This window comes from Rhinichthys klamathensis, unplaced genomic scaffold (genome assembly GCF_029890125.1).
Source record: "Rhinichthys klamathensis goyatoka isolate OS25496 unplaced genomic scaffold, OSU_Roscu_1.1 h1tg000210l_1, whole genome shotgun sequence".
Taxonomy (NCBI): domain Eukaryota; kingdom Metazoa; phylum Chordata; class Actinopteri; order Cypriniformes; family Leuciscidae; genus Rhinichthys; species Rhinichthys klamathensis.
In genome coordinates, this window is record NW_026606735.1 from 288,219 (window position 1) to 432,397 (window position 144,179).

At 40.0% G+C, this 144,179-nt stretch overlaps 4 protein-coding genes across 9 annotated transcripts; 1 reads left to right on the top strand and 3 right to left on the bottom strand.

Moving 5' to 3' along the window:
• The first annotated feature begins 734 nt into the window (after positions 1-734).
• On the top strand, positions 735-67,903 carry wscd2 (WSC domain containing 2). Of its 4 annotated transcripts, none has more exons than XM_056263801.1 (10): positions 735-787; positions 39,632-39,746; positions 41,071-41,942; positions 49,574-49,688; positions 59,923-60,107; positions 61,859-61,980; positions 62,075-62,249; positions 63,861-64,025; positions 64,119-64,319; positions 67,420-67,903. In XM_056263801.1, exons 3-10 carry the CDS (start codon positions 41,516-41,518, stop codon positions 67,770-67,772), a joined length of 1,743 nt encoding a protein of 580 aa, XP_056119776.1. In that variant the 5' UTR covers positions 735-787; positions 39,632-39,746; positions 41,071-41,515; the 3' UTR covers positions 67,773-67,903. The 4 variants fall into 4 exon arrangements, with proteins under 4 accessions (XP_056119776.1, XP_056119775.1, XP_056119778.1 ...); XM_056263800.1 differs by lacking the exon at positions 735-787 and adding an exon at positions 3,379-3,919; XM_056263803.1 differs by lacking the exon at positions 735-787 and adding an exon at positions 3,379-3,919 and having other exon boundaries at positions 39,632-39,727.
• Positions 67,904-71,190: 3,287 nt separating this feature from the next.
• On the bottom strand, positions 71,191-72,198 carry LOC130097180 (chemerin-like receptor 1). Its single transcript, XM_056263933.1, has one exon. The coding sequence runs from the start codon at positions 72,196-72,198 to the stop codon at positions 71,191-71,193; it is 1,008 nt and encodes a 335-aa protein (XP_056119908.1).
• Positions 72,199-101,079: 28,881 nt separating this feature from the next.
• On the bottom strand, positions 101,080-103,405 carry LOC130097183 (chemerin-like receptor 1). The gene is made up of 2 exons (XM_056263937.1): positions 103,180-103,405; positions 101,080-102,421 (listed from the first exon to the last, which is right to left on the bottom strand). Exon 2 carries the CDS (start codon positions 102,385-102,387, stop codon positions 101,350-101,352), a length of 1,038 nt encoding a protein of 345 aa, XP_056119912.1. The 5' UTR covers positions 102,388-102,421; positions 103,180-103,405; the 3' UTR covers positions 101,080-101,349.
• A 1,768-nt stretch (positions 103,406-105,173) lies between these two features.
• cmklr1 (chemokine-like receptor 1) lies at positions 105,174-106,764 on the bottom strand. Of its 3 annotated transcripts, none has more exons than XM_056263938.1 (2): positions 106,696-106,764; positions 105,174-106,276 (listed from the first exon to the last, which is right to left on the bottom strand). In XM_056263938.1, exon 2 carries the CDS (start codon positions 106,255-106,257, stop codon positions 105,196-105,198), a length of 1,062 nt encoding a protein of 353 aa, XP_056119913.1. In that variant the 5' UTR covers positions 106,258-106,276; positions 106,696-106,764; the 3' UTR covers positions 105,174-105,195. The 3 variants fall into 3 exon arrangements, with proteins under 3 accessions (XP_056119913.1, XP_056119915.1, XP_056119914.1); XM_056263940.1 differs by having other exon boundaries at positions 106,701-106,721; XM_056263939.1 differs by lacking the exon at positions 106,696-106,764 and adding an exon at positions 106,600-106,635.
• Between the last annotated feature and the right edge of the window lie 37,415 nt (positions 106,765-144,179).

Consider the following 144,179-nt stretch of genomic DNA (forward strand, 5'->3'; position numbering starts at 1 on the left):
TTCATCAAAAATATCTTAATTCGTGTTCCGAAGATGAACGAAAGTCTTACGGGGTTGGAACAACATGAGGGTAAGTAATTACTGACAGAACTTTCATTTTTGGGTGAACTAACCCTTTAAGCCCCCCTCAACTAGATGACCTGCTGACCTCAGATGTCAGAAGTCCTTGCCCATCTGGTTCTAGAGTGTCTCGCTCATGCACTTCAGGTGTATAAACATACATACATTTCAGAGAAGTTCCTCCTTCTCACATCAGACTGCAAATGATAAAACCACATGACATTCCTTTGTAATGTCCACTGAAAATCAATGAAAATCAAAAATTTCCACAACAATCGACAAACCAGTGACTCCACAATAAGACTGTATTCAACATGGTTTGAGGGAGGGAAAGGCCTCTGTCTGGCCAGGATGAATTTTTTGACTTTAGAAGAGCAGAGAGACACCATCTCTGGCCTGCAGGTTGGGTTCACTTTTTTTATGACCATTAAAAGTGCAGGACAGTGATTAGACCTGACAGTCACTTGGGGCCCAACAGCCAGAAGAAACCAACCTCTAACCCTCTCTCCACCCCCTTCCTGATTGTGAATTTGCTTTGCTTCTACACTTACCAGTAGGATTATTCATCCTCAAAAATAGCCCTGTACCCTACACTGCATTTTACTGCCCTGAAGCAGTACAGAGGGTCAGCAAGATGCTTTCAGCAAAAATGTCTGATCAGCATGAATCATCACATTACAAGAAGGAATAGCTGTTCAGCAGTCATTAGGTGATACATAAACAACTGGTAAGAACATTTGTATTATTATTCCACTTCTGATATCACTGAAAGACGCATGTGCATGCATGTATTTCAGGAAGATTTACATGTAAACTACATTTAAAAATTGACAATCTGTGTTTATTGTCAGTTGAAATCCGTTATTGTCTGATCATTGTCAGAACTGGACACTCACCAAATTAGTCATACAGCACAACACACAAATGGATAAACCAGACAGAAGCTTTATTCAGTCCAGGGTATGAATAGAGCTTATAGATGAAGTATTGCATGAACTCTCTGTATTCCCCTTTGAGTCGGGGGTATGTGGGTAAGAAATGTCTTCAGAAGGATGAGATCAGCCTTGGATCAGAAGCGATAAAGTTTCATTAATTCCAATGAGCTGGCAGGGGAACAGTTAGCATGTGAATTCGAATCCTCAATCAGATGCTGATACAAAGAAGACCACATTCTGACTTCAGACTTGTGATGCAGCCTGGAATTAAACCACGCCATGTTGCTTTGTTTGGCCAGAGGAGAACTGCTCCCCCCACTGAGCCTGGTTTCTCCCAAGGATTCTTTTTTCTCCATTCTGTCACCTGGTGCAGTTTGGGTTCCTTGCCACTGTTGCCTTTTGGCTTGTTTGGTTTGAGATACTTAATATTCAACAATATTACTCATCTGACTGCACTGACACTATTGATGAAAACTGAACTGAGCTGGGCGATGACGTCACTGTTTTCTGCAGAGATGCTTTATAGCTGAATTGAACTAATTTAATAATTGATGGTCTTGCAACGGAACTGAATCAGCAAAACTGAACTGACTTCAGCAACACTTTTCTTTTTAGAGATGCTTTACAGCTGAAATTAACTCTGTACGTACGCATGTTGATCACTGTAAAGCTGCTTTGAAACAATCTGTAGGCCCATTGTATAAAGCGCTATAAAAACTAAAAGGTGACTATTTAGACAAAATGAATGGAGAAAAGCAGAAGGTACATGGTAACAGGTTGTCCCATCATTCAAATGTTTGGTTCACTCCAAGTACTATCAGCTGACTTACTGGTTATCAACTCATTATGAATCAGAACAAAAGGTTCTCAGTTCTGGAGGAGCAACCCTGTTAAAATGATAAGGAATATCATGAATAGGCCTAATTCCACCCTAATTCCACATATTCACGCAATAATAAATAGGCCTATATAAATAATTGTGTGTATAAACAAATTAACAAACTGTTCAGTGACACTGGGAGTAGATGATGCCTGCCACATTTATTTGTCGATTTGTAAAAGCATCTGATACATGAATAAACTTAAATGAGTTCCGGTTTAGTGAAGAACCACTGGAACGGACTCAGATTTTGGTGGAATTTCAAACTGGTTCAAGTGATTCAGAAGAGATACCTTGAAAAGATTCAACTACGAATCAGACATCACAAGGCCGTGCAAGCCTCGTTCACTGCCAGCCCAAACCGGCTGAGCTTATGAGCAACAGCAACGCTCAGCAAGAACACGGGTGTGTCAGCAACTCGACGAAGTTGAGAAAAGTTTAACTTTATGTAAAAGCGGATCGACTTGATGTATACCGACTATGGGAGTGAAGACAGTGGCGAGCACTTAGGCTATGTGTCAGATCAGCTGACGTAGGCTAATGTTTAACGGACTTAATGGAGTTGATAAAAAATGTAATAATTTTCCTTTCTCTTTGTATTTTTATCAATATGGTAGGCTAGATTCTATTCAATTGAATATTATAAAAAAATTTGGTTATAAGTAGCCAGCCTAATCTAAAAGTAGTCATATTATATTGCCTAAAAGGTGTAGGCCTAATGTTATAGATTACGTAGGCCTATCTAACTACAACTTGTATCATGTTATTTGTATTCAGTAATGGACAACACTAAGTAGCTAATATACTCAGAACTGGCCGCATAAAACTACATCAGCTGGGATAGCTATTTTAGAAGATTTGCATACAGGTGAAACTGTTTTGAATATCGCTTTGAATTATTAATACAAAAAGTTCATATATTTCAGTAATTCAACTTAAAAGGTGAAACTAATATTATATAGACTCATTACATGCAAAGTGAGATATTTCAAGCCTTTATTTGTTATAATTTTGATGATTATGGCTTACAGCTTATGAAAACCCCAAATTCAAAATTAGAATATTGTGAGGTATTCATCATCAAAATTATAACAAATAAAGGCTTGAAATATCTCACTTTGCATGTAATGAGTCTCTAATATATTAGTTTCACCTTTTAAGTTCTGAAATAAACTTTTGCACGATATTCAAATTTTTTGAGTTTCACCTGTATATATATATATATATATATATATATGAAAAACATAAGTAGCCTAATACAAATTTAAAGTAAATTTAACATTAAGTTTATAAATCAGTTACTAAAATGATTGCCTCTTCGAGTTCACATCCTAGACTGTCTGCCATGTGAATTGAATCAGTCAAAAGTAGGCTATTTTTGATTTCCTGTCACAGTGTTTTTACAAATAAACAGAATGTACTGTTCGAGCAGTCGCGTTTTATTCATATCATCTCGATGTATTATTTAATAATGTGTGCCATGCTGTGTCTGTGTGAGAACTCTAGGCAGTGCTGTCGGGCGGCGCGCGGACTCGGAGCACAAGCTGACGCGCGGCTACTGCTGTTGCTGTGAACCGCAGGGATGTGAGAAACGCGCCGTGTACGAGAGAAGAGACAGACAGGTCTCCTGACAACATCAAAAGGACAGGACATCTCTCTGACCTGATTCAGTGAAAAACAGGAGGCGAGGAGCAGGTACTATGTGGCCGCGTTGTGGGTGCCTGCGTGCGGCTCTGAGCGCGCGACGATGTAAAAGGCAGCGCGTACGGATTCTGCGGCAGTTGTGATCGGGAATAACTGAGATTGGAAAACTCAGCGGGGCATTGAAAACCACGCTGATCACTGAGCAAATAATCAACCAGACAATCATTTGTAGACGTATTCATTGTGTGCGCCTCCAGGCGCCCCGTTCTTCGATCGATCACTACAGTGGAAGAGAGACAGTGCATTTGAATGTGAATTTACACTCAAGGTTTTCGGTGCAAGTGATTCCATAGTTTCTGCCCTGCTCAATTCAAATCTGCTGGAAAGACCTTACAGGCAGGTAAGCCGTCAATATACAAGTTTATCAAGCCGCCAGACGACAAGAGTGTAAGGTAGCCTACTAATTGAGAGTGACGTTTTAGGAGCAAAGTTAATTGGAGTCCGCATCTACAGAGTTCATATGTCAGCTATGTTGCACCATAAACTTAGTCTTCTGTTTTTTGATTAGTAGAGAAAATCTAGACTCTAGAGTAGAGTGATAGGCTACAATAATATTAGAAAATGTTGTATAAAACAGTTTTAGATGAATTAGCTAGGAAGTCACACTGCAGGACATCCCTCTGACTGGCTGACAGATGTGTGTTAAATTCATCTAACATGTTAGATTTTTAGTGCTTGTGATTTATTTTTACAACGCTAATGGCATGAAAAAGCCTATTCCATAGAAACTTTTTTTTAATAGATGCACATACAGTGCATTAAAAAATATTTTTTAAAGGGATACTCCACCCAAAAATGAAAATTCTGTCATCATTTACTCACCCTCAAGTTGTTCCAAACCTGTATGAGTTTCTTTCTTCTACTGAACACAAAGGAAGATATTTTGAAGAACGATTGGAACCAAACAGTTGTTTGGCTCCATTGACTTCCATAGTAGAAAAAAAAAATACTATGGAAGTCAATGGTGCCAAAGTTCCAATCGTTCTTCAAAATATCTTCCTTTGTGTTCAGTAGAGAAAGAAACTCATACAGGTTTGGAAGAACTTGTGACATAAAAATGATGACATAATTTTAATTTTTGGGTGGAGTATCCCTTTAAAGCATTGTCAAGCCATTAAAACATTTTTTTTTGCTGTAAATTAGGTGATTTTTTTAGCTGTAGTTCCAAAGAACCGAAATATATAAGGACATTGCCAAAACATCTGAAAATAATCGCTAACAGCCCCAGTATTGCATGATATAATACAAAATTAAGTTTTTTGATGTAAAAATAGGGTCCCAATGTACTGTAGATCTAGCATATCAGATTATTTCACTTTAAAATATGGCAGGGTTAATTCTGACCATTTTCACCTTCTATCAGCATATATCTGAGCTTAAACATAGATTTCACTGTTGCTTGTATGCTATGTTTCAAAGGAAATTTTTACACATCCTTTGATCTGACACTCTACCCATTATGCAGATGCACCATTGTAGTGACATACATGTGTTTATTCATAATGACTTCATAATAATTCATTAATCTTTGTAACAGGATCAGTTTTGATATCAGTGCTGTTTTGAATGATGTTTGGTGCTAGGTACTCTAAAGCTGTGGAATGTTCAGAAGGAGTTGATCTCTTTGTGTCTTGTGAACCTAATATTGGTGTTAAATATTATTTCTCAAGAGCCAGTTTTGCACATCAAACAGAACTTCCAAACGAAATACATATCATATAGAATTCTCAACTGCAAAAGCAAGTGGGCCCTTCCACATTTACAAGTGTCTGGATGTCTTGCGTGTGTCTGTAACTAATTTGAGAGGGGTTGTGTAGAGCTTGACTTGTATAAGGTTTAATAACTCACTACTGTCTGAAATGCTTCTCTGCAAATTAGCAGCAGTGTGTGTTTTATGATTCTGTCCATTCTTAGTCACTGAGATGCAGCTGCTATAGTGAGTTCAGTCTCTAACCATCCACATATTCCCAGATTCTGCTAGAACATTGAGTTATTTATTTTTTTAATCTTTTACTGAAATGTAAGATGGTTCTCCTCTCTTTCAGCCTCTCTGCCATACCTTCTTTCTAGTTCCCTTTGAGTGCTACACCACATCTATAATTTAATCAATCTCTCCCTGTTAATATGTCATTTCTAAAAGCATTTTCTATTCAGACTATTGTTTAAGAGAACTTTTTCATGCTCTAAAGGATTGCCAAACCAAACCAGCAAATATAAAACGAAGAGAAGTAATGAAGCCGACATGACCCTTCAAACAGCTGGGGGGTGTTTTAGTTTGCATAAGAGAACAAACACGTTGATGGCGCTTTACATGAGCTTGTTTCCTATGCATTTCAATACTAACGCTATTCTGGAATTTTAGAATTTCCTTATTAGATAAGGAGATTACAATTTAGTATATGTTTTTATTATTATTATTATTATTTACATAACGGACCAGCTGCAAGGCTGCGTCGTGTTAATCGGTTGTGTTCATCATAGATTCAGTGCTCTATGCTGTTATTTTTTATGCGTTCAGTGGTGTGTGAGATTAATTAGTCTGTTAATCTGAGAGTTATGAAACTCCTCTGATCGGAGGCCGTGTTCCATGTGACTTGCTATTGGACACAAAGCGCCAGATTTACCAGAGTCTTTAGGACGTATTTGATGTCATTTCAATCACCAGATCAGTGAGACTCTAAGACCTTCTGTCATAAACTGGGTGCTCTATTTTCAAAGTAGAGCACTACATTTTTATCTAAGATTCCTTCCATTCAGAAACTGCACATTTAAAAGAACGTAAAACAGTTAAAAAATGATCAAAACTTCAAACTTTGTTTTTCCTCTCTCTCAGGATTTCAGATGTGTATTCCAACATCTTGTCTGCTATCTTTACTTCATACTTGGACATGTAGTTGGTAAAATAGTACATAGACATGCAATCTCATGTAATGTTTTAATATTTCAGGTTTTTTCCCAGCATCAGGTACTCTTAATTAATCAAGGGTGGTTAATTAATGTAAAGCAGTCAATTAAAGACTTTAATTACCAGTCATGATGTTAAATATGACACTGCAACATTTTATTTTAATTTGTGATCAACTGCTGTTGCTCATATTGCAGTTCTTTGCCTAATCAGAACTGAACTGCTATATTCAGAAAATGTATTATTCAGTTCTGCTCTATTACTCGGAAATCAACTGGTAAATCTGTCCTGAAAGTGTCAAATCTCTGCTGTTGCTCAGTTAGATAGGGAACTAAACTAGAATTTAACAATCCGGTAGAGGAAATCAATCTACTTTTTCCTGGGGGGGTTGTAATTGCTGAGTGCACATTGAATGTCATATTGAACTTTATCCATATGTCTGAAGCCAAATGTGGAACAGACAGGGCTACACCATCATGATGTGTCTCTGCAAGATTTGAGAGAAACCGAATTTATTTACCATCATTTCACATTGTTTACCAATTGGACAGATTATAATGAATATTTTATGGGTAGACATGTCACATCTGAGTTTTCAATGTTTCGTCTAACATTGGAATTTCAACTAGTTGCCATCCATTAAAAAAAGTAATTCAAATAATAAATCTTCAGGACTGACAAAGAGTTTTGGAGGCTGTTTACACCTGTAATTTAGTGCTGACCACTAGCTAATCGCACCATCCGAGACTGATGTTAATAGCAGATATTAACAGGGCTACACTGCCATTCAGTTCCTAACAGAATTTTTTTTCCAACAACAGCAAGTCTCTGGACAAAATTAGAAAAATAATAAAAGATCATATATCCTGTTTTTAACAATTGTCCCTCGAGCTCTGTTATTCTTCCAAGTGTTTCTCCTTGATTTATCCTTTATGGCTTTGGTTGTACTGTATTCATCACTTTACTCTTAATTTCCTGTTCGCCTGTGTACTGTATGAGTTGAAGACTTACCGTCTATCGCTGAACTCTCTTCTTGACCTTGGCAGAGTTTAAGTTGATTGCATTGCTGGCTGCAGATGTGTGTCTTGGCCTGTATACAAATGTGCATGTCTTAAAGATGTTTCATCATGAGATTATCTTGCTTAAGATGGAAAAACATATGCCCTCGGTTCAAATATGCATACTTCCATATAATAGGCGAAAAAACTGTATCCGAGCTGAGTATGACCGAATTCACAGTATTCATAAAATAGTAGGCGAAAAGTATCAGGTGACCTACTACTTCTGGCGATATTCTGAAGTGTGCTTCCAATGGACATTTTACTATTCCATGAGGCCATGGGAGATGATTTGTGAAAGGCAGTGAAGTGACACAACTGACGGCATAGGTCACATGACAATGACAACAGGGCGTGTCATGCTATATAGAACATACTTTTTTAACGGCCGTAAACAAGTTTGTAGTACATGTTACAACCAAATGTAGTACATACCTGTAGTATACAGTATGCGGTTTCGGATGCAGTGATGGTCTGTTCCAGAACCTTTTGTACAGTTCAGACGTTTTGGTATTGAATTTTATAGTTTTGGTATTTATTTAATTATAATTATATTTACTGTATAATTGACAATTCACTAAGCTTGTTGCAATGCATTTTAGAACTGTCTTTACCCATGAAGAATACTGCCTCAGAGTTTGCCCAAAAATTAGATATCTTAGGTGGCACCATAAGTACGTTGTGTACCTTTTTGGAACAGCCTTCACTTTGGGATTGTGCATATGATGCTCACTCTATTTTGGAACAGAGCTTGAATTGTAATTGTTGGCTACATGGATATTAACTTCAGATATTGCATTTATCGTATCATCAAAGTTCAAGAGAGGGGCGGTGGAAGTGCTAAAGTTTCTTTTTTTCAGTTGTATCTATGTGTATTATCTTTCTTTAATCATCCCCCTCCTCTGCTTGACCAATCGCTGAGGCACAGCATCAGTGCGAGATGAAATCATCCTGAGGAAGATCACACTAAGCTCTTTGAGTTGAACTCTTGAGTCGCAGTAAGCGATGTTTGCATTTAAGATGCCTGGGCTTTCAGAGGATATGTGCAGTCATGCCAGCATACACATAAATCTGTTGTTAATGCTTGGCTCAGAAAATGGGTTTTTATTTAAAAGTTCAACAGCTTTACCTTACTGGCACTTTTAGCACTGATTGAGTTTACTGGCCATTCAGAAACTCCAGAAAGTGTGTTATTTTTCAGATGGTAAAATACGTTTTCCTATTCCAGCTAAATATGCAGAGACTAATCTAAGTAAACCATTTGTAGGTTGATATACTCAAAAAGTGTACACACTGGCTTGTTTTGTTTGTTTGAGAATCCTGACCAATGACCATCACAGCATAGCAAAATCGACTTAGCAAATGGTTTGAGTTTGGGGCGGGGCAACAGTTTGCTCATCCAGTTGTAGGACATCGAGGTTTTTTGGGAAACCTGTTAGAAAACAATCACTTTTTTTCCAGTGGATGCTAGTGATACGAAAATGGCTCACTTCGCTATTAACAATAGATGTTATTCACCACACTAAACATGCTGTACTCACTAATTTCTGACCGCATTATCAACAAACAATTAGGGCTCAAAATAAGACTTTATGACGGTATTTCCTTTATCTCTTTTATCAACGGAGGAAAGATAAACCATTGAGCTTTTTTTGATCTGTTACAAGGAAAGCCTGAAGAATGGGTTGAGTGCAGAGCAGCCGTATACATCTCAGCCAGATTTTCAGCTTAGTCCCGGATTATCAACAACACTGGGCTTTTTCAGTAAATAATACTCAAGTAATTGCTGTTTGGACAGGTGGTGGGATATGTTTTTCTTTCTTTATTCTTCTTTTTTTTCTTTTTTTTTGTTGTGCTGGCACCCTGATTTTTTTTTTGGATGTTGATTTCCTATACTTATGCTGCTTTGTAAACTTATAATAATTCATTAAATTAATACATAATAGACAGTTGTCCCTGCTAACCAACTTATTGCATAGAAATCTTTTATCTTTTATATCTCTCATAGCGCTCATTGGCTACATATTAAATTCAATTTGGTAAGTGAGTCCTGATCACTTACCACTCATCAAGGTTTATTTTTTGCAATAATGATGGGCTAACTGTTTGTTACATGTATGTTATGAATGATATAGCTTACATAATTTTCACATACCTCATGCATATCTTTTTTTGAATCAATCAGTTGGCAGTCAGGCCAGTTGTTCTAATGATTTGCTTCTTAATTAGCTTCTGTTTAAAAAGCGAGTCTGGCCAGATGTTTTAAATCCTATGTGACTGATACATATTAAGAACTTTCACATGCCCACTGGAATGAACTACAGGATGCTGTCTGGAGAGGTTTGTGTGAGTTCTTGTGAAGGTGTGAGCAGGGGGTGTTTGAACGCTGTCCTCCAGATGCTTCTGTTTTGTCAACCTTTTACAGCTCTAAGCCATGACAACATTTTTTACTGCATGAATGATGAACCTTAGGTCGGTTTGATTAATGACCATGTTAAAGCAAGAATCTTGCCTTTTTAGATCAAAATAGAGAATGGGTTGTCACTCTGGAGGTGGTAGTTAAGAAGTGAGACTAAAAGTAGATATAGAAAGTAGAAAAGAAAGATATAGGGCATAGGGCATGATACCATATGAGCAAAGTATCAAATTCTTAGTCATTTTTATATAAATCTAAGGGTGTACATCACAATATACACTCACCTAAAGGATTATTAGGAACACCATACTAATACTGTGTTTGACCCCCTTTCGCCTTCAGAACTGCCTTAATTCTACGTGGCATTGATTCAACAAGGTGCTGAAAGCATTCTTTAGAAATGTTGGCCCATATTGATAGGATAGCATCTTGCAGTTGATGGAGATTTGTGGGATGCACATCCAGGGCACGAAGCTCCCGTTCCACCACATCCCAAAGATGCTCTATTGGGTTGAGATCTGGTGACTGTGGGGGCCATTTTAGTACAGTGAACTCATTGTCATGTTCAATAAACCAATTTGAAATGATTCGAGCTTTGTGACATGGTGCATTATCCTGCTGGAAGTAGCCATCAGAGGATGGGTGCATGGTGGCCATAAAGGGATGGACATGGTCAGAAACAAAACTCAGGTAGGCCGTGGCATTTAAAGGATGCCCAATTGGCACTAAGGGGCCTAAAGTGTGCCCAGAAAACATCCCCCACACCATTACACCACCACCACCAGCCTGCACAGTGGTAACAAGGCATGATGGATCCATGTTCTCATTCCGTTTACGCCAAATTCTGACATCTGAATGTCTCAACAGAAATCGAGACTCATCAGTCCAGGCAACATTTTTCCAGTCTTCAACTGTCCAATTTTGGTGAGCTCTTGCAAATTGTAACCTCTTTTTCCTATTTGTAGTGGAGATGAGTTATACCCGGTGGGGTCTTCTGCTGTTGTAGCCCATCCGCCTCAAGGTTATGCGTGTTGTGGCTTCACAAATGCTTTGCTGCATACCTCGGTTGTAACGAGTGGTTATTTCAGTCAAAGTTGCTCTTCTATCAGCTTGAATCAGTCGGCCCATTCTCCTCTGACCTCTAGCATCAACAAGGCATTTTCGCCGACAGGACTGCCGCATACTGGATGTTTTTCCCTTATCACACCATTCTTTGTAAACCCTAGAAGTGGTTGTGCGTGAAAATCCCAGTAACTGAGCAGATTGTGAAATACTCAGACCGGCCCGTCTGGCACCAACAACAATGCCACGCTCAAAACTGCTTAAATCACCTTTCTTTCCCATTCTGACATTCAGTTTGGAGTTCAGGAGATTGTCTTGACCAGGACCACACCCCTAAATGCATTGAAGCAACTGCCATGTGATTGGTTGATTAGATAATTGCATTAATGAGAAATTGAACAGGTGTTCCTAATAATTCTTTAGGTGAGTGTAGTTAATACAGGGACTTGCAGAAGACAAAATGAGGTATGTATAGTGGTTCATAATGTTCAAACTGGAATTAATAAGACCCTGTAAAGATCTAGGGGTGGGCAGTGTGGCCAAAACATAACATTATCAGCCTTTTAATGTTAACGTAATGGTATACATCACAATATAGTTAATATAAGGAATTGCAGAAGACAAAACAAGCTATGTATAGAAGTGGAATTAAAGGGACCTTGGCCAGGATAATTATAGGCTTTTTGACTTTATCGCACATAACCAAGATAAAGAGGCTGGCTGCTGACAGTTAGAGATTTATAATGGTGCACTAATGGTGACATGGGTATTATTCAAGGTCAGTCTGTTGGTCTGCTTTTCATTATGGAGACCTGACTAAGGCAGACAGCTTCCACAGGGGCCTTGTAATGATCTTGAATGGTTCATGTGGTTTAGCAAATGGAAGAGAAAAGTGTCATTTTTCCAGCAAAGGGTTTCATGGACTGTAGAAGAAGGAAATAAAGTACTTATCCAAAGAGACCGTTATAAAGAAGTCTATATGAAGCAACATGAAATGATGGAGGCATCCTGTTTTGTTTGAGAAACTAGTGGCTGATATTAATCAATGACTGAATCATTGTGAATTAATTAATTTGATGAATTGAAATCTGTAGATTCATTAACTAATTAATTCAAACCATTGATTCCCCAGATATGCTTCAAGGCATCCATCTCACACTATTTTTCAGTCTCTTTATTGAAGGGTAGACTGGTTACTGAATGTGACCCGGGATAATGAAGAACTGATTATGTGTGCGAGAGAGACACAGAGGACCCTGAGAAAGACGCTTCTGAAAGAGAGAGAGAACGAGAATAATAGGGACTTAAAAGTGGTCTTGAGATAACATTCACCATGTCAGTAGGCTTGCAGCAAGCAATAATTACCCACTGGGAATGGCAGACCTGTGCTTGTTCAACAGTGAACTCTTCAGTCGGCTCAAAGGACGGCCTTTGTGGGTGTGTGTGAACCTGAGAGGGTGGCCGTACACAGGGCCACCACACTCTGGGGTCCTGCCAATGTTCACTCCCACTTTCAATCCAATCAGGATGTTGGATGAAATTACCAGTCACAATGGTGGCAATGTGAGATCAACTTTCACCAATGGAATGGAATAGAACAGAATGAAAATGAATGGAAGTAAATGGCTAGGAATGGCACTCTGTATAATGGAATGAAATAGAATAGTGTGGAACACATTATGTGTAACAATAGAATGCAATGGAGGGAATAGAAGGAAATAAAAGAGACAGGAAGGACTGTAAGATCCGCTTGCTATGTAATGCACACACAACTCTCTCGATCCGTGGAATTTAGCCGTATTATGCTTAATTCCTTGAATTAATTATTTTTCTGGTGTAATTAATGCACTCGGAGGGAGATGATCAGTGAGAGTGAACGGGAAAGATAAACAGATGGCTGCTGTTTAGGCTTTCCTCTGTCTTTTTTTCACCCGTAGGGCTATGCTGTGTTTGTTTTAGTAATGGAGTCATTATACACATGGTAATTACCTGCTAATGGTGCAGGATCAAATCCAAACCAAAAACACTGAAAATAATCAACCCTGTTAACTAAATGTAATTTAGACTGAGAGTAAGAGCATTATTGGGAGGTTGTTGGTTGCTTTAAATGGGGGGCAGCACAAAACATTGAGTGATTTGGATAATGTAAACTGTTCACAATGTCCTTAAAGGGATAGTTAACTTTGAAATTAATTTTTGGTATGTTTTAGCTTACCTCAAGGGCATCCAAGATGTAGGTGTCTTTGTTTCCGCAGTAGTTTCAATTTTGATATTTTTAGGTCAAACCGTTCTTGTCTGTCAGTCATATAATGCAGGTCTATGGTCACCACCTCAAAGAGCATGCACAGAGAAGTCCAAATTAAACATGATTTAATGACTCGTAAATGTAAGTACACATTGATGGCCTAAGACACGAAACGAGCAGTTTGTGTGAGAAAACGAACAGTATTTATATAATTTTTACCTCTTGTAAACACAGCCACGTCCAAGTGATCTGAGGGCGCAGGGTCTGCGTAAGCGTCGGAAGTGATCTCTCGCGCGTGTACGTCACTCATTGTTTACACAGAGATTTTGGAACCTTTCACTGTGAAGATCTAAACATATTTAGATATACAGGGAATCGCAATGGAAGACGATTTCAATATATCAACAGACAACGTTGAATTTTTTTCGCAACCGCGCCAGAGATCACTTCCGGCGCTTCTTCAAGAACCTATTTAGTTGGTATATCATTCATCTCGGCCTCCCTAAAGATCTGCGATTATGTGATCTCTCTTCAGGTTTACTGAAAGCAGTGGCTGTAGTAAGATATCTGAATCGTCACCTTACAAGTCGTTAATAAACTTTAAAGTTTGTAACAAGCTTTTTTCTTTCCCTTTAGTCATTGGAGGAGTCCAATGTGCACACTAGCTGTCCCAGACGAGTGCTCCACATCTCTCATGCGAATGCTCTCCATTCCAGTGAAATCAAAAAATGCAATCATCAGGTTTGTGTGCCATTTAGAATACTTGAATATGAATTGAGGTTGCAGATTTGGAATTTGAATTAGAATGTAAGGAAGTAAAATTGAAATGAATTGCAATTTAACGTAATTCATATAACTGAATTCATTAAATTATTCCTGTCATTCAAATTCTAAATTCTAATTCTTCCTGTGGATTGTGGCCAATTCATTTAAAATTATAATTCATGAATTGAAAGGGAACTAATTCTTAAGGTCTGAATTTTGGCAACCAAATACACCTCAGTTAATGAGACTATATACATATACTGACACCTGTCATTTGATTGGTTTATTTTAAAAAGTTGTTCTCACACTTAAGTCAATATATACCTTTCAAAAGTTTGGGGTCGGTAAGATTTTTTAAAATATTTTTGAAATATCACAAATGTTGCATTTATTTGATAAAATATTGTGAAATATTATTTCAATTTAAAATATTATTGTTTAATTTATTACTATGATGACTATCTATGTCACATGATCCTTCAAAAATCATTCTAATATGCTGATTTGGTGCTGAAGTAACACTTATTATTATTATCAATGTTGAAAACTTGGGCTGCTTAATATTTTTGTGGAAACGGAGATACCTTTTTAGGATGATTTGAATAGTTCAAAAGAGAGTTCAAAAGAATAGTATTTAATTGTTGTTTTGTACAATTTTTAATGTCTCAAAATGTCACTTTTGATCAATTTAATGCATCCTTGCTGAATAAAAGTATTAATTTCTTTAAAAAAAAAAGAAAGTTTTACTTACTGACCCTAAAATTGAATGGTATTTCTAAGCCACATCAGCTCATCCTTAGGTTGAGGGCTTAAAGAGATAGTTCACCCAAAAACGAAAATTCTTTCATTCATTACTTACCCTCATGTCATTCGAAACCCATAAGACTTTCGTTCATTTTCGGAACACAAATGAAGATCTTTTTGATGAAATCTGAGAGCTTTCTGTCCCTCCATAGACCTATAAAACTACCACTTTGACCACTACCACTTTGACAGGTCGTAAAGCTAATCCATTTGAATTGAGCGGTTTAGTCCTAAATTTTCTGAAGAGACACGATCGCTTTATATGATGAACAAATTTTAATTCGTTTTTTATTCAGTTTTAAACATTGATCAGTGAACATAAACAGAACCTCATCTGAACATGCGTAACACACGAGAATGAACCTCATTGGTTCTCACATATCAGACAAACATGATTGAGCTTCCGTTTATTAGATCTGATGTGTGAGTCACTGAGTTGATGAATGTTAACATGTGAATAAAAGCCTAAATTCAATCTGTTCATCATATAAAGTCTCTTTAGAAAATTTGGACTAAACCGCTCAATTCATTTGCATTAGTTCTAGGATCTCGTTATGAACTATTTGAAGCATCAAAGTGTCAGTTGAGCTGTCGATGGAGGGACAGAAAGCTCTCAGATTTCATTAAAAAAGATCTTAATTTTTGTGTTCCAAAGATGAAAGAAAGTCTTGCGGGTTTTGAGCGATATGAGGACATGATGATAAATAATGACAGAATTTCCATAGGTGGAGGGTTAATAAAGGCCTTCTGATGCGTTCGTGTAAGCAAAATATCCATATTTACAACCTTATTGACAAAAACAACTAGCTTCCGGCAGACGGCCGTACACAAGTCGACTTACGCCAAAAGAGTAACCCTTGAACTTGATGCACAACATAATGACGAATTTGTTTGATCAGCCCTGTTTGTTTGAACAGCGAGAGGCATCAAAGCTTACGCTACTCCCACGTCATACACGACTTGTGTACGGCCGTCTGCTTCGCTTTAAAAGGCCTTTATTAATCTCCCAGAGCCGTTTCGACCACTTTTATCACGGATGTATAGGGTTTGATGGACTTCCAAAAAAATATATCCATTGACTCCCATTATAAGGCTTGGAAGAGCCAGGAATTTTTTTTTATATAACTCTGATTGTATTCGTCTGAAAGAAGAATGTCATATACACCTAGGATGGCTTCAGGCCAGGGTGAGTAAATCATGGGCTAATTTTCATTTTTGGGCGAACTATCCCTTTAAGCCCCCCAAATTTGCCCTTGCCATTAACAGTCCTTATTCATAAATAAGGGCTACATTAAGATTTAGGGTAAATAATAAACTCATCCTGCACAGCTCATCCTGCAGTCGGGACTTGTTTCATCCCATGTCACCATGTACAAATAACAGTCAGTAGCAGTCTGTTTAACAGCATTAACGCAGTGTTTTATAAACAGGATTTTAGATTTACACTATTGAGACTACAAAAAATGTAAACCTCTGTGGTGGCAGTGTGTCTGTGGTTTAATGAGTCAGTCTTCGCTTACACTGGTATGAGGCATTTCTCATATCTCTGTAGAATGCGTTTACTTTGGACAAATCATCAAACACTTTGCTCCTGCCAAAGATGAGAGCTTAAACTATGCTGTCAGGCACATCAGGAATGTCAACATCTATTCCTGCACATCAGGTGGTGGTGGGGGACTTTTAGTGACGTAATGGGTACGAACAATTGTGATGTGATGTCAACAGAGGAATCTTATCCTTTCACCATTGTTTAAAAAACCTCCTGAATGAACACAGCTCAGGATAGAGACCATGTAATCAGTCAAAATGGCCAAAGTCTTCTTCATACAGGTCTGATCTGACAACTTGACTTCATGGTGATGGAGGTTTTCCTTCCCCCAGTTAATGTATTACATTTCTGTATACATTTCTGCAGCAGATTATTTTGTATAATAGCATTTTAGCAACAACAAGCCTTTCTGCCACATCTCTCAAAGGAAACCACAGTCATTTCTTTCTCATGCAGGCACCTTTCTTCTTGTTCGCCCCTCCCGTTTGTGTTCTTCCGTTCAACTCGTAGTTCACCCTACTTCTGCAATTTATCTTCCGCCCACTCTCTCAAGACTCACCAGCTCTTTGTCTTGCTCTCGCTCTCTTTCGTAGTCTCTTTTTCTCTTGCACTCTCAGCTCATTTTTTATTCATATTCAGAATGGTTTCTGAAAGGATGAACGGAAACTTCAGTGCTGCATGCGGGCGCTCAGCAACAAGGACATTTGCAGCACATACCCACTCACAGGCGCTGACAGACGTCTTTTTGTGTGCATGTACGCAAGCCACGTGTAGCCTTCGAGCACTGATTTTTCCCCCTGTTTTTTCCCCCCTGACTCTTCATCAATATTAAAGGGATAATTGACTAAATAATTATATCACCCTCATGTCATTTCAAATCTGTTTGATGCCCTTTTTTCTGTGGAATACAAAAATGGAAATTCTAAAGAATGTGCTGGTCACTCTTTCCCATGCAGTTAAAATGAATTGGGTGCTTTCAAGTTTCAAAATAGGTTGCAAAAGCATCATAAAAGTACCATAGAAGTGGATTCTGTGTATTCAAATACTTCAAAATTGATATTGTAGTTGATTGATAATCTTGCCCACTGAGACCAGATCTGTGAATTGAAATTAAGAACACGATCATTCCAGGGGCATCACTTGGACCATTTTGCTATGAAATGACGCTGAATATTGCTGAAAAATCCTGAAAGAAAATATTTTCCCTGATAATATTTCACCAATCAACAGCTTTTTAGAACTAATAATGCCAGATTGTGAATGAATCAAGCTTTTGATCTAATCTGTCAAACAGTTTTAAGGTTTCTCACACCCTAGTTACAGGATATTTTATAATACAGAAAACAAAAAGAGCACTCAAGGTGGATATTTGTAGGAGACAGACCGTGCAAATATCTTCTATCGTTTGTCAGCGATGAAGCAGCTCTTTATTACATGTGCAGCTTGAGAATGACTCAGACACTCAGTAAGTACTGATGAAAGGCTAGAAATGGCTTGTTCAGTCTGATTTGTCAACAAGCCATTTGTGAATCAGACTCAAAAAATAATCAGATCTGACTCAAAAGAATAATTTGTCCATGAATTGGAGATTGCTATTGGAAATGGCTACTTCTCTCAATTGTCAAGGAGAGGTAGAGCAATGTCATCTGATTTTCAGTGAACAGTGACACACAAAACTATCATATGGCTTTCATATAGACCACCTTTATGATATCTTTATAGTGCTTTTGTGTCCTTTTGAAGTTTGCCAGCTTCGGTTCCTGTTCATTGTAACTGCATGGGAAAAAAAAACAGTACAGAATTTCTCCTTTTGTATCGCACAAAAGAAAAAGTCATACAGGTTTGGAAAGACATGAAAGTGAATGATGACAGAATTTTCTTTTTTGGGTGAACTATCCCTTTAACATGGAAAGACTCAGTAAAACCTTCTTTATTTGTTTCTTTGTTCTTTGTCTCTCTCTCTCTCCTAGTCTCTCAACTCAGGAAGGATTTGAAAGACAGTGCTCTCCTGAGACACAATTGTCTGTTCTTCCTGCTGTTCCATTGCTCTAACCAGACTAACCCAACTCTAACTAGAGCTCTGAAATGAACGGTATTGCACTTAAATACTCATTCAGCAAGCCAATCTTCTTCTCTTCTCTTCTCTTCTCTTCTCTTCTCTTCTCTTCTCTTCTCTTCTCTTCTCTTCTCTTCTCTTCTCTTCTCTTCTCTTCTCTTCTCTTCTCTTCTCTTCTCTTCTCAATGGGCAAGGACATCATTTGGGTGGGAGGTGAGAAAATATAGCAAGTTTTTGTGTGAAAATTCAGCTGCATATACCTAAAATTATCACTTTAGCAATTGGCGTACCAATGTCTCCCCCCCCCCCCCCCCCCCCTAAAATGTAATGAAATATTAAAATGTTTAAAGGAAAACACTTTGCTATCTTCATCATTTGCTTGGGGGGATTTTGTTATGTATCAGGGTTGAGTCTGGTTTTCTCTCACCTGTTGAGAGGAGTCAGTCTAGACTCTAGACTAAGAGGCTTTAGTAGCAAAAGACAGACAGGATTATAGTGTCTCAGTCAGGTGAGGTAACTGTAAAGTTTAGATGTCACATTTGACTTCTTTGTGTCTTAGGCTCATTTACAGTACCATTTAAATGTAAGCAGATGATGTTTTTTTGTTTGTTTTTTGATAAACCAATTACATAATGTAAAAATGATTTACATGCTTAGTTGTTATCAGACCTAATGTCTCGACTTTATTTCGTTTTTTTTCTAATATTAATTTAGTAATATTTGTATATTTTCTATTTATATAATTTTTATATAATTTTAAATAATAATTTATATATATTTTTATTATATGCATAGAAAATACCCTTTTATCAGAATCATGTTGACAGTTTTTTTTCTGTATTAAAATTTCCTATGCCGCAGGTATAAAACCCCCTTCTAACCCCATATTATATTACCAAAAAGTATAAAACAACCCTCGATGATCAAAAGAGAGCCATGTGTTTCTCACTAAAGCAATAAAAGACGGGAGTTGAATTGAGAGCCGAGAGCCGGTGGCGTCGAGAGAGAGGTCTGGGTGTGCCGTCTTCTCAGGGCTTGTGTGTGGAGATGGGACATATTGAATAAAAAAAATATATATAAGTATGTTTTTTAAGTAATTTAGAACTTAGGTGATCTAAGTTGAACTTGACTTGGTATTTGTACATTGATTTGTTTTTGTTTAGCAGAAGATTGCACTGGCGTTATGCTGTGAATTGATCTGTATCAAGGCAGAAGGTTCTTGGCTCTGATCTGGTGGTCTGTGTGGGTGGGTGTTTGACTGACATTAGTCAGATAATAAAATCCATCCTGGCCAGGCTCAAAAATATTTTCATATAACTGGCCTGTTGCTCCCTCTCCCTCTCTCTCTCTTTTGCTCAGAAATGCTGAGGACAGCGTGTGGCAGATTAAAGATGGACAGGCTTGTCTGTTTGTATTCGGTGCTTTGATTTTTCTGATATTACTGTGTCCCAAGGGTTTATGATTCCTATATAAGAATATAAGGTCCAAATTAAGTGAGCTTTTGTTAACCCATTCAAAAAAAGAATACAGTAATTTTGTATGTGGTGTGTGTTGTAAATAAAGCGGGAAATCGCCGGGGTTTGGGAACAGCGTCCAGGAAGGGAGAGCCACACTCCTCTGAGGAAAGATCAGTGAAGCGTTTTTCCGGCTTGGCTAGTGTGGAAAAACAGACTGTTCCTCTAAGTTAATTAATGACGCTGTTGACCGAAGGTGACTCAGGAAACACTGCCGTAGTGAACTCTGCTGTGAGTGTGTGCATGTGACTGTTACTGCTTGAGTTGCCTTATTCTTATCTCTTGATGTTTTTCAGTACATCGAATCAGCTTGCATCAATCTCCGTAATAAAAAACAATGTTTGTTCTAGGAGCTAAATGTGTTGTATGACTGATATGAATTGCAGTAATAAGTATGGTAAAAAACTGTCCTCGGGCAGTCGTTATAAAATGTTTAAGGCAGTAATACTTTACAATAATGTTTCATTTTGTTAAAATTAGTTAACTACATTAGTTAATGAACTAACAATGAACATTACAGTATTTAATAATCTTTGTTAAAGCTGCAGTCCGTAGCTTTTTTTGGGTTAAAAATGATCCAAAATACATATTTGAGAAAATACATAACCAGCCAGTGTTCAAAACTATCTGCTTGCTGCAGCTCGATTCAAATCGGTAAGCTTGTAATACTGTTTTTAATTCCAGTGGTACTGGTAGATTTCCGCGGGAGATTTGAGCATGTCTTTGCGTCATTACATCACATCTGTACACATAAAGAAGGAGTCTCGGCTAGTAGGCTATATTGAGTGTGAGGTAGGCTTGCCGCGATAGACGGTGTTGACGGTGTTACCGGTTTTAAGCCCCATCACCGGTGACATCACTTTCCCACCGTGACACCGCGATGTCTTGACTTTTTTAAAGTATTCGTTTTTGCTAAAATATTTATTTGAATTAATTAAATTTTTTTTATATTTTTATATTGAAATAATAAAAAAAGTTTTATTACCAGCGAGTTTTGAATTGTCAGCGCTGAATTGCCAATGGACGCTTATTTCGAAAGTGAAAGTATAACGCGCGCACGCATTTAAAAGCTATTTAACCCCCCCGCCCCGCCCCCCACGGTGACACCGGGATTACCGGTGTTGTCACACGTCGAATAACCGGTGGGAAATTTTCCTCACCGCCGCAACCCTAGTGTGAGGATGTTGGAGGTGGAGATTTATAGCCTTTTCTCACTGCAATGCTGACGTTGTTAACAACAATTTGAGAACAAAGTATAATTTGCACGGTTTTGCGTGATGATAAGCGATTTTTAGATTTAATCAGCGCGATTTACTGCAATGTCAGAACCAGAACAAAAGTGGATGTTACTTGTTCAATGACATTTCCCGGTGAAAATTATTATGTTGGTCATACTTCCAAAAAGAATAATCTGTGATTGTGAATGCCAGTATCCACACCGGTCGCGGTGACTGACAGCCTCACAGTCTCCTCAAACATTGTGTTCATCCGTGCTGTGCCGTGTCGAACTATAACTCACGTAAAGTTGATAATTCCGCGAATGACTGCAATTGCAGATTTCGAACAGAAATGGCGACAAAGAGGAAAAACTGCGGACTGCAGCTTTAAAGTTAATTTCAACATTTAATAATACATTGTGAACACTTTACAATAAGGTCTCATTCGTTAACAGTAGTCAATGAATTAACTAACATCAACTAACACTGAGCAACATTCTAACAGCATTTATTAACCTTTGTTATTACTCGGCTCTGTGGAATGCTTGATTCTGATTGGTCAATCGCGCCGTCCAGTGGTATGTTATTCCAACAACCCCTGAAAACAGATAACAGAGGCTCATCCGGGTTACTGAAGTCAGCAGCGCTTGCTAGGAATGTTTTTTCTTCGTGGAAGTTTCGTTTTTTGTGAGCTAATAAATTATTAAAACTCAGTCGAATCAATATTTTGTGTACAGTTATTTAATTATGCCATCCAGTATCATGGCCTCGCTTTCTCTTGTTTCATAACAAACAGGTACGATTTTAAAACAGTTTATCTGAAATCAGTATCTCGTATCCCCATAATTATTTGTGTGACGAAATTCTGTGTAATAAGTGGTATGTCTGCATACCGTATCCCTTAAATGTCCGTTTGAACTTGCCACGCTAGCAACTGCTCTTTCCACGGAAGCTTTGCGGTTAAAGAGCTAATAAAATATTTAGACTCAGATCAATATTTTGTGTCTAATTATTTACTTACGTGGCAAGTAGCTGTGTAATAAGCGGGAAAATGTACATCCATCCAGTGGTTATCTCAGAATAAACCCCCTTCAGGCTGACGCAAGACCCCTCCGTTTCACGTCGGGTTCCTCATCACCCTGTCGGGGGTTCATTCTGAGATAACAACCGGCTGGATGTACATTATCCCTTACTTAATGTTAATATGTTCATGTTCATGTTAATGCACAGTGCATATATTGTTAACAGATACAAGGTTTGATCCTCAACATTAGTATATGTTGAGATTAACAATAACTAAGATTAATAAATGCTGTAGAATTTTTTTTGTTTGTTAATTTAATGTAGTTAACTAGCTAATGTTACCAAATGAGACCTGATTGTAAAGTGTTACCTTTAAGGCCAGTCCATGCTTATGTGAGGCGTCATTGAATATATGGGGTTTTATGAGAATAACAGAAAAATATCTAATCGGTTCAATGCTCATTATCTTGATTGGAATAGCTTGAGAGTTTCAGGTCAGTAATTTTTGAAATATTGCTTGGATGCATAGCAATCATGCAATGAGTCAGATATTTCTAGATTTATTCGATTACTTTTCTGCCAGCAGACGTCTAAGAAATAAAAAGCATTAAAAGCTCTATTTGCTAGGCCTTTTAGATAGATTGACAAAGTTCACCTTGCATGTGTCAAGAGTTATGTTCTGTTTTTCTGTTTCTTTGTGTTTTGGTTCTGTCCTCCTTGTCTGCCTGTTTGACCCAGTTTCTCAGCTTGTTTGATTATCATTCTGGGGTGCGTTTCCCGAAGCCAATATGGTCGCAAGTTCCGTCGTTACCAACACAATTCAATGGAACTTGCGACCATAGTTGGCTAATGATGCTTTTAGGAAACGCACCCCTGATCACCTGTTGTCAATTAACTCGTTTGTCCCTGTGTATTTACACCCTGTGTTCTTTCTGTTCTTTGTCCTGTCTACATCAATGTTGTGGTATTGTTTGAAGTTCGCTTCCATGAGTGCTTTTGAATTAAAGACCTTATTTATTCATCTTTGTGCGCTTACTTGTGTACAACAACTCGCGACAGCATGACACAGACAGTTTCATACCATTTTAAAATTTGGGATCGGTAAGATTGAAAATATATATATTATATATATTTCTTTTTTAAGAGAAGTCTCCTATGCTTACCAAGGCTGCATTTGACTGCTCAAATACGGTAAAAACAGTAATATTGTGAAATATTATTACAATAAACTTTTTATTTTATTATATTTTATAAAAGTCATTTATTCCTGTCATGACAAAGCTCAATTTTCAGCAGCCATTACTCCAGTCTTCAGTGTGATATGATCCTTCAGAAATCATTCTGATATGATGAATTGGATCAAGAAACATTAACCAAGAAGCATCAATTAAGAAACACAATAAACATTCTTATTAGCAACATTAAAAACAGTTATACTCTTAAATATTTATTTGGAAAATCGTGATACATTTTCTTTCAGGATGGATTTTTTTTGTAATATTGTAAATGTCTTTTAATGTATCGTTTCTGAGTAAAAGTATTAATTAAAAAACAAACAAACATTTGAAAGCTATGTGTAGCACCATTCACTCCTTAAAAAAATTAAGATACAAATGTGATTACATTGTTGATTGTGAAATAATAAACTGATCATCATTTAATTGTTATTTGAAGGTGCAGTAAGTACCTTTTTCATCTGTAAATATAACCTTAGGTTTACAATTATATATAGCTTTTCACGATGGACGTTGTCGCAAACATTTCAGAACAATATTGCAATAAAAATGTCTCAGATTCTTAAAGTCCTCTTCTAGCAGTTCAAAGAAATTGTCCTAGATTTTTTAGTAACATAATGCTAGCCAAATGTAGTTAATTTGCCTCATTGGCTTGTTCAGTGTATCTTTTTTTTAGATGTGGCAAAACTCTTTTTGTTATCCTTTAGTGCTCAAACTATAGATAGAAATGTGAATCCTTTAGAAAAAAGAAGAAGAAAAAAAAAGCTGTACAGTGTACACCCTCCCAACAGTTGATGACCTCTACACATGTTTTAATACAAGATGCAGGACTCATAATCCAGTGAGGATTGGTAAGGAGATCTGAGGAAAAACAAGCATTGCCAAATGCACATAATATCATGCACAAGATCAGTGCTATTGTACAGCACATATGTGATGGGATTACTGTTCTTTCAACCTATTTTTGTTGGCTCCCTTTCGCGTTCCATACCTCCTTCTGTTTCCCCAGATGAATAAAAGCATGAGGATTGAGGGTAATGGACTATGTAATGTTATAAAGATTACAATGAGGCACTTCTCTCCAATCCCTCAGTTTAAGCTTCCCTGTAAAACCCGATGCTCTTATTGTGCTGTCCATAGAAGCATCACAGTCACTATTAGCTGATTTTAGACATTTTGATTGAAATAGCTTCTCAGTGTCAGCACAATGCGATACAATTAGACATAGATATTCTCTTACCTTTGCGGTCTAATACATTCTAAATATATATTTCCCCTTTTTGTCTAGATGCCTATTTTTAGGATTTAATCAGCTATATCTCATTACCATGCAGTTTTAATGCCATGTTTTCATGACATGTACTGTATTTCACTGTTATTTTTAGGTTTTGTTTTAAGCTTTATGTATTTTCAGAAGGCCGTTAAGTGCAATAGAAAAACGGTTTAGATAATTAAAACATTTATAATTTTTTAGTTTTGGTGTAGACCTGACCCAGCAAGCAATAGTTATCATTTCACCGTCTGTTAAAGGTGCTGTATGTAACTTTTTCACTCTACTAAAGCATAAAAATACCATGCAATGTTTGCAGATATCTAGGAAACATCACATACTCATGAGTTCATACTCATTTCTCTGAAAAACAGTTCTACAGCCAGTTATTTTACTTTGAAATGTGGGTTCCGTGTTGGAATGTCTGTTTATGTTTTTGTCTGTGTGATCTCGCCCACTGCCAGTTCACCCAATAGTATTTCGACACCCCGGGATGCCAGTTGGCAGGAAACAGCTTATTGCAGCCAGCAAACTAACTGGGTCAGAGATTGCAGATTCTACCAAACCTTAAAAGCCTCGGTATCCATCTAAAAATCTCTATGAATGAGAGCATATTAAAACACGAATAAATCAACTTACAGTGTGTTAGTCTCCTCGGCTTTCATTGTCAATTGTGCTCGTTCCTGTTGCGTGTCCTTAAAGCTGCTGTAGGTAACTTTTGAAAAAATGTATTTGCTAAAACTGTCATTATGTCCTGACAGTAGAATATGAGACAGATAATCTGTGTAAAAATCAAGCTCCTCTGGCTCCTCCTAGTGGTCCTATTTCCATTTGCAAGAAATACACGCTCCCGGTCAGAAACAACCAATAAGAGCCAGGAGGAGTGTCTTAGCACTGTCAATCACGCTCGTGTACGCGCTGATCACACCCCTCTCTTGCACAGCGCGAGCCGTCGTTCAAACTCAAGATTGCCGGCGTGCTGCAGCTGTCGGAGAAACAGTGTTAATTTCGTTGACGAAGACTATGACCAAAATTATTCGTCAACGAACCTTTTTCACAGACGAAAACTAAATAAAAACTAAATAAAAAGTCAGATATGATGACGAAAAATGTGACGAAATATAACTGACACTTTAGTCAACGAATAAAAACGAGACGAAAATATTAGGGAGGGACGAATGGAGAAGAGATCCAATCATAACTACTCTTTTTGTGGGACAAATGGGAAGAAATCCAATCAGAGCGAATCTTTGAGGGTAGGTTGATCTATGCAGAAGCAGCAGCCATTTTAAAAAGCCGCGGCAAATGCAGGAGTTTACACGGGAGGAGAACAAAAGACGAGTTGAGTTTGCAGAACGTTTTCACAACAGTTAGGTTGTTTAATTACATTATATTTAGTAGTGTTTAGTTGCACAGTCTTGGACTTAGTTACACAGGTTTGGCTGATTTCAGTTGGCTTTCCTCGTTACCAACACGCTAACGTTTTTCATGAACAATAGAAATGTCAGAGCTAGGTCTAGGACGAAAACGCAGAATTGACGTCTGGTCACACTTCACATATGACAACAAGGACAACAAGTCCGCGTGTAAACCGTGTGGAGCAAAAATCGCTGGGAAAAACACCACCAACTTGAAGCGACATTTACAGACGACTCATCCAGAAATACATGCGAAGGTAAGCAGACACGCTAAGTTTATTTTATCAGATAAACCACCGTGTTTCCGCTAAACTTGGAATAAAATATAAGCTAAAGGAAACCACCTCTGAACTGTATTGATTAGACGATTGTCTCGCTGAATTAATATGAGTATAAATATTAAATGTCCTCAAATTAAATCAAATGTGTACTATTATAGTAGATGTTGTGGTGTTGTAATGTATATGACTGGACAAAGGGTGTGTGTGTGTGTGTGTGTGTGTGTGTGTGTGTGTGTGTGTGTGTGTGTGTGTGTGTGTGTGTGTGTGTGAGAGAGAGAAAGAAAGAGAGATAGAGAGAGATCTGAGGAGATTGGGCAAAAAAGAAAAAAAATCACAACTTGATTCCCCTTTTCACCCTCACAGATAAAGAAGATGTCTGATGACAAAAATGACCATGGGCCAAGTGGAAATAAAGCTAGTACTGCTAGTGCAACCCAGCAGCAGGCCATCTCTACAGCTTTCCTTAGTTCTTCAAAGTACAAAACTGAATCGAAGGAACAACAGACCAAGGAGCAGGCCATAGCTAGATGGATTGGACGCACAGGTTTACCACTCACAACAATTGAAGATGAGGACTTTGTGCTAATGATGGAGATAGTGGATAGGAGACTAACAGTTCCAAAGAAAACTAAAATGAGCAATTTGATTGAAACACAGTATGAACATGAAAGACAAAAATTCAAAGAGAGACTGGGTGCTGCACGGAGAGTATCCATTGGCCTTGATTTGTGGACAAAAAAAGGACTGACAGCCTCATTCCTTGCTATAAGCACATGCTACTTTTGTGTTGAACAAAGTAAACCTGTACACATATTGTTGGCCCTTGAACAAGTAGCTCACCCACACACTGCACAGTCTATTAAGGCATGTGTGGACAAATGTATGCAAGAGTGGGCCATACCAAAGGAGAAGATCCTGACAGTAATAACGGACAATGGGAGTAACATGGTGGCAGCCTTTAAAAACACCACAGCAGAAGAAACCAGCTCTGAGGACGACTCCCCTGGGTCCACTATGGAAAGTGACTCTGAAATTGATGAACAGCGGTGAGCCATGTTTGGTTTATTCTTTTACATGACAGTCGATTATAACATGAATGATTTTCCCCCTGCATCACACTACATATATACAGTATACAGACACACACCAGCCACTTTATTAGGTTTAGACTTATTTGGTTGTCTTTTCTTCTTGTTATAGGTACCATCATGTTGAAATGGACCGGACCCCGTGCGTGGTGCATACCATACAACTTGTGGTCCACCTGTTGCAGAAAGAGACAACTGTAAAAAGAGTCCTCGATAAAGCAAGGTTTGTGGTGAAGCTCTTTCGCAAGTCCTCAGTTGCAACACAGAGGTTATTGGACCAGTGTGGTGTTATTGTTGTAAATGACTGCCCCACACGCTGGTCAAGCACATTCAACATGGTCGCACGACTCCTCACAGTCAAAGATTCAGTCTGTCAAATCACAAATGACATGGGATGGGACAGTTTGCTTACTAGTGAGTGGCAAAAGCTTTCATCATTGCATGACCTACTGCTGCCTTTTGCGGAACACACTAAAACCCTCCAGAGTGACACCACATCTATGTCTCTAGTGGTTCCTGCCCTCTTTGATCTGCTGAGCCACCTAACTGACTTTGCACAGAACACTCGGTACAGAGACCTCGCCACTCTTGCAGAGAAAATGAGATCAAATCTGAACCAGCGTTTTGCTTGCCTCTTGGATTCAACTGATGAAAAGTTCTCAGCACTTGCAGCAGCTGCATGCTTTGTCAACCCAACTGTCTGTGAAATCCTTGTTAATGTTGATGTGGCTGATGGAAATATCCAGGAACTGCTGAAACAGGCAGAAGACTATGTGGTCAAATGCACTTTCCAGGAGGACCAGTCTGAAGATGATGCAGAAGAAGAGGTTATTGAGGAAGCAGCACCATCCTCAAAGCAGCCGGTGTTTAGGTTCCTCTCAAAATGCCGCACCACAAGGCCTAAACAGAAAACCTCCACAACCAGCATCAGGCAGCAGATTATCAAGTACAAGGAAGAACTTTCACATCCCATCACTGAGGACACAGGGACGGACTTCTGGCTGGAAAAGAGTGACAGTTTTTATCACAGTTTAAAACCTTTCGCATTAGACTTGTTGGCTATACCAGCTTCTCAAGCTTTTGCAGAGAGGGTATTCAGCATCACAGGTGACCTCACAAGAGGACGGCGCAACAGAGGAAGGGTCACATTGGAGCGAAGTGCTTTCCTTAAAATGAACAGAAACAAATAGAACTTGTATTCACTGCTATTTACAGCATTTCCTGTAGTAGTATATGCACAACTTGAAAGTTACTGATTTTGTTGTTCCATGCAATAATGACATCACAGCTTAGCATGTAATTCACTTGTCTTGAGTTGAGCTCATTGATACTACTTTTAATTATTAACAGAAGAATATTTTATTTTGTGTGCAATGGCATTACAGCCAATACATCTTTTATTCTACATTTGAGAATTGCACTAATCTGTTCTGTTCAAATCTTGTTGATTTTGCACAGAGTAGCAATGCATTGTAAGGCATTGTAGCCTAGTTATTTAACTTCTCTTGAGGTACGTGAACATTTACAGGAGTGAATTATCTGTATTTAGATACCTTGTGCAATGGCATTACAAACAATAGTTTTATTAATTTTAAGAATTGCTCTTTATTTTTCTTAAAGTTTTTGATTTTGCACAGTTCAGAGTTACTATATTTCAATAGTATTGTACTTCATCGTGAAAGAATGTCATATGCATTGCATATCATTCAGGGAGAATGCATATCTTTTTCAGGGAGCAAGTATATTTTTCTGGGACAGCAGGCTGTATGCTTATTTTATGTGAGATTATCTTTTGTGAAAAAGCCACGGTGAGTGTTTTTGACATTAAGAATAAAATACATGTTTTGTATTACAACTGTTAAATCTGTGTCTGTATTGCATATTCAAATCTTAATACCATTCCATAACAGACTGATGGATACTTCCAATGACTGGAAATTTTGGAGAAACATTTAGTCAAGTCAACTAAGTCCACTGTAGATTTAGTCGACTAAATTTGGTCTACAAAAACTAGACTAAGACTAAAACTCTTATTATATTTAGTCGACTAAGACTAGACTAAGACTAAAAGATTTCAGATGACTAAAATATGACTAAAACTAAATGGTGTGTTATTCAAAAGACTAAGACTAAGACTAAATCAGAATTTGCTGCCAAAATTAACACTGCGGAGAAACAACCTAAACTGCCAATTCTCGAGTGACACCTGCTCATAAAACAAAGAGGTAAAAGGAAAAAGGCCGATGACGATAAACAAGCGAAAAAGAAAGAATTACACAGAGCCCATTGACTCGGTGTCAAAACTCTAGCCGCATAACATGTAGATAAAATGTCACGCACTCTGCTAAGCAACAATTGAAACCTGCTAATTCTGGCGTGTCATGTTGCTGAAATAATGTACTAGCACACCTTATCTAGCATTATATATCACTAGAATAATTACTTACATACTGTAACGTTAGTTACCATTATATTAACGTTATCTTACTAGCTATTTATAACTTATAGAAAGAGTGCAACGTTATAAAGTTACATGTAGGCTATTGCAAAATACATAATGATTTGAGGACCAAGTTTGTAGTCAAAGTATGGGCAGGCCATAGTCAATGTAAAGCATATTATTGACGTTTAGTCCCTATTAGTGACATCATCTGGGCCTCCCGAAACCTACATCAGCTGGGTGCAACTCCTATACCAAGACGTCAGGAGCGTGGTTCGATGCACAGCTGGGATATCATCTCCTTTCAACATCAACATAGGAGTCCACCAAGGATCGGCCCTTTCGCCCTTGCTTTTCATCACATGCATGGACACAGTGACACGGGACCTCCAGACGCCCCATCCATGGTCCTTACTTTATGCTGATGATGTGCTCCTCGCTGACAGGGAGCGGCAATACCTTCAAGACCAAGGGCAGCATTGGAAAGATCGACTGGATGCAAATGGCTTGCGACTCAACCTCGCAAAGACGGAGTACCTGGAGTGTGGCCCTCAGACTGATGGTACCATTGGCATCGACGGAACGGATCTAAAGAAAGTTCAACAATTCAAGTACCTTGGATCAATACTCTCATCGAACGGTGACACCCTCCCGGATGTCCGCGCACGTGTGAGTGCCGCCTGGTCAAAGTGGCGCCAAGTCACGGGAGTGCTATGTGATCGCCGAATGCCCATCCGCCTAAAGTCCAAAATCTATAAGATCATTGTACGCCCTGTAGCCCTGTATGGAGCCGAATGTTGGCCAGCGACTGCCAAACATGGCCAGCTCCTACACGCCATGAAAATGCGTATGCTCCGCTGGTCACTCGGGCTGACAAGGCTAGATCACGTCAGGAACATCGACGTCAGGAAGCGGATGGGAATAGCGCCGATTACGGAGAAGATGCTTGAGGCCCGTCTCTGCTGGTACGGTCATGTAACACGCAGCAATGACAACTCAGTGGCGAAGACAGCTATGCGCCTTGATCCACCCGGTAATCGCCCACGTGGCCGCCCAAAGATGAGATGGATGGACCGGATTAAGCAAGATATGAAGGACATGCAAGTCGCCCCGGAGGACACTACGGACCGGAATAAATGGAGAGCAGCCTGCCAAAAAGCGGACCCTGCACCTGCGCGGGACAAACGCTAGGACGAAGAAGAGTCCCTATTAGTGAATGTGCCATATAACTTTTTATCCGCTGTTATCGGTGGCCCTGTTTACTAGCCTGCGCGTTCACGGCAGGCTCCGCTGTGGAGGACGAGCTGTGGAGGGAGGGCTGTAGCGCAGCAGAGAGCAAGGGGGTGGGACCTGTAAGTTGTGCTTGTTAAAATTTTCAGGCTAAGTCAACGTTTCAAAACTCCCTACTGCAGCTTTAAACTGGCAACCCTCGTGAGCGTCGAGTCTGAGGAGGAGGGGGCGGGGGAAACAACAATTTGTACTGCAGTACCGATTTCGACCACTAGCTGTCATTCTTACAGACTGCACCTTTAACTATAGACCCGATATTGTCCGGCTATTAGTAACCCACTTCTAGCCAAAATAACCTTGAATTTGGATACATGTAATTTTTGCCAAAAATAACTTGCAAGATGTATGATATTCCATAATGTAAGCAAAGTCAACAGTGATTACGAGGTGTTTGGTTTCATTTCTTCGACATATTCTATGGGTAGCCTGCGTGTCTATTCTTGAGCTATGGTTAGACATCTATTACATTTTTACTGACAGCCCAAATTTTGCCTTGTTATAGCCTAGACGTCTGGGCTGTGTTTGGACGGCTATTAGACATCTTTTAAATGCAAAATTGCTTTTTGGGGAGTCTGACATCAGAGTATGAAACCATTTTCTGAACTCAAGTGCACACAAGCAGTTCATATACGGTATTGGGAAAAGACACACTTGTCAATATCTCAAAGAGGTTGTCTTGAGCGCTCAGATAGCCCACTTCTCTCACCTGCTACACCCAGGAAAATGGCCTTAAGTGGCGTGTAAACCCTAGTAGCAGGATCAAATGGAGGAGAGGAAATCCCTGCAGATTCTCACTGAGAAATTGTTATGTGGCTGCCAGGTCGTTTGAGCAGGCACACCAGTAATTAATTGCAGTTGGGCATAGAGCCAGTAACAGGCACATGCTAAGAGATCAGACATCCCTCTAATTAAAATGACTGGCATGAAAACAGCAGGGTGAGGCAGCTTTTGTGTGCCTAAAACAGGCTTTAGCCATGTAACTTATCCAGTCAAGAGATATGATGTCAAGTGCAGTTCATGGGTGTAGGTTGGGGTACATGTTCCTAACAAAGTAAAGAAGTCCTTTCTATTAAAATAAATGTATTTTTAATGTATAATTAGTTTATTAATTAATGAATTAACAGTAACCAGGGAAGCCGTCTTGCACACTACTGCCTCAATGTTTTATATGTGGCATATTCTGCTCACATGAGACGCTACACTCATTTTCTGTGCACTGTCTTCTGTAACTTAAGGCCATAGTACGGGGAAAATATCAGCTGAAACATCGAGAAAAAGTAGTTTGCCAAACTTTACAGTTTGCCCTAGTTTTAGTTCTTTGTCTTATTGATAAAATATAAATTTTTAACTATCAATTGTTGAACATATGCATAAAGTAAACTTTCACATATGTAGGCGAAGGCATGGCACATCTGTGGTATATCAAATAAAATGACATATAGTAAGTAAAATATGGTCTGATATGTTGAAATGTGACAGTAAACCAGAGTTTAAATACACAAAGGCAATATTAAGTAGATCACTTGGGCATTCATTGCAAATGTAAGTGCTTGTCAAAGTTTGAAAAATGCTGGTCTATGGCAAGATCTTGCGGCCTGTAGATTCGAATGTAAACATCATTACGGTAGCTGTGGAATTCAACCTTTAATCTGAAGTGAAAGCCATCGCTGCTGAACAAAGAAAACATGAGGAGGCAGAGTGAGAGAGAGACAGAGAGAAGGGCCCCTGTGGTTCTGGGGTCATGGTACTTTAATGGGGAAATGCTGATGCTGTCATTTTTAACACACTACATGAGGTCCCGCTCTGAACTTTTGGCAGGGATTGGGGAATGTCTGCTTTTTACTCAACTAAAGATAGTTTCATGTGTGCTCAGAATAATGTTAATCTCTACTACAAAAATAAATCCTAAATAAATTAATTACCCTTCTGCAAGTCAGAAGAATCAGCTTCTGTAGTGTGTCATGATGGTTATTTCAGCAATCACAATTTCCTGTCGTCATTTAAAGGTTTAATGGCGAAAATACAATGATTTTAAAATGAATAAAATTAATTTAATGATTTATGACAGCAACAACATAAAACTAAATGTTGATGTTTTCTGGTGTATGTGAGTGGTGCATTGCAAAAGTCTCATCTATGAGTCTAGAGTGTTGACTTGATAAGATGTAGTGGACAAATGATATATTGCCAAGGCAGATATATCAGCCGATATTTAGCATTTTTTATATATCGGCACTAGGGATACGTTTTTCAGTTTGGCCGATGTGTCGGAAAAGAGACTTTTATTTTGACAGCACTGAGAACACCAGAGACTGAACGCACAGCACTCCCATTCTCTGTCTTCATTAGTTTATCTCTGTTTAACAGTTCTGTCTAATATGTTATTAAACAAATAAAATAAAATAAATAGCATACAAAAGTATTATAGCATTTGCTTTTATATTGTTAGTAATAGAAAGTCAAACACTATACTTTTTAATTTACTAGCATTCAGCAAATACACATTGGCCCTGTCCCAAATGGCACACTTCATATGCATTTTTCGGTCTTGTGAACTTACAATGGCTGCTGCGTGCACGTGTCCGTTAAGTCCATGAGACCGTAGGGTTGTCCCACTTGTCATTTTAGGTTAAAGGAAGGGTTCTTGTGAGTGGTCGATATCCGCTCTTGATGCGCACTTTTGCAGAGTCCTCACTGATGCGAGCTCCGCAGCAGACTTCTTCGCAACGGTCAAAGTGGCATTACTTCACGAAAGTGCGGATTCGTATGAAGACCGCGAGTGCTTAGAGTGCCATTTGGGACAGGACCATTTATGTCATTTAAAGGTAGGGTAGGCAATTTGTTTTATAAAAACTTTTTGTTATAATGGTTGAAACTGTTCACTTCCTGACAGCAATCAATAATAGAAGTGGTCTAAATATTTAAAAATTTAAATATATTTTCTGTGAAAGTCTCAGGACCAAACAATGTTCGTCCAATCATTGCATTCTTATGCTGCATTCATGCTATGTCGTAACTGTAATTACGAGATGGAAACCCGTTCTGCCCAGAGCTGTTCACATCAGATTTGTTCGTTTCTGTCAACACTATCAACACCGAAATGAATCTGCAGCAGTCATGTGGTGCAAGTAAGAGCTCTGTAAGTTGTTAACGTTCATTATTATTGTAATGTTATGTGGTTTGAGACGTGAGGTAATTTAAAGACATCTCTCGTGACGCTTTGCAGAATCTGCTGTGGGCGTTCATGTGTTTTGAAGGAGGCGTGGGTTTGGAGACACTCTGAAGCAGTGGCGGCTCCAGACAATTTTGATTGGGGGGGGGGGGGCAATGGGGGGGTCCTGGTCATTTCAAGGGGGGTCTCATGAAAACCAACAAAAAATACAGTGGACACGGCTAATAACTGCATATTGCTGCTACTTAACAACAAAAACAACATAGCATATCAACTACTTTGTTTTTAATTAATTAATCAATTGCAGTTTGCAAACAATATGCTCGAACTTTAATTGCCATAGCCACACCCATGACAGAAAACATATTTACAAAATAGTATCCTCCTCATCCTCCAATTCCTCGGTGTCCTCTGTTTCCAGTCTTTACTAAGAAATCCTATGAAAAATTATTTACAAAATCTTCTGCAGGACAGTTCAATTCTTTACAATAATATAATATATTATGAAAGAAAATTAAGCTGTTACACTGAGATGGTTTAGGAAAACCATAAAGTGTTTTTGTACAGTCAATTAATTGTACAGGCAGCATTAAACCATCAAAGTTAAATGATTGTTTATAGCTTCTGAATTTCCTAGCCTATATTTTCTTTAGCAGGGAGTTTCAAACTTTTTAATGGCAATGAGCCCTAAACAATACCCTTGTGAGATTCTTTATTTAGGCTTATAATATAATAAAATATAGGCCTAATATAATATAAAAAAATGAATTGAAGTATTTGAAGTGATATAATATATCAGTTTAAATGCTTCAATTTGTTTTCATATTATATTATTATAATATGAAAACAAACTGAAGCATTTACTGTAAATGGCTAGATCTAATAGCTAAATATTTTCAAGAAAAGTGAATATGTGAACTCTTTTATAGTAGCCTAATCTAACCATGCCTGAAACTATTTAAATCTATGTAAACTAATGATGTATTTTGAGTTTGCACGCGGGTGGGTGTGTAATTGTTACCGTTCTGTGTCCATCATCTGTTATTTCCACCACTTTAATTAAACCACTCTTCTTTAAAACATGATATTGTGATTTTATTTCACATGTCTTTGCGTTTCTCGTCGCCTCTCGTATTGAGATATTTGGTCCGCACACACGACTCACTGCCAATCACACGCGCTCACATCATTCTCTTTCTTTGAAACCTGTTAACTGCACTCACCAGTTTGAGCACTGCAATTATTTCTCAAATACAATCAAATGGATTTCTCCACACATTTCGCGTCAGTCCTCTGCGTGGCATATTATTCTTTTCTGCGCGGCCGCGGCATCAGAAGTGCACGACCGCGCACGCACGCAGCTTAGAGGGAACGTGATTCTTATATATTTTGTATGTCGAATAAATTATTAATTATTATTGTTCTGCGAAGTTTGAAGATAAACATTTTTAAATATTTATCCCGGATATATATATTTTTTAATCAGGAAGGGGGTGGGGGGTCAAATGGGGGGTCAAAGCATTTTTTGGGAGGGTCTTGAGACCCCCCAAGACCCCCCCTGGCGCCGCCGCTGCTCTCAAGGGAGGGTTGGATCCAAGGGGGTAATCCATCGACAGGAAGTTGAAGCCGGCCGGGTGCCGCCATGTTGTAGCAGAACTTCACTTGCGTTAGCATTTCCATTGACTCCCATTCATTTTGGCGTCACTTTGACAGCGAATAACTTTACATCTGAGGCGTTTAAAGACTCCATTTGTCCATGATTTATTTCTAAAGAAACACGACAATGTATAAAGGGCTCCATTACCTTCTATGTTACATTATGGCCCCGTAGAAACAGATTTAGTAAAAATAGGCTAACGATTGCGTCATAACCACTCGACTCTCTGTCGCGCTGTACAGAAATTACCGTACAGACAGGAGGAGAAGCTCGCAGGCAATCGGGGGGACGTCCTGTCAAGGGAGAAGCCCATAGATAATGAGTCCATAAAAGCAGCGGAATACTTACTCCTCCTCACTCACGCCAAAGAACTCTTTGCTCAAGTTCCCCGTCTCTGCAAGATTAACGTTGGCAATTTTCACGCACAGCTACTAGAAGATTCACGTCTGTCAGACAGATTGCGCACGTCATCAAGCTTAGTTTGAGTCGGTTTGAGTCTGCGCGTCAGGAACGGAAGTGCTCAAAAATCGCTAAAAATGGGCTTCAACTGTCTCAACTGAGTTCCAATGAGATGGCTCTGTCCACTTCTTATACTGTCTATGGTTGGATCGTATGCTTTCGAAGCTAACTTGCTATTGCTAGCCTCTCCGAAATTGCCTACCCTATCTTTAAAGGGGTCATCGGATTGAAGGGGGTGGATTGGAATCCACTGCTGCTTCAATGTATATGTAATGAATGAGTGATTATAATCAAGGTATTAATCAATATTTTTCCTTCTAAATATCAAATGAGTTGAATGACTTCTCTAGGCTTGTGAGATTTTACTTTGTTATAGAAGTTACCAGTGTGATTACTGAAATGTTCTTTTCATTTATTCTTTAATGTCTGTATTTGATATCTGAATGCAGGAAGTGCTTGCTCATTTAGCCCGGCTACCAGAACTGAAATGGGGACTTGTTTTGTGTTTGAGAAATGTCTTCAAAGTGTTAAAGCATAAAGGGGTCATTGAAGCCAATAGTTTAAGGGACAATTTCTTTGTTAAAGCCTTATTTTCCAGTTAGACTAAAGTCTAGCTATCCTTGAGAGAAAGAATGCATTATCTTGATGTTTTGAGACGACTCTCCTGTTTATAGTTAGAGCCTGGCCAAATCCAACCTTGGAAAAGCTGTGTGTCGGTGTGTGTGTGTTAGTCTTCTTGGTTGCAGGTTAAGGAACCACTGGCATTATGGGAGATTGACTGACTTGTTTTCTTCGACATGTTCTGCGACCTGGAAGGTCATGACGTGCCTAAACTTCAGGGTCTGAGTGTCAGCTGCATAATCTATGGACGTAGCTTAGACCTTGGTGAATGGTATAATTGCTGTGATCTTTATCACTGTAAGGGGGCGGCCTACGAACTCCTGTGTGAGTCTTGAAGCTGACTTCTGCTGATGAAACTGCAAACTATCTTCAGTAAATCTTTTCTTTAATTTATTATAATTCTGACTCCGGGTCTTTATTCATCATATCTGGTCCTGGGTCTTTAACCCTTTACCCCTAACAGGATGCCCATTTTCCACAAGTTGGTATGATTCTTTAGGGTCTTCATGTAAAGTTTGTTAAAATTCCTCAATGGTTGTGTAAAACAACACCCTTTTTACCTCCTCAAAAACAGCTCTGTCCACAGCGACCTGTTTCGGTGCATGTCTCTTTTGAATGATAATGAGCAACTGCTCACCCCACCCCTCTCTTCCGCGGTGGCACTGCCTTGGCAACCTACCTTGGTGGACATTATAAACATGGCTGAGGGCGGAAATATGTTAATACGGGACAGTCCATCAGTGGTCGTGGGCGGAGCATGAGCAATATGACATCATATTGCTCAGAAAATCCAAACGGCTTGATTACTGAGAGTGTTTAGGCTTTTTGAGGATTAAAAAAAAGGAGTGAATGGATTTTTTTCATTGTATGGTGGTTGTGTCCACACACTACAAAGACACATTTATATGCAAACACCATATAAAAGTGAATTTTGCATCCGATGACCCCTTTAATTCGATATTTGAATATCTAATTATCTAATCATTCACCAGGCAAAAACTAAGTCCAGTAATCAGCAGTGTCCATTCATGTACATCTAGTATTCAAATTCAGAATATGCAAACCAAAATATACCTCCTCCTGTAACACTGGTAGATAACCACATCTCTTGGCAACTTGCTGACATCCATCTGTATTCTTTACAGAACCGTAACTGTGGCCAAACCACAATCACATGTGGAGAGAGTCACTTAACATAATTTATGATAGGAAACATTTGTTGTTGCTTTATCAAAAATTTGTTTTCCTCAAGGAAATGTTTCTTTAATTTACTGTAAATGTTGTGATTTTGGCGTAGGTTATTTTTATTTTACAGCTACAGTTTTTACATGTATTTTCTGACAGTTTAGCATGTGAAAACAAAACCCAAAATACAATTCCTCATTGTGTGAACTGCTTGGGCGGAGAGTGTGAAAAGACATCCACGGACTTTCCCCACCTGACCTCAGAGACTCTATTACTTCTATTGCCCAATCAGTCAAATGGGAAAACAAAGAGTTTTGCACTTGTTTAAAGACTCGGAGTGAAGCTGAAGGTTTACAGTCTGTATGCGACGGTGACAGCGTGGGTGGTCCCACAGGAGCAGTGGTATTTTTTATTTACAGTTGGGCATGTGCAGGAAGGGCCTGTAATGGCACTGTGTGCTGATGCGCAGTGGCTTGCCTCCTCTAGCAGTAATGGAGTGGGTATTTATGGAAAAGCCTGTGGACTGTAACCTGAGGTCATAGCCCTTAACTCAAGCAGCCAAGATTAATTCTGACATGGTTTGCCCACGAGTCTCTCCTCCTGAACCTTTTTCAGCTTATTTGGTGTGAATGTGAGAAATATCCATCAAAGAATGCCAATCTGGTCAAACCTCAAAGAATAGGTCAAACCACTTTTGTCCATTTTTAAATATCCTGCTACCCTGAGAATGTCCTCCGAGTTAATAACGCTGTGTGTAGATATCAGTGTTAAGGTTAAATATAAAGAATTAACTATGAACATGTTCCATTAATGTTTGACAGTGAGAAAATCAAATATTTTTGTCTTCATTTTTTATATTAGTGTATCTGTTTTGTAATTTACAGTAAAACCTAACAAATTTATTTTTGTGAAATGTTTTGCTTGAAAAGTGTGCCTCCTCTGAATTGCAGTACCTTGCTTTAAAATAAATGGCATTTGTTTTGAGATTTTGCTACTGAATGCAATAACATTCATATATTTTAACTGTGACTTTTGTGGGCCAGTGTACTTTATATCTGGGGCCTCAATGCTTAGATCGAATAGTTTATTATTAGTGTCTTTATTTTAATTGATCTGCACTCTTTACTATGTCACAGAGACGCCCATGTCTCCAAGCAGTCATGAGTTGTACCACACACACACAGGTCTGGGTCTACAAAGTTAAAAACATGTGCTTAAGGCAAATAAAAAAAAAGAGCTTACACTAAGTGAAATCCTTGACACCCTGGTGTGCAACATGAATTTAAATGAATTTTCCCTCTCTTTCCCTCCCCTCTCTGTAGGAACTGAGCTATATCTACGCTGAATGAAGTCTGTGTGCTGCTGGTTTAGAATGTTGTCACGATAACATCAGCCTGACTCCGCTCTGACTGCAGCAGGTGGGAGCCCAAGGGTCAGGTAACGGTGACATTGGGTCATTGTGTGCCCAAACACACACACTCTCACATGCACATTCACGCAGTCTGTAGTGAGATGTTAGCTACGGAAATTTCCGTTACCCTCAGAATGAGGCTGATTATGACTGCTTGTTTAAACACTCTGCCTGAATGTTTTTTCCCACTGTGGACACTGGGGTTTTTGAGAGAACTGGAATAGACTACTTCTAAAAAAAAATGTAAAAAAAATTCTAGTAAAAATATCTAAACTAGTTAATTTACTAATGAAGAAAAAATGTGTCAGATAATAAGACTTGTTTTTAGTTAGCAGTTACCTCAGTGTTTTGACTACATTCAGATTTATGGTACAAATATTTTTCAAATGGATTTGAAAAATACATTTGTATTCAAGATATATTCTCTAAATACAAAGTCTTAATACCAGTTTTGTTTCTCGAGTAAATTCTCAAGTATAAATATCTAAAAATCCTTTAAACAAGATACTGTAGATATATTTTTTTTTAATTCACAAATGTACACAGGAAGTCTTGTTTTTAAATCTAACAGTTTTTGTGAGGTTTATGGTTAAAAATAGACTTGACTTATTAAGATCTGAATACGCATCATTTGCATTTTTTCTCAGGCGAATTAATCTTATTTTAAGGATGTTTCGATATTTTTACTGGAAAATGTGAAAAATATTTAGGAAAATTGCAGTGTTCGGAAAGCTACTTATTACTTAATACTGTGCTAAGAAGTAAGATTATGACATCATTGTGACACATAATTCTTTTCCTCTGTGTGAAACACATTTTTGGTTGTTTCATTCTGTGAAGCAAATGAATGAGTTTTTGGCACTGTGTATCCCTGAGTGATGTGATGTTGATGTAGTTTTGTTACGAGAAAATATGAGATAAACAGAAGAACAAATGCATTTTAAATGACTCTTTTAATGTCCTAAATATGTTCTTTAAATCACAAGATGAACATTTTAATAATAAATATCAGCTTTATCGTCTAGAAATATCTGTAAAAAGACAAACATCCTCAAGCCAAACAGCTTTTGGACATAATTAAGACATGACCAGCCTCTGTCTTTTTCAGTGTAGCTGTTGCGTAAATGTGTACAGGCTCTTATTGGCACATTTCTGCTCACTGCAGAGCCGGGCACTTAAAAGTGTCTCGCTTCTGTGTTTGATGGTTTGGGTGTTCATGAATCTGCTGCATTATGTTATTGAATTCCAGCTCTATGCCCTTAATCGCTTTCAGATATAGTGCTTTTCTTTGCTCAGAGACCTCATCAGTATTTACTTCTTTTTCAGTATCTGTCATGTTATGTTTTTCAGTCTGTGAGTGAGGACTGAGTCAGGAATGAATCAGCGCTGCGTTTGATTGACGGACAGCTTGGTGAGAAACAAGGCCTCTGGAGAGCGAGAGTCCGATAACAGGAGTGAAAGCGTCGCCACGGCAATATCATCTTTCAGTCTTCACTGCCACTCGTCTTTCACAACATGGCCCCTGCTGTAGCACCGGTCTCTTCTATCGCTGTGTCTTTGAGGACATAGAAAGACACCGGACACACGGCGTTCCTGGAGACTGAAAGCTGGGGAAGTGTCTTCGGGTCCGTAACAGATGGACAAACTGTGTTAAACATCAGTACCGTCACCTTTACAACTACTGTTTCCTAGTTAGGTAATCGTTTTAGTGGTTCAAAGGGACTCGCAGTACAATGAACGTTTTAGGAAGGTGCTGTCTCTGATTTTATATGTTTCTGTGCAACATCAAAGGCCAATGCGTGTGGCTCGAGAGCCCATCATGGCCAGAACGCTGCTGAAGATCCACCGCTATTTCCGGCGTAAACCGGTACGCTTTTTCACCTTCATCCTCCTCTACCTCACCGCCGGCAGCCTTGTTTTTCTCCACTCCGGCTTCTCCAGCGATACTTCCACCACTAGCGCCTCTGGAAGCGGCCGTGACCCACTTATATCTGAAGGTGGGGGCGGCACAGGTGGTGGGAGCTCTACCTCTGATGGTCTGGTGCTCCTGGGGAGGGTGTTTAAGGAGACACGGAGAGCCCCCCGGAGATTTGGACCACCATGGATGAAGGAAAATAGAGCACAGGATGCACCGGAGTGGGCCAGAAGAGGAGTCGATCATACCAGCAGTTGGAGCCATGGAGCCAAAGGAAGAACCACCAAAGAGATGGATGATGGCAGAGGTAGGAACATTTCCCTCACCATGGCACCAAAAATTTAACATCTGTTTAACTTCTGAAATAGACAGACCATCCTGACCAGTTATAGTGGTAGATAATGACCTGATGTTAACCAAAACTTAGAGAACAATGTATAGAAAGACTTTTGGACAAACCAGTAGCAATGTATTTCTATACTAGTCCAACTTTGTTAATTCTACACTACAAAAAAATAATAATTTTCACTATCAATATCTTTGTCTTGTTTTCAGTAAAATATATTTCAACATCTTTAAAGGGGTCATGACATGAGAAATCAAATTTGCCTTAATCTTTTGTATACCTAATATGAAAGGTCTTTGTACCATTAAAACATCCTGCTAGTTTCATAGCTTATAACATCTTCTTTATTTAAAAAAAAAAAGCGTTTATTTAATCAAGCTCCAAAAACAGCTAATTTTAATATCTGTGATGTCACACGGGTAAATACATTTGTATATGACTGCCCCCAAAGCAAGACATTGATGAATAGTTATACATCATCACACTATAGGCCCCGCCCACTGGCATTCAGTCACTTAAATCAGTTTGGAAAGAAACTTTTGTTGAAGGATGAAGCAGTCAGCTGTATTGGATCTGACAGCAACTGCATCACAAACCATAAGTAAATTATTTAATAGCGCATTGTCTGTAAATTAGGTTTTATATGGATAATGTTTTTAAAACACTTACACGCGCGCGTATTTGTAGTGGAGATGAGTGGTACCCGGTGGGGTCTTCTGCTGTTGTAGCCCATCCGCCTCAAGGTTGTGCGTGTTGTGGCTTCACAAATGCTTTGCTGCATACCTCGGTTGTAACGAGTGGTTATTTCAGTCAAAGTTGCTCTTCTATCAGCTTGAATCAGTCGGCCCATTCTCCTCTGACCTCTAGCATCAACAAGGCATTTTCGCCCACAGGACTGCCGCATACTGGATGTTTTTCCCTTTTCACACCATTCTTTGTAAACCCTAGAAATGGTTGTGCGTGAAAATCCCAGTAACTGAGCAGATTGTGAAATACTCAGACCGGCCCGTCCGGCACCAACAACCATGCCACGCTCAAAATTGCTTAAATCACTTTTCTTTCACATTCTGACATTCAGTTTGGAGTTCAGGAGATTGTCTTGACCAGGACCACACCCCTAAATGCATTGAAGAAACTGCCATGTGATTGGTTGATTAGATAATTGCATTAATGAGAAATTGAACAGGTGTTTCTAATAATCCTTTAGGTGAGTGTATATTTCATTTGAAGAAGACTTGCTCATACACTGTGCTGCTTCATGTTTAGAGCACTAGAGTATGTCCATAAACTTTTGAAACGCTCTTGCTCTGGTCCGTATATGAACTATATGATCCGCGTTGCAGGTGTTGTTAAACTCATTGCGGCGTTCCGCGCAGAAACCGCTCTCGGCGCTCTGCGTGTTGTTTGAATTCTCTGTTAAAAGAGTTCTTTCTCATGAATAAATGCAGAGAAGTGTTCAGGACCGGCTGACGTAGAATCGTGCCCGCAGCCAATCACACACCCACGAAAGCACGCTTCTACCTCAGATTCCGTGACTTCGGCTTCGACTTTTCAACCCAGAAGAACGAAATTGCTCAGAAAAACGCAAAAATAACCATTTTTCTACTTGATGATACAATTTATGAGTGCTTTTAGTGTTTTCAGTGACATGTAGCCTGTACATATCATATCTCAAAAAATGTGTTTTTAAGTTTCATGACCCTTTAAAAACGGATAATTTCAGACAGAGGGGCAGAACGGGGATTGAAAATAATAATTTTTCCATAAAAAACGTAAGTGAACATCAAGGAACATATTAAAATAATAAACAAAATACATGTCATGACCCCTTTAAAACAAGATACATTTATTTGAGAAGGAAAATTAAGTCTTTTTAGATTTTACCAAAGCAGTTTACCCAACCAAATGTTTTTTTTTTGCACCACCATAGCCAAGACACTCACCTGCCAATGTAGCTGGTGAAGCTAATTTACAATTATAGTCTCTCTGGTAAAGCTGACTGACCACGGATGTATTTCTGCTTAAGCATTTTACACACTGCTGTCAATGCTGGTCTTTTCATATACAGGATTGCCTTATTTAACAGAATACCTAACACTTTCTCACACAGACATGACACATGTGGTTGTGTGTTAAAAAAAGAAGTGATTAATGTTGCACTTCTGTCGTGACGCAAACCACAAAGCACAGTTCTCCTTGCAATGATAGCAACCTCAGACACTCTCAGTGGAGAAAGAGTCTTAATTCAGTGTCTTAAAGGAGAAACTTTGTAATATAAAAACACTGAGTAAGTTTAAATTGCCCAATAGTGCCCTGCAAAATGACTTTACAGGGAAATCCGCTCATCCTAGGTGAGATTTCTTGTATTATGTTTAATTTAAAAGGGCACTTATTAGCATAGGGAACAGGTGTATATCACTTCGATATCACTTCAGTGGAGAGTGAAATTTACACATCAGTTATTGCACACCACCTCAGAAAAGAATAATTAATACATTTATTTAATAAGAAATCATTTATTATATATTTAAGTAGGCTACATTTAATTAATCACACTGCTTTATAACTGCAAACAGAAGCATAGAAACTGAAAGCACCTGAGGTGAATTTAGCTTAATAATAAATAAATAAATCCTATTTATTTTAGTCAAACTTCATGAAGATGGACACACACACATATACACTTATATAAAACATTAATTAGGATTTATAATTATTTACATGCATATATTATATCATCATACTAATCTGTGTGACTCAAGTGCTACATGGCATTCCAGATTAGCTTATTTTTGTCAGATGAAGTGCTCGGGGTGTAGTGAACACTGTGTGCCCTGTGAAGCAGAACACAGCTATTGATTAGAACGAGCTGATTGGCCCTTCAAGATGCGTGTCGTTGGTCAGTTGTCACAGACAGTCATGGAATGAACTGGCCATGGTTGAAGCTCAGTGGAGTATGGCAAACCGCCTGTCTTTAAAATGCTAAGCTGGAGGAATGAGATGCCCTTTTGGTGACTGTTGAAGTAAATAATGAATGCGTGTGTGTGTGTTTTTTCTAACACTAGTAACACATTTGAGAGCTGTTGTTAGTTCATAGCCTTTGGCAGATGCTTCATCTCTCCTAAAAATCATTTTTTCTTAACAGTAGGCACAAGTCTTAAAATCAGAGAGTGTATGATATAATTACTTTATTTTTTAATAGAATAAGCAGAAGCATATTTTTATAATGAAGACAAAAATTTCATTGATATGTTTAATAAAACCTCATTTGAGTGATCCCAATGAAAGCATTTATGGTTATTCTGAAGAAGTTTAACACTATTCACATTTATGGGTTAGCCATGTGCAACTGGGAAAGCTCTGACTTTCTCAAGTCCCCAATATTCCTGTAAATAATTGTAAAGTCAGTTCATCAATCTTTGAACTAAAAGCTTCTTCTTTAAGGTGATATCATTAAATATACATGATGTGACCTCCATCATGGTTTAGTAGGAAAGTGTGTTTGATGGTGTTTGCTGAAGGTCTTAGATGTAGAAAGCTGAAACATGCCAGCTATGTATACATTGCTATGTCCGTTCACATCAAGAACGAAAACTATAACAAAATAATAACTATTATGACAACTACTACATTACTATTCTAAAGTTTGGGGTTGGTACATTTTTTTTAATGTTTTTGAAAGAAGCCTGACTAACCTTAGTGAAAAAAATCTATACCAAAATGTATTTTAAATACATTTATTTCATACTAAGTATGCTACAAATCCATTAACATATTATTTACTGACATATCACTTGAGAATTACTGATATAAATATTATAATTCAACTTTATTTGGAGCACTTCTTTATTGCACAATGAATATTTATTAATATTAAGCCTAAATGTGTTTTAATATCCCTATTAGTAAGCATACTATGATCTCTGTATAATATCAGTCTTTAAACACAAGCTATTAAAGTGTACCTAAAGTATACTTGCAGTATTTCCACTTTAGCACAATCAAATATACTTGAGTATATCTTTAGTTGGACCTCAGCATTAATTCCGAATAACTAAAGTGCATTAAGTACAAAATTAGTTGTTCCAATTTAGCAGACTTTAAGTATATCAATTTAGTACACCAAAGTGCAATTGCAGGGGTAATAGTATGTAAATGTATTTGTAGTATAAAATAAATGTATTTCAAATACATTTTAGTATAGGCCTATTTATTTTTCACTAGGGAAGGCTGCATTAAAATACATTGCAAATACAGTAAAAACAATAATATTGGGAAATATTATTACAAATTTAAATAACTATTTTTCAATTTGAGTATATTTTAAAATGTAATTTATTCCTGTGATGGCAAAGCTGAATTTTTTCAGCAGCCATTACTTAAGCCTTCAGTGACGCATGCTCCTTCAGAAATCATTATAATATGCTGATTTGGTGCTTAAGAAACATTTCTTATTATCATTGTTGTAAAACATTTGTGCTGCTTAATATTTGTGTGGAAACCGTAATACATTTTATTTCAATATTCTTTGATGAATAGAAAAAACCCCCAGCATATTTTGGAAACAACTTAATGTATCCTTGCTGAATATCAGTATACATTTCTATTTTTTTAATTCTCAGTCTTTTATAGCGTATATTAGTGTCCACACCAATGCACAATTAATTCATGGAAACGGTCATTATTTTGAAAATTAAAATGTTATGGTTATAGTTATAGTTATAGTTCATGGTGTGCTGTGCAGTCCAAAATAAAATCTGAAAGACTTTAGTCATGATTAGTTTAGTTTACAGGATGCATTTTGCAAGTTAAATCATAGTGAACATTACACCAAGAAACAGCTTGATTGAATAGCCAATGTGGGCCCCTTTCAAATGAAACCTTATTTCTCTTTGACATATGGACTACATACAGTAACGTCTCACCTCAATCCCCTGTGCTAACTCACTAGTTTAAACAGAACCCCACAAAAAGACAAAGGAAAGCCAATTAGTGGATTGTGTAAGTCTCGGGTCATCACCTTTATCCATAGTGAGGTTTGAACAGATGGTTCTTAAGTGGGCTCTAGCAAAAAGTGTAACCCTCTAGTAAAACACTGCACGTTTCACTTTTGACAGTCATATGTCGCATGACTTTAGCAATCAACCAAGGAGAAAGCCACTGTATTATAATTATGGAGATTGTATCTTCGTGGTTGTAAAGGCACACATCCAATTAATTAATCTCAAAGGATGTCAAGGACAGAAACATGAGCTCAGGCCCCCAACATCCTTCACTGTAGTCTACGATATCTTCTGATATCGGCACCAGATGGGGTGGCAGTACGTAACAGAGGTGGAAATGCAAGACTGTCACTGTCTTATATTAGCTCAGTTAGTACGTCTGAACTACACCAGACACTTGCATCATTTTAAAAAGTGAAGTAAATCAACAATTGATTTCCTCTTCAGTCTCACAGAGTCACTTTTCCACAAAAAGAGAAAAATAATAGGAAAGGAAGTAGTGTTTCCACCAAGTAGTGTTTTTAAAACATATACATATACATAACACATGTGGAAGTTAACTTTTACAACCCATTTTACTTTTTGGGTGAAACAGAACTTGATTTAAAGGAACTAGTGATGTACAATTTTTAGAGGAAGTTATATTTGGGCAATATTTATATAATATATTTATGAAATGTATAGTCATTATATAGATTTTTTATTCACATTCACTGTTGAATCATTGTGACCAGAGACATGTATTATTAAAGCGGAGGGGGTCAATTTTGGTGTCATGTTTCATTTTACTCTTCCATGTGTGGTCCCCTGTCTCTACTCTGCCTCCTTCAGGACACTTTTACACTGTTTGTGACTGAAATAAGCTTTCATAATAATAATAATAATAATACAGAGGAGCAAACTTTTAATCCAGTAAATATTTTGACAGCGCTAGCACAACTAATTAACACAATTAATAATAATATAAATTCAAAGAATACTTAGTAGCTCAAAGCTGTACAAATAAAAAGTTAAATGTATACAATAATAATGTCTAATAAATTAGATATTATTAATACAATAGACAAATACCAGAGATGCAAAAGCAAAGAAAAAGGCATGTCCTTTCTACATTAAATGTAAAACATTAACGTTTTTTTTTTAATAGTTACAAAGCTTTAACCTGTCGGTTAAGAAAATAAAAAATATAGAAGCAAGTACAAGAGTTTAGAAGTGTAAAAACAGAAAACAGTTTTAATTTGATAGGCTATGATATTGAGGTTTATTCTTCTAATATATTAAAGTGAAACTTTTATAACTGTTCCCCTCTTCATTATTCTTCATATATCCAGAGCAAACGGTTCATGCAGAGAGCTCATCATGTGAGTACAGCAGAGCGCCATTAACTCTGTAGTCGTGCTGCTAGTGAGAGTTTCATCCAAGCACTTAGTTGCTTCACAGAATGGCAATACAGTGTTGAGTGAATGGAGCTTGACTTGTAGATAAAGCAGATTACCGAGCTTGCCCTCTGTGCCTGCCAATACGATTAACTCACCATCGTGCTCGCTGCTTTTTAGACAATTGCAATTACTATAATGTTGTACTGGTTCATATGTGTATATGTCAGAACCCCCCTTCGCCAGCTCATCTCTGCTATTAGAAAATACATTCAATCCTAATGGGGAGAGATGAGATTACAGAGAAAGAACGGATGTCATGCAACAGGGCATTTTGGGTCATTTGTGTGTGTGTGTGTGTGTGTGTGTGTGTGTGTGTGTGTGTGTGTGTGTGTGTGTGTGTGTGTGTGTGTGTGTGTGTGTGTGTGTGTCACAAATGATGAGATTGATGGAGCAGATGATGCATCTGTGCATCGGACTGTAAATGTTTTCAGAACAAAACGTCCACAACAATGTGGCCATATCCAAACTGTAGATGTGTTTTAATGTTGTGTCACAAGCTGTTAATATATGGAATAGCATTCTCTATATGGTTGCTAATCACAATATGTGATGGCAGACTGTTAGCACTTGTTAAAAGGAAAAAAAAAATTTCATTCAATTTTCAGAGGATCTATAATTTAATATTTTACGCAAATTAAGCTCTTTATAAAAGAATGTTGATTATCCCACTTTGACTCTTCCCTCAGTTTTCAATACACACAAATGAAAGCTACTTAATTATTACAGACTTACATATTATGCATGTGTTAACTAGTGTGAATAATAAACCATTTAATAACTTATTCACAAAATCTTAAATAATAGGCCTACTAAAGTTTATATTAAGAAACTTATCCAACATTATTCTCATTTATAAAAAATGTTGTAATACGATTTCAGCATGTATGAAAATGCCTTGAATTAATATTAAAAATTCCCTAATCCCAAAACAGTCATACAGATATGGCTATGATTTCACTATTTGGCCACTAGATGATGCTGCGTTTCAACTTTAGTAATTATGAAATGTGCTTTACAACCTTGAATGTTTCTTGAATTAATTTTATGAATCAACAGTATTTACTGATCAAGAGGATTCAAATCAGCACTAATATTTTTTTTACAATCTTGGTACTGGAATTAATGCTATTTTCAATATATTTCTCTTTAGCAAAGTACACCGGCTGCTATGTTGATGACACACAGAAACGGGCTCTTAGAGGGGTGTCCTTTTTTGACTACAAAAAAATGACCGTCTTCCGTTGCCAGGACAACTGCGCTGAGAGGTACAGTATGTCGACTGAAACGTTTTATCTCCATGTACATGAGTATGCGCACATTTGCATCACAATGACACATTTCTTTTGACTTCTATAGTTTATACTCGGGTAATTACATTTTCTGTGCTGAAACCTCAAAATACCATGACAGAATCCTTTCATTAATACATTATTTAGTATGTTTATGAAGCAGTTTTCTTGATGGTCATTAGCAGATATCTGTCCCCCATAATGCAAGTGATTTCAAGTTTTACTATTCTTTTAAGATACAATTTCCACACCTACACAGTACACTCCCAAAAAACACACACAAACATACATATTATCATGTACAAGTACACATACACATTAAATCTAATTACATACACACTAATCTATTTCCCTGAGTTATCTTGTTTCCTTTACCTATAATTAACTCAGATGGGAGAGAGTTATCAGATATGCTGTTTCCTCTGATGATCCTCTGATAGTCACAAAGATTTGTACTCTCATTCATTTTCAGGATGTGTGCTCACCAGTAATTATTCTAATTATTAATTAATAGTAATTATTAATTTACCCGAAAATAGGCATCATTCACTCATCCAGATGTCTTTCCAAACCTGGAACACAAAATGGGAAATACTGAAGAACTGTGCCGATCGCTCTTTTCTGTGGAGATACAGTGAATCAACAGTGACTCAAAAAGAATGAAAAAAAAAAAAACATGAGAGTAAATGTGGTCAGTACGACTCATGCACTTTATTCCAGTTTTTCAGTAGCCATATGATAGCTTTATTAGAGAAACAGGTTGAATTTTAAGTCATTATTCACTTATAAATCTGGGCCCGTATTCATAAAGAATTTTAATGCAAAGAGTCGCTCCAAGTGACAAAAGTCTAAGAAAATTCTTAGAAATGTGGGTGTTTACTCTTAAAATTAAAGAAAATATCCTAGTAAAGAAAAAAGTAATTCAGAAAGCATCTTAACCCTTAAAAGAGGTCTTAAGGTCAAAGCTGTTAGGAGTATGGATGAGGACTTTTAAGAGGCTTAAGAGTTTCTATAGCAGAGGAGAAATGGCAGAAAGACAAAGAGGGAGAAGAAATGTGTTGCGGACAATGGATGACAGTGAGTTAATAAGACGCTATCGACACCCGGCCAGAATTCTCCTTTAAGGATGGCCTTGTGTTCATCCACTAACTGGGCTCACAGTAAACACTGTTCCAGTCGGGCTTTCTCGTCCTTCTTGGTTTTGATTCCATGTTTGTTACATTAAAACCAACATTCAAACCACCACTTAAATAGACATGCCAGCAATCAGTGTAATTGGAAAGAGTGGAAAAAATTGTATCATTCTAAGCCAATCAAATACCTTGTAGGAAATGAACAGCATGGTAAATAAAAAAAAAGGATTTATATAGACATATATAATGTGTGTGTGTGAGAGAGAGAGAACGCTCAAATAGGAAAAATGACGCATGTAATTTCAAAGTGAAGGCTTAGAATAGACCCTATACTTAAAATCACTCTTTTTTTTTTCCATCTTGGACAACCAACCAATCACAGTCTTCAAAAGATTGTGTCACACATAGCAACAGGGTCAGCCCCGCCTCCTCACTAAGATGAGAGTTTGTGTCTTTTCCTTACTCAGAGTTGCTCTCAGATCGGTCTCGAATCACTCTTAAGTTAAGACTCCTACGTTAAAGTTTTTAAGCTAAATTAAGAGTTTTCTGAGAGGATTCTTAGAATCTTTATAAATACGGGCCCCGATCTTTTAAATGAATTGATTGGTCAGTGGTTCTCAACCTTGACCCCAAGTCCCCCCCACCCCTGTTGCCCAGAACAATGTTCGAAAGCCCCTAGCCCTAGTTTTGCTTTCAAAGCATATTTTAATCTGTGGACACTCCTAGTTCATGTAAATTAAAAAAAGAACTTAACTAATTATAATTAAAATCAAAATAATTATATTTCATGACTCAATAAGTTATGAGAACCGAATGTTTTCAGGGATCCCACTCTTTTTTTAACCCATGAATTTATTTCATAAAATTTTCAGTCGTTTTGTTATACTGGATTTTTAATAATATTTTTACTTACAATCTACCTGATAAAATATTGTAGATCTGGCAGAAAAATGTATATTTATATTAAAAATGCCTTTGGCACTTTAATATTGTATTAATTTACATGATTTTTCCAAGTCTAGAAATCTCACTTTTCTCAAAATTAGACTTACTCATATATCCAGGTTTTGTGGAGAAAGAGAAAAAAACTGCAAATTTATTCAAAATTCCTCCAGTTTTGACACAGATTTGGAACAACATTAGGGTGAGTAAATGATGATTAAATTAATTTTCATTTTTGGTTGAACTGGTAATGTTGCCTTTTTTACTTTCCATCTTGTAAGCACTCTTGCTTCCTTCCTCTTTCCTCGGTTCTTCTACCCTGCCTGGTTCCCAATGTTTCTTAACACTGCGTACCCAACTACACATTAACACCAATACACTGAATCACATCAGTCTGTGGCTTGGAAAGTCACAGAAAGAGAGAAAGGGAGAAAACAAAAAGGCTCTTTTGAAATTTTGGCATCAGGACTTGCTCTACAGGAAGGAATGAGAGTCAATACAGATCCAACATAAACAGCACTTCTAGTAATAGTGCTCTTGCGTATGAGCCAGAAACTGGAGAAAGATGATCCTTTATTTTCTCTCCTCTGATCAAAATAGGGGCTTATACAACTAAAATTTCAAGAGAAGCTTTAACATTGACAGAAGTGAGTGTTGATTGATCACGAGTCAAGAGGAAGTTTACTGTTGTCTCGTGGACATTAGTATACTTCTTTTAAACTAAAAATAAGAAAGTATCCTTTCAGTCTACATTTTATGTACTTCTCAGAAATATACTTTATGTACTTCATAAATATACTTCAAATTGCACTTAAGTATACTTGACTTATACTGACAGAAAAGTCCAAGTATATTTTGGCCTGTACTTATACTCAATTTTTTGATCGAGATATACTTAAAAGTATAATTAAGTATTCAAAGTATACTTGGCTTGCAGTGGGTTAACTCTTTTGATCGAGGAGCCTATTAATTATACTATACTTTTTTTTACATAGTTTTTCATATACAGTGTTATGAAACTTATAATGTTTGAAAATATTGATTCAAATATTGATATAAAACAGATATTTTTGTGTAGGCTAGTACACTGGTAGTGTACATTGGAATTTACTTTAATTCTACTTTACTCTTTCCCCACCATTGACTGAATTTCCCAGCTATCCATGTTTTCACTGTTATACGGTAGGGGGCGCTTTGACACATCTTCCAGTACAGAATCTCTGGATCAAAACACAGGAGAAGAAGAAGCTGAAACAAGTGATAGAAGATTGCTCACTCAAATGTAAAATAATGTGATCATCAAACATTAAACTGCGTGTAAATCAAAACTGCTTAATGTTTCCAAATGAAATGAAGCGTAACCCATGAAGAGAAAACGACTGTGAAGCTTTGGGCATGTTGGACTCGATCTACTCCATCTGTGTTTTGATCATCGTTCTGAATCTGATCAAGGCGTAGTCTTTGACACAAATGAGATTTCTACATAAAGTATACTTAAAAATATACTTGAACTAGGGGTGTAACGGTACACAAAACTCACGGTTCGGTACGTACCTCGGTTTTAAAGTCACGGTTCGGTACGTTTTCGATACAGCAAAAAGTAAGAAATGCCAGAGAAATTTCCTATTTGTTAAAAGAAAAAATATTTTTTAAATAAGTGTGAGTTTTCCTACATCTTGAAACTTTCAGGTTTATAAATGGGTGTCATCTTTGAAGGATGAACAAATAATGTTTTGGTCATCACATTAAAAATAACATTTAAATATATGAAGAGTTCAGATGCAAAAGCCATTTGAGTGAAATTACTGAACTTAAATATACAAGCTTCATAAAAAGATCATTCTAGAAGAAAATTTCAAATGGCACTTAGAGGCTTTTGCATCTGAACTCTTCATATATTTATTTATATAATATTTGAGTTTTGAAGTGCTGGAAAAAGATGTGTGAAGTACTTGAAAGGATTTCACTATTCCAGCCAAACAAGTGCTGGAAAAAGATGTACTTGAAAGCATTTCACTATTCCAGCCAAACTGGTTACAGTTAGTGTTACAATATTAAATCCATGGTGAATGTTTATGGTCTGTGGACGTAAAGTATTACTAGTTCATTCACGGCACAATATTTCTCCTGGTGTCCACGTCAGCGCTGTTTGATCTAACAGAGATCTACGGTTAATAACGGAGAAATGTGAATGCTTCTCACTAGATCTCGCAGCAATGTTATTACTTCAGTGGCGAATTCAAATGTTTTCTTTACTTTCTTTTCTTATACGAATACATGTACCGTTACACCCCTAACTTGAACATTACTTGAGGTTAAGTATACTTCATAAAATGAACTTGAAGTATAGTTATTTTTCGTAAGGGCAAGTTTAAAAGGAAGGGCTCTGTTGACAATGATTCTTTGAAGCTTTTAAACTGGGGGCTCAGCTTAGGGTAGTTCTCACATTTTTGAAAAATCTGAAAACAACTGCATAGAGGAGGGATTTGAGGGGTTTTGCTAGCCAACAGCCTGGCAAAAACTGTTTTTTCCAAGAGTGCTTGGAAATGATACTCTCTACACAGTGCATCAGCTGTATTGAAACCATTTCATGTAAAACGGTATGAGGGAGGGGAACATTGCTGGGAGTTGGTCAAAGTGTCAGAACAATAGACCACATTCTTTCTGCTGTTTTCAAAAGCTACATGTACATGCATGCCCATGTGCACCACTGAATTCATCAGTTTGAAGAAAACTGTGGAGCACGTATTACATTTCCCCTTGAAAAGTTTTTAAGTGACCTGCTCAAAGGCACAAATGTAATACTGTAGTTCATGAAACACCCCTTTTTGAACCTACAACTTTTCAGATAATATTATGTAATATTTAATCTGGTGAAACAGACTTCTCTCTGGTGACATATGCAGAACTTCTCCGATCATTTAGTCATTTAAACCCGCCAACAGTTTAACAACGACATCTCAAAATCCAATAAACAACCGATGCATTGCCCCCTTGTCCTGTCCTACTTTCTTTTTTTTTTCTTAAAAAATAAATAAATAATCAATTTTCATCATATGTACGTCAGAATACGGAAGAAAAGATATGCTTAGTTCCCTTTCAAAAGCTACAATTGATGCTGCGCTGCTTAGCGCATTGGGAACGTCTTTAATCGTGACCTGCTGTGAATATAGTGTGTAAACACGTCGATGGAACCGAACCGGAGGTAATATAGATTTAAATTAGATGAGCCACAGGTGAATCGTCAGGTCTTTTGTCTTCAGATACCTTTCTGTGTTTGGTGTGCACTCTGTCTACTACAGATCTTGGTTAGGAGTTATTTAGTTTTTACAACTGGCAGTGTGTAGATTTTTTCTCTTTCTCATCTCTGAACGATCTAACAAAAGAGTTAAAAAAAAGAGACATGAGTCAGCAACAGAGTAAGCGCTGTGTCCCTCCATGTTCTCGTCCTATGTCAGAACTGGATACACACGCTTACTGCTTTGTATGTTTGGGGGAGGAGCATGCGATCGCTGCATTGGAGTCAGGAGAGTGCAAGCATTGTGAACTGTTCACAGTTAAAATGCTTTGTGCTCGCCTTGGCTACTTTCAGTCCGCACCCGCATTATCATCGTGGGGTCCCGAATGGGTTTGCCTGACGAGCAAGAGACGCTCAAGAGACCTACCTTCCCCTTGAAGCCGTGCAGAACAACATCGGCACTTGTGGTTAAAGCTTATCAAGCTGCAGGTCAGGCTGGTGCTGAGTGTGCAGAGTGTGGCAAGTGTGGCAAGACTCGCTCCCCCTCGTAAGGATGGGGGACCCGCTCGCTGCACTCAGCAGCCTCCCAGGCCAGACCTCAGGACTATTATAAATAAAAAGAAGAAGTCCTGATGGTCTGGCGCGCAGTCTGGTGGGGGTAGCCCCCTGCGGGATGGGACATGTGTTATATCTGACTGCCCCTCCTCGTTACCCCCACGAAACCTCTCCATCCCCGCCACCTCTGGTGCTTCGGGGGGCAGCGGTTTCCAGCGAAATATTAGATGTTCCATTGCTTCTTGCTTTCATCCAGGACACGGAACATCTAACATCCCATCAAAAGGAAGTGTTAAAGTTGATACCACTATCAGAAAGTCTGGCAGCGTGGAAACTTCTGCCAGGCATTTCTGCTTGGGTATTAAGCACAGTACAAATAGGATACAGAATCCAATTTATTCATCGTCCTCCACGTTTCAATGACGTGGTTTCCACTACCCTGAGACCGGAGCTGATGCATATACTGTCACAAGAGCTACAAACTCTTCTGAGCAAAGAGGCCATAGAACATGTTCCTCTTCCAGAGAGGGAGTCGGGCTATTACAGCAGATACTTCCTGGCTCCCAAGAAGGACGGGGGTTGCGTCCAATCTTAGATCTTCAAGGCTTAAACCGTATACAGTCAAAGCGCTCAAGTTCAAGATGTTAACCATCAAGATGGTCGTGTCGCAAATTCAACATCACGATTGGTTCGTCACGATCGATCTGAAGGACGCATATTTTCACATACAAATATTGCCACAACACAGAAAGTTTCTGAGGTTCGGGGGCGAAGCATACCAATTTCGGTTTCTTCCATTCGGCCTAGCCTTGTCACCCTGCACGTACACAAAATGCATGGATGCAGCACTCCAGGGCATTTTGAATTATATAGACGACTGGCTAATACTAGCACAATCGCAAAAGATGGCACTTCCAACACAGAGACATCGTGTTAGCTCATCTAGTTTCTCTAGGGTTGAGACTCAACAACAAGAAGTGTTCTTTCTCCTGCCCAGAGAACGACTTATCTTGTGATCGTTTGGGATTCGATCACGATGCGGGCACAATTGTCTCCCTCTCGAATAGAGACCATTCGGCTAACCATGAGCAAAGTCAGTCTAGGTCAAGACCGCACTGTTTGTCAGTACCAAAAAATGTTAGGTTTCATGGCCTCGGCATCCACGGTAATTCCTTTGGGGCTGTTGCACATGAGACAGTTTCAGTTGTGGCTAAAAGCCAGGGGAATTCATCCAAGGGCCAATCCTTAAAGGCAAATAAAAGTGACGTACACACTTCGTACACTATCTCCGTGGCTCAGACCCTGGTTCCTCGCCTTGGGTCCCACTCTACGGGCACCTTGTCGTCGCAGATTGCTAACAACAGACGGGTCCCTGATGGGCTGGGGAACGGTCTTACGTGGTCGTCCAGCTCAAGGGGAATTGGAGGTTCATCAGCTCGATTGGCACATCAACTGCCTCGAGTTGATGGCTGTATTTCTGGCCATGAAATACTTTCTCCCCCAGTTGAGAGGCTGTCACGTCCTAGTGCGGGTGTACAACACAGCGGCAGTCTCTTACATAAATCACCAGGGAGGTCTGCGCTCACGCAATCTAAACAGAATAGAGAGGCAGATTTTTCTCTGGGCCCAAGAAAAGTTCCTGTCACTCAGGGCAGTTTACATTCCGGGGTATCTGAATGTGGGAGCGGATTTACTCTACAGACAGAAACTACAGATGGGGGAACTCCACCCAGTAGTAGTAAAACAGATCTGGACCAGATTTTATGAAGCGGAGGTGGACCTCTTCGCCTCCCAACATACAGCGCAATGTCCCCTCTACTTCTATCTGAGTCACCCAGCCCACCTGGGTCTGGACGCGATGGCACACACATGGCCCAAAATGCGCCTGTAGGCATTTCCTCCAGTATCTCTGCTCCCGGGAGTTCTAGCCAGAGTTCGCCAACAAGGGTCTTGCCTCTTACTGATAGCGCCGCTTTGGCGAACAGAGTATGGTTTTCGGAGATAATATCTCTCCTCCACGGCTCGCCATGGGCGATTCCGGAGAGGAGGGACCTTCTGTCCCAGGTGGACGGCACAATATTCCATCCCAGGCCCAACCTGTGGAACCTTCATGTTTGGCCCCTGATGGGTACCAACTGAGGGACACTGGGCTTTCGCCTGCCGTTATTGAGACCATTCCAAGTGCTAGGGCCTCCTCCACTAGAAAGAGTTATGCCAACAAATGGGGTGTCTTTGAAAGGTGGTGTGTCGTACATAATGCAGATCTGGTCAACTGCCAGATTGCTTCAGTTCTGGACTTCCTGCAGGAAAAATTATCAACAGGCACATGCTCCGCCACTCTCAAGGTTTATGTGGCCGCTCTTTCGGCTTGCCACGCCTTGGTTGACGTGGTGCCACTCGGGAGACATCCTCTGCTCGCTCGCTTCATTCGTGGGGCCAGCCGACTGAGGCCTCCCGTACGAACCAAGATCCCTTCGTGGGACTTAGCTATAGTCCTCGAGGGTCTGGTTGAGATCCCCTATGAACCTCTAGAGTCAGCGTCTGACAAACTTCTGACCCTAAAGATGTTTTTTTCTTATGGCTATAATCTCTCTAAAAAGAATCGGGATATGCAGGCTCTGTCAATAGCGCCATCCTGCTTAGACTTTGCCCTAGGAATGGTGAAAGTGATTTTGCATCCTCATCCTGATTACCTGCCTAAGGTACCTTTCTCGGCTGTACATCCGGTCACTCTTGAGGCCTTCTGCCCTCCGCCGTTCACAACGCCGGAGCAGGAGAGATCTCACAGACTTTGTCCAGTCCGGGCTCTTCAGACTTACGTCCACCGTCCAGCCAGTGGCGTAAGTCAGAGCAACTGTTCGTGTGTTATGGGGTGCTGCCGCCACCAAACAGACCATGTCACATTGGGTCAGGGATGCTATTGCTCTTTCCAAGCTTCGCCAACGGGTCTTAGGGCTCACTCCACCAGAGGGGTCGTCTCCTCTGCTCCCTTGGCAAGGGTTGCCCCCTTGCAATTTGTTTGTGATGCGGCAGGCTGGTCCTCTCCGCACACATTCATAAGATTTTATAGCTTGGATGTTCATGCCACTCCGGGCTCTCACGTCCTTGAGTCGACATCACAAGCTAATATCTAGGGCTTTCTTGCGTTCTTGTGAGCACACCTACACAACCGTAAGGAGTCCAGACACCTTCAAGCACGGCGGCGTAGGCATTCTCGTTCCCAATGCGCTAAGCAGCGCAGCATCGATTGTAACTTTTGAAAGGGAACGTTTTGGGTTACTTGACTGTAACCCTTTTCCCTGAAAAAGCGGAACGAGATGCTGCGCTGCATTGTCGTGCTGATGATGTCCCAGGACTGCTCTTCAGACAAAATATCCTGACGATGCACCTGTGGCTCATCTAATTATAGCCTTGTGTCGCGGGTGCGCGCCGAATGACGTCACCGACCGAGGCTATAATACCTCCGGGTAGATTCCATCTACGTGTCTACACACTATATTCACAGCAGGTCAAGATTAAAGACGTTCCCAATGCGCTAAGCAGCACTGCATCTCGTTTTTCAGGGAACAGGGTTACAGTCAAGTAACCCGGAACGTTCTGTCATGAAACTCTAGATGTTGCAGGCTGATGGGTGCTTAAAGGAATAGTCCACTTAACAATTCTGTGATCATATACTCACCCTCAAGTTGTTTCAAACTGGTATGACTTTCTTTCTTCTACTGAACGCAAAAGAAGATATTTTGAAGAATGTCGGTAACCAGACAGTTGATGTAACTGTGAATATCATCAGGTTGCGTTAAAGGAATAGGTCACTTACAAATAGAAAATTTTATACATTTAACATTTACTCACCCCAAGTTGTTTCAAACCTGTATGAATTTATTTCTTCTGCTGAACACAAAGGAAGATATTTTGAAGAATGTCAGTAACCAAACAGTTGATGTAACCCCATTGACTTCAAAAATACTATGGAAGTCAATGGGGTCCATTGACTTTTATATATTTACGGTAGGACATTTACAAAACATCTTCATGGAACGTGATCGTTACTTAATATACTAATGATATTTGGCATAAAAGAGAAATCGATAATTTTGACCCATATAATGTATTGTTGGCTATTGCCACAAATATACCCATGCGACTTGTGACTGGTTTCGAGATCCAGGGTCACATATATATATATATATATATATATATATATATATGCAACAACAGCAATAATCAACAGCAGCAGCAATAATCTACAAGAACAGCAACAATATATAGCAGTACCAGCAATAATGCATAATAGCAACTAAATGCATAATAAAGATGTTTTTCCTTCATCCTGTGTTATTAGGGGTTATCTCTATGCGGGTCTGGAGTTTGGAGCTGAGTGCTACTGTGGCCATAAGATCCAGGCGGCCAACGTGTCAGAGAGTGAATGTAATATGGAGTGTAAAGGGGAGAAGAGTAACCTCTGTGGAGGACCTAATCGACTGTCCATATACAGACTGGAGCTGAGCCAGGAGTCGGCCCGCCGATGTGAGCACCCTAACACACAGATACTTTTACACATGTGCATCAGCAAGTTTACATTCACACATTTGGACAGGCGCACAGATATGGCTCGACACTTTAATGTCACTCTCAGGAAAGCGGAAACACACAGTTTATCTGCTTTTATTAATAAGATCAACTAAAACTTTACAATAAGGTTTCATTTGTTCACATTAATTTACTAAATTAGTTGAGATGAAGTACATTTAGCTGACGCTTTTATCCAAAGCGACTTACAATTGCTATATATGTCCGAGGTTGCATGCCTCTGGAGCAACTAGGGGTTAAGTGTCTTGCTCAGAGACACATTGGTGTCTTGCAGTGGATTCGAACCCAGGTTTCTCACACCAAAGGCATGTGTCTTATCCACTGCGCCATCACCACCCCAATGACAATGCTACAACAATTTGTGTCCTTAGCAGCTTCAATTACCTCACACAGACATGAACTGAAAATGTCAATGTTTATGTTCAAAACTGGAGTCAGTCAATAATGGAAAAACTCAATAAGAAGTGACAACATGTAGAATGCAACAGAATTTAGGTAGTTTATGTGTAGTTATCTTCTAGTCATTGATAAGCTATAAATTATTCTGTCATGATAATCTGTAATCTGTCATGATAATCTATAAATCGCGTTCCCGGGGGAGGGGTTTATGTAAATTTTAGGGTTGGTGATGTCACTAACACGGGAGAAATGTTGTGTATTCCCTATACCAGCCGTTTGTTGTAGTCCTTAAAAAAATTATTTCAAAGCCGAAGCCCTTTGGTTTGAACTTTGAGCTTCGTAACTTTGCAGATGTTGTTTATGCTCAAACAGCAACATTACACATTAACGAAAGTTTAAAAAGTTAAATCATAAACAACCACCCCTTTAATAATCAGAGCAGGTTAGCAAAGGGCAAATGACTCCCCACCATTGATCTCTCAGTGGACTGGACTGGTTTTTGTTAATGATTTCTACTCTTTGTCCTTCAGTGGTTGAGGAAAGATTCTATCTCTCTGATGCATATTTCAGGTTTTCCCATTCTCATTAATTTGCATGTATGTTTATTATAGTTTTAAAAACTAGGCTTTTCCCAGTATTGTTTAGCTGTTTCTCACGGCATTCGATTTTACGATTTCAAAGACACGATTTTAAAATTAATTCCATATCTATTTCCTGTTCTTTATGGCATGATCCTCATCCTTTATGCATCATGTTTCATCAAGCACTGGCAGAAACTTGTGACTTTCCATCCTGTTTGTCCTGATTAAGCACTTTTGTCATGTGACAGGATGTGTGGGAGAGGTTGTGTGATAAACAACAAATACAATAGTTGTCCAGGAACAACTTTGATCTATTAAGTTAAGAAGTCCACAGCGGTTTTATTAAAGGCAAAGACTATTTCTACTAAGTGCAAGTAGTGTTAGATGGTATTTTACACTGTTTAAATACCAAAACAGTATTTTCTTTGCACTAAGCTTAAATAGTGTTAGATGCTATTTATACTATTTATAATGGCAGTCTTGGCAGAAAGTTTTTGTTTCTCGTTGAATTGAAGTACATTGCTATAAAACCTCATAGCAACCGCATAGTGTCGTTCTGGAAACTACCCAGAACACCCTGACATCATGCGAGTGAGATTTTCTCGAGCAAGCGACACTCATATTTCCTTGAGAAAATACTAAAATGTAGTTGTTTTTGTTATTTTTACATTTTAAAAAAATCATGTACTTGTTTATTTTGCTCTTAAGATGGAAGTGCCATCTTCAAGGGATGTTTCAAGAGGCCAGATAACGTGACCCTGGCGCTTCCTGCTAGTGCTGTTATTCAGAACATGTCAGTGGACAAGTGTGTTGACTTGTGCACTGAGAAAGTGAGTATGTATGCATGATATGCATCTGGTGTCTCTCATACTACAGTGTTCATGCGAGTGTGTCTTAAATGATCTCTTCCTTTGTCTGGCATAGGAATTCTCTCTGGCTGCCTTGGGTGGCGAAAAATGTCACTGTGGTTTTCCAACTCCTCTCTTCACTCTGCATGAGCGTGAGGATGAGGAACTGTGTCTCCAGCGATGTGTAGGGGAAGACTTTGAGAGCTGCGGAAATAATGACTTCTTTGTAGTGTACCAGACCCAAGTGCAAGGTAACATGACCTTGTTTGTACTAAAACAGCGGGCTCAGGCCAACGCACAGGCAGCACACAAGGATTTTATTACCATACGGGTTTGACTGTTTAGGACAAGCACAAACATGTCAGTTTACAGAAGCACAAACATTGCCCTTCCTGTACTGCTTTTGAGGCTTCTTATCACTAATAAAGTTGCCGACCCTCACGTTTGCAAAATTCACACTTCTTCTTCACTTCCTCTAAATTCGCTGTCACAGTGAGCACAAAAAATGTGATTCCTTTATTACAGTTTGCTTTTTTTTTTCAAGAGTGGTCAAAGTTGACGATCACACATGTAAATATGACATTAAATCGATTGCAGATATCTCTGAATGCATGATTGATATATATATATATATATATATATATATATATATATATATATATATAAATGCATATGCATATGCATGATATAATTTCAACAAATGCACACTTGCAACACTTAAATGATGCAACTGCTCTGCTATGCAAGCAGAGCCTTCTTCCGAAACACAAACATGCACTCGGCCAAAAAAAAACAAAAAAAAACAAAGACACACACATACACACACACTCGGTTCACTTTGAGGGAGGGGGAAATTCCAGTTTTTAAAGAAATCCTGGTTACTGGTTCAATAAAAGTTAAGCATTTGGAGCATAATGTTGATAAACTTTATCTGTGTAAGTTTATAACCACTAAGGCAAAATCGCAACAAATATTGTCCTTGTAATATAAGATATTACATATATAACTTTACACAGATAAGGTTAGTAAGCTATTTTATCACTCTAAAATCATGTTACCACACATAATGTTTGCATTTTGTAGCTATACTTTTAATATGGTGTATTTTGACATTTATAGACTGGCCCCTTTCTATAAATATTTACTATAAATTACTATAAATATTTTCCTTCTGTAAATATATGAATACAAAATATATAAAGTATTAAACTAACTTTTAAATATTATATAATATATAATAGTATTTATAATGCTGAAATAACACAAGCACATTATTTTAGTATGAGGTATAGTATTTGGCTTAAAATACATTAAATTAAATACTAAATTAAATACTACAATCATTTTGGACCCCTAGAATCATTCCCACCTTTCACCCCATTATATCTGGCCCTGCTCCCCATTCAAAGTACAAACTCATTTAATTTCCTCCTCAGACTGATTGTCATCTCCTCTGTGGTTCAAATTCTGAATGCTCATCATGAACTGGTTCAAACCGAAATTGAAATCTAAGCAAGAAAACATTTGAAAAGACTGAATCAGATTGTTTTCTAGAGCAGTTTCTTAGATCAAGTTGCCTCACTTAATAAAAATAGCAGCATATGTTCATGGTGATGTGTGCATTATAAGCCTTCCCACTGTTTATCAAACCACTCAAACCTGATAGAGACATTTTACCTGTCTTTTAAAGAATGATTCTGTGATTAAAGACCATCATTGTTGTGGGTTTAATCCATATATGTTAGTTTTAAGAACATATATGCTAGTATACATGCTTTTCGAGCAATTTTAAGAAAACTTTAATGAGACTAAGGATATTTTTCACCACAATATCTCATGTTTGGTCTGATGTGTGTCTACAGATAATCGCTGTATGGACCGGCGCTTTTTACCCACTCGTTCCAAGCATCTAATGGCACTAGCTAGTTTCCCAGGAGCGGGGAATACCTGGGCCCGTCACCTTATTGAACTGGCCACGGGGCACTACACCGGGAGCTACTACTTTGATGGCTCACTGTACAACAAAGGTTCATTTATCTTTTAGTTCTCCATAAAGCCATTTTATTTCTCTCTTGCTTGCTCATGGTCTTCCTCTCTTGTTGAACTCTTTGAATATGCAGGATTCAAAGGGGAGAGAGATCACTGGCGCAGCGGTAGAACCATATGTATCAAGACCCATGAGAGTGGCAGGAAGGAGATTGACACCTTTGACGCTAGCATCCTTATGATCCGGAACCCTTATAAAGCGCTCATGGCTGAATTTAACCGAAAGTATGGCGGCCATATTGGATTTGCCTCTCAAGCTCACTGGAGGGGGAAAGGTGAGAAATTAAAGCTAGTGATAGCTCTATTTAGTGTGCAACACAAACAGCGCTACTCACATGAAGCATAAAACCATATTAACTGGTGTTATTAACTTTCTTTTCTACTGCCACCATATTGATCATTTTCCACATTTCAATATGTCCATGTCCTCTGTGGTTTGACGTAAACATATTGCTGAGCGAATGGTGCAATACTCTGAAAAGCATACAAAATACACCACATTCACAAATATTAGATAAAATAGAACATCTTAATTAGATGGAACTGTTTTATAGATATTTTTCCACACTGAATGAAACTTCAAACATATTTTATCAACATTTCTCTCAACTCATCGCTGAGCTCATCGCTATATTATGATTTATTAACAAAGTTCAGGAGGAGCACGTTCAGATAATTAACCTAATTACCAAAAGAGGAGCACATTCAGTAATCAATTGACCTATCGGTAAGCCCCTCCCATCGAACGCAGATGAGCCAATGGCAGTTGAGTGTCAGTTGCACGAGGTCCGGAACTCGGACATCTTTAGGTTTCAGCGCCATAGAGAAACATTGGAAGATCCAAAGCTCTCATCGGTTTGATAGTGTTTATGCTACAAAAATGGTAAAACGATGTGCCTGGGGTACTGAGAGGATGGGCATGCACATTCATGTACTGAATCACCGTACTGCGCACGTTCACCAGCGTGTGTCAAAAGTGAAGATTTGCGCGAATGGACAAATTATCTGCTCAATACGACTGAAGCCCGGTTTATTTATAATATCAATGATGTGAGCGCAGTAACCTGGTTCCCTAAGGATTCAACCCCAATCCAAATGAAGACGAAAACGTTCATTTTCTGGTTGTCATACTCTCATTAAGTTACAATGAAAGTTAGTGAGTCCATGCTAACGTTCAAACATAAATAGCTAAAGTTAACTGTTCTTTAGTCATGTACAGTAGGTCAAAAACACCGGATGGCTCAAAAACAGCCATCTGGCATCGTGACGACCATACCATGAGGCTTCTCCCGCTTGCATAGTGATCTGTAAACCCTCGCTTCCAAATTAATCTTGTTACCTATAGTGGTCGAACGATATATCGCCAAGGCTGATATTTGGCATTTTTTAAATATCGGCATCGACCGATCAGTTTTTCTGACTCAGCCGGAAACTGAAGCCTCCCTGGGGGCCGCCATTGGCGAGCAAGCCTTCACTTTGCGTCACTTTGACAGCAAATAACTTTACATCTGACGCGTTTAAAGACTCCATTTGTCCATTGTTTATTTCTAAAGAAACACGACAATGTATAAAAGGCTCCATTACCTTGTATCTTAAGTAATGGCCCCGTAGAAGCAGTTTTTGTAAAAATAGGCTAACGATTGCGTCATAACACGCGACTCTCTGTCGCACAGTAGAGAAAATTACCGTATAGACAGGAGGAGAAGCTCGCGGGTAATCGGGGGGACGTGGAGGCATAAAGTCGAGGGAGAAGCCCATAGAGAGTTGTAAAGTTGCTCCCGCTGCTAGCTCATGGACAGCTAATACTCACGATCTCCGGCTCTGCAAGATTCAGAAGGGAAGATTCAGATTCCTCTTGGCACAGCTACTAGCACTCTGGGTATGGGCGAATGTATTTTGTGTATTTTTTGTGTATATACCTCTTGTGTATAAATGTGTATTTTTTCAATGTACATTTCTGAAATGAACTTTCTGTAAAGCTGCTTTGAAACAATGTGTATTGTGAAAAGCGCTATACAAATAAATTTGAAGTGAATTGAATTCCGAGCTCGGAGCCCTCCCCTCGGACAGCACGGCAAATACGCATAACCTTTACTCTATTTATTATATGTAAGTGTGAACTTGTGAAATGATCTGTGTCTATGTCTAGTTTGGAAGATTATCATTGGGGTAAATGATCATAAGAACTTCTGCTTTGTTCTTGACGTTGACGTCAATTTGAGGGTAAATCTGCTGCGGTCAGAAGCATGCCCTCATCAGACACAAACAGCCATGACTTTAATGTGTTTAATGTGGTTTTGTTAAGAATTTTTTCCCTTTTTAACTCTGAAACCTCCTGAAAACTGATGCTTATTTTTAGGTACTCTTTTACTAGGCACCAAATACATGTTACTTTTTTAATGGTTAATCGTTATAACTATTAAACCAAGAAGACACATTTTTCTTGCATTAAAATAATTTTACAAAAATGATGTTGCATTTGTTTGTGAGCAGTGGTACAGTCAGTGAATAGATTGTGCAAAGATTCCTCTACCCCAACAAAGTCCATTTTTAAGCAACGTTTGATTCTTGTTCTGCTTCTTTACAATATTTTTTTCCCCAGAGAGAAGCAGATGCTTGTGACATTTTGGTGTCTTGTTTTTTTCGAAATGTGGACTTTGTCATTCTGTATTTGTTTCATTTTTGATTAGGTTTCTGACATTTTAATGACAAGTGTTTTGTCTTTATCGTCTTTTTTTGAAACGTGTTCCTCAGTTGTTGTTGCACTGTTCTTGTTGACGTGCCTTTCTGATGCGTCACACTAACCGAAATGCAGAAGCATCAAAAATAAAATCAGCATTTTTTGCTTCTTCCTTTCTATTGTTTTACATCCTCTCTCCTCATGATTATGGTAATTTTAATCACTGTGGAAAAAAAAGACATTAGCTCTTTATTAGCTATTGCTTTTCTTTCTCTCGACTGAAGATAAGCAGCAGAAAATGACTATTACTTGCAAACGAATAAGTGCATCAATTCAGAGTATGATTGACTTTTGCTTAATGTATCATTTCAGAAAAGTGCTATCAGTAATTAGAACTATAATTATGTCGCTCCACTATTCCAGCCTTCACAAAACCATCAAGTTGAGTTTGTCGATGTCTGTAACATTTGTGTGGTGCTGTCACTTGTCTACAAATGTGTAAAGGTATTCTAATGCACTAAATTTTGGGCACCATGGGACAGAATGTTTTTATTGTAAGATGTTATATTTCAAGAAGTTAAACTCTCTCTCTCTCTCTCTCTCTCTCTCTCTCTCTCTCTCTCTCTCTCTCTCTCTCTCTCTCTCTCTCTCTCTCTCTCTCTCTCTCTCTCTCTCTCTCTCTCTCTCTCTCTCAGAGTGGCCAGAGTTTGTGAAGAACTACGCTCCATGGTGGGCATCCCACACACTAGACTGGCTGAAATATGGGAAGAAAGTTCAAGTAGTGCACTTTGAGGATTTAAAACGGGACCTTTTCTCTCACCTAAAAAGCATGGTCATCTTTCTGGGCCTGGAAGTGTCAGAGGACCGCCTGCTGTGTGTGGAAGGACAGAAAGATGGGAACTTTAAACGCTCTGGGCTCAGAAAGCTGGATTATGACCCTTACACGCCTGAAATGCGTGTCACCATTGACGGGCTTATTAAGACTGTGGACACGGCACTCAGAAAGAGAAACCTGTCTGGTGTACCTAAGGAGTACATGCCCAGATGATACTCATCTTCTGACATTTGCTTTTTTTTTCACACACATTTTTTCCCCCTTTTTTTCAGCTATACACTTTTTCCCCCTAGAATATAAAATTGTTTATCGTCATCTTCCATTCAGTTTGCACAAAAGTACTGCTTGAAAACTGTTCGTCCTATCGTGAAGAATCTAAAGATACACTACTAAGACAACAATTTGGCTCCAGTTTACTTGGCTTTAAGTTTAACCACCATGGATCCATCTTCTTTAGGCCAATTTAAGTGTGCCGTAACCACAAATTCAGTTTGTCACCACGGGCAATGACCTTTCTTGCTTTTGATGAAAATGTCTGTTGCCACCAAGACATCCGGGTCAACCATTTAGATGGACACATCACATCTGTTTTTCATTGAATTTGCTTTTCCTGCCACTACTGGACTATGATCCATTAAGCACTCCAGTATCATTGGGAATATATGGACAGCGATTTAATGTTTTACATCGGAACCCCAGCTTCCTGTTCCCAAAAATATGTGGACATTGCCTTCAGATTATGATGCTTCTTAAAACCGATCAGTAGAAATGATATATGGACAACAAAAATCCTCAAGCTATACCACGTGTATTAGATAAATGCATGGACAACTCAAAAAACATGTTGTCTGGTACCTGCCTTCAGTGATTCGCAGGCAAATTGCAGATATAATAATTTATAGGGCTTTTGAATTAGATGCAAGCAACCAAGTTCTTCTGTTTCTGCTGTGTGTTTAGAGCACTTTTATGTTGAGATCATTTCTTCAAATTAAATGATTTACCTTTCGATTTTCACTGAGGTTTTAAAATATATTTGCAGTGGGCAATCAAAAAAAAACTATTCATCTTGTGTTCACAAAGTAAAAGAAATGGTGTCTTGTAAATTGCTTAAAATATCACATTGACTGACCATTTATTCCTTTTCTCCAACACAATTATAGTAATCTATTAAAGGGATGCTGTTGTTCAACCAAAGATGAAAATTCTGTTATTTTATTGACAGAAATTGTCACTATGGACACAGCCCTTATATGAGAAGAGTTGTGTATTGATTCTTAAAACATTTGGAACAACATGAAGGAGAGTAAATGAAGACAAATTTTTCATTTTTGGATGATCTATCCCTTTAAGCAAAACCCCTTTCTTCACCAGTTTATGTTCCGGTTTAGACTATGAGTATAGTTGCAGTACAGTATGTACCGTGCATTGAATAGCTTCCCATTTTCTTTGACACACCTGAGAAGACTCAAAAACCAAATAATTCCCAAATTAAGTCAGGTTTTGGATGCAATTGTAAACTTGTTCCCTGTAGAAATGTTCAGAATTGTTCTTTGTTTTCAGTGTTTTAATTACAGAAGTTTTTTTGTATTCAAAACAGAAAATCAACATTATAATCTATAAAATAATCTAGAATTCAGGGGTGAAAGTGAGTACGAAGCAATGTGCTAAAAAGAGACAAAGAAAGCACCTCGTGGGTAAGCTTCTGCTTTTCAGCTAGAGTCCTAACAAATAACATTCAATATATGTAAATACACATATATATATATATTTTTGTAATGCTCACATGGAGAATTACTTTCAAAGACACCTCTATTTTTGAAAAGGCTTTTAAATTTGAGCATTACATGCTTTTCATTTAAAAAAGGAACAAACCTGAAGTGTCTTTCTGAATGTATTTTGTATGGAATGAATGTAAGGAATTTCTACCAAATAAGAAAATCAGAGGGTGATTGCCAGCAGTGCAAAGGAAATTAAAGATTTGTATTATAATTGTAAGCTGAGAGAACTGTGGATATGAGGAAAGACTTTGCTCTTGTTTAGTGCTTGAAGCATATGTCCTGGTCAATAAATTGTAAAGCCCCAAATTCTCAGAGGCCCAACATTCATTTATAGATTTATTTAATTCATTTATAGATTTAGTATAAATCGTCTGGAAAACGAACCTCAAAACATACTTTTTGGAATTCTGTTGGTTGCTAATGGTGCAAAAATTGCACGCTTCACCTTTAAATATCTCTTTGCAGCTCAGTTTACATAGTATTGTAAATGCTGGTTGTTTTGCAACTTCCTAGACGAGTTAGAATTCATAGGTTTTATCACTCTTTCAGGAAATTGCAACAAGTTTCCTTCCTTACTTCCTTACAAACTTTTCATCTTCATCTTTCATTGTTTCAGGGCTCCCAAGGTACCACAAATCTGTCAGGAGATCTTCTACTTATCTTGTGTTTTCAGGGGAAGTGAGATATGAACAGCACTTAATTGGCCAATGCTCAAAGCTCATTCAGTGGTAAACTAAGTGTCTTTGTGATAAAGTTACTGCGGTCTTAACAACTGAGATCCGACACAGCATACAGTACGACTCACTAACATACAAATACTGTCTCATATGTCATATGTGGTAGGATTTCATTTCTAGACACTAGTCAGACATTTGTACTCAGCAGTTGTAACCACTACTAGATGATCAGAAGTGGCTAAGGACTGCAACTAAATAACTGGGTGTTCTGAACCAAACTGCTAACTCAACAGTGAATTTGTGAATCGCTTTGTCTGGTCATTGAATAATGATGATGATGATGATGATGAATCAGAATATGGACACCATGACAGCTTGATTTTTATTGTCATAAATTTGTATTTTGTTACATTATGGTCATTTGAGTTGCAGTCAGCAGCCCTGGCTGCATCCCTGACTAATTTTGTGTTAGGAAAAGTGCTTTTGAATGAAAACTGCAAATCAGCTCTATAAATACAAAATGTAACAATAATAAGGGTAAATGTAGCAACATGTTAAAGAGTTTCCAAGAAAAACATCTTACCAGATACACGCAAACACATTTTTGTAAAGCTTATAAGCAGGAAGTATTAAAATTGAAAGTTCCACATCATACTTACTATAAAAAAATGGAATAAGCTAAAGTGTCTTTCTGAAATTAAGAAAATTACAAACACTTAAGGGAAATTGTTAGAACAAGATTTTTCATTGTAAATTTAAAGTATATTTTAGAAAAACAGAGAGAGAGAAAGACATGCATGACAAGATTTGTCAAATGATGCTCAATGGATTCAGTCGCCCCACTCCATATATTAATGGATATGTGTTGATTAGTAACATGCACATAAGAAGATAACAGTAAAGATTTAATAGTTATCACATAATTATGCAAAATCATTAAGCAAAATGGCATTTTAATGTACAAAACTTTTGTAGAAAGTTACCTTTATTGAATCTGTTTGCATTTGTTTACTCTTGACTTTTTGCGTTACTTGTAAATTTCTGAACTCCAACATGCAACAAACAAACAATTGTAAAACTTGTTAATGTTCAGTATTTTATATAGGCCATTCTCCAGTCAGACTTAGAAGAGAATAAAGAGAAATATCTTTTGTCGAAGAATTGTTTTTTATAATTTCAGACAGCAGTGGAAAGTCGGTTATCACTAGCGCTTCGGGTCTCCTCATCAATGGCGCTCTCGATCTTTGACAGAAAGAAATAACATTTCTTCAAATCCTTGGCCATGAATGCATAAATGAATGGGTTTATAAAGCTGTTTGCATTGGCAAGAATTGCAGATAATTGTTGGGCCGCGTGAAAGATGGCATCGTGTGGAGCATATTTAGATTTGTTCAACTCTATAATAGATATAATGTGAAATGGCAACCAACAGATGAAAAAAGTTGTAATCAGTAATGTCATGATCTTGTAGGGCTTGGTGGATTTGGACATTTGGTTTGCTCTAAGTTTACAGATCAGGATGGAGTAACAGGTGGAAATGGTCAGGAACGGAATTAAAAAGCCAAAAGTAAAACGCATGAACACAACGGTTCTGTGGTGATCCTCATAGTTGCTATAACATATGACTGTTGATGTTTGATTTGTATTGATTTCTCTGAATTTGGCAGATGGAATGCTAAGCAAAGCAGACATGAACCAAGCCATCACAACAACTAAAGAAGCTTTCTTTGCAGTGCGTTGATTTTGGGCCCAGACAGGAAACTTGACTGTGATGCAGCGATCCACACTAATGATGACCAGGATGAAAATGCTGCTGTACATATTGAGGGTCATGACAAAAGAGTTGAACTTGCACATGAAGAGCCCAAAAATCCAGCTGGCAGTAACTATAGAGCTCATGAGGAAAGGCAGAGTAGCGCAGAAAATGAAGTCAGACAAAGCCAGGCTCAGGTACCAGGTGGTGTTCACAGACTTCTTCATCTTAAAACCAGTAATCCAGATCACAGCACCATTTCCAATGATGCCAAGCAGGAATATGATCACATTAAAAATAACTGTGATTACACATCCTGCTTCCCTGCAGTTTCCAGCATGTAAATTCACAGAAACTGTATTTTCTTTTGAGTAATTTGTAAACTCTTCCAAAGTAGCACTGTAGTCATGATCTGGTTCAGTTGAATCCATTATGCCTTGTTAGAACTGAATAGGAAGTAGAATTCTGTAATGAGAACAACATGCAATTTATCCAAATATATTTAAAGTGATGTAATTTAGCATATTTCTAAGAATGAATGCAGTGGCTGAGGAAAAACATGACACTAGTACCACACAAGGGATACAGAAGTTCGCTTATTCGCTTATTTTTTTAGCACATTGCTGAGATTACTTCTGTTAAGTACTTCTCTGACAGGCAGAACTGGAAGGCCCATAAAGCACAACACTAGCAGAATTTTTTCTTCTCTTCCCTTATTTTTTCAATATAAACTTTGGTAACACTTTACAATACGGGTGCACTAATAAGCATTAATTCATGCTTAACTAATGCATAGATAATACTGAATTAATGTGTAACTAATGATTATCTAAGCTATTCATTAATGATGACCATATTAGGAACTAATTAAGAGTCTGTAAGGTTAATGTATTAGTTCATACATGAATTGTTATTAATTAAATATGTAATTGTGGATTAATTCCCTAATAACTCATTTTTTTAACTAATAGTGTAATTAATTAATATGTTAATTACCAGAATGAGCCAAAGCCTTGTATTTCAACTTCCAGATAATACAGGTACACTAATATGCATCAATACATGATTAATTACTTCATTGTTAGCGCAAATTCATGTGTAAATTACTACAATTACTAAATGACTAATAATGATGTGCCTCAACAAGTAAAGTCACAACATAATTATATACTTGAAAACCATTAGCTAATGATTTATTTATCATTAATGACCATCACTAGAGTTTATAAAAGCAGTTTATTAAACACTTTCCAAAAACACATTTCCATAAAATATTACGGTAACACTTTACCCATAACCATAATTACATACTTAACAATTAGTTAATAGTCATGTGCCTCAACAAGTAAAGTCATAACATAATGATACCTTTGCAAATCATTAGCTAATGATGAATTAAAGCAGACAACTGGTAGTTGAAGTGCATAGCTTTGACTAATTGTGGTAATTAACACATTAATTTACACTATTAGTTAATAAAATATGTTATTAAGGAATTAATACACAATAACACATTGAATTAATAGCAATTCATGTATTACTTAATCTATTAATCATATAGACTCTTTATTAGTTGCTTATGCAGTAATAATTAATTAATGGTTTAGTTCTTCATGAGTCATACATTAACTCATGATTATCTGTGCATTAGTTAAACATGAATTAATGCATATTAGTGCACCTGTATTGTAAAGTGTTACCTAAACTTTTTGCTCTTTTAATTATTATCCTTACATTTGATGTTTATTTAGCCCTAAAGGAAAATGCCGAATTTGAGAGAGAGAAAAAAAGAAAAGCTATTTAGGTGTTTAAACCACGAAGAACCAAACATTTGTGGCTTTTTATTCGCATTTGAATTTTAAAAGCAACTCACTTTGAAACTTCGACATGAAAAAAATGATGACTGAAGTAGGCCTATAGCTTATAAAGTGAGGATGATGTAAAGTGTCTTATTTTGCATTATTTTCTATATCTACAGTAAAGGTTACAAAGTTAATTTCATAAAGTAGGCTATTTTAGCTGATTCTATACTAGAATTGTAAATCACATGCATCTTAATTCCTTTACTGCTCTCTGTTTTTAAAATGGTAGTAGCCTACAGAAAACAAATGTTCACAGCTTAATCAGATTTGATGCACTGGCTCTGATGACTTCTAGAATAACTTACCTCACAAAGTAAGCCTCACAATGCCGTTTCCCAAAGTATGCTTCGTTCTTTACTCGTACGCAGTTACACATAGCCTTCTCAAGCGGTTCTCAAGTTTGGGGCGCATCCGCCAGAAAAAAAAAAAAACTGGGTTGCTAATGCCAACGCCTCCATAAAGCGGACTCATTTTTTCCAGACCGTTTACTTCGCACCATGGGAACAAGCCCGAACTAAATTCATCACCAAAATGCACCTTTTAGCGGACGGCTTCACAAGTCGGTCGAAAGAGCTCACTATAGCCACTGATAACCTATATAGTTCATACAAAGCAGGATCACTGAAATATTATTTTATAATATAAATTAAATGTTATGTTGTGATCTATTATTTTCTCTTATTTTTGGGTCAAAATCATAAAGTGCCTTTTGTGCCCTCATCAGAATCACTCAGTCATCATGAACATAATGCAAAATAATGAAATTCTGAGGTTTTCTGATAAATGACCAAACACTCACACACATATAAGTAGCTACAATGATAAATCTCTTAAAAAAAAGTTATCTCATTTTATACCATTTTCTTTAATTAGATGTAGGCTACGATATGTGATTGCAGGTCCCACACTCTGCTCAGCTAAATTCAGTAGGCCTAAGTGTAAAAAGTGGTTAATTGACACAAATTTTTTAAATATTCCTATTTTCCTCAACAAGTTGTTTGATAAAACAAGTTAATTTGATTATTTATATGATATTTTCACAATAATTTTAAACATTTTACATGTTTCCCCAAAATTGCTGTCCACCCTGTCATTATGGGATAACTGCCCCTTTTAGAAACCCACAAATGTACTCAGTGACATTCCCACCCCCATTTGGTCTTCTGTATCTACACCTATATTTCCTAATTTTCATCATATTGTGTTTGTAGGATGTTGTCAGGCTTTTAGCATGTCCAACCTGTCATAGTAAAACATTAATTAATATGAAAACTTTAAAAAGTTCAAAATACATATTTTAAACAGTACACATGTCAGCTTCAACAATGAATCACTTTGCTAACTGAAGGTACACCATGTGTTCATTAAATGCTAATTTTAGTCAAAAATGTCCACCCTGTCACCAAGCCTTCCATGACAGGGAGGACATGTGCGTTTTTGCCACAAGTTTTTGCCAAATTCTGATAATGTTCTCACTAGGGCTGTCGATTTAACACGTTAATTGGAGCAATTAATTATGGAAAAAAATAACGTTGAAATGATTAATGCATGTGTAGGCATCCTGGCCTAGACCCGTAAACCATCTTACGTCAATGCAGTTGCTTAGTGATAAACAGGATGCAAAGCTATCAGGATACACTGTGTGATTAGAATGCAGTTAGAATACGCCTAAAATGCAAGATTTGAGGGCAAAATAAGAAAGAATAATAGAACAGAACATAACATTTAATGTATACTATTATAAAATATTATTTCAGTGATCCTGTTTTTTCTTGTATTATATAGTAAAGCAATCACACGAGCAAAAGTGCAGTTTTCCCGAATATCTGCTTAATTGCAAATATGATACAGATTTTATACAACAGTTAAATAAACTATTTTGTTACATTTTAAACACAATAGTGTCAATATTGTCTGTTTTTGCTCTATTTCGCCAACAAAAATACTTCCAAACAAAGCCACAGCTGAACTTTTGTGTAGGCTATCTCCGAGAAACACACAGCTGTATTACTGAATGAATAGCCTACATGGTTTTTAATGAATCAAGTGAGTGGTTTTAGTTTCTGTCAGGTTGTAATCATTACAATATTTAGAGCATCATATATATTTCTTGCTGTTCCTGTTGTTTCTTTGATGTTCCTGATCTCTTTGCCCATTAAAGCCTTTGTCCACCCTGTAATGTTCATCTTTTATAAAAATAAGCAAACTATTTTAACAAGATAGCAAAACCTTTTGTGTAATTTCTTTTTAAAAGAAATGAGGCTAGTTAGTACTTTTTGAAAGTTTGACCAGATATATTTGTTGTTAGAAAGTGCAACTATCACATTTTTATAGGGAAACAAATATGTTGCGGTAATCTCATTATTATCAAAAGACTTTTCACATTAACAATGCATTGTTGAGAAAGGGACGTATTCACACCAGGAAAGTCCGATAGTTCACTTGCTTTGGTCCGGACCAAATCTTTTTTTTTTGTTTTTGTTTTTTGGTACGGTTCGCTTTCACACTGCTCTTTTTGCAAGTGAACCAAAATTTGTAAACAAAACCACACGTGTGCTAAGGTCGTCCATTCATTGGACAAGGATTCTCAAGTAGGGAAATCAGGAAGTGCAAAAAAGGCTCAGCATGGAGATATTTCGTACTGCAATATGTTATTTGACTAATTTTGTGTTATTCTGTACAAACGCAATAAACTGCGCAGAAGACGGATAAGATATAAAGTTTTCATTCATAGAGAGGGGGTAGTTCACACATTCAAATAATGAGATTCTAATTGTATATACTGCTAACAAGTGCTGTCAATGTTAACGCTTACGATATCGTTACATTATATGAACTGCAAAAGCTTTTTTTTCATCTATGCGCGATTAGACTAAAGAGAACGCTCTGTGTGTGAATGTCCTGATGCACACACTCATTCATTCATTCCATTCCAATGATGCACACACGACGCGCAGAAAGACGCGCAACAGTATCGTGTGGCCAGACAGCGCGCCGGAATGGAATTCTCTTTCGCACTTGAACAACAATAACACAAACCATTATGCCAAAATCTCCGACTACGGAAGCCTGTTAACTCAAAGGCGCAGTGCTTTCTTGCAATTGGGTCGGTTCATGTTCACACCGTAAACGAACCGTACCAGAGTTCGTTTGGAACCATACCGAGACCTCTTCAGCTGGGTCTCGGTTCGGTTGTTTGGCCCGCACCCGAGTTCGATTGCTGTATTCACACCTGCCCAAAAGGTCCGCACCAAGGGGGGAAACGAACTAGAGTTCGATTCAATCGAACCAAACAAGGCGTGAATACACCCGAAAATCTACATTTTATAATCACTATGCAAAAATGTATTTACTCTATTTGATTTTGTCCATGACATATTATGTGGTTTGCCCGTCCATTGTCTTCCTGCAGTTAATTTATAAAAAGGTCTCACTATGGTCTCACAAAATTTTCAATGATCAAATGCACTTAAGGATGATATTGACCTTGAACACAACGCTCTGTTGGATGCTGATCTCCTGGAGCACCAAAAGGGTCCTAAAATCTGGAACATGTAGACAAAGTCGGGACGTGTTTAATTGTTAATTGTCTCACTGGACGAAGACTCTGAACGTAGTGTTTGTTAATGTCTCTTTCCTCACAGACTGGAGGCTCAGAATGTGGTTATCTTTCCTGTAGCTCAAACAGTAGAGTGTTGGTGCTTGCAATGACAAGGTCATGGGTTCAATTCCCAGGAAAAGCAAGAATTGATAAGAATGTAAATGTGTACCTTGATATACAATTTAAGTCGCTTTGGATAAAAGCGTCTGCCAAATGTATATGTAAATGTTATTGATTGCTTCTATTGTTCTCCTCATTTGTAATGTATTTTGTATTTTATCCAAATCGACTGCTAAAATGATTAAATGTAAATCGAATCGGTTACCTAACTTGACCTCGGTTCTCTCTAGAAGAGGGAACGAGTATTGCGTAAGCTAGCTTACGCTGCGGGAAAGATTCATCTTTGCTGAGATATTGAAGCCAAAAAATTATTTCATAATTTGTATCCATTGACAACGCAGTTCCTCTGCGGCAGACCTAGAGCAGGCTAGCTAGCAGCTCATTGGTTCGCTCAGAGAGAACTGCTTAAGCCTATGGGAGAGCGGGGCTGAACCCGCTTCCAATGAGAGGCGCCCGCGCGCTCATTGCGTCATGGCCCGCCAGAATGGGCGTGGCTATGGTGTATATAACAGTCTCTCCCAGGCTTATATGTTGATTTATTTCAGCGTGAAGCAAAACGCTAGTAGCGCAAGCACGGCCGGGAACGCAATACTCGTTCCCTCTTCTAGAGAGAACCGAGGTTACGTTAGGTAACCGATTCGTTCTCTTACGAGAGGTTCTCTCGTATTGCGTAAGCTAGCTTACGCTGCGGGAACACCTGGTCAACGCCGTGCGCGCTATGAATCCACTCATGAATCCCAGGGTGATACCGGGGGATTTTTAACGTGGAGTGAATGTATTATGAGGCCGGCAAAGCGGGCACATGAAGTGTATACATAAGCATGTATGAGGCCGGCAGAGCGGGCACATGAAGTGTATAAGCATTTAAGGAGAGCACAAGGGGCGAACCGGTTGTGTGAGGGACTCCCAGTAATGCAGCTTCTTAGAGAGCTGGTCGTTAGACAGCTAGTAATTTTGCCTGCAAGGCGGGAACTTCCAAGTTGTAAAATCTGACAAAAGTGGACGGGGAGGCCCATCCCGCGGCCACACAAATGTCATGAATGGAAATTCCACAGGACCATGCCCACGATGAGGCCATGCCTCTAGTGGAGTGCGCCCTGATGCCCAGAGGGCAGGGCAGGCATTTAGATGCGTAAGCAGAGGCGATAGCGTCTACTATCCATCTAGACAGTGTCTGTTTAGAGGCGGCCAGACCTTTGGTGCGCCCCCCAAACGACACGAAAAGCTGCTCAGCGCGTCTGAACGCGGCAGCGCGCGTAGTGTACAATCTCAGAGCCCGCACCGGGCAGAGGAGATTGGCGTCGCGCTCACTATCGGATGAAGGCAGAGCCGATAGGGAAATAATCTGAGCCCTGAACGGGGTACCAATCGCCTTCGGGACATAGCCATGTCTAGGTTTGAGAATGACAACAGAATCATTTGGTCCAAACTCGAGACACGCGGCGCTGGATGAGAGCGCGTGAAGATCCCCCACGCGTTTTACTGAGGACAGAGCCGTCAGAAAAACGGTTTTGAGCGAGAGGTATTTTAGGTCCACAGACTCGAGCGGTTCGAACGGGGGTGCTTTCATAGCTTCGAGAACTATAGAAAGATCCCAGATAGGAACCGAAGGGGGGCGCGGAGGGTTCATCCTCTTAGCTCCCCTGAGGAAGCGGATGACTAACTCGTCTTTGCCCAGGGACTGAGCGCGTCGGGGTTCAGAGAACGCCGCGACGGCTGCCACGTAAACCTTGAGAGTGGAGGGGGACCTGCCCTTGTCCAGCATCTCTTGAAGGAAAACCAGCAAAGACGGCACCTCGCATGACCGTGGGTCCAGATGTTTGTCGGTGCACCATTTTGAGAACACAGACCATTTAGACGCATGGAGCCTTCTCGTGGATGGTGCTCTAGCCTGTATGATAGTGTTTCTTACTCCTTCTGGCAAATCGACGAATAGTCGTTGATCACCCATGCATGTAGCGCCCAGCGCCGTGGATGGGGGTGCCAGATCGTGCCGCGAGCTTGAGAGAGGAGATCTGCTCTGACTGGGATGGGCCACGGGGCTGTCTGTGACAGCTGAGTGAGCTCCGGAACCCAATTCTGACTCACCCAACGCGGGGCTATGAGGAGCACCGAGTGGCGTGTGTCCCTGATCCTCTGAATTACCTGTGGTAGCAGAGCGATCGGAGGGAATGCATAGAGCGGGCGGCGAGGCCATTCCTGGGCTAGCGCGTCCTCGCTCCTTGAGAAAAATATTGGGCAGTGTGTTGTGGCAAAAATTCATCTCAAACAAACATCACTGCGTAAGAGACACTCAGAGTCAAATTATATAAAATAGAAGTATTTATTCTTGCAAGAATAGGAGCAGTCTAATACACAGTTGTTACCCTGTGCAGAAGAGTGACACCCCCCCAGACAGACTGAACTAGCTTTTATCTTAGTTTCAAGGCCTTCTTCCCCCCAGAGCCTTCCTCCCAGTAGTTTTACATAGACTAGTTGGCCCACTAAGCTCCCCTGCACTACGTGGCCTTCTGACATCTAGGTCAGAGGTCCTTGTTCGTCTGTTCTCTGGAGTGTCTCCCTCTTCTGCCTCCCCAGATACATAAACAGAATCCTCTCTCACTACAAGTGAGAGACACACATGTGACATTCTTTGAATCATCTATATTTAACTAAAGATCAATGAATATCATTAAAATTGCCACCACAACTCCTCACTTTTTATCATTCTGATTACCCATAATCACAATAATAAACAATAAAACAAATTTTAAGTCATATCATCACACTTATACTCTTCATCTCTGATTTTTGCATAAATGATCACTCTCCTTGAACCTGTGAAGAAAAGTTTAGAATGAAGAAGCATAAGGCTGTTTTTGTGGGGGAAAGGCCCCGTAATATTTTAGCAAGCAAGTAAACATGTTTACGGTGCCGGGCTAAGCGAGAAATCTCTGTTCCTGCGCTCCTGTAAACAGACCCTCAGTCCCACCAGTAAGGAGTAAATAGTTATAACACAATAAGGAAACCAACAGAAAAACTATAATAAAAAATCCCTCAGTTTCAACCCCTGTCCTTGTACGCCATCTCGTAACACGGATGACCGCTGCTTGTAACCTTCTTTAAATCTTTTGCCCTTAATCTTTCTCAGAAAATAAACAAATAGAAGAAAAACAAACAGAACATACATTTAACATATATCTCACTGTAGCTCCCGCTACCTGTATCGTCACATAATTTTGTTCATCCTTGGGATAGACTGTCATTTTCACCAATTGAACAGACAGCATGTTTCACCTGTCACTGTAATCATATTCCCCCATGAATAACAAAATTATTAGAATAACAATCCTAACTCCTATCATTAAGCCTTTTCCATTAATCTACGCCCATCTCCATATTTCACCTCGGTTTTCCTAACCATATTTTGTTCACTTCTAATTCAATTTAGTAAGCTCTATTTAATGCCATATTTAACAAAATCTAACCAGAGAAGTCTTATAATTTTATCCATTCTTCTAACCAATGCAGTTGTTCAATATTAACTCTAATATTTCCATTACAGACACAATCAATATATTTTCTACATTTACAATCAAATCAATACCTAGTTTGATTCAATCAAACAAAATCATCACAAAAACAGATTCTTCTGTTAAACTTAAACCATCAGTTGTGTTGATCATCTCGTTCGCCCCACGGACGTTCCGTGTTCTTTTACCTTTAACTTTTAATTCAAACATGCTGTGGTTCTACTTAATAAGCTTCAACAATTATCCCTACACTTTACATTAATTAATAGATCTTCTCTTCCCAAAAACATTTTCCTTAAATATTTCCTAATGAATAAGTAACCAATCAAATCTTTTGATCTACTGTATATCAATACTAAGCCCTATTTTGATTTAATCAAATAAAATCCTCAAAATAATCACAAAACCACATTCTTAAACCATTAGTCGGTTCACATCCTCCTCCAGGCGTGTTGATCATCTCGTTCGCCCCATGGACTATGGGATGGTTGTGGCCTGTCGGTGTAGGTGAGAGGCTTGGACCCAGGTGTCACACTCTCCAACCATTTTCTGATCCTTATAAGGTTTTCCCTTATATCACGACCGCACCCCCACTGGAGTGAACTGTCACCTGTGAATGGAGACCTTAAGTATTTTGTTAGTGGCCGCTTGTCTAGCAGCTCGTCCCCTTTGGTGTGACCTGTGGAATCAACAACCTGAAACATATTATCACCGGATAATTTCTTGCTCACTTAATAGCACTCGAGGTCCTTTTACCCTGAAAAACACTCAACCCACTTTGCTCATGTCCACACAATATTTATACATTTGGAACAGAATTAGTTCTGTTTGATCCAATCCATCCTGACATTCTGTAAAAGGAAAATTTTAAGTTATGCGCTGCGCAGGTGTAGCACCTTTCTGCCACACTAATAACCCAGGCCAGGACAGTTAGCCAAATTCATCCATAACCATTATTTTATTGGCACATTTTGCCCTGTCTCCCAATCCTGCATGCTATCTGTAAAGAGAAACAAATTTCGAGGTTATTGTCAGATAGTAAAGTACGTAGTTTCTTTTGTCTACTGTTCTCCCGTGTCCTTCGATGCCCTGGCGTTTCCTGTTGAAACAATCTTTGTTATTGGTGTGTGTGGCACACTCACAGACATCCATTTTGTTAGGCAGAAAAAATGGCTTCTTTCAGGGCTTTTATCAAATTACCCCTAGTGTTCTCCCAACATTTATTCAGCAACTGTGAACCCCTTAATAAACCATATTTGGCAATTGTTATACCATCTCCCTCTTGATGCACGACACACCTCGAGCACATAGTGTTTTAATAAAGTTTGCCATCAACACTAACCCAAACGTTGTCCTTCAGACAAATTTCTCTGCCTCTGAAACAAAAATATTACATTCTTCACTTAAAGCCACAATCTCATCTTCTTCTCGAAGTATTTGAAAGGCAACGGCCCTCAGTCTCACAGCGAATCTTGCTTTTCAGGCCTGTTGTTTGGTCTCTGAAGTCAGTCATCTACAAACATTTCCAAAGTCATCAATTTTCCCTATCAGGTCAAGTCGTGCTGTACAGACTTGGTCAATGTCAGTCAATCATTTCTCCCCCTTTGTTCACAATAATCATAAATGTGAGAGGCTCTCTTGATAATTTCATGTTGACTTAGCCAATATGTCACTTTGTTGTTTCCCTCAAATCTGCAACATTTTCATTTATCTCAGCCCATGCCAGATGGTGATCTACAACTACACAATTCCAATTTACTTAAACTGATCTTCAAATCTACATTATGTATGACAAAATTATTACTACCAGACAGAGCTTGATGGCCAATCAACTTAAAGCTTGTCCCATGTTCTGTATTGTCTTTTCATCAGAATTATCAGCTTCTTTAAAATTTGTCATTTGCCTTAACCCATCTGTAATGATAAACTCATTCCAGAGGTTAATGACGCAATATACACACCATTCAAGCGGAATATTAGTGCCCCAAACTAATACATACAAGACATAAAGTGCTGTCACCATCACACACACTCGTACTAGACACACATATGTTAACTGCTCATTCTCAATGTTCACTTTTCTTTATATTATTGCTAAAAGATTTAAATTTTAAATAAGATTTTAACCTTTCCATTTTTCCTGTAGCTTCTACCTAATTTTACATGGTATCTTAACCACTTTCAAAGCACGTCTGTTCATTATTCATTTGATTTTTTAGACAAGTCAGCTGGGTTGTTTTGTTTCATTATCATTATTTTGCTTCAGCTTGCTCTAGCAGGCAGATAACAGAAAGACAGACACAGTTACCATCCCTTCCTCCAACTCAGGCAGTCTCTCTCACTATAAACAAATAATTTTCCACCAGCCTCCTAAGGCTGTAACTTAGACAAAATTTGTATTCATTACAATAACCTTTGACCATTCACCTTTGTCATCCAGACTTTCCTTAAATCAAAAGCTGTCTTCATCTTTAGCCACCACCATGTCTAACGACCTTCAAGAGTTAAAACTATGTCATAGACCTATTAGTTCAAAATCAACACTATGATTTTCCTTGCCCATAAGGCAACCAGTACATAACAAGTTTTGCTACTGTCTCCACAACAACTAATGGGAATCACTCAATGGCCTCAGCTGGCTCCTGCTCGCCCACTCCTGTTAGCCCTTTATCTATAATCTCCATCAGGGTGTTTTCCCCTGGCATATTTGCAGACGCTTGTCACAATAAAAAACAAGCCATACAATGAATGCGGTTTCTTGTGATTGGTATAGAGGAACACTTACGTTTCTGGGTCAGACTGTCTGTAACTCCTCACAGCTCATCCGCCCTAACGATAAAGGATGCTGCTGGCCTCACAGTCATCCGCTCCACTCTCATACCTTTCTCACATAAACACCTCCATCTTGAGATGCCCAATGACTTTACGTGATCCACTCTGGCTTGGGTTGCCCCCTGTCTGGCCAAAGAAGGTCTTACCCGTCATAGAGATGGTCACTCGTGCCCACTGGTGACCGCTCTTTCCAATCACACAATCAGTTCTCTTCAACAGAACTCAGCTGTTTTCTGGAGCTTAGGAAAGGCACGTTCAAGAGTCACCAGGGCCATTCGGATTGCCTAATAGTGTTCACACAGGGAGACAGGTCAATAACAACAGTATTTAATCACTTAAATCCATTAACTATCTTAAAAGCAGCAACCTAGCTACTTGGATTATACTCAGTGAATTTAGATCACAACCGTACATTCAGTGTACTTCATCTGTAGCCGGAGCCATCGGTCCTGAATGGTGGAGACTAAATGAGACAAAGAAGTTACTGGTCCTAAAATAAGCTAATCAAAATGTCATCTCTATCTGTATTATTATTTTAAATACTTCTTTAAAGTCATTCAGTTTTATTTTTAAAACATCTCTGTGTCTATGATCTTCAACTGAAACACTGTGCTTTACTTATTATCACAGATACCAGCTTTTAGCTGACTCATTGAATGAGAGAGACTCTGAGACTCTATTGGATGGTACACTGCTCTCTCATATACTTCTAACATCAAACTTTTATCTATTATCTTTTAACCCTCTGGGGTCTGAGGTGTTTTCGGGGTCCTTGAGATGTTTTGGCATGCTCTGACATTTGTGCTTTTTTCAGTTGCTTATAAACATATTAATGGCACAGGTGAAATTACACTCTATATAGCACACACAGGGCTACCATAATATGTGAGCAACATGTATGTACCAGTTTGTATTTTTGAGAGAATATTGTTTATGCGTGGTTATTGAAAAAACTAAAAAATAAAGTTTCTAATATAAGGCCACAAATAACATACTAAATATCTGTCCACAAGACTTTTGACTAGTGGATGTTGTCGCCTAGAGTATTTGCTTCAAATTGATCTGAAAATCATTCTGGGTAATCATTCACATAAAACAATAGATTGTTTTAAATTGTGAAAAACATTTTTTTGTTTGCAAAGGCAATATGCGGATAGGCGGATCGGCCCAACCCCCTCATGAATAATTAGGCAGTTCTCACCTGAGCAGTCTGCATACTAATGAGCCTTTCATTCAGGGGTGTCACACAAGAAAGAATGCAAGGACAATATATATATAAATAAATACATATTTATATACACACACACACACACACATATATATATATATATATATATATATGTGTGTGTGTGTGTGTGTATATAAATATTTATTTATATATATATTGTCCTTGCATTCTTTCTTGTGTGACACCCCTGAATGAAAGGCTCATTAGTATATATATATATATATATATATATATATATATATATATATATATATATATATATATACAAACAATCAAAATATAAATGAAAGCCAAAAGCACATTTTTAGTCACACCTTTTAGCCATCCACATACCATTTTTAGCCATCCACCGCGGTAAAAATAAACCAGTCGCATTTCAAAGTCGTACGCGAAATGACCGCCAGGTGGCGCAAAGGGACATTTAGCAAAACGTAAGTGGGGCTAATGTCTATTAACAGTAGCCTAAGGATGAAATACTACAAGTTATGGTAATTTCCAAATAAGCCTACAACAAATTGTTGGTCATACAGATAAGATATAATCTTTTAAAACTGTAAAAGGCTAAAATAGGCCTACACTCACAGGCTAAAGACAAAACGTTTTCTCGCTCATGTGAGAATCAAACGTTTGGATATTTCTCAGTAACAAAATTCATAGCCGAGCGGTAGAACTTACGGTTCATCATCAGGATGACACAGGTTCAAATCCCGCACAAACATGGTCTGCTGTAAATTTTATATTTATTATTGCAGAGAGATTTGTCTAGCTCTAAAACTCTGTTACACCATACAGTTTTGTTTTATATAGGCTATATATATTTTTTATTTATTTATTCCAGGCTCTCACGCCACACCCCCGATTTCTCACGCTGAAGTGTCAACCCGGTCGGTCAAATTCCTGAAAGATATAGTTTATCTATAGATCTACCTGTTGAGCCACTCGTGATCGACTAGTTATACCGCAAATTAGTTAAAATATCCCGTAATCTATCTAGAGCGAGCGTGCATGCAAGACAGATATTGTGCTCCAAACCGTGCGCGCGCATGGCAGAGAGGTCTGTCCCCTACAACCTAGAGTTTTTAAAAACATGGTTTTAAGTAAAGTGTGATTTGCCAGGGGGGACTGGGATTTCCTTCTGGTCTAAACATCCCTACTTCTGCTGAATTATTTTAATCCCCACACCCCTCCCTCCACAGCTAATCAATGCTATAGGCTACTTCACCAATATCAAATATATAAAATAGAGATATGCAACAGGCACGTTTAAACGAAAAACAATAAAATCAAAACCAGCGTTTCAGTTGTTCATTAGTTCCAGTGGCCTGAATGCATGCACGGCTTTTCAAAATTTCACAAAGCGTGTTGAGATTATTTTGAATGAAATATTGAAGTTTATAATTAAGTGTTTTGGCACACCACGCCGAGTGGCCCTAACGACAAAAACAGTATATCTGTCCTCTCTGTCTCCGGGAACTGCGCGTCACAAAAATGAACCGAAAGCCACTTCAGCTCAGTCACGATAAGAAATCGGCTATGTCTAAAGCCTTTAAATGTCTAAATATTTAGGCTAATAAATAAGATAAACAGAGGATCTACTCAAACATGCGCTTCCCAATGAGAAAATGACAAGACATGGGTGAAAATCTCGCTCTAATTAAATGTAGGCTAAATCGCCCTGAATTAAAATGTAAAAACATAATAATGTATTTGTCGAAATGTTGCGATATTGTTTCATTTAAGTTCATAATTATTCTATAAATGTTATTTAATTTAGCAGCATTACCACGAAGCACCGTGTTTCGATATTTATTTGAATAATACAAAATAAAATAAAAACTTAATTCACAAATTGCATGCCTGGTTGTAAGGATCCAAAGATCCCTGTAGACTTTAATATTAAGTTGAACATTTTGTTCATGACAACAAATTAACAAGCGTTTTTTCAGATTATATTTAGTTTTGCTTGGAAAAAGCTGCCCCAAACCAGTTTTATTTCATCAATTATTGAAATAATGAAATATTTAGTAATAAACTTTTATGACAGAAATATCACTAGGCTACATGTAACTTAAATCATTTAATTCCTTCATTATCAACACTGTCTAGAATAGCGATTTAAGTGTGAATTGCGACTTCTCTTTGTGTTAAGTCAGCCTCAGACTCCGATAGCCTGTGTGGGGTTGGAGGGACAGTTGCTGAACAAAGGTGTTAATGTTCCTCTTTCATATGGAGAGTGTCGGATAGCCAGCCTGATGAGCAGGCAAAATTATTGTAAGGATAAATCTGTGTCCAAATGTAGGCCCCATATCTTATTACTTATTAAATTATAGATATTGTAGTTTATTTATTGTAGCCTATTTTAAGTTTTTTTTTCACACAAAATTTCAATTGAAGTTATTGTAAGGTGAATTCAACAAGGCATGCTGTGTCTTTGAAGCAACAATTAAAGGCTAAATAATTTTTTCGTGATTTGTGTGGCTGACACGCAGCGACATATACAGTATTATCAGCTGTTTGATGTGTTTTTACCCTGAAATGATTAACTTCGAGAGAGACGCGGCGCGCGCAGCGAGGGAGACTAAATAAACGTGTTAAAAAGAGATCCAGCTCGAGAGAGGCAAAGAAAAACGCATGTTTTTAATTTAATTATGTTTCTTTGGACAATTTTCGTTTTGTACGGTTTTAATTGTTTAATTTAGCTGTAATTTCTTTGGCAATACAAATTTAAAATGTCGCAAGAATAAGATTAGCCTAGTGTTTCTTATTTTGCATCGCAAAAGAAATAAACTCTAAACCGATGCAACCCTGTTTTAAATTAAAAAAAACTGTCCCGACACTTTATTTAAACCTTGAAATGTCCGAAATTGGTTTCAAACTTAAGTAATTTTAGTGTTCTTTTACATTACACAATAATTTAGCAGACTAAAGACGAGCTTCTTCATTTTCATTTTCTGATGCAATCGGCTGACAATCTTCCTTCATCAGTTTTTGTCGTTTGTGCAGCGGCTGCGGTTCTACAGGAATGTAGCAAATTTATGTTGTAATGATAATCAAACAAAACTCTTGACTTTAAATAAGTAAACAGATATAAACAGTTACCTATTTAAGCATCAAGGTGGGAAAATATAAACGCTGTAGGACAACATCGGTTAACATCATGTATTCTACATTGCGATTCGATCTCGGGTCTGTTGAAGCTCCTCGAAGTTCGAGTTGTTGCGTTGATCACTGAGCTACCGTCTGTACGCTGATGAAGTTGTAAAGCCTCATTCATGTAGCCTAAATGTTTTTTATTGCAATGTTTTATGTTGAAATTTTTTCATTATTTATTCAATTACATTTCAGTAGCCTAATTTCAGTATTGTGATTATGAATTATTTTAACTACGTTTCACTTGTTGAATTCTTCTGCTACCAGCTTTCAATCGCTCTGAATCAGCGCGGCGCGGTAGCAGATTACGCATTAGAGAGAATAAACCGGAATAAATGAACACTTTTCAGAGTCTATGATTGTAGCGCCTCTTAGCGGTAAAAGGCAGCAAATACACCACACATTTTACCGCCACGGTGGAACGGCTGATGTGGGCATTGTCATGGCTTGCCTCGACATTTGCGTTTGAATAGCGCGCGTCCTCCGTGGGCGTGTCAGATTAACGCGTAATGAAGTGTAATGAGCTGGGAAAAAAAATACTGACAGCACTCTCTTTTCATACAGATTGCATAAACTGAGAATATTTGTTTTTTATATAAATTACTTCATTTAAAAGAAGAGAATTTAAGCTTCATAAAGAAAAACCTCTCGTGCCTGTGTGACAAGTAATCGCGGAGTTACAGTTAATCTTAGGACGCGTTTCAGAATGGACTTCACTGACAGAGAGAACGCAGAACTCGCATCATGTTTGTTTTTCTTTATTTGGTGAAAAGCACAACACTTTGTTTTTATTGTGAGTATCCACAAAAAAAATAGAAACTTAACAGGATCTAATGATGTACAACACTTATATGTAAGATCAAAACCAACCGAGTATTTTGAGTCTCTTTTACACTGATAAGAAAAAAAGCGAGACAATCGCGCCGGCGCGATAGCCGACCCCAGGGGGTTAACTCTATCCCAGCTTAAGGCATCTTTGCCAGAAATTACATACGGTTTCAAATAAACATATTATTTATATTTGTCTTTTGCCCATCTCAGGGAATTTAGACATTACAAATTTCCACTCAGATTGAGTCTCTGTCGCACTGGCTGTTTCAGGCACAGCACACATCAGATTTTAGATAAGCGAACTGTTTAATTACAGCCCAAAACAAACTTATCTATTGAAAGCAAAACATCAGCTTCTAGTTCTTTCATGGTCAACTTTTCAAGCTGTTTGTTTAATCAGATGCCTTTCAACACATTTTACATTTAGCAACTGTTAATTCAGTAGCCTACTGCTTCTGCTTATTTGTTCTTACATAATGGTAATTATTCTAGTTCTCAATAACGTTTCACATTTCTCAATCTCAATTACCATAGCTTAATCTCTGACTTCAAAGTTTTCTCTTCTAGGAGTTTATCAGTCTCCAATCAGGATTCACACTAACTTTGACAAGGCTACTCTGCATCTTTTGCAGTTATTATAAATCATCTTTGAGATCTGTCTCTCTATATTACCTTTACATATTTTGCAACTCACATTTGTTGGAGTCACAAAAGGATTCACTTTAAGACTTCAATCTTTTGACCTTGTTTTTTATCTCTTATTTCTCAGACCAAAAATTGTCACTGTCGTCATTTAAACACTGATCTATTTTCAAACCAATATTATTACCAGAAATGTGTTGTCATTTTATCACATTTTTAAACACCTTCTCGGTGGTCATTTACAGTTACCTATTAAATTGTCCCGATGACCACCATTAAAACACTCTCTGTCATCTAGTGAATTTGTTTCAGCCTCAACTTCAGCATCAGACACCTTGCAGTTTGATCACTGTGAGCTTCCAAAGGGCTTCAACTTAACTGCACGCCCTTGAAGCAGTGTGTGTCCCATTCAGGAATGTAAACAGACCCACTGATAAGCAGTTCTCTGTATTCCTTTGACCATCCACCAATGGCGGATTCAATCACAATAGCCAAATCATACTCTTCATCATTATTATTGGCAGAACATAATTTCATGAGCAGCACAGAAAATGCTCAAAATATTCTAATTTGTTTTCTGTCTTTACCTTACTAATTTGGTATTATCATCAACAACACTAATTACAAGTACATGTCTAACATCCGGAAACCGGGCGAATAAGCAAGCACTGTTGCTGTTATCCCAGCTTATCTTTTACAAAACATCATCTGCAAATCTCTTCAAAGTGAGATCTTCAGAGCAGAGCTGTTTACACCATTTGCTCTCTTCTGTCTCACTATTTATTTACTTATTTATTTTCCCGGACTGTTCCGTTACTCTTCATAAAGTGTAACAATTTGTACATCATTATTTTCATTACAACTGGTTTGAAGCCTTTTTCTTCCATCACATGGTTAGTCTGCAGATTCAACTTAATATTATCATTATTTTATCTCAGTCTTATCTCTACTGTTTCTCCAAAACAGATTATATTACTCAGTCCGTAAATTACACAGACAACCATTATAGCTAGTTGCTTCAATACCCTTATTTTCTTAACATTAATAAAATAAAGCAGATATATCATCATTTCAATCATTATTTTATCAAAATCTAGAATTGTTCCCCATTCTGCTTAAAACATTCTTCATATCATGTTAATCCCTGTCAATCATACAATGCCTTATTTTATTCTAAAACTTTTCATATCATTTAAACAGTTAATTTGACTTCCATAAATTCTGTCAGACCATTTCTATTTTCATCACATATAGTTTTCTACTATATTCCTCCTTTCTTTTCCCTACATGCCAGTTCCTTCATTATCCTCTCCTTTCTTTTCTCAAACATGCCAGTTCCTTCATTATCTAACCAGTACATGATTGTTTGCACAATCCCCACACACACATGTCTCACACACCAACCTTTTTGTTTTTTCACTTCCCTCTTCCACCAAGTCTCACTTACAGTTCCCTCTATTTCACACAGACAGCCTTATTGCTTCTTGCTACTTCAATCCTTGTCATATAAATGTAAGTTCTATAGACATCTAATGTCATGCATCCATTTACTGGATGAAGAAGTAAAAACATTATTTCTCCTGGCAGTTCGACATTTTATCTTCAACTGAACAATCCATTATCTGTTCACATTTTTTAAACACATGTTGAACGCAGCCACAACAACCTTTTGTCCCGCTGCCCTGTTCCACTGATTCTCGCACACTCTTAGTCTATTTGTGCTCATGGTAGCTCATGATCATGGTATTTTCTCAGTTTTTTTCCAATATCTAAAACATACATTTCCCCCCATACTTTCCTAGTTCTACAGAAAACCGGTGTATCAAATTTGGCATGCTTACTCTGAGATTTTCCCATACTGGCTGTTTTCTGTTCCCTGTGGATTTCTCTTCAACGCGCGTTTTCTTTAATCTGTTTAGGCGTCCCTAACAAATCCGACTCTTTTCTTTTAACCCAAATCGGTCGGGTTGCACTATTAGTGCCCTCCTAATTATGGTTTACCAAAAAATTCTGGTTCCCCCTAATTAGCCTCAGTACCTAAAAACAATTTGCTCCGTCGTGGAACAACTAATTTTCAGGGTACCTATCTGTTTGAAATCTCTTGATCTGTTACAGTTCTCACTTAATCCCAGATTATTTATCTGCTTGAAATTTCTTGTTCTGTTACAGACCTCAATTAATCTCAGATTTTTCCCTCGTATCTGTTTGAAATTTCTTGATCTATATAGATCTCAATTAATCTCAGATTACGTACCACAGAAACAGCCTTCAGCCAATATGGTTCAATTTCACTCTTCTCCCCAATTAAACTGAATTTAATTAACTTACCCAAAAGAAAATAAATTGAACTGTCTCTTACCAGAGATGCTTCTGTTGCCACCGGGTTCTTTAGATTCCAGTGGTCGATTCTCCCGGCCCTGATATCGGTCGGCCCCTCTCTCTCAAGTTTACGAGGTAGAACTTACTTAGTCCAGGTGGCCAAACACCGTCCGATCTCAGGTCCAGGAGGCACGTCCAAGGAATATCACTTCTGACACCAAAACTGTTGTGGCAAAAATTCATCTCAAACAAACATCACTGCGTAAGAGACACTCAGAGTCAAATTATATAAAATAGAAGTATTTATTCTTGCAAGAATAGGAGCAGTCTAATACACAGTTGTTACCCTGTGCAGAAGAGTGACACCCCCCCAGACAGACTGAAATGGAAGCTTTAGCGTTAAGTTCTGCCAGGAAGACTCAATTGCTACGTCACTTATTACCTTCTCATCTATCCAATCGTGTCTAATACTTGCGGTATAAAAGACCAGTACTTACACATGTTTGAGTTCGCAGATGCTGACGCTTTCATTCACCTCCATCCTCCCCACCACCACCAGGATGGTCCCTTCCCCTCCATCCTCCCCACCACCACCAGGATGGTCCCTTCCTATACCTCACAGGGGGTCGGCTGCGCCCCTGCCTTCGTCTTCAGGCAGGAAATGCAGAGTCCGGACCCTCGGATTGCGAGCTATGGACGGGGCCTACGCCAAAGAACTTTATTGCTTGCTGGGCTATCAATAAATGTATTTATTGTTACAGTATTTATTCTCCCGAGTCTTTCTGGTAGAACTAGCTTTTATCTTAGTTCCAAGGCCTTCTTCCCCCCAGAGCCTTCCTCCCAGTAGTTTTCCATAGACTAGTTGGCCCACTAAGCTCCCCTGCACTACGTGGCCTTCTGACATCTAGGTCAGAGGTCCTTGTTCGTCTGTTCTCTGGAGTGTCTCCCTCTTCTGCCTCCCCAGATACATAAACAGAATCCTCTCTCACTACAAGTGAGAGACACACATGTGACATTCTTTGAATCATCTATATTTAACTAAAGATCAATGAATATCATTAAAATTGCCACCACACAGTGAGCGTTCTCTTCTGACGCGAAGAGGTCCACCTCTGCTCTGCCGAATAGCCGCCACAGTATTTGGAGGAGATGAGGTTCCTGGACAGTATGTCTGGACCGTCGTTCAGATGGCCCGGCACATGCGTCGCTCTGAGCGAGAGCAGGCGGCTCTGAGACCAAACTAAAATGTGGTGTGTCAGTAGGAAGAGATTCCTGGACCTGACACCGCCCTGACGGTTGAGATAGGAGACCACAGCCATGTTGTCCGAACGGATCAGGACGTGGTGTCCCCGAATGAGCGGGAGGAAGCGCGAAAGCGCGTTCTCGACCGCAAGCATTTCCAGACAGTTTATGTGTAAGGGGCTTTCCTGTGTCGACCAATGGCCGAAGGCCGGTGAGCCCTCGCAGACTGCACCCCAACCCGTGTTGGATGCATCTGTCGAGATGACTTTTCGGCGGGAAAAGGTCCCCATCGTGACGCCCTGTCGAAACCATTCTGCTACTGTCCATGGCTGCAGCGCCGTGAGACATGTCTGCGTAACTCTGATCAGCTGGCGGCCCGTGTTCCACGCGCGGTGGAGTACACGGCTGTTTAACCAAAGCTGAAGCGGACGCATGTGCAGAAGGCCCAGCTGAAGCACAGCGGAGGCTGAGGCCATGTAACCCAGCATCCTCTGAAAAGTTTTCAGAGGTGTGCGGGTGCCCATCTGAAACGAGGCGGCCAGTCGCTGTACACTGCGCGCGCGCTGTGTAGACAGGCGAGCCGTCATCGTGACCGAGTTCAAATCTATTCCTAGAAAGGAAATCGATTGACTGGGTTGAAGGGAGCTCTTTGTCCAGTTGACAGAGAGGCCCAGCGTTTTCAGATGGTCGAGGAGAACTGCGCGGTGCGACAGAAGCTCCGTCTGTGATTGTGCCAAAATCAGCCAGTCGTCCAGATAATTCAGTATGCACAGCCCCTGGCTTCGCAGGGGGGCGAGCGCCGTATCCATGCACTTCGTGAATGTGCGGGGCGCCAGGGATAAGCCGAACGGGAGAACGGCGTATTGAGAAACATGACCCTCGAAGGCGAAACGTAAGAATGGCCTGTGACGGGGATTTATCTGGATCTGAAAATAGGCGTCTTTCAGGTCTAGAGAGATGAACCAGTCCCCCTGGCGCACCTGCGCGAGGAGTTTCCTGGTAGTGAGCATCTTGAACGGTCTCTTCATGAGCACTTTGTTCAAAGACCTGAGATCTAAAATCGGTCTGAGGCCGCCGTCTTTCTTGGGAACCAGAAAATAACGGCCGTAAAACCCCGACTCGGTCATAGATGGTGGGACTCTCTCTATGGCGCCCTTTTGCAACAGCGTCGCAATTTCTGAGCGGAGCGTGCCGGCGGCCAGCGGGCTGACAGTAGATTCGAGCCGCGCGCGCGCACGAGGCGGGCGGCGGCGAAACTGTAGCAGATAGCCGTTCTTTATAATGCTTAGCACCCACTGGGAAATGCCTGGAATGGCTTCCCACGCTTTGGATCATGCGGCTAGTGGCCGAATGGCTATATCGCCCTGATTGCTGCACATAGCGGGCTGGACACAGTGTGTGGGCGCGCTTTGAATGTGTATGGCAACGGGATTTGCACTCAGAGAGGAGTCTATGGGCCGTAAAACAGAGCGAGCAGAGAGGGGACACGCGCACGAGCTCGTGGGCGTGTTTATGTTCTCTGATATTAGAGCGGGCTGTGCCCGTTTCATGTGATGGGGCTCTGATAGAGACACGGGATATGTTATGCTTGTGTGTATGGGTGAGCACATGATTGTGGGCACATTTTCTACACAACTGGCAAATTTTCTCTTTTTGAGATTTCTCTGGGTAGCCGTAAAAACGGCTTTTTGTCGCTCGCAAGCGGGCTGGGACACCGGCTTGTTTGTGGCGGTCAACACTACAGCAGTCGGCGAAACAACGGGGACTGGCAGAGGGCGAAGCTTTGACGGCGGTCCAGCCGCAGCGGGAGAGCACCGTCGTTTTCTTGAATTTGCTATGCAGACTTCGGATGATCAGGCTTCAGCGTGATCTTAGGTCGCGGGCCTCGTGGGGGCGGCGGTCTGCGGCGGCTGTCAGAGCGAGAGCGAGGGCGGCCGCCCTGTCTGCGCTGGGCTGTTTGAGTCTGCGGAGGGGGGCGCTGTGGTGGAGCTCTGGCAGGAGGCTCGCGAGAGCGGCCCGCGGAAGAGCTAGCGCGGCGGGGCAGAAACAAATTCATCGCCTGAGTAGCTTTCTGGACCTCGGAAAAGCGATCAACGATTCCCGTGACAGCAGATCCAAAAAGGCCCGTCGGGGAGAGGGGCGCGTTAAGAAACGCGGCGCGCTCAGAATCTCCCATGTCGGCGAGCGTGAGCCATAAGTGTCTCTCGGCTACACAAAGGCTGGCCATGCATCTCCCCAGAGCTTGTGCGGCGGCTTTAGTGGCGCGAAGGGCGAGGTCCGTAGCACTTCTCAGATCCGTGACAGCGGGGGAGGGGTTTCTACCGCTTTCGGCCCACTCACGGAGAATATCGCTCTGTAATACTTGGAGGACAGACATAGAATGTAGCGCTGCGGCGGCCTGACCGGCGGCGGCGTAGGCGCGAGCATGAAAGCTCGAGGTCGCTCTGCAAGCTTTCGAAGGAAGCGTGGGGGAAGAGCGCCATCTAGCAGAGGGCGGGCAGAGGTGTGCGGCGACCAAGTCCTCAACGGGCGGCATGGCTGAGTAACCTTTTTCGACGGCTCCGTCCACCGAGCGCCGCGAGGCGGATATATCGGAGCGGTTTCTAGCCGAGAGCGGGGCATTCCAGGACTTCGTCAGCTCTGTGTGAAGTTCAGGCAGGAATGGGGCGGCCCGGTTGCACGCGGGGGTCGAGCGCCGATGAAAAAAGCTGCCGTCCATCCGGTTCGGGGCCTGCTCGGGTGGAGGAGACCACTCGAGACCGAGGCGTTCGACGGCCTGTGAGAGGAGGCGCATTAGTTCTTCCTCTATCCCGGCGCGGGTCCCCGCCGACTCTCTCGTGGATCCGAGAGATGACCATTCTTCACTGTCTGAAGCGAGCAGTGAACAGGAATCCTTCTCCTCCGCGGCGTCATCGGAAGCGACAGAGCGGCCACTCGGCGGCAACTGTATGTCCGGCAGGGGCGGGGAGGGAGAGCGGGAAGTGGGAAGCGACGGCGGCGGCCCGCAGGGGGCTCCGGCGGCCTCTGAGAGCGGCGTTTCTTCTTAAGCGGCGAAGAGGGAGGCGGCGCGGGAGCGGATTTTGCTGCCAGAAGTCGTGCCCGCAGGCTCTCACAGAAGTCGCATCCTCCATCCGCGAGGGCGAGTTCTACGTGCTCGAGTCCCAGGCAGAGAGCGCAGATGACATGGCGGTCTCCGTCCTCGAGACGAGCGCGGCAAGAGCCGCAGGAAAAACGAGACATCTTTAAAAAGACGCTCGGCTCTTTTAGATATATATAGAGAAAAGAGAAGGATACAGTCGTCGGATGGCGCTAGCTTGCAGGGCGGCTGAAGGTGGCGAAGACGGCTGGCTTCTTCAGGGTCCGGGAGCTCGCTAGAGTGATGCCTTCTCGACGGCGACGGCTTTTCTCAGGACAGCAGAAGCGTGCAGCTTGCTGAAGATGAAATGAATCAACATATAAGCCTGGGTGAGACTGTTATATACACCATAGCCACGCCCATTCTGGCGGGCCATGACGCAATGAGCGCGCGGGCGCCTCTCATTGGAAGCGGGTTCAGCCCCGCTCTCCCATAGGCTTAAGCAGTTCTCTCTGAGCGAACCAATGAGCTGCTAGCTAGCCTGCTCTAGGTCTGCCGCAGAGGAACTGCGTTGTCAATGGATACAAATTATGAAATAATTTTTTGGCTTCAATATCTCAGCAAAGATGAATCTTTCCCGCAGCGTAAGCTAGCTTACGCAACACGAGAGAACCTCTCGTAAGAGAACTAACTTTGTTGATCTTATTCTGTCTCACCCCTTACGGGACTGAGACTTGTAGCTATATATCTGTTAGCGTCTCACCAGACGGGAGAATGAAAATTTGAATGTATCTGTTGCTGCCTCCCTGTAATAGGCACAGAGGCTCAGAACAAAGAGTGTCTGTTGAATTTATCCCTTTCTGATGAGGAGATTGCTATTTGGTGCTTCTCCTTTCCAGTAATGCGATTGGCTGCTGGCATCAGAGGGGGCACACAATGTGGCCCATCCTTCTTTCTCCTCTGGAACTCATTTGCATATTCAAAAGCACTAATACAGTAAATTTTCATTTTAATCAACCCTTATGAAAAATAAGTATACTTTAAAAGTGTATTTTTATGTATAAATGTATAGCCTAAGTATGCTAATATCAATGTAGGCTACTGTATAGGCTACTGATAGTTTGCGGGTCAAATACTTGTCGACCTTTCATTTGATGACGTTAGGCACTTTTGAATAATAAATACATAGATGCCCGATTGGCCGCTTTGGAACGTTACTGGGATACGTCAACGCGTCCGCCATATTGCCGAGTGCAAGACTGCGCTGTAAACAAATGCAAGTAAACTGGTGAGCTGTGTTTTTTCTGGATAAAAACAAAAATAACGTTTACATTTATCAACCGATAAATGTGGTTTGTACGTGGTGTACAAAAAGTTCCATCTCTAACGTTAGTTATTTAAAAGGAATTGTCAAAGCTCAGGCTTGTCATGTTGGCTTTTTATTCTTGGATAAGAATTGAGAAGACCCCCATACTGAGATATAATTTAATTTTCACATTAAATTAAATAAAGTTATCTTATAGTTAAAAAAGCATTTTCTGTCTTTACCCGATTTTAGCTTTTCTTGTGCTTAGAATTGACCGTCATTGAGAAAATGAAACAAATCGGCGAATACAAATCACACCGGCAGGCTGCTTTCTGTATTTTTATAGCAATAAAATTATAGATATTTACAGATAGATACTCCAAATATACAATAACGAAGATAACTGATAGATCGTTTATGGTAGGCCCTAGCCTACATATGATATGGTAGGCTATGCAAACAGAGCTAAATACGATAAAGTGAGAAGTAGCCTAATAGTAAATAGTTTAGTGAGTAAAATAAACAAACAGTATACAGCAAATATAATAGAAATGAATATTATATTGATAATAGCATATAGTATAATAATATAATAATAGCAATAGAATATGAAATATCAATTACATAATATAGACAAAAAATAATAATAAGTTAAATAGTGACTATTGAATAGTACAATAAGAACTTGCATACACCTGGAGCCAACTGGAGAGAAAAGCCCAAGACAGGGATGCCTGGAGAGCTCTTGTTGGCGGCCTATGCCCCAGGAGGGGTAGCAGGCATAAGTAAGTAAGTAAGAATAGTACAATAATTAACAGCATAACTATAATAGATTGATAATCGCAAGTGGTATAATAGTATAATAACAAAAATAATAATAGAAAATACAATGTAATATCAATTGCAGAATAATATAGGCCGAGACAATAGCCTCATAAAAATAGTAAATTAAATAGTACCAAATACAACCAGAAACAAATGTTCAGTCTTACTTGTGAAAGGTAATTCACCGAGACCTGTTTTCAATTGTGCGGTGATTTGTAAAGCCACAAACAGCACACGAAGCAGGCATTTTTATCAATTCCCGTTATGACAATTATGGGAAAGTTGACCTCTGCAATATGGCGGCGCCGTTGACGTACGATCCAGCAGCCAGTAGGGCGTCTATATATTTATTATGTCTATGGTTTTGAATGTATATGCTGTTTAATGTTTGATAATTGCGTAATTTTACATTTGCGCAAGCAATCTTCTATCAGTTGTTTCTGCTGCTTCTTCGCCTGTGTTTTGATCCGGAGATTCTGTACTATTTCAGAAGATGCGTAATAGCGCATGGACAGTGAAAACATGGACAGCCTAAAATAGAAAAATGGACTAGACTACACAAAAATTCAGATACTCAGAATTAGGAACATATCTGTTTTCTTTATAAATCAACATTTTCAAACAATATAAGTTTATAAGACTATGTAAAACTATGTGAAAAATGTATTAATAGGCTACTCAATCTCAAAAAGAGTAAACACACAAGCAAAGTATACTTATAATACTTAATAATACTCGATCTAAGTAGATCTCGATCAAAAGATTGACTTCAAGTATATAGGCCAAATATACTTAGACTTTTCTGTCAGTGTAAGTTACGTATACATAAAATGTAGACTGAAAGTATAGGCTATACTTTCTTATTTTTTAGTTTAAAAGACGTGTACTAATAGCACACATGAATAAACTTATTTTTCGTAAGGTAATGCATTTCTCACTTTCCAAACCATACATGCTGTTATAAAAAAGACAAATCAAACATATCAAAGACAAGTTAGGAATTGTTTTTATATGTATCATTGGTATCCACAAAGAGTGATTGAATGTCGCACAATTCTGACAAATTCAATGATGTCACGTCTGTAATGTCTTCAATGGTTTCTTCAATGGTAGTGCTGCAGGCCTTGGTTGGTATTTCCCAATAATTAGACCATTTCTAGCTGCAATCTGAAGCAAATGATACATCTTTTTGACTGGTTATTTTGACTAATGATGATGATGAAACAACATTTGGACACGACTTTAAATTATTGTCTTAGATTTTTATATTTTGTCACGTTGCAACCATTTGTGTTGCAGTCAGCAGCCCTGCACCCCTAGCTAATTTAGTGTTAGGTTAAAAATGTTTAAAAATACTAATGTAACAATAACAAGCGTGAATGTAGCAAAATGTTAAAGAGCTTCCAAGAAAATCATCTTACTAGATACATGCAAATACATTTTTGTAAAGCTTATAAGCAGGAAGTATTGAAAGACAGGAAGTATCTAATGCTTACCATATACAAATGAAATAAAGCTGGTGTCTTTCTGAATGTGTTGTGTATGTATTGAATTACTTATCGGCCTATCATATCATTTAGAAATGTACCGGCACTTAAAGGAAACAGAATGGTTAGTACAAAATTTTATGTAGAACATGTATGCATGCTTATATTTTAGCAAAATAGAGTGAGATGTGGATCATGACAAGATTTGTTGATTTTGACCAAATTATGCTCAATGCATTCAATCATCAATAAATTTAAAACCCCAAATTCTTTGATACCCGGCTCTATATATGTATGTATATGCATTGATCGGTAACATGCTGTTAGATGTATGACCTGTTTTGGTTTTGTTTTATTGTGTTTTGGTTCTGTTTTCCCTATTCCTTTTTGACTGTGTGCCCTATAGCTGTGATTGTAAGCTGACCTATAGTATAGTTTTTCTTGTGTGTGTCAGTTTGTTCCCTTAGTTAGGGGCTGTTTACACCACCCTTTTCAACTAAAAACTTTTTATGCATTTTGGCCATTCATTTACACAACAACAGCGTTTTGGGAGCCTGAAAATGCAAACTTTTGAAAACGGTTTCAAAGTGCAAGCTTTTGATAACGATACAATTATTCTCTGCGTAAACAACAAAAACGTGAATTTGTGAAGACGGTGACGTCATGCTCATGCTTATTACATGTTCAGTCTATAGGCACAAACAACATTGTTGTTTAAACGTAGCTACCCTTAGTTACTGATTATTGCCACCCATGTCTAACGGAGCTCTCTTTTCTCCTGTGTATTTATAATCCTGGTTATGTTCAGTTCTACCAGAATGACTCGGGAGATAAATTGAATAGCTATATACATTTATTGACAGCTCAGCAAGCATAAATTTATGAGTTCTTTGGCGTAGGCCCCGTCCTTAGCGAGCAAAGCGAGGTTAGCCGAATCTGCATGTCCCGCCTGAGATGAAGGCGGGGGCGCAGCCGACCCCCTGGAGGTAAGGAAGGGACCATATTGGTGGTGGTGATGGGAAGGTACCGTCTTGGTGGTGGTTGGGGAGGATGGAGGTGAATGGCAGCGTCAGCATCTGCGAACTCAGACAAGTGTAAGTAGCAATCTTATATACTGTGACTGTTAACACCTGATTGGATAGGGATGAGGTAATACATGGCGCGCTGATTGAGTCTTCCTGACAGAACCTAAGCAAAAAGCTTCCATTTCTCTGTGGTTGTCGTTAATGTAATGTAATCTTGTGAGTGCTACCTGCATACATGACACATGCACAAAAGATAAGATAAAAACAGTAAAGATTTAATAGTTATCAAAGAATTCTGCAAAATCATTAAGCAAAATGGCATTTTAATATACAAAACTTTGGTAGAACCTGTTTGCATTAAATTGTTCTTGACCTTTCAGCTGTGTTACTTATACATTCCTGAACAACATGCAACAGACAAACAATTGTAAAACTTGTTAATGTTCAGTCTTTTCTATAGTCCAGTCAGACTTGGAAGAGAATAAAGAGAAATATCGTTTGTCCAAGAATTGTTTTTTAAAATTTCAGACAGCAGTGGAAAGTCTGTTATCCACAGAATTGGTAATGGAAGTTCTTTGGAAAGCGCTTCGGGTCTCCTCATCAATGGCGCTCTCAATCTTTGACAGAAAGGAATAGCATTTCTTCTTCAAATCCTTGGCCATAAATGCATAGAGGAATGGGTTTATAAAGCTGTTTGCAGTGGCAAGAGTTGCAGATAATTGTTGGGCCGCGTGAAAGATGGCATCGTGTGGAGCATTTTTAGATTTGTTCAACTCTATAATAGATATAATGTGAAATGGCAACCAACAGATGAAAAAAGTTGTAATCAGTAATGTCATGATCTTGTAGGGCTTGGTGGATTTGGACATTTGGTTTGCTCTAAGTTTACAGATCAGGATGGAGTAACAGGTGGAAATGGTCAGGAACGGAATTAAAAAGCCAAAAGTAAAACGCATGAACACGACGGTTCTGTGGTGATCCTCATAGTTGCTATAACATATGACTGTTGATGTTTGATTTGTATTGATTTCTCTGAATTTGGCAGATGGAATGCTAAGCAAAGCAGACATGAACCAAGCCATCACAACAACTAAAGAAGCTTTCTTTGCAGTGCGTTGATTTTGGGCCCAGACAGGAAACTTGACTGTGATGCAGCGATCCACACTAATGATGACCAGGATGAAAATGCTGCTGTACATATTGAGGGTCATGACAAAAGAGTTGAACTTGCACATGAAGAGCCCAAAAATCCAGCTGGCAGTAACTATAGAGCTCATGAGGAAAGGCAGAGTAGCGCAGAAAATGAAGTCAGACAAAGCCAGGCTCAGGTACCAGGTGGTGTTCACAGACTTCTTCATCTTAAAACCAGTAATCCAGATCACAGCACCATTTCCAATGATGCCAAGCAGGAATATGATCACATTAAAAATAACTGTGATTACACATCCTGCTTCCCTGCAGTTTCCAGCATGTAAATTCACAGAAACTGTATTTTCTTTTGAGTAATTTGTAAACTCTTCCAAAGTAGCACTGTAGTCATGATCTGGTTCAGTTGAATCCATTATGCCTTGTTAGAACTGAATAGGAAGTAGAATTCTGTAATGAGAACAACATGCAATTTATCCAAATATATTTAAAGTAAAGCTATTTTGCATGTTTCTAAAAATGAATGCAGTTGCTGAGCAAAAACACCATGACACTTGATTTGCAATTAACTGCCTTTCCCATAATTTCCATCAGGTTGGGGGATATTAAAGAGACTTATTTTTTTTAATCAGTCCTTTTCTGACAGGCAAAACTGGCAGGCCAATAAAAAGCACAACACCTCCAGAATTCTCCCATCACTTCCCTTATTTTTTTTCATGTACTCTTTTGTTCACTTTTCTGTTTATCCTTGTGACTTTAAATTACCTCCGAAGGGTTATTTGTATGAAGGAAATTGCTTAATTTGTTACTTAAAAAAGCTATTTCAGTGTTTAAACCACACAGAACCACAATTTACACAGGAGGCATGTTATTCACATTTGAATTTTAAATGCAACTGACTCACTTTGAAACTTCAACATGTAAAAATTATGACTGACCAGTATAAGTGAGAAGGATGTAATGTTTCTTTTTTTGTATCATATCTGATATCTACAACCTGCAAAGATGTTTGCAATCCTGAATTTTTTAAGTATCTTAGTTGATTCTGTTACAGCATAGAATTAGTCACATGCATCTTAATTCCTTCACGGCTCTCTGTCTTCAGAATGGTACAGAAAACAAGTGTTCATTGCATGATCAAATACAGATAGTGAAGTGTATCTTATTTATCTTTGATGCACTGGCTCATATGCCAAAAAATAACTTACCTCACAAAGAAAGTCTCACAATGCCGTTTACAATGCTTCAGATATGTACTTCTGCTGCTGGGTTGATTTCTAATCTGATAAGTGCAGACTGAGCTACTGGCCAAATATCTTAACACCTAGTTCCTCTGTAAGATGCAAAACATTTTCTGAGAACTGAGACTGTTGACGGCCACACCAGTACCCTATTCGAAGCGGCTCTGATCATCTGATAGTTAAAGACAGGCTGGTTTGAGGTTAAAACCCGCGAATGTAGCACCATTTCAGTGAACAGACCAACACGAGACAAACATTGCCGCCTTTAACATTGTGGGAGGATGCTGAAGTTGGGTATGTTGTGAAGCTCAAATGACAATAATTGCAGTTAAACAAGAGTGTTTATTAGTCACAGAAAAGTTCAGTTAAGTCAATATACAACTGGTTATAAAGATTAAAGAATCAATGTATTCCTTACATCAGGAATCCATTTGCATTGTGCATGATGATGGTTTAATTTACTTACTAATTCACTGAAAATTAGGACTGTAAATCACTTAAATAATTAACTGCAAAGCCTCAAATGAAGCTAATTCAAAGACATTAATGAATACATTATAAAATACATTATTGTGGTAAACATGTAAATCATTATATATATATATATATATATATATATATGTAAAGTGGCGTCAGAAGTCAGTATATTGTTTATTTCCATGTAATGTACAACAATAGGCATATGACTGGCCTAAAATCATGTTGGTCTGTCCTTATGCTTCATTCACACAGGAAGGGTTATTACATTTCGTCTATACACGTGACTTTGGTCAGATATTTTTTGTTGTTGCAGCACATTTTAAGATGAAGTGTCAAGTTAAAAGCAGTTGGTAAAAACGCCAGATCTTGAAATCATTCCAAATTTCATTTCATTTTCGTTTCATTACCCATGTTGATTTTTCACAGATGTTTTAGCTGTATTCAAAATTATGCATTGCATTATGTTTTGTTTTTAGGGTTAAATCATCTCTCAGGACCTGAAGTGTGACAATCACATTGACTCCATATAGTGAAAAAAAAAGCCCAGTAGAGGTTGTACTTCCTTTGCCAGCTGAGGAAGTTCAACTTGCTCACAGTCGCTGCTGATGCAGTTCTACTCAGCCGTCATTGTGTCTGTCCTCTGCACTTCAATAACTGTCTGGTTTATCTCAGCTACAAAATCCGACATAAGAAGACTACAGAGCACTGTTCGGACAGCTGAGAGGTTTATTGGTGCTCCTCTGCCCACCCTCCAAGAACTGTATACATGAGGAAAAGGGTCAGAAAATCACCCTGGATCCCTCACATCCAAGCCACATTCTCTTTGAACCTTTGCCTTCTGACCAGCGCTACAGAGCACCGAGCACCAGAACAACCAGACAAGAGAAAAGTTTTTTCCCCCAGGGAAGAAAGAAAAGTTTCTACCTCATGGACAGTTAAATGTTCTCCCCACTGTGCAATGACAACTATGTGCAATGTCTCTTATATCTATTTCTTATTCCAAGTATTTACCTCTTCTTATTCCATTCCCTGTTAATTCTATAAAATTTGTTTATTTTTTATTTTACTATCTGTATATCTATATGTTGTTGTCTCTGTTTACTGGAAGCTTCTTCTGTCACCAAAACAAAGTCCTTGTGTGTGCAAACATGCTTGGCAATGAAGCTCTTTCTGATTCTGTGTCCATGCCTTTTCATCACTAAAGTAGTTAAGGGCTTGCGCTGGCACAAGCTGTTAGAAAATCTGGCCCTTGTTTTTTTTTGTGTTTTTTTTTTACAATTAATCATACTAAATATGTGCATTAAATCAAATGTGTCAAGCTCCAAAACACCTCACTAAAAGTTTCTAGTAATCCTAAAGACCTTGATTAGTTAGTTCAGGTGTGTTTAATTATGGTTGGAACTGAACTCTGCAGGACAGTTGTAGCCCTCCAGGAACTAAGTTTGACATCCCTGCATTAAATCGGCAGGCCTAATGCAAAATAACGTACTTCTAGTTTATTCTTTAGATATGAGTAGATGCCCTGGCATCCATTGAGCTAGAGCGAGACAGGTAGCGACTGATCGTTCGGCCATCTTCTCCAATTGCATTCTCGATCTTTGATAAGATGGAGCTCCTGAACTTCTTCCTGAAGTCATTGCCCATGAAGACGTACAAAACAGGGTTTAGGAAGCTGTTAGCGGCAGCAACAGTGGTGCCAATGGTCAGTCCGAGAGCAATGACCTCAGTGTTGAAGGTTTCGTTTTGTTCGATTAGCACAAATGTGTGGTACGGCAGCCAGCACAGGAAGAAGGTAAGAATGAGAGCCGTCATAATCTTAAACGGTTTGTTGGACTTTGCCATCTGGGTGGCTCTCAGTCTGAGGATGATGACAGAATAACAAAAGATAATGAGGATAAAAGGCATCACAAATCCAAAAACAAAGCGACTTGTTGCAATGATTTTGTGGCTATACTGGCTGGACGTGTAGTTGTTCATGCATCGGTTTGTGCCTAGGTGATTCTGGACATCACGGAATACAATAGATGGGATACTTAAAGCTGCAGAGATGATCCATGCGAGCACAATTAACACAGAGGCTTTTCCGATAGTGCGATGATTCTGTGCCCAAACAGGAAACATGACAGCGATGCAGCGATCCATGCTGATGATGACGAGGAGGAAGATGCTGCTGAACATGTTGAGGAACATGACAAAGGACGTGAACTTGCACATGAAGAGGCCAAAGATCCAGTCCGCGGTGACGCTGTAGGCAATGTTAAAAGGCAAACAGGCACAGAATATAAAGTCAGATAGAGCCAGGCTCAAGTACCAGGTAGTATTGACTGACTTCTTCATGCCAAACCCTGCAATCCAGATAACCACCGCATTTCCTCCAAGGCCCAGCAAACAGATGATCACATTGATCACCAGCAACACCAGGCAAAGAACTTGAGTGAAACATTTGGTGTGGACTGTCGTGTGGGAAGTAACTCCATCGTAAGTTATATTACTGGAGTTATAATCTATGTAATTATCATAATCCAAAGTTGAATCATAGTTAAATTGAAAATCTGTTGAATCCATTGTAATTTACGTTAATACCCTGAAAGCAGACAACAAAAGATATTTTGTTAGTTAAATTGTTCTTCAAGTATTAATATCAGTAATATCACAGTCACTGCTCCCATATTAATATTGATCAGCAATGTCATTTCAACCTAAAAGTTCAATGTAATTTAATGAAAATTCATTTTGTGACCTTTTAAAAAATAATATAAGTTAGATTAGCAACAAATGATTTGAGAGAAAATTATAACTAAATAAATGAAGTAAAATATTAGTTAAAAAACCCTTGTCATTATGTAAATCAAAATAGATTCAATATTATATAATATATAAATATTATAATAATTATAAGTAGCCTACCTCAGTGGACAGAAACGTTCAAAGGTAAACACTTCACTTCAAAAATGGTTTGGAGTAAATATTCACAAGTCTCGTAAATAACCAGCTTTCTCTCACCTCACCCAAGAAACGGTGTCTCCAGCATTACCTCACCAGCACCTACTTGACATCTGACAACTGTGTCGCTTTTGCATTTATAAAGTACTGCTGTCCTATCCTTCTCTTGAGCAATATTTTGCATGACTGCACATGCTGTACTTCCACAAAACACTTCCAAAAAACAAAAAACTGTTTTTGTTTTCCTCATCAACAAGATCCCCTACTTTCACTTCTTGATTTTGTTCTTCTAGTTTTGCAGAAACAGATTCATAAAAGCGTTGGCCAGTCTACAGTGATCTGACGTAATTCAGTGATGAGATCACCCTGGTCACAGCCTGTAAAGACATAAATAGTCATTTAATTTAAATAGCCACATACCTCCATTGTCATAATAGAAGTTCCTTTTCGAGAACAGTCACTTCGTATTGCGTAGCTAAAATGCAGTGGGGAAACTCATTTTCCTCGAAATATTGAAGCAATAATTTAAAACGCAGTGCAGCTGCACAGTGAAACACAGCAGAGCGTCTAGCTCGCTCATTGGCTGTGCTGTGGCAACTGCATATACAATGGCCCCGCGCCTCAGACGCGCAACCCAACCAAATGACTTGGCGCTGAATAAGTCAGAGCGCACCTAAATGAGCGTGGCCTAAGCCTATAAAGATCTCTCATTTCGACCAAAATATCAGATTTACTCAACTTCAGCGACACTTCATGTCTCTGAGTCCTCACTCAGCACTGCGGGTGCGGTTAGCTCTCTTTCAAGATGGCGACACCACTCTTCCTAATCTTCCTTTCCTGGCGCTACTTCAGCCGCGGTAAAAGATAGCGAGCCCACGCCGGCCATGTCCCCGTGTGCCTCGCTTTCTCCGTCACAATCTTCTCCAGTCCTGTTGACTCAGGCAGACCAGCACCCCTTCTCTTATGCGACGGGCCTCATCTCCCTCGGCGGATCGGATGAAGAGCATGACAGCCTCTCCATTGCTGCGTCTGAGGAGGAATGGTCGGAGGGCTCGGTGGACCCCGCCCTCTCACAGTTCTGTGCTAGCGCTACAGCTAACGTGACCAGGATTGCCGAGGAGCCGCCCAGGAGTCGGCTGGATGGATGGTTTCTGTCAGGGCACCAGCCCTCCGCCACAAACCAGCGCCCTCCTTCCCTGAAGTTCACGACGAACTCGCAAAGTCATGGCGCGGCCATACTCAGCTTGCACGAGCGCTTCCACTTCCGCTACGCTCTCCTCTGTCGACAGCGCAGCGGGAAAAGGATATGAGAAATTGCCGCCGCTCGAGGAAGCAGTCGCCGCCCATCTGAGTCCACCCACTGCTGCTGGCTGGAGATCAAGAGCGGTGCACCCCTTGAAGCCCTGCCGAAACCTCGTCGTGCTCGAGCGCCACCTCTGGTTGAACCTCACAGACATCAAGGAGGCGGACAGAACGGCGCTCCTTGACTCTCCTATCTCCAGCACCGGTCTCTTTGGCCCGGGGATGAAAGGGTTTTCTGAGAGGTTTACTGAGGCACAGAAAACTTCTCAAGCTATGAGACACTTCCTGCCTAAACGCTCCAGTTCTGCTTCGAGTCGCCACAAGAGAATGTCGCCTCCACAGCCAGCGAAACTAGCACCTCAGGTCTCCCAGTCCCGCCCTGCGGCTGATACCCGAAGTTGCTCAAGATCAACTAAACGCAACCCACTGGCCCGGCGCCAGGGCCCCCGACCCTATTGTGTTGGACCATGAGCCGCCGAAGTCCTCCTAGCTGCGGGAAAAAAGAGAGAGGGTCTGAGTCTCGCACTAGTTGGACCACCCTCAAAAAGAGCTTGTCTAAAACTCACAGCTCCCTGTTCAGCTCAGGCGGCTGGAGTTTTTCATACTGTAGTCAATGGGCCCGTTGCGCTGCACGCTCCCCTACAAACAAACGCTGTTTTTACAGCGACCCAAATAAAGCACAAAAAGAGTATGTTTCAAACACACAACACCCAGGTATTAGGTCACAATTCATTAGTCCTGCCATTCGGTCTGTCACTAGCACCCCGTATATTTACAAAGTGCATGGATGCAGCGCTTTCTCCCCTGAGGCAACAGGGAGTGCGCCTGCTGAATTATCTTGACAATTTGCTCGTTATGTCTCAGTCGAGGACCGAATTATTGACACACAGATCCATGATACTCAGCCATTTGGAATGTCTTGGTCTCAGTATCAATTATTCCAAGAGCAAACTGTTACCCAGCCAGAATGTAATCTTTTTGGCCACAGTTATCGACTCCGTAATGATGGGAGTGCAGCTCACACCAGAGCGCGCTCTCTCTATCCAACAGCTGATAGCCTCCTTCAGGGTAGGTGCGCACGTGCCGCCACATCGTCAGTACTCCGAATAGGGTTACTGCATATGCGCCTGCACATTATGGTGAACCAGCACTGTGTGAGAGCTCTGGTCCATTGGAAAGCCCAGAACTGGTACCAGTCGGGTGTAATTATGGGTGTGGCCCAGTGGTGGCTGCTGGTCTTTCAAAGAGGGGAAGCTCTTTTTTTTTTTTAAACTCAACTGTCAGGTGGTTTAAACTGGGGATGGTGAAAGGAGCGAAGACTCGGGTGCAGAGTTGAAGGGCTTTATTTTAATAATAAAACAAAATACAAACAAAAACTACAAACCAGCACAGGACTGCAAACACAAGGAGAATAAATAGGGAGAAAACAAGGCAGGTAACGAGGGAGGACAGGTGGGGCAAAAGAACCAATAATCAGAAAACAAGATGGGAGACACAATCGACAGGAGAGCACATGGCACAAGGAAACACACATGACAAGCCATGTTCTCACAACAAACATGATAAAAAAACAAGCATATTGCCAGTTAAACAAATCACAAGCAATGTGCTCACACAAAATGAGACATGAAGAGCAATGAGAACACTCATAAACCACTTGTTCACACAGAACATGACAAAATGAAAGCACACAGCTAGTGTAAAACACAAGCTGTGTGCTACACAGCACAAGACATGAAAGCACGAGGCCCATGTATACACGAACCGCGTGCTACACACAACACACGCGAACAGAGCGAAGACGAAACCCCGCGCTCACACGGCAAGACAGAACGTCAAGGTTACTGCAGTTTGGGAACAGTAAAAAACACCTCAGCGAGACTTCCGGTATGGCGTCGAGGCGAGTGGCAGTGTAGAACGCGAGCTCCCAGACAAGTCGGTTATACTCCCCTGCTTTATTTAACTTTACGCCGTGTAATTGATGAACAAATATGGAGGGGGAGAAACAACGAAAAGCTAGAAGCAAATCAACTCAAAGACCTGAGAAAAACGAGAGACAAACAAAGGAGAATGATGACGATGACAACGCTGGCGAGAACGAGGCCGCGGATACAATGCAAGCTTGCATCAGCGCTATATATTCTGAAATTAAGGCACTCCGATCTGACGTGAACACCGAACTAAACAACTTTCAAGAGACTCTCTCCAGAGACTGGAAAGCAGACTTGGCAAGCCTGAGTACCAACATCAACCTTAAACTGAACGAAATTGCCAAAGATTTGAAAGACAAGGTGAATAGAGTGGAGGAGGAGTGGAAGAGTGGAACGCGGAGGCTAGAGAGGTGCTAAGCCAAACCCTCGTTTGGCTTAGCAAAAAACAAAAAATGCAAATAAAACTGACAGATCTTGAAGCAAGATCACGACGAAACAATATACGCTTGTACGGGATACCGGAAGAGGCCGGAGATGACAACATACAGGAGGTTGTTGAAAATTTCATCAAGACAGAATTGTCCCTCCCCGATACTGAACTTGGGATTCAGCGTTGTCACAGAGCGCTCGGCCCTAAACCACCACCAAATGCGAATCCCCGATCGGTTGTTTTGTATTTTCTTGAATATAGGATTAAAGAGATAGTCCTTCGGTCGGCATGGAAAAAGAGGGAAGTTTACCTGAAAGGGAGACGAGTGTACTTCGACCAGGATTACCCGGCTGAAACTCAAAAGAAGAGGAAGGCATACACTCCTATCAGGAAATTACTCAAAGAGAAGGGTCTCCGTTTTCAGACACCACCCCCCCGCTTAACTTCGGGTATTTTTTGAAGATGGTTCCATTGTTTATAACAGCGCAACGGAGGCATTGGAGGACCTAAAAAAGAAAGGATTGACCACGGCCAACATCAGAGATGAAGACACTGCCGCATCAACTTCATTGGAGAGGGTGAGTAAAATTTCTTGGGAAATAGCGGGCGCGAAACCACGACACAACCGAGATGGCCATCAAGAGAGGGCACGGAAAAGACTCCAGGATTTCCGCCGGGACACAGGAAAAACGGTTTGACTCTAACTCAGGGTAAATTATCAGTAAAACCGTGACGTCCAAAATCAGCTAAAACAGCAGTTTCATATAACAAGGGTAATGTTAATTTTGCATGCAAGAATTCTGGTATATCTGTGCATGTTCATGCTCAGAGCCTTGTTTTTGGCGTTTTATTATTAGTTGAATTTACGCTATAGCTTGAAAGACCTGTTAAAATGAATAACGTTACAACGTAAATGTCTGGGAGCTGAGGAAAAGACGTGCTCTGATTTATAATATCAGTTTGCACGGGGAAGGCCCTTCGTTAATCGAAGTTTTTCCTTTCCAAATAGAAGTAACTTTGATTATGGAAGTTGTTGTTTCCTCTGATTGTACACTCTTTTATTTTTTCACTTTTTTGTTCTGTGTTATTTGTGTTACAATGTTAAGGTCACTTGGGATTTTTAATAGGATAGTACATCAGAAGTTAAATGTCACAACAAGAATGTAGAATTATTACACTTAACGTTAATGGGTTGCAAAATCCTATTAAACGAAGTAAACTTATAGCTAAGATGAAAAGAGAGAACCAACATATTATTTTTTGGCAGGAGACTCATCTAGTACAAACTGAACATGAAAAACTGAAAAAGTTAGGATTTAGAAACACTTTTTATTCATCGTACACTAAAGGACATGCAAGAGGTGTTGCAATACTGATATCGAATAAGGTGACTTTCCAGGTCTCCAGCCAAATAGCTGATAAAGAAGGACGTTATATTTTGGTGAAAGGGATCCTTGATTCAAAGGAAGTAACATTACTTAATGTTTACAGACCACCAGGAAAAGATAAATTACTAATTATGAAAATATTTGAGCTAATAGCTTCAGAAGTATCAGGCACACTTATATGTGGAGGGGACTGGAATGTACAGCTGCATCCTACCCTAGACTCTTCAAATCCAGCAAAAAAGATAAATTCTGAATCTCTTTATGTTAAAAAAATGCTTAAGGAAGCTGGCATGATTGACATATGGAGGGAACTCCACCCAAGTGGGAGGCAGTTTACATTTTTCTCCCACCCTCATGTAGTCTATTCAAGGGTTGATTATTTTTTCATGCTCCAATCGGACAGGCATAGAATTATAGGTTGTGATATAGGATTTAGAGATGTTTCAGATCGTGCAGGAGTTTATTTGAGACTCCATTTGGATGTTCAATCCAAGAACACCGTCTGGAGATAGAGTATATTAAAAAAGAAATTAAAGAGTACATAGAATTGAATAATAATGAGGAAATGTCATCAAGTGTTCTTTGGGACGCTGCTAAGGCTGTGTTAAAGGCACACTATGCAAGAATTGTACCTTGATATAACAGCTTCAAAGTCATTTCGGTGGTAAACAAACTCATGGTAGGGCGAATCATCCTGGTAATAAAGCTTGGCGGGGTCGCCGCTGGAAAAACCAGCAATGCAAGTTTGAGAGGAGCGCCCCCGACAAATCTCGCGAGAATCACGACTTGTTTTACGGCAACGACGTCACACACATCAACAACCACATGTGAAGCATGAAGACACTTGCGCGCATTTCAGACGTGATACTTGACGATGGAAAAAGCAAAGAAAACGCGGTCGGAAGAGACTTGGAAAAGGAAAAGAGAATCTGACCGCGTGAGGAACCGGAAAAGAGTCCCTGATTCGCCCTCGCTATGTGTGTGCGTGTTGTGTGAGTGAGCGCGAGGGCGGGCGCGGCTGATGAGCTGATCAGCGCCAGCTGTTTTGAATGAGGATGTCCGATATATTGTTTGTTACCTCGTCCTGTCTTTGTCAGATGGTAGTTGAGGCTACCAGGGTTCTACTCACCGTGTTCTCCTGCATTCCACTCCTGTACCATGCTGTGGTTTCCTGAGATTTTCCCGGAGGAATTTCTACCTGTTCCTGCATCTGTGTCTGCCCACTGCGTCCCTGCGTTGCCGAGCCTGAGTCTTCTTCTGTCTGCTTCCATTTTGACCCACACGGATATCTACTATTATGCTCAATAAATTACTGTTTACTCGCAACTGAATCCTTTGACTATTTCCTTGTGACAGTCCCACTCGGTCGGGCTTTCACTAGTTGGCGCGAGCTACGTTAAAAAGCAGCACTTGATTCAACCGCGATGCTGACCTGGCGATCTTGTTGATTAAGTAGCCTAAATCTCTTATTTCTAAACTTGATTGCGTTCTATGTTGTTGCGCTTGCTTGTAGTATGCCATTTTTTTTACGATGCTGTTCATTCATCCATTGTTGATAATTAGACCAGTCCAAAAATGTCCACATATGTCTAGATAGCTATTTACGACAGTGTAAGTGTTCCACAGCGACTATAGGGGTCACTGTTTGACTAAAACACAATTTCTGCATAATGTGCCTTTAAGAGGAAAGCTGTTAAAGTGGTCCTCAAGAAAAAAAAAAGAAAAACAGAAAATATTGTCTGATTTATCAAACTCAATAAAAACACTGGAACAAAAAACATATTGAATTAAATAAACCTCAAATTTTAGAATAAATAAAAGTAAGAAAAAAACAAATAAACGAGATACTTGATAAACAAGTAGAGGTCAAACTTAAACATGTCAAACAGAAGTACTATGAAAATGGACCCAGAGCTAAAAAACTGTTAGCATGGAAACTTCGTAAACAGCAAACTGAAAGGTCAGTTTTCAGAATTAGAAATCCAGAAACCAATGTAACGTGCTATAAAACAGAAGATATATTAAGGTCGTTTGAAACCTACTATAAAAAATTATATTCTCAAACAGAAGCAGCGGACCCTTCCATTATTGAACATTTTTTGGAATCTCTAGACTTACCATCAGTAGGACTTACACAAAACAATCTGGTAACACAAGAAATTACAGAAGCTGAAATTGATAAGGCCATATCAACTTTAAAGACAAATAAAGTACCGGGGGGGGGGGAATTATTAAAACCTATGCTGTTAAAATGTTTTAACCATGTTCTTAAGGGGGGAGAGACGCCAATATCCTGGAAGCAAGCTATCATATCAGTAATACCAAAAGTTGGAAAAGATAAGACGGAATGTGGGTCATATAGACCTATTTCGGTTTTGAATATAGATTATAGACTATATGCTTCGATAATTGCAAAAAGACTAGAAAATATAATTCCTGAGTTGATTGATACCGACCAAACAGGATTTGTGAAAAATAGGCAAACACAAGATAATGTGAGACGGGCATTATTTCTGATTGATAGCATAAGCAAAAGTAACTCTAAATTTCTGGTAATTAGCCTCGATGCCGAAAAGGCTTTTGATTCCGTGTGATGGGAGTTTTTGTACCTGGTACTGCAACGCTTTGGCTTCAATGAAAAGGTTATAGGATGTCTTAAACCACCATATTATTTACGGCACAGGTTAAAATAAATGGTAGTATTTCTAGTTCAATTACACTGGAAAGGGGATGTCGCCAGGGATGCCCTTTAAGTCCCACACTTTTTGCACTATTCATAGAGCCACTTGCTCAAGCAATTAGAGAAGATGTAGAAATACCAGGATTCCAATTTAAAGGAAATGAACACAAAATATGTCTATATGCAGATGATATTCTTATGACAATCTCTGACCCCGACTCCAGTTTACCTAAACTCATGTCATGCCTTGAGCAGTTTGGTTGGTACTCAGGATATAGATTAAATTTAGACAAAACTCAAACCCTCTCTTTTAATTATTCACCACAGGAGAACATACGTAATAAATATAATTTTAAGTGGAAAACTAATATTAAATACTTAGGAGTTATCATACCAAAGAATATGACAAAAATTTACACTATAAATTATGAACCCATAACTAAAGAACTAAAAGCAGATTTGGACAGATGGATGCCCTTACCCCTTGGTTTATATAATCGAATTGAAAGTATAAGAATGAACGTTTTACCACGATTACTAATTCTATTCCAATCGCTGCCTGTAGAGATTCCGAAAAAACAGTTTAATGACTGGAACCGAATGATCTCTAGATTCATATGGAAAAATCAGAAACCTAGGGTCAGACTTAAAACACTACAATTATCAAAGGAGAGAGGAGGACTGTCTCTTCCCTGTTTAGAAGATAACTACAAAGCGGCACAGCTGAAATATCTAGTTTGTTGGTGTAATAATGAGTATGAAGCAAGATGGAAAGAATTAGAATTTAGCCAGCTGGGCATTCCCCTCCCCTCCTTATTGGGGGATAAAACCACTAGGATTAAATACTCTAATGATCTGAGTCATTGGACGATGGATCCTCTCAATATTTGGTTCAAGGAATGTAAAAATTTTAAGCTCGAGAAACAAGCACGGTTGTTAAGATGGGTGGCCTTTGACAATGATTTTAAACCTGCACAGTTAGATTCAAGGTTTAAACAATGGACGTTGAAAGGCATTACATCATATTGTACAATCTCAGACAACACAGGTTTAAAGAGCTTCCAACATCTTACTGATACCTATATTTTAGAAAAACAAGATTTCTTTAGATATTTACAGCTTAGGAACCATTATAATAAAAATATTAAAAATAACGATAAAATTGAAATGAATATGATCAATATTTTTATTGATGCATATAAGAGTGGAACTCACAAGAAACTGATATCAAGCATATATTCAGATTCAAGTATACAATCTTCTAAAAATCACTCTACAGTACATGTGAAAGATAAATGGGAGAAGGAAGCGAACATCATTTTATCTGATGAAGAGTGGTTAAACATTTGCAAAACACAGTATACTACCACCAGTTCAGGTCAATGGAGAGAATTCTCATGGAAAAATATCATAAGATTCTTTATTACTCCCAAAAGAAAATATTTACAGAATGGTAAACCAGATTCTGCATTCTGTTGGAGACAATGTAATACCTCTATGGCAGATTACTTTCACATATTCTGGAAATGTCCAATGATACAGCCTTTTTGGTTAGAGATAATCACTGAAATGAAATTGATACTGGGATTCGAGACGGAGTACAGTTTCAGTACTATATATTTCGGAAATATACCAACTAATCTTAATTCTCAAGACAAATACCTACTTAATATATTATTAGTTGCGAGTAAAAAAACAATAACTAAGAAATGGCTGCATGAGAGTCCCCCAACAAAAGATGAGTGGATAGTGATTGTAAGTCATTTATATGATATGGAAAAGCTGACCTTCTCTTTACGATTAAACATGGATCAATTTTACAAGTACTGGTCTAAATGGCTAATGTATAGAAGCAGGGAGTGAACATAAGGAGACATTGTGAGTGTAATGCAAATTATTATTATTTGTAAAATAATATGTAAAATACTTATCCAATGAAAACATCCTGGAATTGTTTGTTGTATGATGGGACCTTGAACCTTTTATTGACTTGAAAGGACAATTACAATTATTCTCCTGATATTATTATAAAGGAAGGAAGAGAGGAGGAAAATAGAAAAGGAAAAGTTCCTTTTTACTCCTCTGAGACTATTGGGAATGTAACCCCTGATTTGACATTAACAGTTTTTGAACAACATAATTGTATGTTATACCCCTTGTGACCTGTTTGTTCTGTTCTTTTGTGTTCTATTAAAAACCATATAAAACAATAAAAAAAAAAAAGTAAAAAAAAAAAAAAAAAAACTCAGCAACATTAGCACAATCAGTACACTCTACAACATGAACACACAAGACTTGCAACAGGGGAGGGTAGTGGGGGATGGAGGTAACCTAGCATAGGCAGGCAGCGTCCGGTCCTGCAGCCATTTTCGGCGCTGGTCACAGACCCGCCTGTCAGACTGGTGGTACAAAGCGTTGAAGGCGAGGGATGGGGGGTGGGTGGGTGATTGCATATCTGTATATATGTAAGAGTTCGTGTATGTGTAGGCCTGGAGAGTCGCTGCGCCTGGCTTCATAATCTAGGTGTCTCAAGTCCGCAGGATTTTCATAGCGATACACAGCAAGTTCCCATGGAGACAACCCTGATCATGTCCCAGACAGAGTCAACAATCAGCAGGTGTCTGTGGGGAGTGGGGGAAGGAACGCAAGAGCGGCTCACTGCAGTGCTCTTCCGGGGGAGTTGTAGCCGCATTCCGATTTACACAGCTCCTGGTCCATTTTGGTCTCCGAAACGATCCATTTGCCTTTGCAAAGCTGTGAGCTTCTCCATGATGTTATCCATATAGTGGTTCATAGACCCAGTCTGAGTGCTGACAGCTCTGCCCACTGCTTCAATCATGACGGGCAGCCTTGTGGAGCTTTGGACAGCTGCCGCCGACTTCTTAATTCCTCGATAAACCAGGGCAATGCCTGATCCAATCAGCAGAAAACCTGTTATCATGGTTCCGAATAGGTAGATATCTTCAATGTCCTCCACGGAAAGAGCCGCCAGACACACGACCCGCGACCTCTCCCACGCGTCTATTGTGTAGCCAGCTGCGAACGTTCCGGCAGGGCAGTCAGGTTCCCCCGAACCCAAGCTTCTCGTCGAGAAGATGGTGTCAATTGCGTTGAGAGACCAGTTGATCAAATCCATAATTTCTTAGTTTTGGAGAGCAGTGCGGAGAGAGTCTCTCAAAGTACAAGACAGTAGACTAGACGAGAGGAGCAAAGCAAGGGAGGTAAGGGAGAGGAGGGGAAGAAAATGCGACCACCTTCGTTGAGAGCCAAACGAAAAAAAAAAAGAAAAAAAGTCTAGTTTCGAAGCACTGAAAAAAACTGTTCAAAGCAGCCACATTGAAGTCAATGGACGCTCGGCTTCAACAGGGAAATGCACTGTGCCGCTACGGGAATGTATAAGAAGGAAATCGAGTCAGCCGACCTGCTACTGTAGGTGATTCTGAACGAACTCGTCTTCGAGATTAACGTGTTCTAACGCATTTTTAATCAATAAAATGTTAACACAATAGTACACATTTGACCATTCATTTTTTGACATTATAGGGGAAGCTGAGCTTCCCTTGCAGTCTTAAAGAAATCGCCACTGGTGTGGCCTCCAGGAGGAAAGTAATTTCCTCCTGGAAAGAATCCAACCTTCTGGCTGAGCCCGGAGAAGAGCTTACATATCAAATGCCTGGAAATGAGAGCAGTTTGGTTAGCCCTGAACGCATTTCTGCCAGACCTCAGGGGACACCACGTCTTGGTCCGCTCGGACAACATGTCGGTGGTATGCTATATAAATCGCCAGGGTGGCCTCAGATCAGGCAACCTGTATGTCATGGCCAGAAAGCTCCTCCTTTGGTTGCATGCCAACCTGCGCTCCCTGAGAGCTGCGCATGTCCCGAGAGTGGGCGCGGACATGATGTCTCGAGACAACACTCCCCCAGGCGAGTGGTCTCTCAACTCACAGACGGTTCGTCTGATGTGGAGTGTGTTCGGCAGAGCAGAGGTCGACCTCTTCGCCTCAAGGAACAACGCTCACTGAGCAACGTTCTTTTCAAAGAACAGGGATGCGCTGGTCCACGCCCGCTGTATGTGTTCCCGCCAGTCTCCATGATCCCTCAGGTCATCAGACGGATCAAGGAGGGCAGATGCTCAGTAATCCTAGTAGCCCCCTCTGGAAGACCCAAGTGTGGTTTCCAGAGCTGGCACGGATGATGGACACTGTTGCCTGGCCAGTGCCAATGAGGAAGGACCTCCTAACACAGGCGAACGGGACTATCTGTTACCCTCGCCCTGACTTATGGGCCCTCCATGTATGGCCCCTGAACGGGTATCACGGGACCTCCCAGAAAAAGTCTTAAATACCATCACTGAGGCTAGAGCACCGTCTACAAGACGCCTCTATGTTCTGAAGTGGTCAGTATTCGCTGACTGGTGCTCAGCCAGACACTTTGAGCCCCACTCATGCGAAGTATCAGTGGTGCTCTCCTTCTTACAAGAGCTTTTGGATGCGGGTCGCTCCCCCACGCTCAAAGTGTATGTGGCAGCCATGGCAGCTCACCATACTTCTGTGGCTAGCCAGTCGCTGGGGAGAAACGACCTTATCGTTCGTTTTCTCAAAGGAGCCAGGAGGTTGAACCCCCCCAGTCCTCCCACTATACCAGCGTGGGACCTTTCCACGGTCCTTAGGGCCCTGAAGGGGCCCCCGTTTGAACCGGTACAGTCGGGTTGAACTCAAACCACTTTCGTTGAAGACTGCTGTAAGGAATCTGGGGTTCATAAGCTCTTTAGTCAATTTTGATTTTGGGGATAAATATTCAACAGTTATTAATCTCTGATCAACAAATTATCGAATACAGTTTGAACCGAGTCCTTGCATAGATAAATCACCCAACTAGGGGTTGTACAGCATATACGTCTGTTCAGGGCATGTATACCACAATTAAGACAACGAATTATGATTAATTATGAATATACATCCCGCACAGAGGGCTATGACTGATCTTTAAAATTACCACAGCGATTGATATCTCTTTCTAAGCCAGCCCGTCCGCCGCGCTGTTTCGCTAGAGGTTACCAATGGCTGCTGCTCTTATTTTAGCTTAAATTTACTGACAATGTTTTGTGCACTTAACAATTATCAGATTGTAGCTAGGATCTTTATATTAAAGAGGCTTTGTTATGTGATCAACAACAAACACAGAGGCAATAAAGTATAAATGAGGTTTAATGAACTACACTACATGTAAAACAAAGATATATATATATATGAAACCAAAATGAACTTAAACAATAAGAAAATAAGGTAGAAACACAGGGAAAAACACAATTGCTAGCACAGTTAGGTCCTCAGAGACAGCTTACAGAATACACACTTCAGAGCGTCTAAATTTAGATGGAACAGTTTGCATTCAGACCTGGTTAGAGTGGTGTGGAAACAAGCTCGTGGCGTCCTGGGAATAGGAGGCGGGCTTCTTTGATTCCTCCAAGCGTGGTTGTCGCGGGAGATTTAAAAGTTCTAACGCAGTTCTGTATGCGTGAAGATAGTCCTTTCGCTGGGATGCTGGAAGACTAACAAAACGCACGTGGGTATCTCGAGGACCGCACTAAGGACAGACTGGCTATGCGCAAAATAAAACGAAGACAAAATAAAACAGGAACAAAATAAAACACGAAGATTACATCGGGATACAGGAACAGGGAACAGAGAACAGAGAACAGAGAACGAATGTCTCTGAGTTTGGGGTTTTAAAGATAAACAGAACACGCCTTGGATAGGTGTGTCGGCCAATGATAATGGCCCATCTTGAAGAGAGCCTACGCCCCCCGAGTGGGTCATTCGGAATCAATTTGCATCTTTATGACTAGCAGGGCCTTAAGCTTACTTTGGAAATGGCATATATAGGTAGATATATATATTTCACGCTATCGATATACAGCTTAATGAATAGATCAGACTTTTAGGGTCACAAACATATCAAACATCACACATCACAGACATCATATTGCAGAGTTACCTCTTAATGCACACTTTCAGGTATTTATAAGTGTCTTACATTCATGAAAACATTCGTAGGACATGTTTGCACATTTATAGTTCTGTTGCAGGTATTTTAATACACCAACTCTGTTTTAATGCCGATTTATAGATAAAAACTTAGGGTTCGTATGTGTGTGTGTGAACATAGGTGTGTGCGTATCTTCATTTGAACATCTGGCACCCCCCCTTCTCGCCGGAGAGGGGTGCTAGAGATAACGGTCTTCTTTGATCGTGCCTCGCGAATGAATCGGGCTGGCATGAGGAGGTCTGGGTGTTGTCTCAGGAGGGGGAATTCGCTGTTTAATGGACATTCAGGACCATTTGTCACCATAAATGTTTGAAAGTCCATTTGCTCTCTAGACTTTTAGGCGCCAGTTTGGAAGGTTGGAGACCTTATCACGGGACCACATGGTAATAGGAATGTGGGTTAGTTAGGGTTCTTTGTTAACTTTTCCTGTTGTGAGTTAAGGATTTTACTACAAGAGAATCAATGATTGTCCCTTCAATCCCTACACTGCTATGCTGCTGGTTTTGGCATCAGTCAAGCGAGTGGGGGATTTTCAGGCACTCTCTGTGAACTCCTCCTGCCTGGAATTTGGGATAAATGACTCCAGAGCATTCTCAAGCCAAGGCACGGTTATGTACCTAAGGTGCTCTCAAACACGTTCCAAACTCAGGTTATTACATTATTAGCACTTCCCCCCTCGGAGAATGATGGGGATGCTAATCTACTTTGTCCCTTTTTAAAATATACTTTTAGGCAGTTAGAACAGCTCTTTGTTTGCTTCGGCGGCCGCACCAAAGGGGTTCTGGTCACGAAGCAAAGACTATCCAGATGGATAGTGGACGCCATCTCACTGGCATACGCCTCTGTGGGCCAGGTTTGTCCCATGGGCGCTAAAGTCCATTCCACAAGAAGCATGGCCTCTTCGTGGGCTTGGTCCATTGGTGTGCCAATTCAAGACATTTGTGCAGCGGCCGGCTGGTCCTCGCCATCCACGTTTGTCAGATTTTATAATCTGGAGTTGCCTTGCCTGCAGGCCAGGGTCCTCTCAGTATGATATTTAACCTGACGGTGTCTGGTTTTTATCTGTCTAGCATGTTACTGTCCATAAGCACAAGTTGTCCTAGGATGGTTATGAGCCCCAGTTTTTATTCATGAACCCAACTCTGTCTGGTTAGTGTCACTATACTGGGAGACTGATTATGGCTTGTTCTGTTGAGCTTTGGAGTGTCCCTAGGCTCCAATTGATTCAGCCAGTTGCTAATATGCGGCGTTTTACATTGCTTCCCCACTGCATATTAGCTACGCAATACGAAGTGACCGTTCTCGAAAGGGAACGTACTCGGTTACTAACGCAACGTCGGTTCCCTGAGAATAAGGGAACGAGTATTGCGTAGCCTGCCGCACTATTGCAATCTGTCAGGATGTGTTGCTTCAGTCGATTTAAACCTGATATTTTGGCCGAAATGAGTGATCTTTATAGGCTTAGGCCAAGCCCATTTATGCGCGCTCTGACGTATTCAACGCCAAGTCAGTTGATTGGGTCGCACGTCTGAGGCACTTGGCCATTGGATGCAGTTGCCGCAGCACAGCCAATGAGCGAGCTAGACGCTCTGCTGTGTTTCGCTGCGCAGCTGCACTGCTGCAGCTGTAATTATTGCTTTAATGTTTTGAGGAAAAGGAGTTTCCCCACTGCGTATTAGCTACGCAATACTCGTTCCCTTACTCTCAGGGAACCGAGGTTACTTTAGTAACCGAGTACGTTTCTTTTCTCTCAATAAAATAATTAAAGGATCATTTAAAGTAATTTACATAGAAAAATTCCAGGTTTTTTCACTTTTATTTTTCAAATCATTCTTGTTTTCTTTTGAGTATTGTTTAATAGGCAATTATTTTATAGGGTTTTCTTGTATTCAATATCACTTATAAAATGTAAAGCTTAAAATTTTTATAAAAACTTAACTATCCCCTTAAATTTGACTAAAAGCGAATTCCTCAGTGACATCATCCTCCAGGAAGTGGCATCATTTTGGTGAGAAAACAACATTACATATTGGAATCAGTAAGTATGGATTTAATGAATTCTGTGATGCTTTGTGTATAGGTTGATTGATTTGTCTTATTAATTTCACCTTGTACAACTATCATAAAATTATAGGAACTGTATTACAAAAATCCAAGTTCAAAAGATGGTTAAAATGGCCAAAGATAACTGTTGACACCATCATGTAAGATACCTTTCAATCTCTCCCTGAGGATTGGCTAACTTTAGCTCTTTAATTACATCATGTTAGGCTTCAACCTGTTTGTCATCCTGTTCATTTACATGCCTGCATGTTTCTCAGCTTAACCAGAGCATATTTATGACCATTCTTTATAGAAATCCTTCCAAAAATTATGGCAAAACCATACTATTCAATATTCATTGTTCAGTTTTTAAAATGTATTCAGTTCATGCAATCTCTTGCTCTGAATATAGAAAGCAGGTCTTAGGAGCCATTTCTCTGACCAGAACCTCAGATACATACCTTCAAATTTATAAAAACTCAATTTGTAAATTTCACAAAAACACAAAATACTAAAATGTAAATTATTGGACATACCTTAGCAGCCAAAAGCACCATTAGTCAGTCCATGCAGATTCACCATCATTCAGACATGCATTCCAAGTATGAAATGACATTGTGGGGGAATTTACAGTTAAAGACCCAAGAACCAGATATGATTAATGAAGACCTGACAGAATTATAATACATTGAAGAAAAAGTTTACTGAAGAATTGTTTGCAGTTTTAGCAGCAGAAGCCAGCTTCAAGACTTACAAGGAGTTCCTAAACCCTTCACCAAGGTCTAAGCTATGTCATTACTTCAGGTTGAATGATTCTGATTGGCTAAGAAATAGATAAACATAGTAAATTTCCTCACATGGGCTGATATGCAGAAGCATATTATCAGGCTGACACCCGGACCCTGGTTTTAGGCCTTCCAGGTCACAGATCTGCGTTTCTAGATGCCAGCTGGTCCAGAAAAACAAGTCAGTCAAACTCCACAGTGCCAGTTGTCCACTTCCAATACCGCTTTTCTGAAACAAAGAATACTAACACAGGATCCAGCCTCGTCAAGGTTGAAATTGGTTTAGCTCTGCTCTAAACAGGAAACTTCCCCAAAACATCCTGATAACATGTTTTTTCTCTCAGTGAGAGGCACAGAAAAGTCATTCAAATTATTTAATATGTAGAAGGAAAAATATTGCTTATTGATTAATACTTTGATTATAAATCACTCAAAAGAACATATATATACATTGAAGTGGTAGTGGATTCCAGAATCGGACCATTCAACTTCACTGTGAAGTTCATCACAGTTACAGGAATTATTATTTTTTTTGCTTACAACAAAAACAGCCATGAAAGAACAGCACGAGGCCGGTGGAGCGCCAACTGTGCGCTTCACCGGTCTCATATGACAGTGAAGGACAAGAGAGGACCAGGCCTGGACATTATATTGTTTTGTTTATGTGTGTACGGCAGTCGTCCGTGGAGCTGCCACTTTTACTTTCCTTTTTATTTTTATTTATTAAAGTTTGTGAAATGCTCACTGGTTCCTGCCTCCTTCTTCCCACAAATAACCTCGCTACACAGACCAGTCAGCATCTATTTGCACCTTGCATTTGCAGAGTTTAGTTCCAACCCTGCTCCAGCACACATACCTGTAGTTTTCAAATAATATGAAAGATTAGCTTGATCGTGTGCGTTTTACTATTACAGCTAAACACTGCAGGGCTGTGCTCCTCCAGGAACTGAGTTTTGCACCCCTGGTCTATACACTCACCTAAAGGATTATTAGGAACACCATACTAATACTGTGTTTGACCCCCTTTCGCCTTCAGAACTGCCTTAATTCTACGTAGCATTGATTCAACAAGGTGCTGAAAGCATTCTTTAGAAATGTTGGCCCATATTGATAGGATAGCATCTTGCAGTTGATGGAGATTTGTGGGATGAACATCCAGGGCACGAAGCTCCCCTTCCACCACATCCGAAAGATGCTCTATTGGGTTGAGATCTGGTGACTGTGGGGGCCATTTTAGTACAGTGAACTCATTGTCATGTTCAAGCAATTTGAAATGATTCTAGCTTTGTGACAGGGTGCATTATCCTGCTGGAAGTAGCCATCAGAGGATGGGTACATGGTGGCCATAAAGGGATGGACATGGTCAGAAACAATGCTCAGGTAGGCCGTGGCATTTAAACGATACCCAATTGACACTAAGGGGCCTAAAGTGTGCCAAGAAAATATCCCTCACACCATTACACCACCACCACCAGCCTGCACAGTGGTAACAAGGCATGATGGATCCATGTTCTCATTCTGTTTACGCCAAATTCTGACTCTACCATCTGAATGTCTGAACAGAAAACGAGACTCATCAGACCAGGCAACATTTTTCCAGTCTTCAACTGTCCAATTTTGGTGAGCTCTTGCAAATTGTAGCCTCTTTTTCCTATTTGTAGTGGAGATGAGTGGTACCCAGTGGGGTCTTCTGCTGTTGTAGCCCATCCGCCTCAAGGTTGTGCGTGTTGTGGCTTCACAAATGCTTTGCTGCATACCTCAGTTGTAACGAGTGATTATTTCAGTCAAAGTTGCTCTTCTATCAGCTTGAATCAGTCGGCCCATTCTCCTCTGACCTCTAGCATCAACAAGACATTTTCGCCCACAAGACTGCCGCATATACTGGATGTTTTTCCCTTTTCACACCATTCTTTGTAAACCCTAGAAATGGTTGTGCGTGAAAATCCCGGTAACTGAGCAGCTTGTGAAATACTCAGACTGGCCCGTCTGGCACCAACAACCATGCCACGCTCAAAATTGCTTAAATCACCTTTCTTTCCCATTCTGACATTCAGTTTGGAGTTCAGGAGATTATCTTGACCAGGACCATACCCCTAAATGCATTGAAGCAACTGCCATGTGATTGGTTGATTAGATAATTGCATTAATGAGAAATTGAACAGGTGTTCCTAATAATCCTTTAGGTGAGTGTATATACACTCACCGGCCACTTTATTAGGTGCACCTGTCCAACTGCTCGTTAACACTTAATTTCTAAGCAGCCAATCACATGGCGGCAACTCAGTGCATTTAGGCATGTAGACATGGTCAAGACAATCTCCTGCAGTTCAAACCGAGCATCAGTATGGGGAAGAAAGTTGATTTGAGTGACTTTGAACGTGGCATGATTGTTGGTGCCAGAAGGGCTGGTCTGAGTATTTCAGAAACTGCTAATCTACTGGGATTTTCACGCACAACCATCTCTAGGGTTTACAGAGAATGGTCCGAAAAAGAAAAAACATCCAGTGAGCGGCAGTTCTGTGGGCAGAAATGCCTTGTTGATGCCAGAGGTCAGAGGAGAATGGCCAGACTGGTTCGAGCTGATAGAAGGGCAACAGTGACTGAAATAACCACTCGTTACAACCGAGGTATGCAGCAAAGCATTTGTGAAGCCACAACACGCACAACCTTGAGGCGGATGGGCTACAACAGCAGAAGACTCCACCGGGTACCACTCATCTCCACTACAAATAGGAAAAAGAGGCTACAATTTGCAAGAGCTCACCAAAATTGAACAGTTGAAGACTGGAAAAATGTTGCCTGGTCTGATGAGTCTCGATTTCTGTTGAGACATTCAGATGTTAGAGTCAGAATTTGGCGTAAACAGAATGAGAACATGGAACCATCATGCCTTGTTACCACTGTGCAGGCTGGTGGTGGTGGTGTAATGGTGTGGGGGATGTTTTCCTGGCACACTTTAGGCCCCTTAGTGCCAATTGGGCATCGTTTAAATGCCACGGCCTACCTGAGCATTGTTTCTGACCATGTCCATCCCTTTATGGCCACCATGTACCCATCCTCTGATGGCTACTTCCACCATGTCACAAAGCTCTAATCATTTCAAATTGGTTTCTTGAACATGACAATGAGTTCACTGTACTAAAATGGCCTCCACAGTCACCAGATCTCAACCCAATAGAGCATCTTTGGGATGTGGTGGAACGGGAGATTCGCATCATGGATGTGCAGCCGACAAATCTGCGGCAACTGTGTGATGCCATCATGTCAATATGGACCAAACTCCCTGAGGAATGCTTCCAGCCCCTTGTTGAATCTATGCCACGAAGAATTGAGGCAGTTCTGAAGGCAAAAGGGGGTCCAACCCGTTACTAGCATGGGGTACCTAATAAAGTGGCCGGTGAGTGTACATTATGTGCTGTGGAATCTTTCATAACTTTTGAGACTTCTTTGGGCGCTCTAAAATCCGGTTACACTCACGATGTGGAAGAATTGATGAGAATCATATTGAGGACAATTTATGCCACACAGAAACTCTTACAAACCGAAAACAAAATCAACACGTGCAACGTTGACATAATGACACTTTTAAACCCAGAACACAAAAGCTCAAAATTAACCAGTTTTTTTTTTTCTTAAAATGAATTCATGCTAGTTTCCTCTGTTAAAATCTCTGAAATTATAGTTTAGCATTTCATGACCCTTTAAGAGTAATTTGTTCATGAATCAGACAGGTCATGTTGTATGTTTGTTTTGAGGTTAAGTACGTGATGAACGCCAAAAAGCGCTGCTGGAAACACTGCTGTTCCTGTCTGCTTCATGTAAGGAATATGTAAATATGTAAATAAGGTGTTTTTGTGGCGCTATGGTGCTAAACTCAGCAGGAAAGTGGATCTCGATGGCCGGAGTTTCCCATCCTGATTGATTTCTCTTCACACGTGAGTGACCACATGCTGAACAGCTACTTCATAGAATATTGTTTCTGTAATTTTGAAACATTCATGTTCTAATTTAAATTATATTTTATGAACAAAGTACAGGAAGAACACGTTCAAGTGATCTATCCAATCAGCACAAGAGGAGGCCTATATATATATAGCTCTATTAATTGCTTTAGGCTATCTTTATTTTCTTATCCTCAAATAACTTGTTCATGGTTTTGATTTTTCTTCTTTTCTTTTTTTTGTGATAATTCGAGGATTTTCTGTTATTAACTGGTCTTGCGTTGATGTTACTGAGGTATGCTGTTGAGTTTTTGTATTTCTACTGTGGTTTGTGGGGGGGGGAGGTTGAGCATTTATTTTGTTTTGTATATTTGTAGTGTATGTTTGTTTTGTAAGGTTGTTGTGTTTTGTGTTGTATTATTCTGTTTGTGTTGTTAGGACGATGAGATGTTACATCTCAAGTGGCTATCCTTTCAATAAAAAAAAAATATATATATATATGTATATGTAGCTGTTAGAATATTTTATCTCTATTTATTGTTCCTCCTTTTTTGTTTTTTTTATATAAGAGAACTCTGTAATGTGCTTATCAGCTTTATAGGAAGCCCTATATTGAGAGCAGAGTCTAAACTCTCTTTATAGACTCTCTCTTCATAGCATCACCAATGATATAATTAAAATGGTTTGCCCCTGATTAGTATGGAATAGTATGCCTCACTATACTAAGTCCAGTCCATGTTTTAGCTGATTGATGAATCAGATCAAACCCTTAGCTTATTTCTATAAGGTTGGACTGGTGCCTATCAAAAGCGAGCAGAGTGTTGTTAGTTTATCAAAATGCAAAGAACTGCGATGAGACCAGTGAATAATCAAGTCACAAATTGATGTGATGAATCGAATCAGTCTCTGGCAGTCTCTGTGCTCATTGAATAGTACCTGCAAACGAGGGAAGAGATAGAAAGCCTTGCTTATATCATCAGTCAGTTGAGCATGTTACTTTTCTCAGATTCATCTGGCAGTTCTGAGATTAGGACTGCTGCTCTGCAGGACTAGAACGTCTGAGAGAATCTTTACGTTCAGTTCCAAGTGTCTCTCTCCTCATCCAGTTCATTTTGTCAGTCTGTGATGAGGATCTGATGGGAGGTTTGGAGGATGCAGTTGTCTCTCTCTGTCCTTCTCTCTGCCACTCATGGCAGCTTGGTTCCATAGTCATTTCTCCAAGTCCAGCTCTGAGATACTGATACAGTATCAGTTTTTTCTTTCAGGGGTGGAGCTGCCGGTCCAGTGCCGGTGCCGGTCTCTTCTTCTCTTTGCAGCCATGCATGCGCTGTCTTCTCTCCCTCGCATAGTGCACAGCATAGTCGCTATTGTCTATATTGGTCTGGTTTGATCTAAAAAAATTGGTTGTGGTTGACAGTAGTTCCTCATTTTGGTTTTAATAAAGCAAGTTCTTTGCAGAAAAAAAGCAAGTGATTTCTTCTTTGCAGAATGCAGAAAAGAGCAATAAACTAATCTGGCTTATTTTAGCACACTATAATCAAATAATCCTCACAAATACATCAACATGATGTATTGTGTTATAAAATCAGACTTCACTCTCAATGTAGTAATAGTAAATAAAAGTTGACAGCCAAATAAAAAAAACCCTTCTTTTTCTTTTTATATTGAGCTCAAAACTTCCGTTTAAATTAGTCACCCAATCTTGTTCAACACAATGTAGAAATTATTTTTCACATACCAAAATCTCAGCCATTGGTCAAATTTTGAACTGTCTCAGGAATAACGAGTACAAATTTTCAGACGTCTTTAGATTAAAAGGATATAGCAAGGATATAGCCTACTACAAAACTATATCTTTGACATTCAATTCATATTGTACTATTTATTATTAATTTATCTATTTAACTCTTGGAGCTCCCACATCTGATTTAAAATATGGTATTTAACCGATCTGAGCCGGTACATAAATCAAAATCTCCCAAAAAAATCTATTCAGCCAAATGATCTAAATACAATTGCACATATCTGCGCTAACCCTCATTGTCATACATCTAATAAACAGAATTTTGAACTGATTTTAGCTTACTTGATATTTGACTCATGATTCACCATGGATTTATACAAATGCTTTTAAGATTAGCAGCGCCCTCGATCTAACACAGCAGGGGTAGAACAGGATCTGCTTCGAAACTTCACTGAATCAAAGTGAACTTCAGTTCCCTTTCGTTGTCACTCCGAGTTATGTCGGATGACGACAAATGGGGTTTCGCTTAGAAAGCCTATCGACTTTGAGTATTACAAAACGAGCCAAGTACACTGGGGTTCCCCCGGTTGAACGCTCTGTTGCGATGCTACTGTGTCCTCAGAGTGCTTCTTCTCGGAAAGCCTGTAGTTTTTCGTCTACGCTTGTGGCGAAATCCTATAGAGCCGCAGGACAGGCAGCCGCCTCACTGCATGCCATGGCCATTCTGCTGGTCTACCAGGTCCAGATGCTCAGGGACATGCACGAGGGCAGGACTGACCCCGGGCTCTTTAATGAGCTGCGCGCCGCCACTGACCTTGCTCTCCGAGCCGTGCACCCCTCGTCCTCCTCTGTTTCAGAGTCGGATGACAGTGCGTGCCGTCCCCGGTTTCGAGGGGCAGGCATACCAGTACGCGGTTCTCCCTTTCAGGCTAGCCCTGTCTTCTTGCCTCTTTACGAAGGTCGTTGAGGCAGCCCTTGTTCCCCTTCGGGAGCACGGGGTTCGCATCCTGAACTATCTCGACGACTGGCTGTTACTAGCTCACTCTCGAGACCAGGTTTGCGAACACAGGGACCTAATGCTCCGGCACCTAGCTCGTCTGGGCCTTCGGGTCAACTGGGAGAAGAGCAAACTCTGCCCCGTGCAGAGGATCTCTTTTCTTGGTATGGAAATCGACTCGGTCGCCATGTTCGCGCAGCTTACGAGCGAGCGCGCGCAGTCACTGCTGACTTGCCTGAGACAATTCGAGGCCAAGAGTGCGGTTTCACTGAAACTATTTCAGAGGCTCCTGGGGCATATGGCATCTGCAGCCGCGGCAATGCCACTCGGATTGCTTCATATGAGACCGCTTCAGCTTTGGCTTCGCGACCGAGTCTCGAGGTGGGCATGGCAACACGGCACCTTCCGAGTACCAGTTACTCCGACCTGCTGTCAGACCTTCTCGCCGTGGTCGAACCTCAGTTTTCTATGGGCTGGAGTACCCCTGGAACGAGCTTCCCGGCATGTCTCAACAGATGCCTCCAACACGGGTTGGGGCGCCATGTGCAATGGACACCCCCGGAGATGTTCGATCAGTGTCATGCTTTCCTTCCTTCAAGATGGGTTGGAGTAAAGGCTGTCTCCTTCCACCCTCAAAGTATACGTTGCCGCTATTGCCGCACACCATGATACAGTGGAAGGCATGTCCGTAGGGAAGCACGACCTGATCGTCAGGGTCCTGAGAGGAGTGAGGAGACTGAATCCTCTTCGCCCTCCTCTCGTTCCCTCTTGGGAACTCTCAGTGGTTTAAACTGCCCTGCAGAGTGCTCCCTTTGAGCCTCTGCAATCAGTGGAGATTAAATTCCTGTCTATGAAGACAGCTCTGCTGGTTGCACTGGCCTCCATCAAGAGGGTAGGGGACCTGCATGCATTCTCCGTTGACGAAGCGTGCCTGGAATTTGGGCCGGCTTACTCTCACGTGATCCTGAGACCCCGGCCTGGATATGTGCCCAAGGTTCCCACCACTCCCTTCCGGGACCAGGTGGTGAACCTGCAAGCGCTGCCCCTGGAGGAGGCAGACCCAGCCTTGGCACTGCTCTGTCCAGTACGCGCCCTCCGCGCCTATGTAGACAGAACGCAGTGTTTCAGGACCTCAGACCAGCTCTTTGTCTATTATGGTGGGAAGCTGAAGGGAAAGGCTCTCTCCAAGCAAAGGCTGTCTCACTGGATAGTGGACGCCATTGCTTTGGCATACCAGCAGCAAGGTCGACCGTGCCCCCTTGGTGTGACAGCCCACCCCACCCGGAGTGTGGTATCCTCTTGGGCTCTAGCGCATGGCGCCTCACTAACAGACATCTGCAGAGCTGCAGGCTGGGCGACACCCAACACATTCGCCAGATTCTACAATCTCCGAGTGAAGCCAGTGTCCTCTCATGTACTCGCTTCAACCAGCTAGTACCGGACCCGCTCAGGTGTCTTCGCTTGCTCGCCATTCCACTCCACGGACTGGATACGTGCAATATTTTCCTCAGGTGAGCTTCCTCCTCAAGCCCTGAGTTCCTCCAGCACTGCTGACGCCGACGCCAGTGTCTATTGCCTGCACGTTGGCTAGGTGCATCCGTGTGCATGGTCCCCCCTCTGGGCGACCCCCACATGTGTATTTCCACTGTAAGCCTCTCTGAGCATGTGTCTTTCCTTCGTCAAGCCACCTTGCCACCCCTGGGGTTGAAATATTCCACCTGCGGCTGGACTCCCCAATGTTCTCCATATGCTTCCCTCTGGGTCATATGTGTATTCTCTAAGTCTGGGCTGGCATTAATTGCATATTTCTCTGAGATATGAGATATGCTCCCCAGTGTACCTTGGTGTTCCTGTGCTAAATAGGAGTCCTTTGTCCGTGCTAGTCTCACGACAGGGATCTCAGATTTACGCAGGGCACTGGAAGACAGTTGTGAAGGTGGCGTGATTAGACTGGTAATCCCATTCGTTGTCATCCGACGTAACTCGGAGTGACAACGAAAGGGAACGTCTCGGTTACGTATGTAACCCTCGTTCCCTGAGTAGGGAACGGAGACGTTACGTCTGCCTGCCACTTCCGCTGTACCGCGGGGATCGCCTGAGCTCAGTCTTGGCTCCTCAGCGAAGAAACATATCTGCATATTGCCGGCGTCCTCCTTTTATACCCACAAGGTGGGGCGGATTTGCGCCATGCAAATTCCGCAGACCCATGGCATTTCTTTGCCATTGGCTCGTTTTGTAATACTCGAAGTCGATAGGCTTTCTAAGCAAAACCCCATTCGTCGTCATCCGACGTAACGTCTCCGTTCCCTACTCAGGGAACGAGGGTTACATGCGTAACCGAGACGTTTCAATACTCTGCTTATTTATTACTCTGATGTTCTGTCTCCTGTCCAGATCTAATTTTTATTTTATAAGGCAATTTTGAGAATTTTCACAATACCAATTCTCTCAAATATTAGAAATTCATTCAATCATGAAAAAGGACTGAAAGATATCTGAAATAGGCTTATGAGAGAGAGAAAAAAATCTTAGCTCAAAATCATCTATTCCCTTCCCACACATAGGTGTGAGGAAAACACCAAAAATGAAAGGGTGATAAGGCCTCTTTTTAATTCTTCCCATGATTAAAATCATGAGGACAAAAAAAGGTGATCAGTCCTTTTTTAGTCCTTCCCGTATTTATTAAAATACGAGGATATCCAATTTTACCAAATATGGCAAAAATCACGGCACAGAAATGCAATTATCCATTTCTCAACAGACAGGAAGATGCACTTAAGCATTGATTTCTTACCTGTCTGGAGATATCCCGGACGAGCCCCCAACTGTAAGAATAATTTATCTCTATTTATTGTTCTTCGTGCCTCATTCTCACACTTGTTCCCATTCTCAATCTTGTTCCTTTTCCATGGATTGAAAAGAATTACAGGCCTGTGAGAGTCAGGAACATGAAGCCAATTTGTGTTCCCAGACCTTCTCTGCTTTTACTTGCAAACATCAGCATTTATACAGGGCTCAGGGGGTTGTAACAGCCAACCAATGAGAATATACATTACATTCTTAAAGAATGTGAGACAAGTCCATTTATGGCCACTTTCCGGCTGAAGGCAGGCTTTCACCCTTCACTTAAGGGTGACTTACCCTTCTTTCACATTTTCCATGCATTTTATACTGCCCTCAAACCTTTCAGTATTTGCATGCTTCGCGTCAATTGACCAGCTGTCCTCAGCTGGTGTTACCCCATAAGATTTCAGCAAAAGTGGAGAAGGGAGGAGTTCCCATATACGTCACGCTGATATAATGTCTCATTCCCGCCTCTCAGGGAACCGAGGTTACGATAGTAACCAGAAACGTTTTGTTGTTATATGAACACGTTATTTAAAGCTTTCCATTTCCCTTCAAGTTGAGGTTGTTGTAACTCATCCTATTGTGTAGTGAGACACTACAAGTTGACAGGACATGATTTTACTTGTCCATCTGACTAAAACTCAGAATCACTGGAATCAGTCACACAGAATCAATCTGGGTCAGGGCTAAAATACAGAGCTCAGCGCCCTCTCCTCGGACAGCACGTTAAATATGCGTACTCTTTACGCTCTCCGATTACTTAGTGTAAACTTGTGAAATTCAATTTTATTCTATATACCATTCCAAAGCAGAGAAATTGTGTTTTAATGCTTTCTGTAAACCAGCCAAATGCAACCCCACTTAAAAAAATCAGAAGCAGAAAGAAACCTTGGGTGGATCCAAGATCCCATCCTCCTCAGGCTGCTCTAAAAATAAACTTGACATGAAACGGAAATAGCGACCGCCCCCTTTTTCCCTATTGTGCTGTATATCTGAGCATGTCAAACAAGAAATAAATGGGGATAGATGTTGTATTGATATTTCATTTAACCCTAAAACAGGCAAGAGTGAAAAATTATCAGCAAAAATAGAATTTCATGTCACTTGAAGTCATCTGGACTTAAAGGGATACTCCACCCAAAAATGAAAATTCTGTCATCATTTACTCACCCTCAAGTTGTTGCAAACCTGTATGAGTTTCTTTCTTCTGATGAACACAAAGGAAGATATTTTGAAGAACGATTGGAACCAAACAGTTGTTTAGCACCATTGACTTCCATAGTAGAAAAAAAAAATACTGAGGGTGAGTAAATGATGACAGAATTTTCATTTTTGGGTGGAGTATCCCTTTAAATAAAACAAATCCAAATCAATTTTTGATATATTTGATATAGTTTGGATTTTATGAGTTGTATCTCCCAGGATACGTTACCCTATTAGCATGTTTTAACATGTTAACGAGAATTTGCATGTTGCTAGCATGATTTAGCATGTTGCTAGCATTTTATGACGCTTCTAACATTAATTAGCATGTTGTTAGTATGTTTTAACACATTTCTAGAATTAATTAATATGTTGCTATCATGAATTAACATGTTTCTAGCATGTTTTAACATGAATGTTATGTGGATGCAGATAGATGAACCCAGAAACAGACTGAATGCACTCACACAGGGTTTATTGAGGAACAAAACAGAAAACAAAACCCACGAGGGGGCAAAACTTGACTTGTGGGCAAAAACAAAGACTAACAACACGACTAGGACTTGACAGATAAGAAGACAAATAACTAACAGCTATGACAGGAACAGACACTTCTTGAATAACAGATTCTCAACAGATTACTTACAGCTAGATGCACACAACGTATGTCACTTACATCAAACAATGAACCGACACAGGACAGCAAACACAAGGGGATTATAAAGGGAACACTAATGACAAGGACAGGTGAAACTGACTAGACAATAAAGACGAGACGAGGATAACAAGGGGGCGGGGTAATGTAACGAGACAACACAAGCACATGGCCAAACAATTGGCCATGCGCTTGTACACAAAACATTGGTTCTGTCATGATCCTGCCACAAGACTAGGAATAATCAATAACATGATGGCAGAATCATGACAATGAATTAGCATGTTGCTAGCATGATTTAATATTTTGCTAGCATTAATTACCATTTTGCTAATATGACTTAACATGTCACTAACATGTTTTAGCATGAATTAGCATGTTGCTAGCATGATTTAACATGTTTGCTAATATGAGTTAACCATTTGCTAGCATGAATGAACATTTTAACATGTTTTAACACATTGCTAACATGATTTAGAATGTTGCTAGCATGTTTTAACATTTTGTTAACATTAATAATTAACATGTTGCTAGCATGATTTAATATGTTTTGGCACATTGCTAACATGAATTAACATGTTGCTAGCATGAATTAACAGATTTTAGCACATTGCTAACATGATTTAGCATGTTGCTAGCATCTTTAACGTGTTAGTATAAATTAGCATATTGCTAGCATTATGTAGCATGTTGGTAGCATGAATTAGCATGTTGCTAATGTGAATTAGCATTTTGCTAACATGTTCTAATAGTTTCTAGGCATTGCCATTGATTAGATATGTAGTGGATGAAGCTAAAATACTCTATTAGAGTTATTTATGGAAGTAAAATAATGCCAAATGTTTTTGAAACAAAAAGCCTTTTGAATTGCACTACTTGAAAAAAATAAATGCATTGCATTAACCCTGCTTGCATTTTAATGCATTGTATTTTTAGGGCTTGCAATTTTATAGGCTGAAATTTAGCATGGTTGAATATTTAAGCTGTGAATATTTCAATTCAAAAACATTTCAAACACATTTTCATTAGTAAAATTTCAATAATCCATATTCACCTTTCATATTTCACTTCCAAAATATTCAAACTGATTAAAAATACAACCTATAATATTCAACAGGTGGTTTTCGGTCCATTTTATTTCGCTTTGCAAATTCGCTTCCACAAATTCAAATTCGACAGTAAATTCAACATTGACATCCAGGAACTGCAGGAAAAGCAGTCGATTACTGAGCATAATCTCCATCTGTTGTTAGTCGACCTCACCAGCAGGAGGCGCAAGCGCGTGTTGTTGACGAAGACCAGAGCAACAGTTAGAGCAAGCCATTCATTCATAAAAAACAGTAAAAACTCATTTACAACAATTGAGTATGCATTAAGTTTTTTGTGACGATTATCTGGGTCAGTATATATGCGGAAAAGATAAAGGCACAAACGCTGTTTTCATGTTTCATTCATTGTTACTTTCCCTGTGTAGCCTTACATGTTATCAGCTTTTTCTACCATGAACCGGATAATAATCGGTTTCCCTCAAGGGGGTAATCCATCGACCGGAAGTTGAAGCCGGCCGGGTGCCGCCATCTTGTAGCAGAACTTCACTTGCGTTAGCATTTCCATTGACTACCATTCATTTTGGCGTCACTTTGACAGCGAATAACTTTACATCTGAGGCGTTTAAAGACTCCATTTGTCCATTATTTATTTCTAAAGAAACACGACAATGTATAAATGGCTCTATTACCTTCTATGTTACATTATGGCCCCGTAGAAACAGTTTTAGTAAAAATAGGCTAACGATTGCGTCATAACCACTCGACTCTCTGTCGCGCTGTACAGAAATTACCGTACAGACAGGAGGAGAAGCTCGCAGCCAATCGGGGGGACGTCCCGTCAAGAGAGAAGCCCATAGATAATGAGTCCATAAAAGCAACGGAATACTTACTCCTGCTCACTCACGATAAAGGACTCTTTGCTCAAGTTCCCCGTCTCTGCAAGATTAACGTTGGCAATTTTCACGCACAGCTACTAGAAGATTAACGTCTGTCAGACAGGTTGCTCACGTCATCAAGCTTAGTTTGAGTCGGTCTGAGTCTGCGCGTCAGGAACGGAAGTTCTCAAAAATCGCTAAAAGTGGGCTTCAACTGTCTCAACTGAGTTCCAATGAGATCGCTCTGTCCATTTCTTTTACTGTCTATGGTTTCCCTCAATACCTCATCATACTCGAGGATTCCCCTTCCGTCAGGACAAAACGCTTTACGTAGCTTAATGGACTAAACTCGCACCTTATTGGGGAAGTATGTATTGTACATGTACTGTATTAGATTAAACTGGGAAGGGTCATATAGCACTTTCATATTGTTGTCCTATTGTTAGTTTAACTGTAAATCGCTCTGGATAAAAGTGTCTGCTAAAAGACTAAATGTAAAATTGGGTTGACATTCGCACATTTAGGGACCGTCTCTAAAGTAACATTGGTAGTCCTATAGGCCTAAACGTTTCTAACTTCAATAGCAAACTTCAATCTATTTTAATAACTTGCGCATTATGCCTGACACCTACATGAACACTTTACATTTGGTTATGACTGTAAGTCGTTCTCTTCAAATGCTATCGAAGTTAGAAACGTGTATCAATGTCGTATGTAACTTTAGAGACGGTCCCTAAATGTGCGAATGTCCAATGTCAAGCCAAATTTATGCCAGTATCACAGAGAAACGCTCAGCAGAAACTTTGCGCGTTAAGTTCATATTCTGAGTCATTCTGCTAGCCTGCGAGTTTGGTCTTTAAATGTATATGTAACGGAGTGTAAAATGTTAAATTACTGCATAAATGGGGACAGCGCCATCTGGCTGATGCGTGATGGCATTTAGTGCACGGAATAGGGACCACCCACAGCAGAGATAATGAGACACGCTGTGGGTAAGTTGCACTTTTCGAGCAGTCGGAGAATTATCAGTTAAAAGTGTCCAAAACACATAAAAAACTGCTTTATTGTGAATTGATCTTACAATGGACTTGTTAAGCAACTTTTGATATGTGTTTGGCGTCGAGTGTGTTATTTTATATTGAGTTATTCCGACTTTGTATTACGAGGCACAATCGTAATTCATTTGTGCATTGTCTTGTGTTTTATGTAGAACTGATTCATTCTCCATAAAGTGAAACCCCTATTTCCACGTTTATATCTCCATTGTGCAGGTAATGTGTATAAAATATGTTGTTATAATGTGTTTAATGGATTAATTGTTTTACTCATGTAGTATTGTGTATATTCACCACTAGGTGGGAATGTTTCTCTTTACATTTATTTTAATTGAGATGTTCATCATTTCATTGAGTTGATTTGTGAGTAATTCAGTGAAAATGTATTATAATTGTCTGTCTGCAAAATTGTACTCACTATACGATCACAACGCAAAAAGATTAAAAAAAGAAAGAGTACTGTTTTAAATAAACACAGCAGAGATAATGAGACACGCTGTGGAACTGATTCATTCTCCATAAAGTGAAACCCCTATTTCCACGTTTATATCTCCATTGTGCAGATCTCCATTGTGCAGAACACCCAGGCAAGACCGTCACATTGGTGCCGTGAAGTTGTGATGCCGCTGTGTTGCTATGGGTCGCGTCTTCAAGCAAGTTGATGGAAATCGCCGTGCTGCTGCATAAGGATTGGAAGCATCTGTCATCAGTTTAACAGCTCATCCTTGGTTCACAGCCTTTCGTGATCAAGAGACTCTGTGACTTTATCCTTTTTCACTTTATGGGACATTTCGCTCTTATCATTGACATTGAGTTTATGTTTGTATGTGTGTGTGAACTTGCAGGATATTTTATCGCTCATGATGAGTAACGGCAAGAGATATTTACCTGACCAATTCACTCCTAGTCCAGTAGGCAGAGGCAGAGGGGTTTTAGGTGTACCAATTCCCTTTTCAATTGACAGTCCCAATACTGGGAATAGCGATAGCAGACCTGGCATTACAAGAAGGGTGTGTACTGTAAGAGAGTCAGATACAGCAGACATGCAGTCAGATGTCAATCAAAAGTCTAGAGATTTCAGCACGTCAACACCTAATACTGAACATGGTGTGCCTGATATGTTAGGGCAAATGAGTTCAATTGTCCATCAGATTGGTCAACAGTTAGCAGACAACATTATGACCCATCTTAGTCCTTTTAGCTTGAACACTGACATGCCAAATAAACAACACCCTGACGATTCTAAGGCTAATAATAGCACTCCAGGCATGGTAAATCTGTCGCAAAGTCAAGTAATTCATCACCGAAAAGTCAAGGAGCCACCTTCATTCAGAGGGGATAGTTCTGACACAATTGAAATTGAGGAATGGGAGGATCTGATGAGGACATTTGTTAAAAAGAGCAGCATGAATGCTGATGAACATGTGGAGGAAATCCTTGTGCACCTGCGTGGAAAAGCAAAAGATGTAGTCAAGTTCTGGATCAGGAACTGTGATTCTGCCACCACTGTCTGTCCAAATTCTGTCTATAGCCTGTTGCGCAAACATTTCAGTTGTAATCATTACTCACCTGTCCCGCTTGCTGATTTTTACACTACCTTGCCTGAGGAGGATGAGAATCCATACGACTACTGGCTGAGACTCAACAAGGCAGCGGATGTTGCTTCTGAATGTCTGAGAGAGCAAGGTAAAACGCTTGACAAGCCCGGTGTAGAAGTGGTCCACATGTTTATCAGACACTGCCCGAGTAAAGACTTAGCCCTGACTTTCAGGTCCAAACCGATTGGCAAGTGGTCAGCACATGAAGTACAGGCTGTACTTAACGACTATCAGTCTGATTTGTCTTTCAAAGCCACCAGTACAGTGCATCGTAGCCAAAGTGAAAAGGTTTCAGTCAACAAGATTGATTTTAATGCAGTTCCAGTGCCCGCTCACACAGTGTGCGAACAACAACAGAAAAGTACGGATTTATCTGCTCTTGAAAAAGTCATTGACATGCTTGAAAAAGTCCTGCTGACCAACACTAACAGACCTCAGTCTCTTCCAAAACGCCAGCCTTATAGGAGTCTCCCTAGGATTGAAGGTTTTGATGCTTTACCGTGTGCTATCTGCAAAGATGCTGCTCACTCTGCCTTAACGCATTGTCGTGAGCACCGACTGTGTTTCCAGTGTCAGTCACCAGGTCACTCCAGACGTTTCTGTCCTGGGTGGAGGAGACAATCGCCTCAGCCTGATCAGGAAAACTAGCAGGTCTGTGCATAAGGGAGGTTAGTACAGACCAGATTGATAACCCTCCCAGTTCTGACTCACAAGATTATGAGTCTGTATTTGAGCAGCTCAAACCCAGTGTCTCTCCTGATAAAACTGCTGTCTTTCAAGGAATACAACGAGTCCCCAGAGCCGATTCATTATTTTAAACAACTGTATCTGTTGAAAATGGCCCGTCTTTCTCTGCATTACTCGACAGTGGTTCAATGGCCTGCACTCTCAGCGAGGCTGCTGGAGCTAGTTTGTTGGCAAGTGCTCCCATGCTGACAAAGTGTTCTGCCAATGATGTTGTTATTATTGGATGTGGTGGTCATCGAGTAACACCAACTGCAATGTATGATCTGTCTGTCTGTGTTTACGGATGTAAAATGATAATACCTGTGCTGATTGTTCCAGGACAGACAGATGAGATGATCTTGGGCAGTAATGCCATCAAAACCATGTTGACTCTTCTGAAGAATACAGATGACTACTGGAAATTGATCTCACTTCCAAGCGGTAATGGAGAGAACGAGAGTTTAGAGTTTATTTCTTTGCTGTCCAACACACAAAGATGGAGAGGTGATCACGCACCTGGAAAAGTAGGTACTGTTAAGCTCAAGCACTGTGTGATACTGCAGCCTCAGAGTGAACATCTTGTTTGGGGCAAGCTTCCTGTCAACACCGCAATGTCTGTGGGGAGTACGGTGCTTGTGGAACCCACCCAATCCAAATGTGGCCCTAAACATATCATGGTAGGCCGAGTCATTACACCTTTGTGGGGCGACGGATGGATACCTGTGAAAGTTATGAATCCTACGAATAATGTGTTGATATTAAGAAGAAATGCAAAGATTGCAGACGTTTCTCCATGCATCGCAGTGGAAGATCTTCCAGAGAGCGACCATATTCAGTCTCAAATTCAATACTTTCAACATGAGGAAGCTTCTCAGGGATCTGAGGAGGAGATGGTGCATATCTTGAATGACTTGGGGTTGAAAGACCTGGATCTGACAGCATGTGAAGTGTCCTCAGCATGGAAAATTAAGTTACTTCGTCTCATTGAGAAATACGAGTCCATATTTTCAAGGGACAAGATGGACTGTGGTGAAACCAAAGATTTTGTACATCGGATCCGCCTAGTGGACGACAAACCTTTTCGTCTCCCGTACCGTCGTGTGCCTCCAAGTCATTATGAGAAGCTGAGAGTAGCGCTGGATGAGATGGAAGAGAAGGGTATTATCAGAAAATCAAATAGTGAGTATGCTTCTCCTCTTGTCCTGGTGTGGAAAAAGAACGGTGATCTGAGGATCTGTACCGACTTTCGATGGTTAAACGCCAGGACCGTGAAAGATGCCCATCCTCTGCCACACCAGTCAGACGCCTTAGCTGCTCTTGGGGGGAATGCTTTCTTCTCCACTATGGACCTTACCTCAGGCTTCTATAATGTTCCGTTACATGAGGACGATAAGAAATATACTGCTTTCTCGTCGCCATTTGGATTGCATGAATATAACAGGATGCCGCAGGGCCTCTGCAATAGTCCAGCTACATTCATGCGCATGATGATGTCAATCTTTGGTGACAAGAACTTCACAAGTTTACTGTGCTATCTTGATGATCTCATGGTCTTTGCTTCCAACGAGCAGGTTGCACTCATCAGGCTGGAGATGGTGTTCTCAAGACTCAAAGCCCACAATCTCAAGCTTTCCCCTAAGAAGTGCCATTTCTTGAGAAAGTCAGTAAAGTTTCTTGGACATGTCATTTGTGGAGATGGTGTTAAGACAGACTTTGAGAAAGTAAAGGCCATTACAGATGTTCAAGCAGTGGACTTAATGGACTCTGATGGAATCACTCCATGCCATAAGAAAATTAGATCGTTCTTAGGTATGGTGTTATACTACCAACATTTTATGGAGAGATGTTCTGTTAAAGCTAAACCCTTGTTCGATCTTATCTCGAAGACAGACACTAAGGGCTCCAGATTCAGAAGGAGGAAACTTACCTCAAAGGCTGTGTGCGTTAAACTCTCACCAACAGACTGGACAGACAAATGCCAGAAAGCATTTGACACTTTGAAGGAGGACCTTCTCATGAGTGTAACACTAGCACACCCAGACTTCGAACGCGACTTCATACTGGCTGTAGATGCCTCGTTTGATGGATTGGGCGCTGTTCTTTCCCAGATCCCAGAGGGTAGCACTATGGCCAGGCCGGTGGCATTTGCTAGCAAGACGCTGTCACGTTCTCAGCTAAATTACCCAGCTCACAGGCTAGAGTTCCTCGCACTTAAGTGGGCGATATGCGACAAGTTCCATTATTGGTTGAAGGGGCGTCATTTTACAGCTTGGACGGATAATAATCCCCTCACCTACATACTCACCAAGCCAAGACTCGATGCTTGCGAGCAACGCTGGGTTGCTAAGCTGGCCTCCTTCAGCTTCGACCTGAAATATGTACCCGGCTCTAAAAACATAGTTGCAGACGCGTTGAGCAGGGAACCTTTTGTCCAATCCAGTGTGAGTCATCGACTCGTGACTGAGCCTTACCAGTCTTTGCTCAATCAGGTTGATGGAGTTGTAGATCAAGTCGTCCAAGATTCCTTCCGACTTACCACCAACTGTCAAGTACTGAGTCCTGCTGATGATTCCTCTGGTGCAGCTGAAGTTGGCAGTCGATGTCAGATGTCTACTGATGCTATGAGTTCACAGGATGTAGCTGCAGTATTTGACGCTCATTCTTCTGGTGGTGTAGGACGATTCATGGGCGTGGAATCCATCCAGCAATTCCTCGATGTGGACCAGACTGCTGCACTCAACGTGAGCACACTTTCAGCCGCACAAGAACAGGATACCGCTGTGAGTAGAGCACTCTTTTACGTTCAGAGACACAGACGTCCTGACAAGCGTGAACGTGCTAGTGAGCCTCGTACTGTCCTGCGGCTTCTTAAGCATTGGACTAAACTTATCATCAGAGATGGCATGCTTTTTAAAGTCAAAAGAGACAACCAAATGAACAAGAAGTTGTATCAATTCATTGTCCCAGATGCTTTAAAACAACAAGTGCTTCATGGTCTGCATGATGTGGCTGGTCATCAAGGGCGCTCCAGGACTCTCTCATTGGCCAGACAACGGTTCTTTTGGACAGGTATGGAATACGACATAGTGAATTATGTGAGGAACTGCATGCGATGTATTGTAGGCAAGACACCTGAACCGAAAGATCGTGCTCCCCTTGAGAACATATGCACCACTGAGCCGATGGAACTCATCTGCATTGATTTTTGGACAGCAGAGCAGGGTGATAAGAGTGTGGATGTCCTGGTAGCAACGGACCATTTCACCAAATTAGCCTACGCCTTTCCCTGTAAGAACCAGTCTGCAAAGCAGGTTGCTCATCATTTATGGAACGGTCTCTTCTGCATTTATGGATTCCCTAGGCGTGTGCATTCAGATCAAGGTCCAAGTTTTGAGAGCAAACTGATGGAGTTGCTGAATATGGCGGGTGTCAATAAATCACACACCACTCCTTACCACCCAATGGGAAATGGGATTACTGAACGCTTCAACAGAACCTTAGGGAACATGATAAGAGCCTTACCTCCCCAGTCCAAAGTCAAGTGGCCACAGTCTTTGCAGATGCTGACATTCTGTTATAACTGCACCGTTCACGAGACCACAGGCTTTGCGCCTTTCTATCTGATGTTCGGGAGAGTTCCGCGTCTTCCAATCGATGTGATGTTCCAACATGTTCTGAGGGATGATGCTGTTGTTAAGTATTCAGATTTCGTATCCAAGCTTAAATGTGACCTTGGTGAAGCTGCAAAAATTGCACAGAAGCACAGTTCAACTGAGCAAACCCGTCATGCAAGGATCTACAATCGGAAAGTGAGGGGATCACCTTTGACCATGGGCGACAGAGTCCTTCTGGCAAATCGTGGTGAGCGTGGCAAACGGAAAATTGCAGACAAATGGGAGTCCAACCTCTACGAAGTGATGTCAGTGAGATCGCCCATTAATGTCTATCGGATAAGAGACACGGAAACAGGCAGAGAAAAGATTGTGCACCGGAATCTCTTACTCCCTGTTAACTTCCTGTACAAAGATGAAGTCGATTTACCATCTAAGTCGCATTCAAGTAATTCGACTGCAAACTTACCTGATCTTCCTGAGAGTGATGCAAGAACGGCTCACTGGGTTATGCAGTCTGATCAGAACGACTGCCCTGATAATGACAGTGACTCAGTTGCTTTGTCCAGAGTTCAGTGTTCTTTGGATGTACAGAATTCCAATTCGAAGGCAGACTCTGATATCTGTGACCGCT

What these genes read in the sequence shown, in the direction of transcription:
- wscd2 (XM_056263801.1), top strand. Translation starts at nt 41,516, where the DNA reads ATGCGTGTGGCTCGAGAGCCCATCATGGCCAGAACGCTGCTGAAGATC. An exon ending in AGAGATGGATGATGGCAGAG is followed by an intron (nt 41,943 to 49,573) that starts GTAGGAACATTT and finishes ATTTCTCTTTAG; the next exon opens with CAAAGTACACCGGCTGCTAT. An exon ending in CAGGACAACTGCGCTGAGAG is followed by an intron (nt 49,689 to 59,922) that starts GTACAGTATGTC and finishes CTGTGTTATTAG; the next exon opens with GGGTTATCTCTATGCGGGTC.
- LOC130097180 (XM_056263933.1), bottom strand. Translation starts at nt 72,198, where the DNA reads ATGGATTCAACTGAACCAGATCATGACTACAGTGCTACTTTGGAAGAG.
- LOC130097183 (XM_056263937.1), bottom strand. Translation starts at nt 102,387, where the DNA reads ATGGATTCAACTGAACCAGATCATGACTACAGTGCTACTTTGGAAGAG.
- cmklr1 (XM_056263938.1), bottom strand. Translation starts at nt 106,257, where the DNA reads ATGGATTCAACAGATTTTCAATTTAACTATGATTCAACTTTGGATTAT.